This window comes from Nymphaea colorata, chromosome 6 (genome assembly GCF_008831285.2).
Source record: "Nymphaea colorata isolate Beijing-Zhang1983 chromosome 6, ASM883128v2, whole genome shotgun sequence".
NCBI lineage: Eukaryota > Viridiplantae > Streptophyta > Magnoliopsida > Nymphaeales > Nymphaeaceae > Nymphaea > Nymphaea colorata.
Genome location: NC_045143.1, coordinates 7,701,248 through 7,844,243, shown reverse-complemented (window position 1 = coordinate 7,844,243; position 142,996 = coordinate 7,701,248). Strand labels below are relative to the sequence as shown.

Here is a 142,996-nt window from a genome sequence, read left to right as displayed (position 1 = left end):
GAGCTTGGGTTTCTTAAAATGAATTATATATATATATATATATATATATATATAATCAAAAAATTATGAGGCTCAGTCCGATTTTTTCACGGGCTCGGATCGACCCGCTGCCATTTTCATCGCCCGGGGCTCCCTTAAATAATATTGTCATTTTATGAGTTTTCGGCCTTGCGAATTGCAAGAAGCCATGGTAGGTTTGTCGGATTAGGGGGAGAGACGAGAGGCTGTAAAATGACGATAACGCCCTCGATTCTACGGTTTATCTCATACTAAATTTGTTGGACGAGTCTTTTTGCGAGTAAGGCACTGTTGCGAAGTCTACACGATAACAAGTGGGGACCAGAAAAAAGTGATCATACCAAACGATCAAAGATTCCTTTCCTGACGTGGCATCTTGTCAGCGGATATGGAGATAAAATAAAAGGAGAATGGAGGTTGGGGCCAATATAAATAAATAAATAAATAAATATATATATATATAAACTTAAAAGAGTTACGGTTCAAAATTAAAAATCCATTGTTAAAAATATAGCGGTATAAGCATTAGCAATAACTTATGGTTACATGTTTAATGTTAGATGTTGTTTGAAGATTAAAAATAAAAAAACATGTGGTAAAAGTGTTATAAACATATGCTAAAAAATTATGAAGAATTGTTGCACATAAGTAATTGCTAATGCTCCTATAGCTATATTTGTGACAATGGAGTTTTAATTCTGACCTCCTTAACTCTTTTGCGTTTATATATATATATATATATATAAAGGATTTTGAATCCAATGCATCAATTATCCAAATGAATCGTAAACGCAAATGTGGGATGCATGCACATTTGATCATTTTGTTTTAAAGACGCTAGGAAATGTTCAGAAGGGGTTTGATAAGAACAATATTGCATTTTTGGAACATTAAAGCTCCATTTGTTCAATGGGGGATGTGAGAGTTTGGTGATATGAGATTTTTAGGTTGTGTTTGTTTTAGTGCATATCTTAGATCCATAGATTTAAGATCAGACTACCTTCAATCCAACCTTAAGTTCATGGTTTTTAACATAATAGCATAAATTTTAAATCCTTGCTTCCCAAAACTTACCTTTTTTATGCAGGCTTGGATTTGGAGACTATCAAACCCAACCTAAGCAATTTCAGATCCATGGATTTGAGGTTCAACTCCTCGATCAGACCTTATATAAAAGTTTTTGAGATAATACTTACGTATTAAATCTACAGTTCCTGTTGCCGTGGAGATTCATTTTTATTTACTTGAATAGTGGATCCCTCTAAACAAGGTTCAGACGAGAGGTGATGTCAGGTTCATGGTGAAACAGACACTCTCTAATTTTTTATACCCAAAAGTGTATTGTTTATGTACAATTTACTTAAACAGTAGATCCATCTAAACAAGATTCAGATGAGAGGTGATCTCAGATCCATGCCAAAACAAATACACCTAACTTTTTATACCAAAAAGTATAACGCTTGTGTTCAATCTTTTTAATTATTGAATTTAAGAACAACTTTCACAATCACAATATGTTTCCCAAAGCAAGAATTTGGTGCTTTTATCATATAATTTATAAACATCTATTATAAAAATACAGTATTGTTCTTACCAAACATTTTTCTTACTCTTGAAACCTCAGGCATGACGGTGGAGTTGATTTCCAATTCAAATCGGCTCACCTTATGGATCTTCAGATCCAAGGGATCTGCCTAAACGCACGCTTGGAACCGGAGTTGGCGGTCATGCAAATGAGGACAAGGTGCGAGGGTGCACTGGTAAATTGACTTTAGGTGTACCCCAAGGGACGTCCACGAAGCGTCAAAAGCGGTTCAGCGCTGCGGGCGGGGTCCTTTCGGTGACGTCACCCTCGTGAAGGAATATTGACGTCGCGACGGCTTCTTGCACGTGCCTTGAAAGTGGACCCACGGGGGAGAGTGGTTACCGGAAACGCCCCTTCCTCTTTTCTTAATTTCATTTTCCCACTCATAAGTCATAGTTCCTTTGCCCCGCGCATCATTCTCCAAAACCTTATATCGTGCGATACACTCGAGAAAGTTTTTTTATTTGCTTTCGCTTCATCCTTTTTGACACTTTCCATTTAATGAAAATCACAATCACTAAACTCCAAAAATATGGTGGTGGACGGCTAAAGTTGAGACAAAAGAAAAATTGGCTATATATATATATATATATATATATATATATATATATATATATATATATATATATATATATATATATATATATATATATATATATATGGACGGCTAAAGTTGAGTCACAAAGAAAAATTGGCTATATATATATATAAATATATAATAAGCATTTGAAAATGTCCATTTAATAAAAAAAAATTAAGAGACTGGTGGGCAGTTGTGTGGGCATACTGCCCACACCAGTCACCAATGTGGTTCTGTCACTAGTCTGAAATTAAATCTGGATCCAAGTGCTGTTATGATTTTTCAAGCTCATCTTCAATCTTCCTTACAGTTGATTAATTTTTACAGTCCTCTTGTACCAGTTCCATTCAACTACAAATTATTAGGAATATAAATCAAGCAAACCAAACTTGAGCTCGACTCAACCTCGAGTCTAGCTCAATGGCAGAACCAGAAATTTTTGTTGAAGGAACACTAGTCCAAAACTTGAGGGGCACCAATATATATAAATAATCAAACATTTAAAGGTAGCAATGCAAAAATAAAGGTTTTTTTTGGTGGGGCTGGTGTGGGCAATTGCCACACGAAACCACCAGTGGCTATGGCACTGGTTTAGCTTTATGAGGCGAGTTCGAGCGTGCCTTGGTAAACTGAGTCCAAGCTCGAGTTCAATTCTTTTAAGCTCAAACTTGGACTCGTTTAAGCTCGTGTCACTTGATTCATATATTTTTTTAAATGAAAATAAAACTATAAAAATAGTATTAAAATTGGTCAAAAATTTCCGACATGCCTCTAAAGATTAACAAACAAGAAAGACATGAGCAGGGTCAAGTTTAAACGAGCCAAGCTTGTGTAATTCGAACTTGACTGATTTACACTCGAGCTTATACTTAAACGAATAAGTTCAAGTAGAGTCCCTACTTGTAATTGGAGGTAAAGATGTAAATGGATCTGGTATATATAGGTCCTAAACAGACAATTCTCATTAAAATTATAAAGAACAAATCTTATACTAGTCCAATGGAGTTCAATCTTTCATCATACAGTCTTAATTCTTGCAGGGAATGGAGCCAATGGGCCTGCATGGCCCCCGCCCTACCTCAATTTTTTTTTAATTTAGATGTAAATTTTAAAAAATTTTACTTGTTTTATGTAATTTTTTTTTTAAAAAGATATTTAAGCCCTTTTCAAAATTTTAAGAACTTTAATTCGACCCTCTCATTAAAAACTTTTAGCTCTGCCCCTACATTTTTGATAGCATCAGGATCATATTATAATATCAAATTAAGTCAAATTCAATAAAAATGATCGATACCATTTATGTCGCCCTTATAAATGAAAAAGAAATAAAAAAAAAAGGCAATTAAAATGAGGATAGATGATAAATAACATAAACATAACATTTACATGTTAGTAGCACATTAATTAACTAGGGGTGGTTGAAAAACAAAAAAAAAAAGATTGGGACAGATTTTCTAAGATTTAGGAGGAGTTTAAATGAGGTGATGGAAAGAGGGGAGATTTATTTGTACTTTTGGGATCAACAAAACTCTTGGTATACATCACCATAATTCACTTGGAAAACATTGTTGAGATCCACTAATTCCTCCTCTGATCTAACCACGTGTCGCTATTGCCACGCGCGATCGCTTTCGACATGTGTCATAGCAATCCTTTCAACAATCGCCATCTGTTGATTTGAAGCAATGTTGTGAAAATTGGTTTCCAAATCAAATGAGCCTGGAAAATTAAGATTCAGAGAATTGACCAAATCAAAAGGGAACCAGGATTCTTTTTATCAGATCAAAATAAATTTGTAATTTTGAAACAAAGTATGAATAAAAAATTCAAAAATAAAAATTGAAAATATAGAGTAAACCAGGATTCTTTTTATCAGATCAAAATAAAATGTAATTTTCAAACAAAGTATGAATAAGAAATTCAAAAATAAAAATTAAAAATATAGGGTAAATTAATAAAGCATCAAGAAAGTGGTCTCGATTTGATCCGAATCGGGCAATTCAGCCATTCACATAGAACTCAGCGCACTTCCTTCTGGTGCTCCTTCCGACCAATAGCTATAGTTTCAAGAAACTTGTGTCTCTTTTGTGCCAGTTTTGATCTTGATGCAATAATAATCTAGCTTTTAATTAATATGTTTTCTCTTAATCTATTTTCACTTTTCTTTTTGGTATCTGTGGCTTCACTTCCTTCAAAATTTTTAAAATATTTTTTTTTTCACACAAAAATATTTTATTTTTACTATTATAAGTGTGCTGTAGTTGCTTTATTGTTGATCTCAGCATGTTTCTTACTTATTTTACTGTTGCTTATATTTTTTCTATTTTCTGCAATGCTCAGGCATATTTTCAAACAATTTGGGGAAACGAAGTTAGAGACATGTTAACTTAAGAATTAGGAGTAGATATGTCAATGGACAAGATTTGAATAAGATATGATCTTAACCATATCAGCTTTTCTGGATATTGACATATTTTTGTTCAAATTCGAACTCGAACGAGGAAAAACCATATCCGAATCCAAAACCAAATTCAATATTTACATTTATTTCGGAACCTGAATTTCGAATCATATCCAGCCGATTTTAAGAACGCAAGAGCATTGAATACATGGTATCTATTTTAAACTAAATCAGATCTGAATCTGCATCCGAATGGAGATTTATGTATATTTGAATCTGAATCTAATTGAATTCATTTTCTTAACTTTGAATCCTGTCCAATTTCTTAATTAGACAAAATCTTTTCATATGCTGTTTTTTTAGATATGGTTGAATACTTCTATGATCCAATGTGGACTAATATATTCAATTCTAAGATTTTAAGATTTCTCACAGTCATGTGGAATCTTTGTCTGAAAAGCTATGCATGCAAAAACAAACATCGGTATGATCTCTTTTTGTTCGACTTGAGATTCATTAATTTGTGGCATACTAAATATTTTAAATTCACAACTTGATACACATGGTCCGATCATAATGTTAATGAGCGCCCGAAGTGGGTTCATCTGTGACTTGGATTTTGGTGATGTATCCAAATCCAAAAGAGATCAAGCTGCAGCTACATGTCAAAACTCATGCCAGTTAAATGTGGGGTTTGATTGCAACTGGGTCCATCCAACTTTGAGTCAACTTGGTTAAAAGTCCATGGTCACAAAAAATGCACTATTTTCAAAAAAATGCGAAAAAAACACAAGAAAATGAAATGCCGTTTAAAACTAAAAAAACAAGTTTTTTTTTAAATAACATCTGATCGGATTCAGATATACATCAATACCTATGCTGATTCATCGGACTTATTTTTAGACAAATCATATATCTAATGCTCTTACATTTTGAAAATTGGCAAAATTCGGTACAAAATTCAGATTCCGTTGTGACTATAACTCGGATTCGGATTGTGAAATCAAATTACAGATTTAAGTATGACTTTTCGCTACTCAAATCTGAATTGAAATATGTGAATGTCAAAAAAAGCAGATATGGTTTAAGGTATATCTAATTTGGATCTAATCCGTTGACATCCCTATTGCCCACACATGCTTCTTCTATGATTTTACAAGAAAATGGGTTTTGCTAAATGATTCATGCAATTTTTGTCTCTAGATTCATGTGGATAAAGGAAAAGACATGTATTTTTGTTGTGCAGATGTTGAGCGAGCAGGAAGAATATTTCATACTACAGTCTAACTAAAATCCCAAGCCTCCACCCTTTTCCTTATCTTAATTTTCAAGATACGAAGCCCGCTTTTGGTACTTTGCGGTGATGCATCTGCTATGTTTCAACTTGCATATAAATACTGTTATTTTTTTGTAACATACAGAATCGATGTCACGGGATGTTGAAATAAAGATTAGTCGCCTAACTAGCCCTTGCCATGTTAATATTCCCTTGGAGATATTTTTGGTGGTGTGTATATAGAAGTTCGTAATTCAAATACGGGTGAGACTTCGTTCCAGAAGCATTGTGCGCTATGATTTACAGACTCATCCGGAGCATGTATTTGCTCTTTATTCTTTCTTGCATAAGAAGATCACAACCATATACTTTTATAAGCTATGAGTTTAAAGTAGGGATTCCACATTATGACGGTACTAAAACTAATTCATACAGCAAATATTTGCTCGCACTTATCTAACCACGATAGAATGTCTGCACTAACAAGGCAAAAATGTGGGCAAGCTTGAAAATTTCCACAAAATGAGGGCCATTTTATGAAAAATAATTATAGTATTTCATTCATATGGCCTTTAAAATCTGTGGACGTGTGGTTTACATGTAGCCCCTTACCGACCAACTATGCTAAATAGGTCTGAATTCGTTTCTTAAAGCAAAAATAAAAAAAAAATTGGCAAAACTTATATTTATTGCCAGAAAAATTATGTGAATTTGAGTCTGCATTTTGATCCATATATTTTGGGAAAAAAAAAAAGGAAAGACACTTATCATTTGCCCTTGCCCATTTGTTTGGCTCTTTCCGGTTCTGCCTCAAACTAATTAGGTATATCTGATGATTTCAAATTAATTTCGTGGAAAAAATATGTGGTTCAAATTACGATCGGACTCCGATTCATTATGAAGTTTATGAGATCCGACTAATTACATACAAATGCTGGTTCTTATGCGGTTTGGATCTGATTTTGGTTGCAGTGTGGGTCTGAATGCTATTTTCATTCTCTGATTAAGTTTAAATTTTTTGCCAGAAAAATGTGCGACTTTGAGCCTAAAAGGTCCCATATGTTTGCACTTCCATTTGCCATTCCCCAGTTTTTGATTCTTTGGGCTCAAACCATGAACACGAATGGATCAGATATATCCATGGCAATCAGAATTCGGATTCGTTTCCTAGGATACGGTAATAGACATCCGTGGATCCAAATACTATATTAGATTAATTTAGATTCAGAACTACGTTTCATAATTGAATCCAAATCCGAGCACTGAGACGCTATAAAGACCCAACCTAATTACATATAAAATATTGGATCTTATGGTAGTCGGATCTGAATTTGTTTTTTTCAAACATGAGGTGACAATGAGTTTGAATCTGACTTTGGTCACCTGACTAAGTCAAAATTGCTAAAACTGGATTTTACATCCCCAACTCAAACGGGTCGGCATCATGGAATAGGCTGTTCCTAGGGATGCAATTGCAAACAGATATGGATCCAATTACTAATCAGATTGAGATTCAGTTCGCAGTTTCATAACCAAATCCGAATAAGATATCTGACTGGGATCCGTTAAAGCTACAATCCAATCACATATAAATTTTCAATCTTGTTTATCGGAACCAAAATCAATTTTAAAAAGATAAATAGGTCCGAATTCAAGTCCAAATTCAAATCAAATTACATAAAATCCAGTTGTGTGGGCAGTTGCCTGCACGGCCACACAAAATTTATTTATATACATGTTACTCCTCCCATCATTTAATTATTCATATATTTGGTGCCTCTTAATCATTTGGCTATCTATTGAAATATTTTAAAATTATTGAATTAATATTTTGGAGCCAAAAAATTCTGGCTCACCTTCATGTGAACACCATTCTTTTATTAAATCTACTCAAAGGATTGCCATTGCCATTAATTTTATGAGAACCATCAAAATTTTTGTACTTTTCCTGCTTAGAAAGCAAATAAAGGCAGGTGTGAGCAATTGCCCGCACAAAACCATAAAAAACATTTATTTTTATATTGAACTTTCACAGCAGTTTTTCTAATTTACATACAGGTGTTGTATAAAAAATTTAAATTACAAACTAGTGTCCTTTAGCCAAAATTTTCCAATAAAACCCACAAATTAGAGAGAAGAAAAAAAAAAGAAAAAAGAACAGCAGCACATTAACATACCAGTCTGTCGTATACCACCAATGTGTCATGTCAGTAAAGCAATCTAAGACAAGGACAGGACATACCATATGATCTTGTCAATATATATATAAATCCGCAAGTTTCATTCATTCATTTTCTTTTTTGGGGAGGTGGGTCGCATTGAGAAACATTATCACCAATGAAACTTATCTTCCCCAAGCCACCAATGTGAGGCCTTTATTCATCAACTCTCTCCCTCTCCCTCTCTTTCTTTCGTTCTTTCTCTGTACCATTGCCTAGATGAGGAAAAAGCATGAAGAGGATCACCATGAAGGGAGGTCAGAGATAGAGATCATGAAGGCTGTGGCCCAGGCTTGGCATGGCCACTCAGGCAACGCCAGGAGCATCAAGGAATGGGAAGCCCACAAGGGCAATTACAGGAGCAAGCCTTCGCGGTTTAAGATGGAGGCGATGAAGAAGATGGCCGAGGAAGCTGCGCGGAGATGGGACTTCAACGAGTCGCTCTGGGACTCGTATGAGATCGTCGCAGTGTCGAAGCAGCTCGAGACACGGCTTAGCTTAGAGACGATACCTCCCTCATCCATTTTTTCAAACAACAACAACAAGAAGAAAGAGGGCAAGAACAGCTTGAGGAAGCTGCTTGCTAGAAGCACTTCCAGAAGGCATGAGATTCATGAGGCCGCCGCCAAAGAAGTCCCCGGAAGATGAGAAAAGGGGAGTGCAATATTCCATTACTCCTTGCTAACAACACGTTTCGCTTTTCTTTCTTTTTTTTTCTCTTTCAATTGTCTTTTCCTTGAATCCCGGAAGATTGTATATAGCCTTGGGAGAATGGTGCATGCCCAAACCTTTTTTTTAACCATACAAAATGTCAATATAAAATAGGAAGATTTATGTGTGACTCTTACTTCTGTAAATTAAATTCATGTACATGGTTTATTCCAGTAATCACTTGCCACACTATGTGGTTTTTCTTATGGAGAGAAATTAAGCAAATGTCGGTTCGTAGCGTCCATCGATCTTTGGGAAGAGGGAGGAGCATGTGGTCATGGTGCCACCTTATCTTGAAATTTGAGTAGCAAAGGGAAGCTTTCTCTTTGGACAGGAATCTAAGAGCGTCAATTGAAGAACCTACCTTCTGCTAGCTTTTCCAATGGTGTTGTCCTAAAGTTTTTGAGTTGGAAATCAACTTCATTATTAAGGAAAAAAAGGAGTTTTATGACCTCCCCTCCCTTCTCTCTCTATATATATCTATCTATATATATATTTGTGTGTGTGAGAGAGAGAGTTAGCGATGACTTCGATTATGTAGAGAATCACCTATCATCTAACCAAAGCCGTCTTTCTAAAGCATATGGATGATTGAAAGAAAAAAGAAAGAAAAAAATGTAAATTAATATTAGGTGACAAAAATACCCATCATCACTTTTTCTCCTTATTTTTTTTAATTGTCTATTGGATGAGTGACTCTAAAAAACTAGAGTCACAATTCAATTTCTTTATATATATATATATATATATTATATGTCTGTGTACGCCGTTTGTAAAATGCAACGTATGTGGTTGCATGTTATCTAAAATTCAACCTGATGTTGGAAAGTCATCGTTCAGCAGGGTTGAAAGAAAACCTCAACCACATACTTCTTGGTTGCCGTCCCATCAAAGAAAGCCAACTTGGCAGATGTGTGGTTTGTATTGTTCTAATTGAGAGTGCTGCATGCCCCATCTCCCTTAAACTCATAATATATATATATATATATATATATCTTCTTCCCATCGATCCGAATGTTTCTATATCTGGATGACAAGATTCCTCGGCACGCAGATAGCTGGAAGAATCCAACCATGTTACATGTAAGTCATTTGAATGAATGAATGGTTGGAGGATTTCGGCTCACGGATATCACTCACCATGTTAATCAACTTTGTGAAATCGACGTTTCATATGGACTTACATGGGGTCTTTGTAAAGCTTGTTGCAGGTTTGAGGCCTAAGCACATACAACCCTCCCCTCAACCATAGTTTGGTCAATTATGCAAATGAAATGGACATTTAGATATTCAATAGAAAGTTACTATTGTGTTGTTTTTGTTTTTGCGCTCATAGGTAAATGTTTTCCTCGTTACGTGCTAGAGACTTCCATGTTATTTTGTGGCATCAAGTTAATTTTTATAAAGTTTGTATGACAAAAATTTTTAAATTTTGTATTAAAAAGTGTTTGATTTGTCCTTGGATTTGTCCGTCCGCACCACCTGCTCAAGCTAGCTTCAACCTTTGTTAGGTGTGAACCATAATTCTATCTTTTATTTGTCAAATGGACAACTGATTAGAGCCGTCTGATCTAAATCAGATGGCCCTCCTGCTGTTCATTTGTTTTACTTTTTTTTTTTTACACACTCTCTTCAATCCTCCCTCGCTTGCTCCAGTTTCCCCTCTTCTCCATCTGTCTCCTCCCTTCCCAACTTGATCCACCGGCGACGGCAGCTGCTGGTGCTATTTTCTAGCCTGCTGGGCCTCCGCCATCCTGATGGAGGCCCACGGGGCCCGCCGGGCCTCCGTCCTCCTAACGGGCCTGCCGGTGTCAGGGAATGGCGCCAGCAGCCACCTCTCTCCCTTCCCTAGCTCCCTCATTTCTACCGCCACTGGCTGCCGCCGGTGGCATCCCCCAATGCTGGTCATCCACCCAGATGCGAAGAACAGGCCAGCCCACCGGCGGCCACTCCTGACAGTGGAAATGCTTGAGGGAGGGAGTGAACAAGGGAGGGAAGGTCGGGAAGAGAGAAAATGGAAAAAAGCTAAACAATAAAAAACAGGCAGCTTAAGGGCCATCCGATCTAAAAATCCGACTACTCTGATCAGCTCTTCATCTGACAAAAATATCATAGAGTTATGGTTCACTTTATAAAAACAACTGGAGCAGCAAAGTCTTGTTTTATATTAAATTAGTGTGTGTAGGCATTCTAGAATGTTTATGTTTGTGTAAAACATATTTTATTAATAATTCAAGAGGGTTCGTTTTTGTCACGGATGTGCCAATTTCCCTCTCTTTCTTTCTCTCCCTCAATATATATATATATATATATATATATATATAGACTAGATATACCAATTCCCCCCCTCTCTCTCTCTCTTATATCGCCTCAAAACAAGTTGAAGACACATGTCATGTGCGACAACCTAGAAGGAGGTTTATATCAAGAGTTGGCTAGAAGAAACAGTATATAACAAAATACAAGAGGGAATAGTATTGGCTGGAAAAAATCTTGATCAGTCCGGACAGTGCAGTGGAGGATTCCCGTTTAAATATTGGCCTCTCTAAATAAGTTTTCGGAGAGATGGTTATGCGCATCATACATATATCTCATTGTGCATGACATACTAATCCCTGACCTAATAGCTCTAGCTCACTCTTAAAGTCAGGTGTCATGCATATAATAGGCTTATGCATATAACCACATAACCACATTGGATGCTTCCCCATCTCTAACCAATAAAGAGTAATTAAGAACAATTAAAGAGTAGTTTGAACTGGTCTAAAAATATATTGAAAACTAGATGGATATCCGTTCTTAGGAGTAAGGTTTTCCTTGAGATGAGCTCTATTTCATGGTCTTTTATGAGACTAATTAATTATGGATACTAATCTTTAGATCTAGTTGGCCTGGCCTATGACACATTAACATGTGCATTGCAAGCATGGGCGGAACAAAAAAATTTTCATGAGGAGGGCTGAATTAAAGTTTTAAATTTTAATAGTTACTCAAATATCATTTTTCAAAATTTATGGTTATATACGGAAAATGCCAACGGTACCGCTACTCCACTTGCATTGAGCCCTTGACTCACTTTTAGAGATACGTGGTATGCGAAGAAGCTTGTGTATATAACGAGACCCATGAGCACTACATATTAGACCGACGTAAGATTAGGAGGTTCACGTTTTACATAATTTTTTTTGACAAAAAATTTCAAGATCATGTTTTTGTCCTTGTAAGGGATATATATATATATATATATATACGGCCCATTCCTTGCCCGATACCTTGCTTCGGTTTAATAACTGCTCTTTATTGTTTGCTTAGATGGCCGTCGAAGAAAAGGAGAGGGCACCTTCACCGGGAACACTGGATAACGATGGGAAGAGCAAGCAGATGGCTGGGCCGTCTATGGGGAGGGAAGAAGCACGTGGAGAAGAACAGCGGCGACGAGAATCAGAAATCGCGGCAAAGGTGCGCCGGCAATCCCTTCGGCAAGGGAAAGGCGTCTCCATCGTCGGTCTCAGTCTCTGGGTCGCGGACTCACTCCCACAGGGACTCGTTCTTCTTCGACGCTGCAGAGAAGGAACAAAACATGCACGCTATAGCAGTAGCAGCTGCCACTATGGCAGCTACCGATGCTGCTGTAGCGGCAGCTCAAGCTGCGGCGGCTGTGGTCAGGCTAACCACCAAAGGCAGGAATTTAGTATTCTCCGGCCGTGAGCGGCGGGCCGCCATCACTATCCAGACTATGTTCCGCGGCTTCCTGGTGAGCCAAGAAAAGATCACTAAACAGTAAAATTTTTATAAATCCGTGCCATTTTATATGCACCTTATTGGTAGTTTTTCTCATCTTGGTGATTGATGGCAGGCAAGAAAAGCACTCAGAGCCCTGAAAGGACTGGTGAAGTTGCAGGCATATGTTAGAGGCTACCTGGTTCGGAAAGAAGCTGCCAAAACGTTATACAGTATGAAGGCACTTCTCCGAGCTCAGGCTGCACTACGCATGGGCAAGGCACACTCTTCCTCCTCCTCCAAGGACCGAAAGTTTCACGGCGAACCTCGCCGGCGCAGGCTCATTGTGAGTCTCTCCGTTTCCATGTCCTATTTTACGGCTGGGTTCAGTAACCACATCTGGTAAATGCAACAAATTTAGGATGCATGTTTGCTTCTTTTAGCTCGGAATTCAAGTTAAAGACAACTTGGATTTGAAAATCCCCAGACGAGTTTGTTCAACGGAACAAAATTTTCCAAGTGAACCACTGTTCATCGTGATCTATACTTAATAGATTTCTCAATTTCTACGAAACGAATCTTTACATTTTTGCAGGTTTGCTTCAATCCCTATGTTTACGAGAGGGCGGTTTCTTATATTTTTTTTATTCTCGTGTAGTGGCGAAAAGACTCCATGAAACCCTGAGCGTAGAAAAATCTTGTCTTGGAACCTTAAAATCCTTGCGTCTTCTTTGTCTTTCTTCTCTTATTTAGTTTTCTTCACTGGATTTTGGAACTCGGGTCTGGTGTTGTACTTTTTATTTGGCGCCACTTTTGGTCATTGATTCAATTCACCAACATGGCAGGAGCAATTTGATGGGGCAAGAACCGAAAATGTGCCTGCCATCCACGGTAGCCATGCAGTTTATGGCTTCACGGGAAGAGAGATTCTGAAGATCGTCGAGATGGACGGTACACCAAGACAGAAACCCCGGCGGCACAGAAGAAATCCGGCCGTTTTTGAGTCGTTCACATCTTTCTCACCGTACGAGCTTTCTCCCCGCCACCCTTCAGACACCTTTGCTTCCTCTACTCCATCTAGATCCGCAGCTGATCGGGACGTGCCAGGCAACCACCGCCGCCGGTCTGTCACCGCGCACAACACGCCTCGCTTCGCAGGTTCCTACATCCAGGAGACTCGGTCGGCGCTTGGAGAAAGTACAAGGAGCTGCCAGAGCAGCATCGCCAGCTATAGCTGCACGGCCAATTTTCCAGCCAGCTCCCAGTCAAAGGCACGGGCGCAGAGTGCTCCTAAACAGCGCATGGATCCAGTCATGAGGAAAATCTTGTCTCTTCAAGAGGCAATTGAGACAGGGGCCAGTTTGAAAGAACTGGGGATGCACAGAACTTGCTCAACAGATCAGGAATCGTTCAGTTTCAAGAACGTAGTGCTCAACCGGCTCGATCGCTCGCCGGAACCCGGCCGGAGCCCACGCCTGGACAGCAACCAATTGATCTCCCCTCGAAGTCAGTGGTGAAGGAGAGATCTCAAGATGTTAAAAGATTCACAGTAATACGCTTTCTTTCTGTTCTGTCTTTGCTGGATCCATTTTCTAAAAATCACATGAGCCTTTCAACTAAATGATGAGAATAGATGAAGCAATAGATCAAGGCATGCAGAGCAGCTAAAGTTACTATCTCAGATCAGCTCCATAGGATTGATTTGAACAACGCAGAAGAGTTTACTGCAAAGTCCGTTCCCCTGAGTTGGATTCTCTTTCTTTTTCCACTTTTATTACTAGTAAGTTACTGGACTAATGTTTAGGCATTAGATGCATAATATTTATATTTGGATCATATCATATAAAGCGATCCTTATCTTGTTTATTGTCTTTGCCTTCAATTTGTGTTGCTCATATTTACTTTGGAGCAATCAGTACACCAAGTACAAAAAGTTGTGAGAGAAAAGAAGGAAGCAAGTAAGAAGCAAAAGTATAATTTTTGTTGCTAAGAAAAATCAAACTTGACTACTCAAGTTTCATAGATCAAACTTTGTGTAACTTAGATTGGGAGCAATGATGAACAGATCGTTTATACAAAACTAAGTAATATCAATTTCCATTCCCCAGGGTCTGTTTCACAAGGAATCGCCACAAAAATCTCTGTTCCCATTTTTAGTCGAAATTTACTTCCCTTGAAAAGGGATCTTACTTCCTTTCTTTAAATTATGGCTGCAAGGCAAACGCGCTTTAAACTAGATGCTTTTCATGTCATCTTTTAAAATAGTGTACCAAGCCTCAACGTCAGTGAATGAGGAGCATTCTACTCTCGGTGGAAAGGGTGTTTTGTTCTTTACCATCACGCACATTCAATTTTCCATCTATTGTCTCTTTTCGTTGAGTTCGAGTACTATATTATGTATTATATAATATATTGGTAGGTACAAACCATCAGGTATAGAACGTAAAAGAAATCATCGACCTTTCCAAGATAAAAGACTCAAAAAGAAAAAGAAAAAGGAAAAAAAGGATGCGACTCTTTACAGGTTTTGCACTTAAGGATCAAACCTATACACCAGTGTGGAATTAGAAATCAAAGGAAACCAGTTGAAGGGTTTAATTAATTTGTATTGAAGGGTTAATTAATTGTAGTTTCAATGTTATATATATCAGTTGCTGCCCTAACCGTTGCGCCAATTCCCTTGGGAACCAAAGTCATAGATGTGAAAATTTGAGTTTTACAAAGACATGTTGAAAACCACCAAACTGTTACCATCAAATTTGAAGAAGTTTCTCCAAATCAAATCAATTAAACACCAAAAATTATTGGCTATCGGCTCTTTTTGCATGGTTTAGGTTCTTGTGTAATGTTTAACATGTGTTTTTGCAGTAAGTAGGAGAATTAAAAGATAAACTCACGGCCAACTTCTGATCTTCCTTGGCCTTAAACGCAGCTCGCAGGATTCGGCGGAGACAAAAAATGACAGGGTGATATGCTAAAGCCAACTCATGCCTTTAATGGTAACTAAGCTGTCCAGCAAGCTAGCGAGGTTAAGCAGGAAGTTTTGGAGTTGAACTCTTCAGTCACGACAACCAGGACATTGAACTCACAAGTTATAAAAGAGATGTACCGATGACAGCCAATAGTGCAGGGTTACTCTGCTTGTCAAGAAAGAAAAAATTGGCGATGTTTATGAAGACCGCATAAGCTGAGTTATTTCAGTATCAGAGCCTGCAATAAGTATAGGGCAACGCTCTGTATCAAATGCATTCTTCTCGAGCTTAATGCCATAATTGAGCAATCGGGCTTTATCTGGGCGGCTATGTGTCACCGACTTCCTACATAGACTGAAACCAAAAGTCTCGAGTGGGGCCGGATATTAAATTAACCGAGTTTGAGCTACCTGAGCAGGCTGCTCATCGGGCCAGCCAGGTACCCAACGGATACTATGTACTCGGTACCGAGCCTGGATTGGGCCCGGATATTAAATTAACCGAGTTTGAGCTACCTGAGCAGGCTGCTCATCGGGCCAGCCAGGTACCCAACGGATACTATGTACTCGGTACCGAGCCTGGATTGGGCCCCGACTCAGGTTCGAAAAAAATTGATTCGACTTGATAAGTTATGTTTAGTATTATTTTAATTGATTTATACATATGATTATATATATATATATATATATATGTATACTATTTTACATAAAAATATATTTTTAATTTAAACCTGGTCAAGCCAATAGGTGTCGGCCAAGGCTCGGAACGCAGTCACAGGCTGTAGCTCGGCTCGAGCCCAAACTGAGGATGCTTGATCCCAGCTCGACTAGAACCTGTTTAGCTTAAGTCAAATTGAGCTGGTTTGACTAATTGGCTCTCTCTCTCACATTCTGGAACCCAGCTCAACTAGGACTGTGGATGTCAATTGATCAGATTTGAATTGGATATACTTTTAATTACATTTTTTTTTGGCTACCTCATTCAAATAGGAAAAAAAAAGTTATATTTGAATCCAATCCGAATCCGAAATCCAATTTCAAAATCTGAATTTGACTTTTACATTCAAATTTGAATCCGAATTTTGAACTGAATTTGACTGTTTTTCAAAATGTAATTGCATTAGATATACCGTATTGATTTAAAATTAAATCTGATCCAAATATCAATCCGAATCCAATTGGACCTCGTTTCTTAAATCCGAATATGATTCAATTTGTTAATCTAATATTTCATTTTCTTTTCTTATCTATTTTTGTCGAAACAGTTCGGTTGGATATCTCAGATATATTGACATTCCTTACTAAAACTCATTCAGTTTAAAGCAAGTTTAACTGGCTCGAGTAATTGGCTGCATCTGTCTCTCTCTCTTTACATTAGTGTTCCTTTCTTCTGGATTCCGTTATGACACACAACATCATTTGCTTGCTACCTTCTCTTTGGTGTCACAGCGATCTAAGAAATGGCGATTCCATTAGAACACATTTATTTTTGGTGGCAAATTTGGTTCACTAGGAAAACCGTCATATTTCTAGGGGAGTTTTTTTCTGCAAGAATCAAACTTTGTCTGAGCGCCTCACAAGCCATGCAACTATGGCACGCCCCTCGGGCACAGTCAACTCTTCAATATATTATAGTTATTGATTGGTAGTTGTTAAATTTGATATTTATTCTCCATGAAAGTGGATTTAATATAAACTTAATTGCACAAGTATGTTTCCACGCGGGGGGACAGTTTACCGTAGCAGAGATAATACTGCAAACTTTGGCACGCGTTCCAGTTAATTGACTTTAATTAGAAAGGGTTTAATTTTCTAGGTTACGTCCCTTTCAAATTAATTGTGATACGGTGCTTATACCTGACATTAAATATGCATCTCCTCAATGCTTGCCCATGTTCGCTTGTCTCTCATCATGAGAAAATTTCTCATGAAAATCCAAAACTAATAAAAACATCTTGTGCTTGAGTAGGAAGAGTATTTTAAAAAGGAGCTGAAGCTTCCACCCAACCCTTTATTCATTCCCTGAAAATACCCTTTATTCATTCCCTGAAAAATACCCTTTATTCATTCCCTGAAAATACAAAGTTTGCTTTCAATGCTGCTTCTGTTGCGCTTCAACCTGCTTGTCAATGACCTCTCGTCTTCAATTAACCCTGATTTGTGAATGTTACTACGGAGTTGGGAGAAGACATGAAGAAGAGGAATTAGCCTGGAACATGCAGTAGCCAGTTTAAAATCTATTTAACGTTCTTTATTTTTTTCACATAATCGACATCATGTAGCAAGTTATCCTCTACCCAAATGGATGCCAAAAAGGAGACTCTTCTTTTGTAACTGTAGAAATAAAGAAGGCAAAAATTATTTTCTTAATGAAAATGAACACTTTTTTTTCAAAAAATGTTAAAAATTCCCTCACAAAGAGCATAACACTGAATGTGTTCAGCATTGCAATAAAACTAAAACTATTTCAGTGAGCCATTTCACATTGAACGACACTCCCTCATTCACTCAACTTTGAGAAGCAGATCCCTTCACGCTACTTACAGTCATTAAACAAGGAAGCTTCCTGCTATTTATGAAATTCATTTAGGCTGTTCGAATCGAGCAGTGCTGGCAGTTATGGCTTCTGTCATGGCGCTTGCTCTAAATGCGCGTCTCAGTTGCTTAAATGATTGCAACATAACTAGACTTCATTGGCCGCTCATGTAAGGAAAGTGGTGAACACCTGAATGTCAACCCTTTTTCAATTATTATGGTGGGTAAGAAGTTAAGTATCTCCTTCTCTTTTCCTTGCCTCACAAGCCCAAAACTACTTTTGAATTTGGTTAAGAGTGGTACAGCCATCAACTAGAGCATCGTACAGTTAGTAGTCCAAAAGAACAACACTCATGAGAATCAAAATGTTGCCCAAACTTTTATCGGCCTGTTAGTTCGACCAGCTATGCTACTTCCGTCGTATGATAGTTATTACGGTGGATGAAAATGGTAATTTCTCATAAATAGTATGAGCCTAACTTGTGTCACTTAGTATAGTGCTTTGCTCTAACACTATTTTCGGTATAAAATACTAACACCCATGGGAATTGAACTGTCAATAGGTTTTCACCTGCCAACTGCCCCACAGCCATGTTGTGCTCTTTCAATGCAACCTCTTTTTTTTTTTCGACAGAAGAAGAAGGGCATAATTTTTGGATTTTTATTAAAATAAGTGGCAGCATTGTTCAAGTGAGCAAGAGGTTCGTCCCACCGTCCGAAAAGAGGCCCGAAGGCCCCCCATTGTCCCTACTTCTGGGGTCTTGAGCTGCGTCGGTGTCAGCGATAGCAACGTACACCCTTCAACTTGGATGTCGCGCCTTACCACTTTAAAACACAAGAACATAACACCTACGAGAATTGAATTAGAGACCTGTCTTTCTATAGGATCCTAGCTCGACCAACTACGTTATGCTCCTTACATTGTTTTGTTGCAGCTGTTAAAGTGTTTTAAACAATAAATTCTTTTCATGTTTTTGTTGGATCTAGTAGAAATTGTTTCATGTTTTATAAAGTAATCTATTTGCATTCTGTATGCATTTTCAGATGAATTTGAGGTTGGGACTGATACCTGTACATCACAAGAGCTTGAGGTTGAGCCTGAGAACTAACATAGGCACAGTACTAGGGGCAGGCAGGGGGCATTTTTTCTTTTGAGACTTAGGAAACCAATTGCGCACTATAATTTTTATAAATATTTTTAAGTTGGCTCCTATAAAATTTTTGAGAAGGCCTTCAAAATTTTTGAAAAAGAAAAATCGGTTCGCCCTCCAATAAAAAAATCCTCACTGTGCCACTGATTCTGACCAACTGATTTCATGCTAGTTAGTCCGAGCTAATCAACTAATTAGATGAGGTCCGATTAAGTTGGATTTGCTAAACTCTAGATCCAACCCAAGTTAGAAATGTAACTTTTTTTTTTCTAAATGTATTTATTCTTCAGAAAAAACAAACCGAGTTTCTGTGGTTATTGATCATTGGCGCAAACCGTCTCTTTATGAAAATATATAAGAGGTGACCAAAATTGATCAAATATTCTAAATAATTATCTCAAACTAGTTTTGACTCTACAATCAAGTTAGTAAATGATTTTATTTCGATCCATTATGTGCAGCAATTATTTCTGCTGATCAACGATGATATATAATTAGGGGATATAAATATTCATAACATGGGGTATAATAAATGTCTTACCTCCAAAGAAACGGCGTTTCGTGACATTGAAAAGATTCTGCTAATTTATTTCCTGGAGGTCGAAGATTTGAAACACATCATAAGCCAAAACAGGTTCTTAATTATACAGGGGTACAGAGTAGCACATAGTTTTAGAGCTTGCTTGAGTAACAATGTTTATCAACACAAGTAATGGTTTCACCACACCATGTAATGTGGAGACCGAACAAGCTGATTTGGGTCATAGGCGAAACCGTTTGAGTGAAGGTCGAAGTCTCTCACCTTTTCCTTGTATTTAGGGTCCAAAGTTGCATCAAGACTCGAGGTAGGTCAGTGTGACTCTTTGACCCCAAGTCACACCCCCCTCCATATATGTCACAAATGTGAGTAATGCTTATGGAAATAAAAAATAATGCCTATGGGAATCAAACTGGCAACACGAAGTCTTCACACACACCAGTCTGACAGGGGTGGCCCACCCTAACTAACTTAAAAAAAAAAATTATATTAGAAAAATAAAAATTATTAGTTGTGCAATGTATTTTTTTTTTATTTAGGTTCAGTTTGGCCCTACCCAGATCCGAGGTTGAATTATTTGGCCCGTTCTGAAACAAAATCCTGGCTCCGCCCCTGCAGTCTGACTGCCAAATCTATACTCTTTAGGCAATTAATCTAATTCAAAGTGATCATAAATAGTGGACGTGACAATTGCTAAACCAAATGAAGACTGAGTTACGTGCGGCCCCCGGCATGCACATCGGGGTTTACCCTACTACGTATATGTAAAGTGTATTAGGGCTGCCTTAAAGGACTTAAGGGCCCGTTTGACGGGCCGGAAAAATACTATTTACTCAGAAAAAAATTTCAAAAATTCAAAATTTTTTCATCCTAACAAACGCATAAAAATATTTTCGACCGTTGAGTTCTGAAACTTGGCCCTCTAGAAGTGGCAAGGTAACTGCAGTGATTGACCACCTTCTGGTTGCTGATCTTCTCTGCTGTGATTCCAAACCAATGTCAGCTATGTTACAGCAAATTCTCAAGATCAGTGAAATGTGTGAAAGTTCAAGGGTTGGTTATCGTCCTTGAGGATGCTCCACACAAGGTTCCCATTATTCTTGTTAACCTCTAAACACTAAAAAAATGTTTCCTTATTATCTAACTAAGAATTAATTTTCTGGAAATCTGAAAATATATTTCTGTACCATCAAACTCAGAAATATAGAATTGGAAATATATTTCTGAGTCATCACACACACACCAAAATTGGAATCGAAAAGATTTTTCCCATTCCATTTTTCCATTTCCTATATTTCCAAAAATATATTTCTGAGCCATCAAACGGCCCCTAAATAAACACTTAAAAACAAGTTGACATCTAAATTGAATACTGTAGACATACTTTTGTGGTTGTCACACTTAGAAGATGTTTCGTAAGTAAAATATTGTGCACATGGAAAACATCTTGAAACATATATTTCAAGAACACGGGTAGAAGCAGGGGGCCATGGTACCTCTTCGCCCACCCGGATTTGAAAAAAAAAATCAAAATTTTACTCATAAGTTTTTGTTTTAAATTTAGTTTAACTGATATAAAAAAATTAAAAAATTATACTTTGGCCCTTATTAAAATTTTAAAACTCTAGTTCATCCCTACAATGAAAATTTCCTGTTCAAGAATACCATATTTCTATTTGAGAAAATGTAATATGTTTATAAATGTTGCTCTTAGATCCAACAATCAAACACTAGTTATGCATGATAGCATACCACTCCATGTCCTCTAAAACAAGAAAATGTGTTCTTAAAACATGTGTCCCGTGAACGCAAAATTCTTCTTCTAATACAAATATGCTATGTTTGGGTCCTTAACATTCAGTACTTTTGTAGGTGGCGGATAAAATCTGGAAAATCAAGCCCTAAGAAAAATGTTATGGAAAATATTGCTTGTTTTTTTGTATTTTCTTTTCTCTCTTACTCTCACTGACTTCTTAATTTTACCCATCTTCCTCACTTTAACATTGATGAATCCTAAAAAGGGAATGAGACTTGTTAGGTTTACTCTCTCTCTCAGTTTTGGACAAAGAAATCCTATGGCTTCCCCAAACCCATTGTCCGATGCATTGTATCGGGCAATATATTTAATTCCACCGGCCCTATGAAATACATAGGGTGGCTGTGGCCGAATGGAGCTCAAGATGGCTAGAGGATTTGACTTCTCACATTTTTATCACTCCAAGTATGTCAGTAAATGGGAGACGAGAAAACCCATTTCTAGTGATGGTGTTTTTGTGTATTCTGACGGCATATCCTTATATTGTCTTTACTGACTTTTGGCCTTTCGTCATTGTAGTTATTTGTACACAATCTTCTTTAACTTTTTGCAAAAACGTCAGTGACATTTTCTCTATTTTTACTCACGTTCTTTTGAATAAGTAAAGGTTTCTTATTTTTTTTAGTGCAATCTCTCCTACCATCTCCCCCCCCCCCCCCCTCTCTCTCTCTCTCTCTCTCTCTCTCTCTTTATATATATATAGGAAGCTGGAAAAAAAAAAAAAAAGGAGAATACCTTCCATGTGACCCGGGGGGAAGAGATAGAGATGATGCTTTAATTCTTTATTTAATTATCTTTTGAGCCAATGAAGAATAAGGTCATATTTGAACGAACAACAGTGGATTTGAAGCATAATTACATTGTGATCTGACGATTAATGGAGATCAATACACGCTGATCCATTCCATCCCATCGACGAAGCTGAGTTTGATGAAAGGCTTTGCCTCCTCATCCGTCAGTTCCTTCGACCACGCAACCCTCCCCGCATAGCTTGCTCCTGGTCCTAGGCACTTGTACTCTCCATAGAACACAGTCCTAATAAGAGATCATCACTATTAATGAGCGCGAGTAACAAAATTTTAAATTTTATATAGGCATCAATATGTAAATGAAAAAAATTACCCTCAAGTATCAATATAAAAATAAGCAATTGTTTCTGGGACTTGTGTGGGCAATCGCCCGCACAGTGTCCATGCGGGCTCGGGCAGTGTTTGAACAATATAAGAATGGGAAAAGGACCAAGTTTAGGGGGCGGGGGAACTCACATTTCTCTGGCTGGATCGCCCCAGTTGTACCAGCCCTGTGGGACGATGATGTTGTCCAAGTAGGTGTAGGCAAAGACCACCCTGGAGAAGTTGCCCCATGCCCTCCCCAGGAAGACGACGCCGGAACCGGTAACTCTGCAATTCACAAAAGAGAAGCCTGTGTCCTCGGACAGGCTCATCCTGTTCTGTGCTGTTAGGGCTCCATAGCTCTGAGCAATTGCATGCAGTTGGCATCCCTGCAAGCGAAAACCTTCAACTTAATTTTGGTCTTCAATCAATCATGTCTCGGCAGTTTTCAATTTGGTTGGAATTCAAGAACTAATTATTGGTCTTTGAGGCTGTTGTTAATTGATTATTGTGAGTGAGAGTTGGTGTTCTTTTCTTGCTTTTTACAATGAGAAATATTTTAGCAAAGCTAAGTGGAGGTTTAGCATGCATTACTGCAATTAACTTTGGGCGCCCAAGATTTTTATATTGATTTTAGGCTTATGTCAAGGAATGCACATCTTGAAGGTTGAACTTCGGAAACTCTTTAATCAAATTCAAAGCTTTATGCAGCTGATCCAACGAGGAATGTCAATACATCTGATTTGGATCAGATATCTGATCGACCGTTCAAAAAAAATGGATATAGAAAAAACATTAATGTCTCATTAAGGAATAAGATTGGATTAAATAACTTCCGGTCGGATATATATAAATATCCAATCAGATTCAAAAACGGATTCAGATTGAAATTATTTTGAAATAAATTTCCTATATTCAGTGCTTTTATGTTTTGAAAATCAGCCAAATTCAGTTCGAAATTCAGATTTGGATTCGTATATGAGTGTAAAAATTAGATTCAAATTATAAAAGCAGATTTCTAATTCAGATTCAGATACAACTTTTCTTTGTTCAAATTTGAATTATGAACACATGAATATCTGAAAAGATGGATATGGTTTACGATATATTTGATTCGCATCAAATCCATTGGCATCCCTAGGTCCAACTATCTAATTGTTGAAAATAGAAGCAGCTAAGCTAAGGTCGATTAAGCAAGTTTAAGTGAGTAAAAAGAATGTAACATAGGAATCTTATTATCAAATTTGGGCAGCTTCTACAACTTACAACCTACCACATCTTTGATGCCTTGTATATGAATATATACCAATGTAATCGAGCGTGGCCTATTTCTTTTTTAATGAATCTAAACATCAATTTTGATTACAAATATAATCACAGTATCAACTTTTCACATCAGCAGATTTTTCATACAAAAATATTGTAACAAGAAATAAAAAAATTGTTAAATAGCAAATGTTCATCACAAAATTTACTTTTTCTAACATGTGTATACGTTTCGACATTGAATTAGAAGCTGCATCTTTAAATGTTACTGCTAACTTATTTGTTCTTTCTGAAAAAGATTTTGGCAACCAGATATGCAACTAAGCATGCTAGCCAGGTTTCAGTAATCAAAGCGGAAGAGAGATTTCTGACCTCAAACAGAGAAAGAGCATTTCCGAAAATGAAGTCGACAGAGCCTTCAATGAAGCAATCCTTGTAGTAATGCCTGCCCATGTGATCATAGAGAGTGTCTTGTGCACCCAGTATCCTGCATCCAACAAAAGCTGCTGTGTCCCCTGAAACCCTAAGCGCCACCGCCTGCATTCCTACTGCTCCTGGTGGCGGAACCGGCGTTGTATTCTGAAGAAACACACCCATATCCTATATATGATTAGCGGGTTTCCCAGCAATATTCCCCGGCCCCTTGCCGTGATCAATATTAGTAATTTCTAATGAGGTATACAAAAAAATATGCCATCTTGATTTTGATAGATAAATGAAGGAAAAGTGGAACTTGATTTTTCAAATTATGACAAATTTGAAATTTTTATTTCCTTAAGCATTCAATAAAGATAAAGCTACTAAACACAACAGTTCTTTTATTTATAAAAAATGGAGACCGATTACTAGATACAAAGTCATCCCCAATGGGGTTGGTGCAATGAATTGAGGAAGAGTTGTAGGCAGCCAATCTTTATTTCGAATTCTCAAGGTGTCAACCTCCTATACTGCAAAAGGAGGGTCATTGATATGCAAGTTAAAGCATACTGGAGCGAGGCATCACCCCGCACCACCAAAAACACATTTGATACTTTAGGGTGATAAGCAGAAAAGTGGGGGTTTCCGCTCTGTTTTTGAGAGATATGATGAAACATTTCTCCTTTGGGATGTCAATATATCCGATTTGAATCAGATATCAAACTAATCCAATCCGAAAAAATCGGATGTGGAAAAAAAATAATATCCGATTAAGAAATCGGATCAGATTCGGATTTAATAAATGACATCTGATCGGATTCAGATTCGGATCGGATTCATTTTTAGACAAATATTCTGTATATAATGCTATTAAATTTTTGAAAATTGGCAAAATCCGGTTCAAAATTTGGATTCAGATATAAATATAAAAATCAGATTTTGATCAGATTCAAATTATAAAATCGGGTTTTGGATTCGGATTCAGATATAACTTTTCTTTTTTCGAATTTGAATCTGAATTCAAACCCGAATATGTGAATATCCAAAAAAAACGGATATGATTAAGGATATATTCGATCTGAATCCAATTCGTTGACATCCCTACTTCTTCTACTCACGAGTTTACCAGATACAAAATGGTCTTGCTTTTGGAGTACTTGGGTCAGTCTCTCTCTCCCATTCAAAAAGCAGGCATGTGCCGATGGACCCACCTAAGTCTAAGCTGCCCTGGTGGATTCATAGTTTTGGCTGCATCCCTATAAAAGAGAAGACATATGAAGAAAGAAAACAAGCACTCCCAAAGATGGGAACAGGTTCATGATTCTTAGATGTCTGCTACTACTCACAAGAACCAATTACTTCCAAAATGTTGCCATGTGCAAAAGGGAACTTGCCCTAGACTTGAACTCCAAGTCCCTGCCAAAATTTTCACTTGGGCAGCATTGCTTGACCTAAAAGGCAAGGCTACCAACCTTCCAATGGACACATAACTCTCTCTCTTTCTCTCTCGTGAAAATTATAAAGGTGTAAGATTATGTCAACCACATTGAGGAACAGTTTAATGCTTGAAGCGTCGATCTCGTGGCATGACCTGACAAAGCTGGTCTCCAACTTGCCAATGAAAAAGAAAAACGAACGTTTCACATCAGATCACTTTTCTCGACTGAACATTTCCCACCATTCCTTCAATGTTTCGTGCGTTGCACAAATTTGACCAAAACATAAAGATGCTGGTGATGTTCATTAGCAGCAATTGGCTTTGGTAGTGAATGGACCCTCACTATGGACTGTGGCGAGGAGAGATCAGGTCTATTATTTGTGCGTAGTACTCTACTTGTCCCTCCTCTATAAATACTATGAGAGGAAGGCTATATATATATATATATATATATATATATATATATATATATATATATATATAATAGATGTAATATAAAAATCCATCATTGAAAGCATTATGAAGTTATTGCTAAAAGCACCATGAATCATTATTGCATCATAAACTAATGCTCATATGATAATGGTTTTTTAGTGACAAAATTTTTAAAGTTTCAATCATCCAACAACATTGGCACATGACAGCATAAAATCCTTTATATATATATATATATAAGTGATACATGTTTAGTGAGGGCACTTTGTTTCATTTGGGATGCATTTTTTTCACCTTTCCATTTTAGACTTTATTGTCCAAGGTATTTGGGCTATTTCAACAACCTGAACATTCTTCTGATCTGGCCAGGGTACCGAGTATTATAGGTGGTGCATGCAACAGGTAGCACTGAAAGAAAAGAAGGTGGCAGTCGGGATATTTTGAGAATTTTTCAAAAGGAAATGTTTGGTATATTTTGAGATTTTTTTTGAAAAAAAAAGTCCTTTTTAAGCTTTTAACTTTCCACTGCAATTTTTTTGTTTTTGTAGGGGGACTCCTTTGTTTTACTCACACGTGGATGTCATTGTCATTATACACTTTAGTACACTTTTTTTTTGTATTACATATTTAGTGCCTACCCCGTCCTTCTTATTTGTAAAAATAATTGAGACATAAAAAAATGTTAACAGTTTTTCTATTCTTTAAACTACCAAATTACACACTTGTTCTCCTCGCCTTAAATTTCTAGCGCCACCGCTGGCTCACATGCATGAGACCCAGTTTTTGTGGAAGTGTACAAAGTGTGTGACTCATTATAAGAACAAACAGTCTACAAATTAACTAGAAATATACGTGTTTGCCAGTGGTAATATATTTACCTGGAAAGTAATGTTTCTGGCCAAGAAGTAAGGGGAGTTGACAGCAAAAGTTGCAGAGTTGAAGGTGCCAAGGGGCCGCCCATTTGGTCCTAGCGTTTGAGCTGTGTCTCCCCATTGCACAACCGTCACATCCGGACCTGACCCTTCCAGCGTTATGAAAGCTTTGGTCGCCGGAATGCTCACCTTTTCCCTAAACATCACAAGACCAGAAAGAAACCATGGCTTCTCAGCAGAGACAGATTACATATCAAAGGTGTTCTGTGCAGGCAGGCACTTACACGTAGGTTCCTGGATTAACCCTGATGATAACTCTAACAGAATTGATGGCCGGCAAAGAATCGATGGCATCTTGTATCGTCGTAAAATCTCCGGCTGCCGGATTCTTGTCGATCGTGAGCAGAAAAGAAGGGGACACAATGTTGGTAGCAGTTGCAAAGAGGGAGTGATTCAGGGTGCCTATCCATCTCACCCATGTCATGAACTGCTGCTCTAGCTGCTGCTGATCTCTTCCTGGGATCCCTTGAGATCTAACGTAGGGATGGTTATGATTGATGCCTTTAGACCGCGACTGTGCAGGAGTTGAATTCGTGATCAGAAACAGAGCCAGAAGGAGAGGAAGAAGAATAAGTGACGTCTGCATAATTATTATGGAGGGCAGAAGCTTGTAGCGCTTGAAGGTGTAGGTAAAAGGTGGAAGGGAGTTTGTTGGTGCTCTATTTAAAGTTGTACTCTCTCTCTCTTTCTCTCTCTCTAGAAGGAAAAGAATAATGGAGTTACGATCACGGGATCTTCTTATGACAGCATGCGGTTCACAGGCCGCACATATTTGCTGACAAGCCCGACTTCCGTAGCATTTTTTTAAACTTAATTTCTATACCCGTGAAGTTTCTCCATTCTTTTCTTTGGTCATATGCCATATAATATAGTTATATGACATATTATAGAGTATGTTTACATAACATGCCGAAGAATGAAATTATATTGACCGGCGGCCACCCTGATTTTGGCGAACCCACAAAAGATTGCATCAATTAATCAAGACGATCAAAATAACTGTGTAATTTTGTTTGCGAGTTCTTCTTTCTCATGGATTTTTTTTGCAACGATCAACATTAATTCCCGATCTGATGTTACAAGTATATGCACTTACTGCAGCTTGGGAACAGCTAAATCAGCCACAGACTCAACAGTATCTAGCACTTTTTTTCGATTAGAAAAAAAGGCAATGTTATAAGCATATACGATTACCTGAAGCTTGGGAGTACCTAAATCAGTCACAGTCTCTAGCACTTGCCTTCTTTTTTTCAAATTGAAAAGAAAGACATTGACAGAAGAGATTGGTACAAGGGACAAGGTAAAGAGTGGGACAAGGTAAAGACTGGTAGGTCACTAATCTCCGTTGATAATGTCTTCTTGCAAGTTCAAGAATAGTCGGTTGTGAGGTGGAGGCACTAAGAACAGGTCTAGTAAGTACTGCACCAGATGTAGGGAAGGGTGGAGGTTTCCGTTCTCAGCCGAACAAACATTAAGATGAAATACACATCCTTCTACTTACCTGGAAAATAAACATTTGTTTACCATAAACATGTATAATTCCTAGAGACGGGTATTTTAGTCATTAATTATACTGACGAACAAAAAATGGTGCAGTAGTATGGCACATATAACGAGGTTTCTAATTCATACGTGTTTTACTAAGTTTAGCTATATACTAAGTTTAGCTATCCAATGTCCACTCCAACCTGCAATTTAATTTGCTGATTGAATCAGATTTGAACTCTAGTACAAATTTGCAATTTAATTTGTTGATTGAATAGATTTGAACTCTAGTACAACTTGTATTTCACATAAGATATAAAATGAAAAAGTACCCGTATGATTAAGTCACAACATACGTACAAAAGCAAGCATGATCATCCACCAACACCAATGGAGAAAATTGTGGCCGTGGTGAGATATGCATAGCTCACCAACCTAAACTCTCCATTACATAATGCGCACATATTATTTTGATGTGGGGACACTTAGAAGGACATAGTCAAAAGGCCTGATATATGTAAACTTTTTTGGAGCCAAGCATCTTTCTGCTGTTCCTCTTGGATATGGTTTTGGTGCGGTCAACTCCACTTTGGTTATTGGAAAGAGCAATGTCATCACTAATTCTTGGTTGCAGATAGCGTTCCCTGGCACAATAGCTTGTTAGATTTGTGCCTTTCTGCTTTTCAGAAATGTCCACAAGATTATTGGAAGATGAGTAAGCCATTTTTTTTTTTAACTTTGCATAGATCAGCATAGTTGCTCATCTTGGGTCAGTCCATATAAGGCGAATTAGTTCATGGGACCGCTCACAATAGGGATGTCAACAGATCGGATATGTCTTTAATCATATCCGCTTTTTCAGATATTTACATGTTCAGATTCGAATTCGAACAAAAAAAAAAGTCATGTCTGAATCCGAATCCAAAATCCAATTTTACAATCTGAATCTGATCCAAATCCTGTTTTTATATTTATATCCGAATCTGAATCCAAATTTTGAACAGGATTTTGCCAATTTTCAAAATTTAATAGCATTAGGTACATGACATTTGTCTAAAAATGAATCTGATCCGAATCTGATTGGATATTTATGTATATCTGAATCCGAATCCGATTAGATACCATTTATTAAATTAGAATATGGTCTGATTTCTTAATCGGATATTAATTTTTTTTTCATATCTGATTTTTTTAGATCGATTTGGTCGGATATCCTATTCAAATCAGATATATTGACATTCCTACTCACAAGCTCCCTTAGCTTATTACTTGCAAAAGTAAGAAAATGAACCATGAGTTTATTAATTACGAGATTATGTTTGGGTTAAGAAATATGTAAGTAGATTGCCCACAAGCATTGGTTAGACATTATCAATGTAAGGCATTTGATTGCCCTTCATCTGCCATGGTACAAGTAGGGATGTCAATATATATGACTTGGATCAGACTATTCTGAAAAAATTGGATATGAAAAAAAAAATTGATATCTGATTAAAGAATCAGATTAGAATCAGATTTAAGAACTGACAACTCGGGTTGATATTTGGATTCAGATATGCATAAATATCTGATAAGATTTGGATTTAACTTTAAATAAAATATCATATGCCCAATGCCATCTCATTTAGAAAGTAAGCCGGATTCAGTTTAAAATTCAGATTTGGATTTAGATGTGAATTCAAATAACAGATTGATATTTTGGATATGACTTTTCTTCATTAGAACTTGAATCCGAACATGTGAACATCTGATTCAAATTCGATAATTGACATTCCTAAATATGAGCTTCTTAGGATATGATCACCAACTTACACATGCCAAAGCATGACAAATCTCTAGGAATTGTGGCCATACATTCAAGGGATCGATTTGAATCGCGACTCCTAAAATGACTAAGAGTTGGGTTGCCTCTGATAGCAGTAGAATAAATTTGTAGCAATTGAGAGCCATCTAAATGATACAAAGAGGTACTTAAGAGGGAGCCTTATACAAAAAGGATATTGTGTTCTTGAAATACTTGGTTCCTGTACCACATGCTCAAGAAACACCACATTTTTTGTTGAGAAAGCATAGGGCGAATATGCATATTATTTCTAAATCTAACAATCAAACGCTAGACATTACGAAACGATGCTTCCAACAAAAACATGGTGTTTTTAGAAACATATATTGCAAAAAGCATGGCAACCATGTATGCATTTGCCAAAAAATGACGGAGTGAAAATCTCTGGGCGCCAACAGGGAACAAGAAATCAAATGACAAAAGGAAACCTCTGATGGCTGTAGCTTAAAGAAACCGAAAGGAGATGCCCTCCATATTGAAGCAAACATTTTGAAAATGAATCCATGGATTTGGCCGTCCGATATCGCAGATTCTATGAGTCGTTCCACGCATACGGCCGGCGACAGATGGCCTCTGCAAATCTCAATCTCTATGCATGAAAAAAAGAAGAAAACATTATTGGAATTCATAATTCACAGAAGTTTATGAACTGTTGCTTCTGATCTCCTATAAGTTTTGAAATATACATCCATCTCTGATGCTTTCCTTATACATATAATAACTTAGAACAATTTGCTTGCACAGTTCCATTCATATGGTTAGGGGAGGAGGTAGAAATTTTGTTTTGGGAGCTTACTTATATTTTTCAAAATTTTCACATGGACTAAAGGCCAAATGAAAATTTTTCAAAATTATAACAATAAAATTTTATTTTCCCAACATTTTTGGAGAGAGTGGGGGCATATGGCCTTCCGGCCGCCGCACCCCCGTTTTTGAAAATTTCTTTGTTTTTAAATGGGCATTGTGTGTGTATTTTTAAACGAGTGCCTTTCTTCCAGCCAATTTTTCTAACTCCGCCACTAGTGCCCCTCGGCTCCGCGGTTGATTTAAAAAGAGCGGCCGGAATCCAGCCAAAGAACAGGACAGCGGTAAGTCCATGGAGCCCCCTTGCAAGTAGACAAAAGATGATCCACATATCATGTGGCCTTCTTGCAGAACGCGGACTAGTGTCTCCCTGTCTGTATAAGGACTGGATATATATAGGAGGCTCGGATACGATCTAATCGAGCGGTCTATCAAAGACTTCCTCTTGTCAGATCCTAGAGTGCTCAAGGTCGAACAGGTTTGCCCAGGGCAAAATGGGAAACAGCTCTCTTTACCCCGTTTTGTTTTCTTATCAGGCGATTCCTTTTTGTCTTTTTTTAAGGGCATTTTTGTCATCTCTGCCACCAGAAGTCGAGCATGTAGCCAAGAGTTCCGCCAGATCCAGAAATGCATGTTATTAGAAATTCCAAAAAAAATAAAATGGTTACTTTGTTTCCTGTGAAGATCAGATATGCATGAACGGATCTGATATGCATAAATGCTAATTTAATGGTATTATTGCGCGTCCAAGTTGTGTGTATGCAACAATGTCATGAAGATCCTTTTGCGCTAGCTAATTTACCAGTTCATCCGACCCAATCGGCAGTACAGTAAATCATCAAGAAATATTTAAAAATCATTTTCTGGAAAAAGACGAAATAGTATATAAAAAATAAATTAAATAATATAAAATCATATTTTGAAACTGATACGTAGGCATTCTTGAATCGGTGACTGAATCAAATCAATTTAGTTGCCGATTCATGCCAATTGTGGTGAATAGTATGCATGTCCATATTCATATTGGTATATGTGCAGTTGCATTTCCTTTCATCTTTTCCATTTTGTTGGCGAGTATGAGGGCAAGAAATATGGGGCAGCTCCCCAAAACTTCAAATATGCTGACAGAGGCCCATATTTTCCTCTTCAATCTCTTTGAAAGGCTTTAATGTCTCCCAACAAGTTCTTCAAAGTTTTTGGCAATAGCTAAAATTTCTTATGTGTGCTGCATAACAAACAGCTAAGTAAACCTATGGATGAAAGTCTTTACAAAGTTGGTGTAATAAAAGTAATCATGTAAAGACGCCACAGGGGCAGAACCCCACACATCAAAGAAAGCAAGGTCCAACGGCCCATCTATTTTGTGATTTGAAGCAGGAAATGGCAAAGAATGACTTTTGTCCATGTGACATGCTTCACATATCCCATCAAATTTGTAGAGAAATACAAGAAGACATTGTATGTGGATGATGTGTTGAACAGTTTCCATGAGAGTGCCCAAGATGTTCGTCTCACTGTTAATGTGAAGCTCTTTTTCCAACCAGTATGGCTGATTCATGCTTGAGATCTCCAAGATGAAACTTGTATAGAACAGGCTCACTGCATTGAAAACACAGGTCCTCCATTCTCTCTGCTTCAAAACAAAGGTCCTCCATTCTCTCTGCATCTGGGTACCTGGGTGGCTGAGTTTCGCAATCTCACTTTTTACGGTCCAAAAGAATAGCATTCATGAGAGTCGAACAAGCTACATGCCTTTTACATGGGACCAGCTATGCCTCAGCTCTTAGGCAAGAAGAACGTGCCTTGTTGTGACATCCTTAACATAACAAAGCTGTGGGTGAAACTCAAGGATTAATTTTAATAATAGTTGGCGCATGTAATTTTTTTTTCATATCAAACATAAAATCAAAATGAGTAAAAAACTGTTGTGCCAACATGTTTTATATTCAAACCTTGTCCATTACTAATTTGAACTCGATCACCTTCATTGTAATTTGGTTGAGGAGATAGAATATTTGAAGTAATCGGGTGTCACATGGTGTTTGGCGCCGAGGTTGGGATACCATCCCCCTACAGATGAAAAGGAGTCATACATTAGCCTCAATAGCGGTCTGTTGATCATTCTTTTGAGAACATGTAAACCTTGCATTTTGATGCTCCATGGCCAGACTGCTAACATGCTTGACAATTGTACGACAATTAGCAGCAATATGACCGTTATTTCCACATGCATAACATTACCATATCTGATTTCTGCTAGTTCTATCTTATGGTTCACCATGCACTCTGCTATTATAAAACTGATTACTGCATTTGCTCTGATTTTTTGATGCAAAGTTTGTCGTAGGCTTTTCTGTATACAAATTGTCTACTTCATCAAGTTGTGTTGCAGTATAGCAAGGAAATCCTCTACGGCGATGATTGATTCGAGTCTAATGGTAAGAGAAGTTCTAAAGGACCTATACTCCAAGTGAGCAGGGATTTCCACTACCAGGGAGAAAACAAAAAACCCTGCCCAACCCTCATCTCTATAGGGCACATGGCCTCCTTTTGGTGTTTTGGGGTGCCAAATGACTCATACATGCTAGTTGAAAAGCCAGACAATATGTAATGAGATCATCTTCCTCGACTGGCCAATTGATGAGCATGCAAGAGATTCTTCTCTATACGAACATCCTAAAACAGTTTTGGAACTTTTTATTAAATTTTAAAGTTGGCTTTTTTAAGTTGTTCGATCGAAGCCATCGATCAGGCAGCATTTTTTTTTTTTTTGAGAGCATTCAAAATATGAAGCAGAAAATCCTACTAGTTGGTTGTGTACAAGATCAGTAAGAAATGAAAATATCCAACTTAATAAAAGTTGATCCAATCTATTCCATTCGTCAAACTTCAAGAGTTACGGCTTCTATTATGTCTTTTTCGTCTATCCATTGAGGTAAATAATGGTGTTTACCATAAAGCTCATCAAATTATAGCTTTTCAGAAGAGGGATGAACTGTGATTAATTTCCAAATAACATGATTAGCGGATGCAAGGTTAACAAAATGAAGATATTTCAAGTTTGTGGGAGCATGAAGAACCAAAGGATCTGACCTGTATTTTGGTGTGAATTCAATGAAGTATTGATGTTAGCAGACATGGTTATGCCATTGCTGTTATTGTCTACCAAGATCTACAGTGTAATGACTTACTGCAGTCCTCAAATCTTGAGCTTTGATACCATAAAGAAGAACTGAAGGCACCAAGGTTTTACATGGTTTGACTGATAGAGGAGTGCTCTACATCCATAGTAATATATTTTCTCTATCGTTTTCTCAATATATCGTGAGAGGCTCCATTGCCTCTATTCATAAGTTTGCAAAACTTGGTGCAATCTGCAGTCTTTGATGATTCTGACTCGTCACAGGTGCACGGCCTTTAAGAAAAGGCCAAGTGTACCCTTGGCCCACTTGTGTTGGGTCCTTACCTCAATTTTGGGGGTAATTGGCATTTACAAGAGCTTGTGCATATATCCAAGTTCGAGTAAAAAAAGTATGCACTTTTATGTTACTTCCACGAGTGTCTGTAAAGTTTTGTGTCACTAAAGACCACCAATCACTGATGCAATGCACTTCTACGTCACTGAAGACCATAGCATCAGTGATGTAAAAGCTTTCTACGTCAATGAACACCATCAAGCCAAGATATAGCTAACATTTGGTGGCAGGTGCTTTTAATGACGGGTTATTTTCTAACGTCAATAAAAGGTTTCGTTTTTTTTTTTTAATCTCCTATCCTGAAAAAATTGTTCATTTGACTGGCTAATTTACAGGTGCGGGCATTCCTTTGGCTACGTCATGAGGTTGTGGTTGTTGGATTTGTTGAGGAATTCAGTGGGATCATATTTGAATCAGATATACATTTATTCATACCTGTTTTTTTAGATATTCATGTATTTAAATTTGGATTCAAATATGAATAAAGGAAAGTCATATGAAACTGAAATCCAATTTCATATTCCAAATATGTTTGGAATCTGATTTTTAAACTGAATCTGACCGGTTTTCAAAATGGAAGAAAATTAGATTATGATATTTATTTAAAATTAAATTTGAATCCTAATTTGATCCAACATTTATGTATATTCAAATCTGAATCCAATTGGATGTCTTTTCCTAAACCCGAATTCGATCGGGTTTCTTAGTCGGATAGTAATTTTTCTTGAATTTTTTTGAAACAAACCGTTCAGACATTCTATTGAAATTTTCTATATTGACATCCTTGGAGAGACTTGCAGGAGACTTTGGCTCCTTTTTCTGCTAGTGAAGTGCTGCCCCTTTCTTCGCTTGTATTGCATTTATATACCCGACCATCTGGAACTTTTGGTTCCGTCGGCGGCCAAAGGTGGCAGTTAATGCATGTTAACTTTTCCGGTGAGTGAGAGGTTCGTTCTTACTAATGCATGGTAACTTTGACTTATAGAAACTAGTTCGGTTTTACAGAATTTCTTAGTGGAACTCCAAATTGCATTTGAGTTAGAGAACTCCTTTTTTATGTCCATCAGAGCCTGATAATCTTATGTTGAACTGCATAAAAACTAAAAAGCGTTCAATCTTGAATGCCCATGGTCCGAATTCCGGACAGTACTACCGGCCTCGCCAAGAGAGTTCCTGGCAACGTGTGATATGTGGATCTAGGGACGTTCATCTTTGGCCTACCCAGAAAAAAATATGTGGTTGATCATTGGACAGGCAAAAGCCTTGGAGGATTCTGCATAAAGATCTAATGAGGATAAGAAAGAGACGTGCATATCTTATGGGAAGCAGCCTGCCTATCAATTATTTGAATGAGTTTCACGTGCTCAGCGCGAAAGGAAAAGCCAATAATGCAGGAAAATCTACGAAGCATAGCCACATAAAACACTTATTATTTTTTTAAAAAAAATGCATCTAAAATGTTAAAAACTGATTGGCTGACTACAACATGAAAAAGAAAACACGTTTTTTTTTTAAACATCTAAAATGTTAAAAAATGCATTTTATTCGTGTTTTTCCTTTTTTTCATTTTTCCTAATTTTGTGTTTTTAGCAGTTTTTACTTACCAGATTTTTATTTTCATTTTTTTTTGCATTTCATTTTTTAATATTTTAGCCTTTCTTTTTCTTGTCCAAACATTAAATTATTTTAAAATTTGCTGAAGTTTTCTCTTTTTTTTTCAACGCAAAACCAACTTTAACCTTTAGCTCGAGCTCGGCGAGCTCGGCTCAAACTCGAGTCGAGCTCCTTGTAGCAACCTTGAGCTAGACTCGACTATACAAAATCGAGTTCAAACTCAATTCATTTAACTCATTTAAGTGTCAACTCGTGTAAGCATTAACTCATTTAAGTCGTGCAAGTGTTAACTAGTGTAACTAGTTTAACTCATGTAACTTGTAAAAATTTGTTTCTATCTTTAAAGTTAAAGTCAGTGATTCGGTGAACTAGTTTTGGCAATATTATATAAAGTACTGATGTGAGTCGAGTCAAGTATAAACGAGTCAAGTTCTTGAAACTCGAACTTGACTCATTTATCGTTTTGAGTATATTTGTAAGCTCGAACTCGACTAGTTTATAAACGAGTCGAGCATAAGCCTAGTTTTTTTGAGTGAGTTCGAGTCAATCCCGAGTTGACTCGGGCTCGTTGTGCAGTTGTGCAACACTAATGTCAAACCTCGGCATTTAAAGCCCCAAAGTGATATTTGTGGCTACGCTTCAAAGATTATCATTTTCACCAATTCTAGTGTCCGAGTGCTCAACATGGCGACAGACGTTCCTTGGCAATGTCTAATACAAGAAAACTTACGAAACACATCTAATTCAGTGGCTTGGAGACGAATCGACGTTCATGGACTCGTCTGCACCAATCTCCAAATATTTCTTTATTTGAGAGTATGAAAGCCTACAAATATGTCCTGAACACCCAAGTTAATCATTTTTATGCTTAATTGTGTCTATAAATATGTACTTCTAATTGATGAAACATGGAGAAATCCAGATTCTTCGACTATCCATGGCTATTATTGCTGCACTCTGATTTCCAGAATAGAATAATTCTTACAGGCCATGCTGATAGGCTGTAGTGTAGTATCTTTTAGGCATAGGGGCCCTGTTGCTATTTCTAAATTGGAAAAGAAAACCGATGGTACCAGTGGAGTCAATGAGCATCTAATCACAAGAAAAATATAGGAAGGAACCAAATGGCTTTTAGTTTGTGTTGACGGTGCAAATAATTAAAAAATGTAATACATTGGTTCATTACTTTTTCAGTAGGTAAATGAAAGCGAGCACCATCGGAAAAATTCAGATCCTTTTTGAGGACTGAATCTTTAGCTTTCACTTTTTATGCTTTCTGGTGACGAAGCCGGAAACAGTACGGCGTATATAGCTAGTGATTTATGTGCTCGCAGTACGAATGTTTGTAATAGGAACATTTTGAATTATTGAGTTCTTCAGGCAGATACAAGGAGGAAAATGAACCAAGTGAACCAGAACAACTGTGCGGAAAATGTTGAATCGTTGAAATCCTATAGTTCTTTCAAATCTTCAGAAAAACAAATATGCAGGCAACTGAACCAAAAACCAGTGCAGATATTTTTGTTCCGGTGTCTTTTTTAGAACAGTTAGGTTCTTAATTCAAGTACCACTCATCAAAAGAATGGAAATTTTGAAATTTCCTTCTGTGCTACATAACTCTTCTACTCTCCCATTGTTTTTGAGAGTGCGATGCTTGATTGCTTTGATTTAACCTTTCCTACCAACGGTTGCCTTCTCAACATTATAGAAATCTGGCTAACTATATCCTTGATCCGACTCTTCCTAAATTGTAAGATAAATAAATAAAAAGAAACATTCAGAATTACTAGTCTCTTAACACATCATTAATTGGCAGACAAATAGGACCTGCACTTAATATATTTGTCGAGGAAGGTATGTGCCATTAGCGGAGAGTGCGCTCTGCATCACAAGAAAAGCTGCGTCCATAAAAATTTCTGGTGGTAAGGAAGTGCTTGACAGAAGTGTCATCGATAGAAGTGCTTGGATGACTAACGGTTTGTCAATGTACTCTACCCCGCCATGTTTTATGCATCATTTTCTGGTCTGCTCTGTGTGAACCCAATGGAGCCTTCATCCATTTTGTTAATCCTAAAAAATTGCAGGGCACCTGCATTGTGAGAATATGAGAATCATTCATCTGATAGTATTGGATCAGATGGCTCACATCACGCATTGTTAAAAGAATCTTTTCGGAAAAGAAAAAGGGCTTCGACTGCGATTTTGGTTTCTTATGGCATTTCTGAGGTCTCTAAGTCAGACCTTATGTTGTCTAAGAACTCAAAAAGTTCTTGAGCTCTCATATTTGATGGTTCCACATTCGAGCACACCGAATATATGTGGATTCCTATATATCTGATTGCTAAAAGTAAAAGGACTCACAGTTCACGATGCTCCAAATTATTGGTCTTCATTTTCAAGTGGACCTTTAGCTACAATTCCACAGATACTGTTTTATCTTTGCTAAATGCACCATCAGGGACCCAGACTAAGTAACATAAATGAGGCCAGAGTCAATCACAAAACAGTAGTTTTTAAACCATGGTGTACTGTATATATGTGCAACAGATGTGTGCTTATGCTCATCAAGGCCCCGTATCACTTCTCAACAGTTCCATTTGACAAATAGAACGGTATTTAACTGTTTCATAAATATAGATCAAAGATTAGAGCAAATTCATGAAACGCCTTAAAAATCATTGTGTGAAATCTTTAGGTCATATTCATAAAACAATTACAAACTGTTCTCCTTGCCAATCTAACTCTAAGGCAATAGAAGTTTCTGAATTGAAGGAAAACTTGCAGTCCACACTTTGGGATTACCTTTTTTTCTTGATAAAATATGCACCGCCATTTTCTTCAATATGTAGGAACTGCCAAGCTAAAAGGTATGCATTTACCACATGTTGTTCCATTCACCTCTACCATTCATCAGTTGTAAAAATGTTAGCAGAAGGTCAGCCAGCAACTACGAAGAGGCCACCCCACTTTGGGTGTTTTGCAAGTGGGTAAGTAACTTTACTGACATCGGTTCATGGAGCATCCGCTTATTGACTATCTTGTCAAGCTGTCTTCAGCCTGTTTGCTTGTCAACTGTCATTGACTGTCGATTATTCCACATGAAATGAATCCATTCACAAGTGGCAGTTGACTTCAGAACTATATATATATATATGTATATATATATATATATATATATATAGAGAGAGAGAGAGAGAGAGAGAGAGAGAATGGTGAGTGAGTAGAAAATACTGGTGCCAAGTAAAACTTGATCATGTAACTGGAATTTGATGTCTGAAAGCTTCTTGCGAAACAGTGGAAAGTTGAAAAATGACGCTGACTACTCTCGAGTTTAAGGACTTTGTTATGATGCCATGCATATCATTAAAGTTTGTCAACTTTGAGAAAATATTCTGATTCTTCAACTGAAAATATTCTGATTCTTCAACTCGGTCACACATCAAATGATGCCAAATCCACTCTAAGATGGAATCAAGTTGCACGAGTCCATAGAGCAGGACCAACTAGAAATGGGAGATATAACTCCAGAGAAATGAAGAACACGGAGGGCAGATCAGTTGCAGATTCTTGGTCCACTTGGATCTGGCTTCATGATCTTTGTTTTACGCAGTAGGGTTGTTCTAGGTTTGGGTATGTTCTGAGATCCATAATAGGGTAAGATTTTGGTTTCCAATACAAGAATGCAGTTGCCCACATAGAAGCAACAAGACTGCTTATTTCTATATTGATATTTGATGGCTCTGGGCTGTTTTTTCCATTTACATGTAGCTGCCCCTTAAATAAACTAAACTTTAAGTACTACTGACCCTCAGTCAGAAATTTCTTGCTCCGGTCGAATGCAAGTTTTGTTTTAGAAAGATATTTTATTTATGACTAAAAGTTAAACCATAGTTTTATCATCAGCAGTAACAGGCAAGCATTAGCAGTTTTTTGGATCTATGCATATGATTTACAATACAAGTTGACGTAAATGTGTTTAAGACAAGGACTTTGTATTCCTGATCATTAGGAAGGTTGAAGAATGATCACTAAGATTCAATGCCCAAAAAATACATCCCTTGTCACAAAGCTAAACTTAACCAGTAGAAAGATTTTTAGAGAACGTTTCATCAGAACAGCATTGTTCTCTTAAAGCACCTCTTTATCACCGCATCATTAAAAAACCATTTTCTTATTTCAGGAAATATTTTTTACTATTGTATAATTCGTTTATAGATTGAGAAATAAAAATGGGCATGATCGATAACACCCTCTTAATGTTTTTTGAAATAAAAAAATGATGTCATGTATTCAAAGGGAAAATTAATGTTATTCTTACCAAACACCCTCTTAGTGAGCAAGAGAAAAGAACATATCAAGTTTATACATAAGACCCCATATCCATCTCAAACCAACTACGGTCCATACTTTTCTCTACTATCAATGCACAATATTCTCTACTATTGTATAATTCGTTTATAAATTGTGAAATAAAAATGGACATGATCACACCAATGTTTTCTGAATAAAGATATGGTGCAAGTATTCAAAGGACATTAGTATTATTCTTACCAAATTCTCTCATAGTGAGCAAGAGGGAAAAAAAAACATATGAGGAGTTATACATAGGACTCCATCTCTATCTCAAACTAACTACGATCCATACTTTTCTCTACTATCAGTGCGTAATATTGTTTACAATTCGTTTATAAATTGAGAAATACAAATGGACATGATCACATCAATGTTTTTTGAAATAAAAATATGGTGTCACGTATTAATGTTATTCTTACCGAATTTCACTCTTAGTGAAGAAGAAAAAAAAAACATGTCATAGATATAAGACTCCATCTCTATCTCAAACCGACTACTCCATATTTTTCTCTACTATCAATGTGCGGTTGCACGAGGTTGGTCCCGTAGGCCGTAGTTAGCTGGCGGGACCCACAAGCACATTACTGCTTGATTCGAGTGTTTGTAACCTCTCTTATTGCTCTTGGAGGGGCAACCATTACAGGACACGACAAACATACACCTCCTAAGTTGGCAGGTTCGACAAGTCCAAAATGCCCCGATTCTTCCTCATCATAGAAAAATATATTTAAATCTCTCTCTTTCTCTCTCTCTCTTTCTCTCTCTCTCTATCTATAGAGAGAGAGAGAAAGAGAGAGAGAGAAAGAGAGAGAGAGAAATTGAATGGTAACTCCAGATAGCCATAATTACTCAGCTTACTCATAAGAACTGTTTGATACATCATGATAAATAGTTGACCAAAAAACAAGGATATTTAGTTTTTTGTTCTTGTTTTTCTGTCAACCATTGATAAATCGAGCGCTCATGCTTGATCTCTCCTATTGTCCATCAGTTTTAGAGTCAACCTTCGTGGACTATAAATATATCAGATCTAGTCGCTTGCCATAACTTTTACCAATTAGATCAAGATAGCATGGATAGAGGAGGGTCCACTGGAATCTTGGCACCATGCTGAAGATGGGGAACATTTTTTAATGGAAACAGGTGAGAGTGCACTTAGAATATGCCTTCAGCCTATCATTACTCTTTGTGTACCAAAAGAATATTGCTAGTGGAGGCATGGAATGCTCGTAAAAGGTGTTAGACTTAAAAAAGAAAGACAAAGAACAGGTCTTTTTCTCTTTTCCCTTTTTTGTAGATTCATCACATGCCCTTTGAAACAACAACAGTACACTATTCCATATTCAATCTGACGGGTTTTTGTACAATTTTTAATTTCATATGTGCCTTTCAAATGCTTCAATTAATCAATTAGTTTCTAGCCAACCACCAAAACCTAAATCTACATGGTTTTTTTGCTCCTCTTCATTCTTTTTTTTCCTTTTTTCCTTTCTTTTTGATGTTTTAACAAAAGAAATTGAATTGGTTGAGAAAAATACACGATAGAGTCAAAAAAAGGAAGCCCCAAATGGCATAACGTAATTGGTCGGCGATTACGTAAAAGGCATGCCATCAGTTTGATTTTCGTAGGTACTACTTCTTTGGATTGTCGGTGAGATCACATCACTCTAGTTGATGAGTACACGGTACCCCACCTAGGTCTTGACAAGTGTTTTTCTTTTTCTGTAAAAGGCCTTTAACAAATAAAGATTGAGGTCAAACAAAGAAAAAACTAATTTTCCGCAAACTGTTCAGGGCAAATCAGCTCCCACATTAGTTCTGTTAATAAAGTTAAAATGGTGCCAAAATCACTCATTTGAGCAAGGTATATATTTTCAAGTGTGCCACACTAATTTCAATTGAAGTTGCCATCAATTGAATCTTAATGTAAGTTAGATTTTGAGGGCACACTCTACGAAGCCCTCCTCCCCATCAACATTTATGAAACCAAAAATAGAACAGATAAAAAGTAAGCCATGATGCAACCAAATACCTACAACCTCATAGGTTTTTTAGCGTATACATATCTATATATTAGACAGAACGAGCGTTAGTGTGTGTGTATATGCAGAGAGAGAGAGAGTGTGTGTGCATGTGAGTGATTGTTTGACTGTGGCAAAAAAAAATGCTGAGTCTATCCGTATCATCAGATTAATTAAAACATTACCTTTGGGCATAGCAACCAAAACTTGGGAAACCCATTCAATTTATGTATATAAAATCCTAAGACAAGAGCTACTCTTTGTGTAGACTTTAGGATGAGCCCAATAAAAAGGTTTAAATCTTTCCATTTCTCACGGTGCAGCATAATTTTGTTGTCAATGGCAAGCGGTTTTTGGTGAAATATAATGGCTCGGCTTAGAACAAATAAGCGGAAACATACACACATATATATGTGTGTGTGTTTGTGAATCATCACTTTGTTATCTACAGTTACTCAACGATCTAACTAGGGTCATCGTCTTAAACATATTGGTTGAAAGAAAAATAAAAAGAGGAAAGTGTGAACTAATACTAGGTGATGAAAATTATAATCACTTTTTTTTTCTTATTTCTTTAACTGTTCATCATTATGGATTAGATGGCCTGATTAGATGGTTGAATAACTATGAAAAAGGAAAGTCACTATTCTTTTGATATATATAAATGTGTATGTATATATATGTACTTTCTTAGACAAATTTGAAGTCTCAATTCAAAGATGTATATCCAAGATCATGAGATTCTTTTCAAGATAGCATGATACATAAATGTTGTTGAAAAACATGTCCCGTTTCTCCTTGCAGTAGTCCTGTAAGGACCGACTATTTGTCCTAATTGTACATCCAAACACAGCAATGTAGGAGAAGGGACGGTCATCTATTACTTGTTTAAGTATTACTTTCTAAGCCTAGAGTTTGCCCGAAAAAATTGATGATATTTTGATGTTTTTAGTAACGTCCTGCTAGATTAATTATGGAAAGATTTGTTCTTAACTTCTACTTAAAGGATGTCTGGTTCTCAACGCATCAAGATCACATTTATATGGTAAATTTTGTAGAAGAGACAACCTTAAACATGCAGTGTCACGCTATGTGAGTAATTGGATCATAATTTATCTCGCTTCATGACCACCTCGTTAAATAGTTGGACAGCTATGTCTGTGTGTGTTTAGTAAGGAATAAAGTTTACAATCACATCATTTAGAAGTATGGAAGGAAAAAATAATGGCGGATAAAATGCAACGGTTCACAAAATATAAAACTTAGAAGTCTTAAAATATCATGAGCTTTATTTCAAAACAACAAGATCGACTTTGAACCAAAAGGTCCTGCTAACGCATCCACATCAAATTACAAGGGGAGGGGCAGACCATTTGTCTCTCTCATGCCTGTATATATGTGACACTAATCCGTTTCAAAAGATGCCTAGCAGGGTAAGATTGAAGGATTTTCATTTAAAAATCTCTCTCTCTCGGAGTGGGAGATGATGTATTGAGCAATCGATATATTCTTCTCCCCCTCGGTATCTTTGGCGAATCCATTCGGCCGTTTCCTTGTGGAATGTTATGGTCTTCTTCTAAGCAACTGTCGCGGCGTGTGATGCCGAAGGCAGAAGAAGAAATGTCTGCCTCTTCCAACCACAAAATGGTGGTGGGTTACGCTCTCACTTCTAAGAAGGTCAAAAGTTTCTTGCAACCAAAGCTAGAAGGTCTAGCGAGGCGAGTTCTTGTAACCTTGTTTCTCTTCCCTACTGCCTCCTTTGGTCGTATTTCCTTACACCCACCTGTGGGGGTTTTGTTGGTTATCGTGATTTTCGTTTTTTCTTTGGTTATTTGGAAATTTGGCAGTCTTTCTGAAGGTGGGTATTTAGATTTTTTCAGTTTTAGTGTTTTTCTTGGCGAGTCATGGCTTTCCAGCTTCCTTGGAATGGATATTTAGTGGTCCGCTGGTGGTGGTATATCCAGAATTTGAAGTTTTGTTCTTCTCGTCTAATTGAGGAGGTTTGATTTTCTATTGAGGAATTTGTTAGCATATGCCGGCAGATATTCTTATCCACCTGTTTTGCATGCTCGTCCTTGTTGCTTTCTTATGGTGCCTGGAGAAAGAGGAAAACAGTTAAAAAAACATGGAAAATAGTAAACAAACAGAAGTGCCACTTGTCCTGCTTCTGTTGTTGTGCGATGATCTTGTTGGGTTCAAGTTTTTCTCGAATCATGGACTCAGAATATTGGATATGTTTCTTTATCTTGTCTTTCTTTACAGGACGCTAGGTCATGCTGATTGTATGTGTTAAATCCTGTTTCTTCTTCGGGTAAAGGAAATGCACATTTTTCGTGTCCCTCTTTCCTTTCGTGCCGCGACCTGAAGGAATGCATGGCTTTGCACATAGATCATACTGGAAAGTTCTCGAGTGAATTTTGCTCATCTTTACTCAGCTTTGCTTGTTCCGTTGATCTCACTGTTTGTGAGCCTGACGTGAAGTCCTGTTACTCTAACTTTGCTTTCTTGTCTACACTGCCCGTCGCCGTACGACAAGAAAGAAAGAACAGTGTGTCCATGAATTTCCAATTTGTGGTGCTTTGGAAATTTGTTCCCTGTTTCTCAGGTGGTTAATTTTGTCTTCTCGTATTCTTTATCAGACAGAAATGTATTGACTCACGTGGATGTTTTTTTTTTTTCCTGAACGGATCATTTGAAGCGGTGGAGTTTGAAGACTATGTTTAAAATGATGCAGGAAAAAAGGTATAATGTTTGTTGCTATTGACCGGAACAAATCACTTGAGGAGCAGGGGCCTTTCGATGTTATTTTGCATAAAGTAAGTTAATGATGCGGCTTACTTGGTTTTGTCATTGTTTCTGTTTCTCGATTTTCTTGCTTATTTTGTTCATCGTTCAAACCTTTTATAGATCTGAGTCTATCTCTGCTGCTTGTTATTTGATGACCCACCTCCTAATGCTGCCTTTTTCTTTCTTTTCTTTTTTTTCCTGTTCCAGCTCTCGGGGAAAGAGTGGTTTCAAATCCTTGAGGTACTTGTTATTATTTATTTTTCTTCAAAATATCTTTTATTGAATTTCTAATTATCATAATCCTTCTAGGTTTGATGTCTTAATGTGTATAATGAAACTGTACGACCTATTTTTGAGTCAGAGATATGTGCTTGGATTGGCAAATCCCTGAGCTCCGATTCTGTTTGAATCTTTAATCGAAAAATTAGTTGGTATACACAAAAGTGGCACTTAGCTGTCGCACTCATTTTCCAATGTGTGTGTGTTGCATTTTTTGGTTGATGGCTCTGAGTTTTGTACGAATGTTTAATAAAATATTTATTGATGTGCATAAAGGTTTCCTGGCAATCAGATTACAATTAACTGCTGTACACTGTTTCCAATGTATTTATTGTTTCTTTCTTTTTGTTGCATTACACGGTTGGTGGCAATTGATGGATGCATTACTGATAGGTATTGAACGAAACTTCAATGCAGAACCCTTTATAATTTTGCACAATGATGTCTTTTTTTCGAAACTGGTTCTTTGGAATCTACTTTGCCTTTGTCCTTTAAAAGTTGTATGTCATTGTATGAGTTCATAATGCAGGATAGGTATTTTAGAGGTCACATGCATTTAAAATTTTTGAACTGCCATGGAGTCATGATTTTGGTGTTTGTTTGGTGTTCACTGTTGTCTTCTATCTACCCTCAAAATTGAATCTCTTATTCATAACTTGTTATTAGCTTAACCCCTTATGTTGAAAGATTACTTGCTTCTTGTTTCGCTTGGTCACCAGAAAAGGACAAAATGAATCTCTTTTCACTACCTTGAGACTAGTAATACCTGAAATATTTAAGGTTTTTTTGTTCTGCAATTGCATATTTTTACTCACAAATCTATCCTCATCACCTCTAGTATCTTGTACAATGCAATTAAAGGTGGCAGCATGAGAACTATGTTCCCTTCCCTCTCGACCATTTTTTGCTGAAACTTGGAAGATATTTGTTATCCATATTTCCCTTTTAATTTTTTAGTTCCTGTTTCAACATCCATTTCAGTGTAATTTAATCTTTTTACATTTTTCACTATATTCACTTTCGCTAGTTTTAGAATTTTTTTTGGATGCATACCAGTTTAAGAAACTATGCTACCTAATTTTTATCAAATCATATGAGAGTTGCCAATGCAGAAATTTGAGAGGAATGATGATTGAAAGAAATAAAGGTTTTTTTTTTGTTTCATTTTACTCCTTCAAGAAACAAGGACATTCTGAAGTATCAAACAGTGAAATTCTGTACTCCAAGGAATCTCAAGGCTGACTTCTGACTTTTCCATTACAATAAGAGGAAAGGAAACGATTGAACTGTTTTTACTTCAAAGTGAAAGTATGAGAACTTACATGTACATTTGTTATGTAGATGGTGGTCATCTTATGTTTGATAAAAAATGGTGCAGCATGGTGATGTGCACTGCCGACGTCGAATTGATTTGGATGCTGCCATTTAAATATGAACCATTGTGTTACTCTTGCAGCTTAGTATCATAAATAACTTCTGCTTCACAATTTATGTTTGCTAGCAAAAAGAAAAGACCATATAACAACTGGTTGACTCTGTTTTAGGACTACAAGAAACTGCACCCTGAGGTCACTGTCTTAGATCCTCCTACTGCCATCCAGCACCTAGACAACCGCCAATCCATGCTCCAAGATGTTGCTGACTTGAATCTTTCTGCTTCTGAAGGTATCTGTCATCGATGAGGCAGTTTTGCTTCCATTCGAGGAACTGCTTTTGTAATTTTCAATAGAATTGCTTTTTTATTACAAGCTGGATGGTCATTCTCGAGGAATTTGGTCCATGTGTCAGTTGTCACTGACTTTCTCAAGTTTCAACTGAAGTCATTCGCCAGTTGTCCATTGTGCATCAGCTCAGACTTTCTTAAATTTGCAACAAGTTGAGAAAGAAATTTTTACATTCTCAAGTGATCTTAGATGTGACTTTCATGTGCCTAATGTTGTATTTCTTACTTGTAGTTGCAGACCATTAATCGTGTTCCATGGCCTGAAATGTCTAGACCATATTTAGTTTCTGATGGCAACATTTGTGGATGATGAAAAATCTAAATGGTGAAACTTGGTTGGTCACATTGAGAGGGATGCACTGTATGATATTGGTACTACTTAAAGCATCTCATAGTGTTTAGCCACAGATAACTTTTATTGCTTGAGAGACTATAATAACATGCGCTTCATGGAACATCACCTTTACTTTACCTTTCAGAACACAAAAAAAAAGTTGACACTTAACACTTTAACGATGTGAACACTATGTGCTGAATCTGGATTCTGGAAGCGGTACAAAATTGGTTCTTGGAATGAAAAGGTATCAATGATGAGGAAATGAGACCCTATAAGCTAAATATCATGGATTGTTTAAAAGAAAGCATGTGTAGTGTTAATTTAGTGGGAAAACATCTATTTCTGCATAATGTATGAAAGTACTGGTTAGAGGCTCAAATGCGCGACTTATTGTTAGCTTGGATGTTAAGAATGATGAACACAATATAATGGTGGACTGGAGAGAATAATTATAATAATAAGACTGGCACCTTAGTAACTTTCATAATCCAATGAATAGGACTCTTAGAATCTTTCGTATCTTGATAAGAAAAATATACATCATGCTAACATGTGTGGAGTTGCATGTACACACACCGTCATGCATGGTCAAGCATTTACCTTATACTCGTGTTCCTTCTATGCAGAGGTTCACCAATTTTTGCCTTCTTCCTACTTAAAAATTTGTAGATCATAGAATGATTTCTCACATTCTAAGAGAAATGACACCTTTTCATAAGGATTGTGCAACATTTCTATTCTTGTCTTTAATTGCTTGCATTTACTGGCAACAATCAATGTGAAAAAGCATTCAGGGTTCAAGAAATTGTAGGGGCAATATGTGGTGGACAAAACATCCAGTCATCCAGTACATTTTTACTGAATTTGCTATTCAAGGATCAGGAAATATGTGGTGTCACAAAATTCATCTGCGTCTTTTGTGCCATGGACTTCCTTTTGAACTAGTATTCATGGTAGGCAAAGGGTTAAGATTTTGGCCTTCTTAAGGGTCAAAGCCTTTTGTGTTCCATTTTCTTGTTGTTCTTCTTAAGTTGCTGTGCATTAATAATGCAAATAGGAGCTTCAGTAACCTTCCAATTGATTGCCTTCAGCATTTGGGGCAGCCCATTTCCTTCCACATGGCATTGTAGGTTTGTGTCCTTTGTCAAACTACTTCCTGTCTAGCAATGGATCACTTTGTATTTGGAACCCTGGAAAAGAATGGTGATTTTGATTCTATACTATTTTGATGGCAGGAAAAGTTCGTATACCTAAGCAGCTAGTTGTAACCACAGATCCAGGAGCTATTCCTGAGGCTGTTGCACAAGCTGGATTGAAACTGCCTCTTGGTAAGAAGAGTATCTGACTTGGTTTGTCCTTCTTTTTCGTTGTGTTCCATTTGCTTTTGGTTCTTCTGTTGTATAAAGGAACCATGATGTCCAGCAAATGCACTGGTTGTTCTGTCTAAAGTTTTGTGCTCACCTGTGTCTGTTTCTAACAGTTGTAAAACCTTATGTTGTCGACGGAACTGCTAAATCGCATGAGCTATCCCTTGCTTATGATCAATTGTCTCTATCAAAGCTTGAACCTCCACTGGTGCTTCAGGAATTCATTAACCATGGTATGTTGTCAACATTGTATCTTCCTGTTAAAAATTCCTGCTAGTTATTATAAGGTGTTGATTTTGTTCGTTGAACTCCTCAAGGATTGATAATCAGATGTGTATCCCATCCCTTTTTTCTCACTCCTAGTTTTGTGTAAAAATTACTGTAATTAATTACTCGAAGAAAATTTGCTCTTGCAATGAACCGTGCTATCATGTGATATGTATAGTTTATTCTTAAACTATCAAAGTTGTCTCTTTTTGGCATTTTCTTTCAGGTGGTGTTCTTTTCAAGGTTTATATTGTTGGCGATGCTGTCAATGTGGTGAGGCGCTTTTCATTGCCTGATGTTGATAAACGGGGACCTTCAGGTTTGGGCGTTATCCCATTTCCACGGGTGTCATGTGCTGCAGCTTCAGCTGATGATGCAGATCTGGATCCCTGTGTTGCTGAACTTCCACCAAGGATTCTGCTAGAAAGACTTGCAAGGGAATTACGAGACAGGCTGGTAATCCTATATCTGAGACAGTGGCTTATTGTTCTTATAGATAGCCACAGGCTATTGCAGTAAATGCCAACAAAATTGTTGCAACTCCAAATTATGGATATCTACATAGTGTAGGAACATGACAAACTCTTACTACCTGTACTTTCCACTCGTGTCTTTATTAATGTGTCTCCTAATATCTTTCTCCTTTTCCTGATCTTGGTAGGGGTTACAGTTGTTTAATATAGATATAATTCGGGAACATGGGACCCAACATCGGTATTATGTAATTGACATCAACTATTTTCCAGGTTTGTTGATTAGTTTGCTTATATAATTAAGTTGTTCTTATGTATCATGTCTTAACTTACATATCATGGAATTTACATTCTGAAATTCATCTGTTTGTGGGGAGGAGGTTGTTGGGGAAGAGGAGCTGGTGGTGTCTCCTTCCATAAGCCATTATTTTGAAAATGAATGGGAATGGAGCTTAGCTTTGTCCAGGAGACATCTTTGTTTTGCTAGAGGAATGTCTGTTACATCCACTGATAGTAAACTTACATTCTCATCTTTCAGATGCCTACAGCTAGATGTAATTGGATATCTTTTTTCAAGCAGATTTTGTATCATTTGCATTAGTAATTATTAATCTTGGGTGTAACAGCCTAGTCCATCAACTACTGATCTAGATCAGCACCTAACAGAGTGGCTCTTATTCTTTTTCCTTTAGTGGAAGAGTAAGAATAGTAGAGGATGAAATATGAAACTGTAAGAGACATGGAAAAAATGAAGATTAAGGGTCAAAAAAATTATCTAAAAAACAAATTAGTCTGAGAAACTTTCACATGCTTAGAAACTGCATTAATTCTTTGTCCTGTATAATATAGAACATACCTTTTGCATGTTAAAAACGATATCTTGATTTAGCTATGATAACAAAGTGTTATCAGGTCCATATGTGCAAATAGTAATAAAAATTTACAACTCCCAGCTCCATTCTTTTTCTTTCAAGACTACTCAGATGGAGCATTACCTATGAGAGCTTCACGTTCCAGCTGTTGGTGAAAATTTGGAACTTTACAGAATATGAAGATTATCAATCAATTATTCACTCTCTATCTCTATTGATCAATCAAATTTTCACTCTCTAGTCGTTAGGACTATGTTCACATATTCCACAGTAGAATGGAATGACGCTTTTCCAGTAGTTCCTTTCTCTCTTTCCTTTTTTTTTTTCCTTGTTATGTTGTTTCTTTGACATGTTTGGATGTATAGGTCGATGGGCATTAATGATATAAAATCTTCAACTGATAGCTTGTGTTCCTAAATATATATGGTTCTGAACTTTTGGGAAGGAAAATATGGATGAACAATTTAATCCAAGAATATCTTATGAACAAAGAATATTGGATGAGCAATTTAATTAGAGGTATTTACTAAGCAAGGCAATAAAATAAGGAAAATATCTGGGATCATGTCTATGTGCTAGTAAGTGCTTGTTCTGTAGGACTTCAGGCTTGACGGACGACTCTGTTATGTGTGCTTGGACACACACTTATTGATCAGAATATGTTACGCTAATCAAATCAATCATGTGTTCTTTTACTTGGATTATTTTAGCCATTACTTCTAATGAAGTTGTACACCTCATGCAGGATATGGAAAAATGCCTGGTTATGAACAAATTTTCACTGATTTCCTGCTAAGCTTGCACAGAGCTGCTAAAATCTCCGAGCAGCAGTTGGCAGACAAATGAGGAAATAACAGTGAACATTTTCTGATATCAAGAAAGCAAGAGTACATGCCATACTATCATTACTTTTTTGCATTTGATTCAAAGATTGGTTATGAGCATAATGTAACATAAACTAATTTTCTGGGGAAGGAGGCGAAATTTACATATCTTCTTGTTTTCTTGATATCTTTTTTCTTTACTCATGCTTCTTTTCCATTCTCACATATTTTTTCTATACTTTGTGGTGTAAATAAAATACTAAATCAAAGTTTCGTTACTTGTTACTGCAACTGGGCAGTTTGGTCTCTTTATCGATATTCTTCGTGTTGATGAAGATATATAAGTATGTTAACTTTAAGCCTTCTCAATGTAGTGCCTGACCCCCCATCCCGTGGTGGGGAGGCATTGTAAACACTGACTGAGTGAGGTTGGGTCCTGTTTTGTGAGCCTTGCCTTAAGCTGCGACCAGTCTTGACCGATGCAGCAGAAGGGTAATTCCTGGATTAACTGGTGATTGTTGAAATGAGTCCGCGTCTCTAGCATGAAGCACTAGTAGAACGGTCTACAGTCGTGCATGAGCTCGCTATCCAGTTTTGACCAACCGACCTGAATAACCTACCAGTTTTACATAAAGGGTTGTCTTTTGCCTTGTCATCCAAAAATAGAAACCAAGTTTCAAAAGCTGGTTACAAAACCAGGTTGTCTCAAAGACCAGGTTTTGACAAAATGCAATTTTTCGAGGGTATACTTAGGTTTAATAGAGCGTGTTCGATTGCACGGGACGTTGACGTCGTCTACACCATAATGCAACATGATGGTTGTCGGGACGCGCTTGAGTGTGCCATGCATATAAATGCATAGGATGTACGAGAACGCCTAGGAAGTGAGTCATCCCATGTTTTTGCCTATGCAAACGGGGGACGGCTTCTGCGTCACTGTTGTGGGGCAACCGTTTTCTTTAATTTATAGGAACATATATATACACACACATGCGTGTGCACATGCATGTACGCACACACACACACACGGAGTTCAACACATGACGTGCATAACAAATTGTTCTATGACTCGGACACCCTTGAACTTTGAGTTTAAGGGAACCTCTTTTTGGGTTTGAAGGAATTGTGAGCCTACTACTGATGTGTTTCATGTACTCCATGATGCTTGAAATAGGCATGCTTTGTGGTGAAAATAAAAAAGGAAATGGCAGGTACGAAATTTATAAAAATGTTCCCTTTCAATGTACGTAACTGCAAAAGACTTCATAACTAACAACATAGCATTAAAGAGATAAAAGAGGCAGTGGTAGATCTTTTTCTTATTTATTGCTGTAAGAAACCAAACTCAAGTCACGAGACTTTGTTATTAGGATAGTAGTTCCTTTTTTTATTTGTTGCACTAAGAAACCACACTCAACCCAAGAGGCTCTGTTATTTGTTTATCCAATTGCGTAAAAGCTTGAAGATAGTATGTCTACTTCCAAGGCCTCCGAGCAAGGAAGGTTGACGCTCATGAAATCAAACCAATGACCGGCTCTGGCTAAACATGTATGCTAGCACGATGCAATGAATTGGGCTGCATGCTGTGACGGGTTCGACGGATCGAAAAATCTAATAACCCTTTCATATATAGATCTGAGCATACGATCTCTGTACTTCCTCCAAGTTCAATAGCCCAGAGTATACATGGTAAAGTTTCATGACATGGAAAATGATACTTTGCATTTGTATAATGGTATGTGCAATGGCAACAGTCGATTCGATCAATGCTACTGCGGCCGTTGAATTTTGAATCATCAGATCAGGCTGGTTTAGACACTTCGAGTGAGTGCAATCAGCAGTTTGAAGAGAGGATGCTATGGAACCCTCCCCTTCCCCTGTTGCAACGACGGACCTTGTGTTGGTGGAAGACGCCGTCGACCCTGTTTCTCCACCTGTAGCTATCCAAGCTAAGGCTGCTACAGCCATGGATGGGAGCGATAGAAGCACGGCTAGTGTTGGGGAATTACAGAGGAAGGGAGGGAACCCATTACCAAGTCGTTCCTGAGATGCCACGAGGAAAACTTGAGCTGACTGTGGGGACGCGTGTGCAGGAGCCGGTGGATATTCACTCTGGAAGCTGCGACTGCGGAAGAAGAGCTAGAGGTGATGCTCTTAAAGGGAGCATGGAGGATCTCCAGAGGGCCGGAAGAATGATGGCGGCGAGCCGGACGGTGTGCAGGAATGGCGCTGGAGGTGGAATTACCGATGCCGGTTCCGCAGGACTCTGAGGCCTCGAGTCTCGACTCAGTGTCGCTCTGGCATTCTAAAGGTTCTCGAAGCAATCGCGAGAGGAATGAACGGAAACCTCTTGGCGTTTGATGAGGCGGGAATGCCAGGAATTATGGTATTTTGATTCCCATTCTTTAGATACGGGAATGCCTCCTTCAAACATGGTATTTTTTATTCCGGAATTTTAATTCCAGAAATTTTTTTCGACCCGCCCCCCTCTCTCCTTTTCTTTTCTCTCAGCTCTTAGCGTCTCCTGCCCGCCACCGCCATCATACGAAGGTCTCTCTCCCATTCCCGCAGCAGGTATACACGTCTCTCTCTCTCTCTCTCTCTCTCTCTCTCTCTCTCTTTCTCTATCTATACTTACGTCCATCGGTGGGGATTTCCTTTACCCTGTTGAATATCTTCCATCCATTCTTTTGGTTTCTCCTCTCCTGCGGATGGTTGGCAGGCCTAGGTTAAGGTTTATCGACTCCATGAATGCGGATAAGAGAAAATATGGAGGAAACCCATTTCCTCTTTTCCTCATTCATGGCCTCAACGAACATTTCTTCTTCACCTGTTGGTTTGTTGTTGTTTTTGCTTGTGAATGAGCAAGGTTTTTCTCTTCCCAGGATTTTGGTTCTCGCCTTTTTCTGTCTTGGTTTATGGCAGTGGTTTCAACTTAGAATCGAAGAGAAAAAATAGTGTTTGTTGCTTTTTGTTGGGTTTATTTAAGTGTTTGGATTTACTGGGTTTTGTGACGACAAGCCGATGCTGTGGATGAATGAATGGGTACACAGAGAATGACCTTCAGTTAACAAGTCTGCTCGCTTTTATGCCTTTGGGCTCTGACAAGTGGACCTGGTTTGACTCACATCCTTTATTTGCAGCTCTTATTGTATGTACTTATGAATGCCACTTATGCGTGATAAATGACAATGATTTTCGAAGTCGCTTCATTGTTATAGTGGGTTGTATCATCTTACATCTTAGGATTCCTGTATACCTTCCCCAATTTGATTGAGCAGGTCATTGTTGGTCTATGGCATAAGGTATTAAGTTTTTAAATCGATTTGATGGTTTAGATATCTGGTTGATGGCAACTGCTGATTATTTTTTCATTGACTCTTCAGTTCTCAATGTCCTTCCTTCTTACAATGGTAATTTTTTGATTTATTAGCCAACTATTTGGCTTAATCATATTAAAAGTTGCAAAGATCTATTATACTTTATACCTCTTGTTTCAGTCGATTTGCATATGTTCATTAAAAAGTAGAAACTCTATCGCTGTTAAACTTTGTAGTTTGTATGTTCCGTTAGTTTCTAGTTTTTTGCTTTCAATCGATTAGTTTCAAGTTTTTGTTTTCAGTCAATTTGCATACGTCTCTACTTTATAGTTTATACTTTATTACCTCTTGTTTCAGTCGATTTGCTTATGTGCATTAAAAGGTAGAAACTCTATCGCTGTTAAACTTTGTAGTTTGTATGTTTGTTACATTGTTAGTTTTTTTTTTTTACTTTTACTTTATCATTTATGTATGATTTTTTTAAGATGAAATGAGATTTAGATTTTTTGCTTCAGGACCTCAGGTGTTTGATACTTGATAGCTGCAGAAAATGCCTAGATTGAAGGATATATTTTGGTCACATGCAATTCAAAGTGATGAAGGGAAGTTGACTTGCAAATTTTGTTCTGAGCAATATACCGGAGGAATTACGCAATTTCAGTATCATTTGGCTGGAATTCACGGCAATGATGTTGTTGCATGTCATAATGTGCCTGAAAATATCAAGCAAATGGCAATCAAAGCTTGTAGAGTTATTGAGGACAGACCCATGGAGAAGGGGAGAATGCAAAGTGGAAGTGGATCACATTTAAGTGTAGGTTCATCATGTTCAGTTAGCAATTTTTTTTGTGGAACTTTGTCTGAAGGAGGAACAGGACAAGGCAAAAAACAAACAATTTCAAGTATAATGAAGAAAGTGGAAAAGGATTTTGTGGATAAGCTTTTACTTAAAGCTATTGTAATGAACAACTTACTTCGATCGGTGGATTTCAAGAATTTTGTTGTTGGTACTACAAAATTCAGCCCAGGATATATTCTCCCAAGCATTGAAGCAACAAGAACGAAACTGCTAGATGAAGCAAAGAAAGATGTTCTATTCTATGTTGATGAAATGAAGAAAACATGGACACAATATGGATGCACAATTATGTCTGATATTTGGGAAGACACGATTAGAAGCAGATCTTATATAAACTTGTTGGTGAGCTCTCCAAGAGGCACTATATTTTGGAAGGCAAGTCATGCTGAAAAAGGTCCCAAAAATGTAGAAGTTATAGTTGACTTTTTATCTTCAACTATAGAAGAAATTGAGGCAAACAATGTCCTGCATATTGTTACCGATAATGAAAACAATTACAGAAAAACAAATTTTATTCTTGAAGGAAAATATCCAAACATTTTTGCCACATCTTGTGCTGCTCATTGCATTGACTTAATGCTTGAAGACATTGATCGTTTAGAAGATGTGGCAAATATCATGTGCAAACTGCAAAGCAAGGCAATTTGTCAAGTTCGTATATAATAAGCAACAAGCTTTAGATATAATGAGAACTTATAGAAAGGGAAAGGAGTTGACTAAGTCATTTTTGCATAATCCTCATGAACAAGAAGTTTTTTTTGTTACTAAGTTCAAACCTTCCCGAACTTCTTCATCCATCCTTATTATATTATTCCAAAACAAATGAGGATTTAGATAAGCTGCTACGGCATGTATGGGACTATGCGAATTACGATTCCATCTCTTATCAATTATATTTCAATACGGCATATATTTTTCTTTCTTGCCGTTGTTTGCATTCTTGATAGCTTCTTTAGCTCTATCAAGTGCTTCATATAAATAGCCCATAGTGGCCCCTTCCCCATCTACCATCTTTAGTACTCTCACTAATGGTTCAACAAACCTGATTATTTCTTTTCCCTTTCTCCAAAAATCTTCATTTTGTAAGAGACTTGTAGGTTCTTTTGCATCATTTTTTTCAATGTCTTCTACATGTCTCCATTCATTGGACGCAACCGTAAACCTGAGGCCCTCTTCTTGTTTTAGGATAGAATGCAAACAAATAAATTGAAAGGCAAATCTAGTCACACCAGGCCTCCTCAACTCTTTTCCCTTTGTATAAGTTCTCATTATATCTAAAGTTTGTTGCTTATTATATATGAACTTGACAACCTGCCTTGCTTTGCACTTTGGATTCTATCCTAAAACAAGAAGAGGGCCTCAGGCTTATGGTTGCTTCCAATGAAGGTATACATGTAGAAGACTGTGAAAAAAATGATGCAAAAGGACTTATAAGTCCCATTCAAAATGAAGATTTTTGGAGAAATGGAAAAGAAATAATCAGGTTTGTTGAACTGTTAGTGAGAGTACTAAAGATGGTAGATGGGGAAGGGGCCACTATGGGTTATCTATATGAAGCACTTGATAGAGCTAAAGAAGCTATCAAAAATGCAAACAACGATAGGAAAGAAAAATATATGTTGTATTGGAATATAATTGATAAGAGATGGAATCGTAATTTGCATAGTCTCATACATGCCGCAGCAGCTTATCTAAATCCTCATTTGTTTTGGAATAATATACTAAGGACAAATGAAGAAGTTCGGGAAGGTTTGGACTTAGTAACAAAAAAAAACTTCTTGTTCATGAGGATTATGCAAATATGGGTCTTGAATTGATCAAATATCACAACAGAGATCCTACATTATTTCGTGATGGGTTGGCCATGAGTGTCATTGACACTTCTCATCCACGTAAGTGTCTCACTTTTACTGAATTGTTGATGATTGGTTAAATATTTTAATTACAATTTTACAGCTGTATGAATCTCATTTTTGTTTGTTTGTTTCTTTAAATTATGTTAGGTATTTGGTGGGAGATATTTGGATCTTCTGTTCCTATTCTTCAAAGAGTAGCAATCAAAGTTTTAAGCCATGCAGTGCATTTGAAGCTGCTAATATGAAGAAGAGAAGCAATCTTTTACCATCTAGATTAACTGATTTGGTGTTCATTAGAATGCATTTGCAAAGCATGGCTGCAGAAATAAAGAACATAAATGCAAATCCAATCTATATTGACCATGTGAATACATTTCCAGAAGCAGAAAATGTAGAGGTTGGGTTGTCTTCAGATTTAGAAGAAGAAGATGATGAAGAATGCGGACTAAGTAGAACAAATGAAGAAGGTGACTCTACTTCATGGGATGAAGATTAATGATGGATATGTTCTTTTTTTGTATTTAAGAATGATTTAAATTGTGTTATAAAGCCATGAGGGCTATAAATTTGATGTTACTTGTGCATTAGTTCGATTCTGATTTATGCATTAGTTTGATTCTGATTCTGATTCTTGTTGTCTTATTAGTTTCTCATTTATTTTATTTTTTCTTAATTTTTAGGATTTTTTTTTAAATACAGTTTTTTCCCGTATTTTTCAAGCCCGCTGTATTATACCCGAGAAAAACCTCGCTGTTTGAATTCTGAGACGTTATTTGTGACTATGATCTAAATATTGGAAGTTGTGGTCGGCTTAATACGATTGCTCTTTTTTTCCTTTTAGCTTTTAGCTTTTTCAATTTTTGAGGTGGCTGCAACTAAAAATGTGCTTGGAAAGTGGTTTTCGCGTGCATTGTCTATCTGCATAATAGTGGGTCCGTTGGCAACAGAGATTGAAATTCTGAAATTTCTTGCACATACATTCCCATGTGTAGAGGAAATGCTTGGATTTGCTGGCAGGAGTATTGGAAAATGAAAAAAACAATGAACCATCTCAAAGTGGCCAATTCATTTCTTCCTACTGCAAATCCTTCTGTGTTCACCATTCTCAATTGGACTGTATAGCCCAAACTGATTATAGTACCTTATTTTCAAAGAACCTTGAAGAAAATGTGTATCTTTATTCTTTACGCTGTAATGGTGAACAATAGGGAACAAACATAAATAGTTTAGTTATTCTTTTATTTCAAAATAAGGTTGAGAAGTTTCATAGTTATGGAATTTTAGAAAATGTTTGTAGCTGTGTTTCCAACAGATTAATATCTATTCTGATAAGATTTCCACCACCTTGAAACTCAGTATCATGTTACAGAATTTTAGAAAATGTTTGTAGTTGTGTTTCCAACAGATTAATATCTATTCTGATAAGATTTCCACCACCTTGAAACTCAGTATCATGTTACAAAATACCTGGAAAAGAAGTCTTAGATTTCCTGTTAAGACTGTAATGATAGAAATATGGCACCAATAACTGCAACTTGAAATCTGTATTCACGTAGAAAGATAGAGAGAAAGAATGAAACAAGAAGAAGCTGAGAAGAAGAAGCCGTGACCAGGATGGTCTTACATGGCCCATATTTATTAGAGAAAACAGTTACAATTGCAGAATCCTAAGAGACTTTTGATCGTAAAATCTTAGGAGACTTTACATATCACAAGGACATTAAATACCTCAACACAGTTTACAAGAATGTAGAATTCTAATACTTCACATATTACAAGGACATTGAATACCTCAACACAGTTTACAATAACGTAGAATCCTAAGAGACTTCACATATTAGAAGGGCATTAATAACGTGAGACATCGTTCAACGTGCTGGATTTTGGATCCAGATGGAGGATCCAAAAATCTTGTTGTTTAACATGTAAGAGGATATCACTTTTCTGTTTGAGCTGGATCTTGGATCATATCCTTCATAGAATGTGTGCTTCAGTTTTTTAGTTTTTCCTTCTTTTTTTGCTCTTGTTTGTAAAAGATGATGATAATCTCCTGTTCCTTTCTGCTTTTTGTATATGTTATCAACTCAAGCATTATCAAAATTTTTTCTGTAACAAAGTGGAGATGTTCATTTGCCTAGGTGTTTGGAATTGTGTGAACAAGACTTTGTCTTCATTTCAAGGATTCTGATATAAATCTGTACTAGATCATTTGTTTTCATCTATCTATTTGGATCTGGCAGGGTATGGCCAAACTTGTTCCATTTTGTTGTTCCTCCCATCATAAAATCTGATGCTAGATTTTTTATTTTCAATTTTCATCCGTCTATTTGGTGTTGACATGGATAATGAGCATGTGAAAACTTTATTATGGTTGAGGGCCTGAGATTAATCACATAATTATTAGGCTTCCACTATTGATGAATATTTTATGTGATATTCAGTTTTCTATGCCTGTGCCAGTTTCCCCATATTAGTACTTAGTTCTTTTTATGGACAATCATTTGAACTAAACCTATTACAAGGTGCATTCCTGTATGGAATATTCTTTTACTCCAAATAGCCAAATGTTACTAGTAAATTCACATGGAAGGTTTTCTTGTCTAGAGCATAGTTTTTGTGGGACAAAGAATGGAAAGAAAACTTGGTTTGATATTTTTTTTTGGAGGGGTTTGATTTCACCAACAGCATTCTTCATGTGAAACATGGACTGCATACCGGTTGAGAATTGGATACAACAGAATTTTTTTTTCCTTTCTGTTTCTAGACAGTGTGGTTTTTAAGAAGGGGTTGTTAAAGATCTTACGTGATGAATATAAGTGACATGTACATTATATTCTGCTAAATTGTGCGTTTTGTTGTTTTATGCTTCACTGCTATAACCATTTGCGGTGTCCACTAGAAGTCTGTGTTGTTATTATTGGACAAGGTTTTGGATAAAATGATATCTTCTCTGTATTAAAAGCAGTAATAAGGTTGGTGGAATTCGGTCTTATGGTGCTATGAAAACGTAAATTCCTTAATGTTCAGCTTCATTTGGCATCTTTTGTGATGAAATAACATGTCTTCTACTCCTTTTGGATTAATGTTGTATTCATATTCATGTTTGTTGTATTTATTAATTAAAACTCTGTATGAATGCATCAGATTGGAAGATTCTGGCATATAGAGCAGCAAGGGTAGTTAGTTTGGTGCGGAATAAATCACAAAGTGACTATTTAGTACAGCTTTTATTAAAGCAAGCTTGTGTACCTAGCAAGGAATTAAGTGGAGGGTAAGGAAAAGCATACACAACAATTGAAAAAAAAACTGATTGAGAGGTATGGGCCAGCCTTTTGTGAAAGAGAAATTCAAGGATAAATTGAAGGTTCAGAAACCAAGTTTGTCAATTTACAAAAGGATTCTGAAGGCGAATGGGTTTGGCTGGGATCGCACTATGAAGTGTATTGATATTGTCCAACTATTTGATTTGAGTATCCAGTAATTGTATGCAACATTTTAGGTATATTTGTGTTTTCAATTACTATTTGCCTGAGTAGATATGCTATATGTTTCAGAAATATCCAAAAGCTAATTGTTTATACAAGTGTTGAATCTTGAATGCTGAAAGTCCTATTCAGTCCCCACTACTCCACCCCAAACACCTCAAGATTCCTTTTGTACTGCACACACTATTAGGCACTTTAGGTGTAACACTATGTCAATGATTGTTGAATGTTATACCCTAATTGCATTTCTAGGATGTTCTTTCTTGTTATTGTTTATTCATATATGCATATGTTTTGGAAATTGTTATTTCTTTAAATGTTCATGATCAGATGGAAATTGTTCATTTTTCTACTGTTTGTTTATGCTATTTATAAGGGTTGTTAATTTTGAGATATTCAATTTCTTAGAGATGTTGGATGATGATGAGGAAAGACAAGTCATACATAAAGTCGCAATCGCAATGGTCGTCATCATGTGTTTGCTTAAACGTATCCATATAAAGATGCTGGTTCTCTGTTTGTCCAAAACATCATTCATGGCCATCCAAGAAGTTTTTTGGATCTATTACACATTGGACGTACACACATATATCACATTATGTAATTCACCAAGAGATAGAGGTTTATTGGAAGATGCTAGTGAAATTAGTGTAGAAGAACAAAGTCGCCATATTTCTTTAAACTATTGGACATAACAGGGGCAATCGTGCATGTTAAGATACATCTCAACATTTTGGACAAACAATAAGTATTTCAATGCATGCTTGCGTGCAATTTGTCAACTTGGACAAGTTAAATCTGATGCCCAAACAATGACACCTCATCAAAGATTTAAGTTGACCATCAATTTTATCTATACTTTAAGGTAAGTACATGTATGTTATGCATTTACATGTATGCTAATGTTATAGTCATTTTCACTTTTATAAATGCATATAGGATTGTCTAGGAGCTATTGGTGCCATTCATGTACCTAATTGGGTGTCATTCTTTGATCAAGAAAGATTCGCAATAGCGAAGGAGCTATTTCACAAAACGTGATGGCTGTAGTTGGGTTTGACATGATTTCAGTATGTCGTAGCAGGAAGGGAAGGGAGTGCAACAATTCACAAGTACTATGTAGTGCATTGGATAACCCGATTTGACCCTTTTGTGATACCTACAAGTATAAAAAGTTAAAAACACTGTCCTCACATGTCTATGTACTATCCATGAATCTTAGCTTTTGAATAATAATAACATTTGATTATATTGTGTATAATGTGTAGGTAAATATTATCTTGTTCATGGGATTTATCCAAACATCATCGGACTTTTAACTCCATATCAAGGACATCGTTATCATACGTCTGAATTTAGCACACCAGATGCATATTAGGATATCAGAGGAACTATTCAATTATAGGCATTCATTGTTATAAACAACTATAGAACGAACATTTGGATTATTGGGAGGAAGGTTTCCTATATTGAAATCACAAGTTAAATATCCTTTTAAAAAACAAGTTCCGATTGTATTAGCTACCTGTGTACTGCATAATTTCATTATAGATCAAAATCTGAATGCAGAGCAGTTTGATATTGTGAGGGCACATCAAATGATAATGCTTCAAGTTCAACATGTTTAAGTGAAGGTGAAGTTGCAACACAAACATCCCGCCATGGAAGCAATAACTCTTTGTGCATGTCCATAACAAATCAAATGTTTCAAGATTTTGCAAATGTTTAGTGTGTGGCTCTCTATTTATTATTAATCACTGCATGTATATGATATGAAGATATGTTCAAGTGTATATTTGCAATGTTTTTTGAACTTGTTTATGTTTCTTATTCTAATTAGATGTGATCTCTATGTGATTCGCTAATATTTGTTGAAGTGACTTTGACCGCTATGTACTTGATAAATTGACAATTACACTTCTTTGCTATGCTTTGCACTTGGACAACTTTTGATAGGAAATTATGTGTGAATGTTGATGTATGGTCTATCACGAATTTGATTGTGTGCACGTGATTGTTTGGATGTGACACACTAATTTTGTTGCTGCATGATTGTATGCATACTTCATTATGATTGTCTGGATGTGATCGGATTTATCTTAATGCATGTGATTGTATGGATGCTTTGGATGTAATTGGTCAATGTTACACAAGAAAATTCTTTGTTTTAGGCAACATAGCAAGAACTGAGGACCTCAGAAATATTATGTAATTCCAGCTGCTTTGCAGGAAAGCTGCTTTGATGTTTTAAACTTTATTATTCCATATGGGCATCTAATAATTTCCAGTAATGCTTGTCGGTGCAGCAATGATGGATGAAGCAACTCCGAATGCTGTTATAAATATCTATCAATACTACATGCATTATCTTTTCTGATGGGCTTTTTGTCATGCTTAAGCTGCTATTGCTTTTCTAACTTCTTAGGATCCTTGTGTTCTCAGATAAGCTTGATTTTTATTAGTGGCAATGATAGTCAATATAGGAAATGAACATTTCCATGGTTGGAGTTGCCTGTTTTCTCTACGGGAAGAAGATTTTGTAGTTGATACTTTTGATGAGTCTTGGTCATGTCAGTGGAGGAGCTTCAGGACATTGTTGGAAAGTGGATGTAACTAAAGTTGGTGTCTGCACAAGTTCGTTCAGTGCTGGTAAATCGATAGGAGGTGTTTTTGAAGATGCCTCAGGTAGGCAGGATATGTTTGAGGTTTTGTGAGTCTATCTGATTCATATCCAAATCTGTTTATGGTTTTGATGGTTTGAAATGAGGTCTAGTCTCAATCTCATCCTTTTGAAAAATTGCTTCCAGCAATGTGTACTTTTGCCTGTGCTATTCAATGTACAGAAGACTTCTAGGGTAGGTGTGTCGTTCACTTGCAAGGCAGATCAAGAATGCATATTCTTAGGCATAGAACAGCCTTTGAGTCTTTGACATATGAATTACTTCTGGCCCTTGATGCAGGACATGGTGCTGAACCTATCTATTGGGATCAGCTACTGCTGCATCCTGATTGTCTTCTTGCCTAGTTAATTGGGAAAAGTAGATTCTACTGTGTCCAGAAATGGTAGTGTTGAGAAGATTATTGAAGTTTGGAATGGGTCTTGATGATTTGTGGTAACAGCTTAATCATGTTGTTGAGTTGCTTCATGGGTTTAGATAGATACCTATTGTGGGGCTATTACATCAGGTAGGTTCGCACCTTCTGTTTTGTCAAAAAGAAGAGGCTTCTCGAAACTCCCCTTTTTCCTGCAATAAGGAGGGCAATGAATGCCTCGTCTCCAGCAAGAATGACGGCTTCGGCGGCCTTCATAGGTATACTATTCTTAATCACACAAAAGAGCTTCCTGTCTTCAGTCATTCAGTAAGCTTGCTATCCTTTAGAGAGTAACCAATGCATTGGAAAGTCCGAATGGCGTATGTCAAAATACAATGGTGGTGGTTAACATAGTTTTCGCTTGGTCTTCTATACGCATGACCGTTTAAATTATATCCTAAATGACTATTTAGAAAGCCGTAATATCTCTGGCCAGAACTTACCCTAAAATGTGGTCAATAGATGGGAGATCGAGGAACATAAAATTTTGCGTCACATTTAAAAAGCACCGATGTTACTCGGTTAAGATAATATGATATTGATAACCATATGGTTAATGGCAAAACTAACAATGTCCCATGCCATATTTAAGAGAAATAAATGAAATGGCATCAATTATTCCTTAAAACACAACCAAAATCTGTTTCAACAGCTACATATTTGTCAAGCTCGTTTGATTGTCATTGGAGGTTAACATGGACTGAATAATACGTCCATATTTTCTTGAATTCATCATAACCAGCCCTAGTAGAAACATATTTAGGATATGTATAATCAGTACTAAGATTAGAGAAATTAGGGAATTTGTTTTTCACCTGTCTTTGCTTCATATCTATCAATTTAACCTAAGAAAAACTGAAACCATGCAGGTCCCGTCCAACAATATTCTTGTTTTACCGAAGCTCAAGCTTTGAAGGAATATAGTCAATTTCTCAATTATAAAAGGTGTCTCTCTTAAATGTTGGCCAACTTCTTGCCAATAGTTTGATTTGCAACACGGCCAATTTTTTTGTCTTTTAAGTTTCATATTTGTGACTCAGCAGCGGAGATACATGCCAGCAAAAGTTTCATTGGAAAAATGAAAAATGACATAGCGATGACCAGTGCCCTTTAGTCAAAAAATGCCACCAATTGGCTTGCCAATATGAAACCAGCAATGGCCTTTAGAATGGCCTTGATCTTACAACTTGCGCTGTAAAATTTTTTGCCGTTTAACTTTTTTCTTTCAAACGACTAGAGCAGTAAAGAAGACGAGCATTCCCGAGGCAAAGAGGGTGGGAGAAGCGGTTTCGGGTACCAATTTGTAATTGTGTGTTTTGTTTATTTCATTTCAAATTTATGATCGGAGAAGCGCACTTGAATTTAAAAAGTAATTAGTTTTCTATAAAATAATCTTAACAACATGTTCATGTACTTTTCAAATTTCTAAGATACAATGTGATCAGTCAGATTTGGTACGACAAAAATCTCCCTTTAAATTGTTAAAATGCATAAACATAAATGATAAGTTCACGCCATTTTGAAGAAGTTATAAAAGAGACTTTATAATAAATAGAACTCTGAGTGATATATATGCCCTAGTGCCATATATATATAACCAACATTACATAATTAAATAAACCAAGACAAAGACAAATTTTACGATAGATCACCACCAAATAGTGATGCATGATATTTTAGTTTGTATATAAATGCATGACACTTTAGTTTGCATGTGTTTCGCCCCTCTCCATCTAAACCATTTCCCCATGCTTCCCCCCAATATCATATTAATATATCAAAACTCAAAAATCATTTTGAAAAAAAAAAAACATGCATGGGCAATAAACCTTTCAATTTTCATCAACAAGAAATTTGGGCTTTTAGGTTTGTCTCGTCTGTTCGTAAATGCAATTTTGTGCGCTCCACAAGGGCACAAGAAATGTATACCTTGCGTCCCCTATTAAGAAAATTTAAGCACAAATGTCAATAAATTATTACCAGCTTATTGAATATACGAAAGTCAGATCCGTCAAGGCTGGGTGTGGGGAGGGGAAGACCTTCGCTCTAAGTAGCCGTTACGGGTTTAGGGAGCAAGACGAATCGCATGTGGATTGCCTGCCATGCAGATTTGAACGAACGGCTTCCTTCATCTCTTCCTAACCTCCTTGGCGGCCAAAACCCCCCTCTCTCTAACGGTCGAAAAAAAAATTGTAAATCTTCCATCTCTCTCCTGTACATCATCTTTTGGTCTCTCTCTCTCGCTCGCACACATTAATCCGATAGAAAGAAGATAGCGGTTCTGTTTTGCAAAGAATTACTTCGTCCAATCGATCACTTCAAGATCTGAATGGAGAATTCTAGGGTCAGTTCTTCTTCCGATCTCTCCAACAAGAACCATGCGAATCCCAGATGCCACCTTTCTCCAACCTCCCCTTATAATGCTACAGGTAACTGGAATGTCTCTCTCTCTCTCTCTCTCTCTCTCTCTCTCTCTCTCTCTCTCTCTCTCTCTCTCTCTCTCTCTCTCTCTCTCTCTCTCTCTCTCTCTCTCTCTCTCTCTCTCTGCCTTATGTTCCTCATGCCAGAAGCCCATTTGTGATCTTCCATTGCAGATCATACCGGCAGAACCACAGATTCCGGGGACTCATTCGGTGACAAGATTAACGAGAGCAACCAAGAGACTATGAACCACCATTTCACAAAGCCCATGGGTTCGAACTACCACGCTTCTGGAAAGATTTTTAAGCCTTTTACTGGGCACACTGTACCGGCGGCGTCAAAAGTGGCCTCAACGAAGAAGGAAATCCTTGGTGAAAACGGCGAAATCTTGAATTCTTCCGAGTCTAATGCTGTAGACGAGGGGGCAATCTCAACAACCATGTATTCAAGCTTTATCATGATGGCGGAAGAAAGCCTTAACGAGTCTGCGAAGGCTGCCCCTCACCAAAGCACAGCATCCTCTTCTAGTGTTCAAGGCATCCCTGATGCTTGTGGGCTCCATTACGTGAAGGATTGCGAACGAATCACATCTTCTCTTCCCTATGACCCTGTCAACAACTATTTAACGCCGAGGCCGCAATATCTTAGATACAGGCCTAATCGGCGGCTTGAATGGGTGCTGAGCAACAAAAGACGCCCGGATGATGAGGAACAATCTGTTTCCGATGAATCCAACATGGACCAGATAGAAAAAGATCGAAATTTCTCAGAGGGTGAGAACTTGTGCATTCTCTCTTCTGAGGATGAGAGCTCGGAGAACCACGAAGATTGTTCAGGGTTCAATCAAGAAAATAGTGACGCTAACCCAGCAAAGGGGACAAGAGAATCTCGGGAAGATAAAGACGACGACGACGACCATTGTGAGGAGATAAACGGCTCAAGTTCCAGTCTCCTGTGCCGCGCAATTATCTTCGTTTTTGTACTTGGAGGCTTCTCTTTATGCTGTATGGACTGGCCTCCTGCCCCTACTTCACATACATTTCCACACAAAATAATCTTTCAGGCGAAGTATGTAGCTAGAAGCTTGAAGGAAACGCCAAATTCTTTCCAGTGCAAATGTTTGAAGGTGATAGAGAACCGCAATAGGGAGAACCAAAATGAAATTCTCCAAGTTCTTGCTGGATATCTATGCGCTGTGCTATATCCACATAGTGCAGGCCATGAGGCTCAATCTGCACAAACGTACCCTATCTCCACTGTTGAGAATAGGAGCTGTCGTGAAAATTCTAGCCATATTTCTGGTCTAGAAGATGAAGTACCTCTGTCAATGTATCACCAAAATATTTTGGAACACATCGGCAATGAAGAAAGTGATGATAGTTCAAGAATGGCAGTAGAAAGAGAACCTGTGGAGCAGGAACCTTCCCTGCTAGTGGGAACTCTGGAGAATGCCGGTGAAGAAAATGAGATGCAAGAAACAAGGAGAGTCAACAATGGGACAGGAGAAGCAGAACATGGCCTGCCTAAATATTCTAAGCCGCTGGAAGTTCTTAAAGATGATAATGAGACAGAAGAAATTGAATATGAGCTGCGCATATTCGAAGTCCCAGAGGATCTGGGTGATGGTGAGCTAACCGGTGGGCCAGACTATATTGTAGTCATGGAACCAGAAGTGGACCAGATAGTCAGTGAGGAGGAAGAATATGAAATCAACGATACTGAAGATCAGCTAGGCATTGACACTGATAAGCAACTGAATGACGACGAGAGTGAAATCAGAGGCCAACGGAGTTGGTTGCGCAAAAATAAGGCGACAAACAATTTTGTAGTTGGAATTTTTGCCTTAACTGCTGTGATTTCAACCACTTTCTACATTTTTCATAGGAGGAAGAACAGCAGAGTAGGAGGAGCTGGGGAAGTTGGGACCCCATTCTTGTCTTGTGAAAAAGAGACTACAGAGATGGGAAGTGCTCATTCGCCAGATGGGAGAATCGATGGCGTAAATCAACCAAGGGCAGTAAGGGAAAGTCAGGAGGCTCAAACAGGACATCGTCTTGCAACTCATTCGCCAGATGGGAGAATCAATGGCGTAAATAAACCAAGGGCAGTAGGTGGAAGTCAGGTGGCTCAAACAGGACATCGTCTTGCAACTTCGAGCGTTTGCTGTAACGAGGATGCCGGGGCTAATCTGGCAGCCTCTTCCAAGGGGAACCATGATGTGACTTCAAGCCTTCACCCCAGTATGGATGCTGAGGCTAAACCCGAAGTTTCTTCCGGGAGAAGATACAGAAAGAAAAATGTAACCACTTACACTAACCTTGAAGCAGTGACGCCTCCTTCAGAAAACTCTACTGCCGCATCCTTTTCATATGGGAGCTTCTATTCTCAGGGGAAATTTAAGGTAATATGTGTTTTCCTCTCAAGCCTGCGGCTTTTTCACCTCATTCAAGTGTAAAAGGCAGTCATGAAACTTCTGTTGCCATGAGTCAATTGATATGTCAAAAAGCACTCATGCTACGTCCGTGACATCATTCTGTTCGTTGCATACGCACAGAATCAGTTGATATGCCAAACTACTAAGCAAATCACTGATTCTTGCTGTTTTATTCGTATGAATCAGTTGATATGTCAACAGCTGGGAATAGTGTTGTTGGCATTCGTTGCTATTGTTTGCACAAGTATTTTCGTCATTTTTTTTTCCCTCAGGATTGTTCAATGAATTTGATGTATTTAGTCTTAATGATACAGGGAAGTGGAGATGAAGGAATGGTGACTCCTGTGAGGAGATCAAGCAGGATCCGCAAGCAAGTGTATTCTCCACGATAGTTCCTGATAAACTCTCCAACGAGGTCACTAGATTCACGAATCTGAATCAATTTGATGTGGGAAGCAACTCGAACTATGTGCATCTGTAGTGAGACTGTTCCCGTATATTGATGGAACTTGTCAAGTTTGAACTGTCATTAACTTCTTATCTACTTTTGTTTTGAATATAATTGTTCTTAGTCCAAGGATCCAAGGAGAAGCCCGATAAAGTCAACTAACTTTTTGTGCGAACCTGATCTGTCCATGTTAAAGAGTCACTTTTTATTAACTTTTCGTCTGTTCTTTCGGCTGACGAGAAGTATCTTCGATAATTGTTGCAGTAGATTGCCGCTTTCTTTTTTCTAATAAGAGGGTAGATTCACTAAATGGATGTACATTTTTAATTTGAATATATTTCTCATCTCTGATAGTGCCTAACCACATCTCTCATGCCCATTTTAGCGTTAATGGCGTCAAACCATAGGACTGAGGCATGTGTTGGAAAACTATGTTTATAACATGTATAGGCCTAACCGCTGAACCGCGGGAACAAGCCAAGCCTCTGACCACGGGATAATAAGCGGTCATATACCAGATGGGTACACAATAATATAACAATTGGTCAGCTGCGGCTGAAATTCTACGCATTATATGATCTGAATTCCATTAGCACAAAAACATGCCAACCATTACCAAAATCTTCTATAATATTTCCATTTACTCAAAAACCAATATATGGTTCACAGACAAGATACAGAGCCTGCAGAAAATGTGGAATCAAAATATACCATTTCACCCCTGCGCACTAAAGGGAAAAATAATCATGTCCCACAAAAAAAACCCAACTATAAATTATTCACCGCAACAACTTTTAATGTCTGGTGCAAGCTTTATATAAAAGGAATCACAATGCCCAAATAAATGAAAATCCACACTGGATGTAAAGAGCTAGAGCCCCTGCTCGATGAGGTAATCTCCAAGCCTTTCAACAATCATGTTGCACTGACCAGGGGTCAATGGCTCGTCATAGATTCCGATGACCAAAGCCAGGTTCGTTTTCTTTATAGTAACTCCTCCAGAACCCTGCAGCAATCAGGACATTTACAAAAAGGAAATTTGGAGGAAAAATAAATATCTGCAAATGAGAATCAAAGAATGTAAAATATCCACAGGTCAAACTGAGCTTATCATAACAAGAGGCTAAAATGCAGAAGCATGAGGATTGAGGAAGAACAGGAAACAGTATAGCTGCTAAATATGCACATCCAGTAAAATTAATGAGAATTTTCCTACAAGACATCTCAAGCATTTCTCTTTTTATTGAAAGATTCCTGGACATTGGAACAGATACAAACACACACACACACCCTCCCTCTTCTCTTTCCCATTTTTCTTCCCCTCTCCTTTTACAAAATTGTCAGAAAATTACCCGAAAGACAAGGTTGGTAACATCAGGTGTTGACCTCCGCATACAACCTAAATTCTGCAACTTGCTGCTAGTTCATAAACATCCTAAAGAAAAGTCGTGTATGATAAATACTATTTAAAGAGCATGTTTTCACTTTTAAAACTCCATCCATGGAAATGGTGAGCAAGTTATTTATGCACTAAAAGACAGGAGGTACATGATCATTGCTGCACTTTGCTCATGCAACCAGAGAAAAACTGTTCCCAACTAGATAGAAAGAAAGACACCAGGATAAATGTGGTGAAAGCAACAGTAGTCGTCTTCCTTGAGAATATGCAAGTACGCTTTACAGAAAAGCTCACCAGCTCATGGATATATAATTATATATACATATATATCAAATAATTTGAATTCATTTCAGAAAATTAGCCAGCAATATGAGTTGTCCAATGATGCACATGGCTGCATGCCACATTGTCTTTTTAAAAGAGTAAAGGACAATAGCACATCTAGAAAAAGCAAAACTTAAAGGTGGATCTTGCTGGCACAAATGAGATCTTTGCTCATTCTTATCAATAGGACGTTCCAAATGCACATGCGCCTGTGGACCTGTATGTATTCCAGCAATTCCTAAAGACCTATAGTTACTCAAAGGAAGCCCAGAAGACGTCATAAAGTACATGATAGATGCCAATATGAAAACACTATGATAGCTGGAAGATGCCAATATGAAAACACTATGATAGCTGGAATGCTCCCTTCTGACATAGCCAAATGCATGTGCATTGGAATCACAAACTCGTCAGACGTTACAAACTGGTTCGTGGTAAATATGTGGAGCACCAGCTCAAAAGGTTAAATATGAGTATCTTCAAGTCAGAAAATTTCCATGGATATATCACATTACCAATGATCCAAACGAAGGAAAAACATAGAACCTAACTTCTAGTATCACCTCAGAAAGCTTGTCCATAAATGCTGTATTATCTTTGAACGCCAGAACTTTCTGAGTTCAAATTATAGAACAAGATGTGTAAAAAAAAACCCGTATTTATCAAAAATTTCAAATGAAAACCCATTTTTTAAATAAAGTCATCAAGGTTTTATTCATCAATATGTTAGAATATATTCCAAAATCTCCAGATTATTTGGTGAATAAACCATAGATCAATCAAATTTCAAAAGCAACAATGGCTCAGACTTCTTGCTTTTCTTTGTTTGTCCGCATACGAGAGGGAGAGGGGGAGAGAAAGAGATGCTTGAGGCTTGAGCAACTGGTCTGTGGAAATCAAATGTAACATCTTCGTCAAAAATAAAATCTTTACCTCTCCCTGGAAAATAAGCAGTCATAGAAATATAGCATTAACATGCTAACCACATAGAAGCAGGTTTAACTTCTTGGAATGAGACAGTGCCACAGGATCATTAATACGTCATGCTGGCAATTGTGTCAGTGAAGGCCAGACCTGCTAATTATATTCCATAAAAGAAACTCAAAACAAGACGAGACTAAGAATAACATCGGGTAGCTTGATCACGTGTAGCTCGATATGATAACTTCAACATCAGAACGAGTATCCAAAAGCTGGCCATGTTAACTATCGAGAATCAGATATAAGTCTCCTAAGTTCCCAACTGATAAAGCAAGTTGGGAGACTGGAACTGCCAATCTAAGAAAAATGGACACTGGAACATTCAACTGGAGATCACTAAAGGTCACAGGCATAGATATGTAAGCAGGCTTTTTACAAATTCTTGTCTACCATTGAGCAGATCAAATTCACATGTGCAGACCAGATCTCATTAGGCACATCAATCTCAGACTTCTAAAATAAAGCTAATCGAGAAGAATGTGCAATATATAACTGAACAAACAAATCCACGTAAGATTAGATTTCATCACCTTCTTCCCTCTGATGACAGCCCCAGGCTCACCTTGGATCACCATGTACTTGGTCGATCCAAGGTATAATCCGGTCGGTGCCAGTGACCCCGGCTCGGCAAAGTCATTCATGATACCAGCAATCTCTTCAGGCTTAAACTGCTCATTGAAGGCCAAAACAACAATTTCCGTCAACGATTGAACCCTGAAATTCAAATTAACAAAAACTAGAAACACCTTTGCTGGGTATTTTAAGTTCAAGTCGGACACGAAGAAGAAATACATAAAAATCGTATACAGTCATCCAGAAAATCAAGAACAAACCAAATCAACCCAAATCATCAACAAAGGAACTTTTCTACAATGATTATTTAACAATATAAATACAGAATACTAACAGATAAATAGAAGATCGATTTGCTAGGACCATCTAACAAACCAAAATCATCAACAACGGAATTTTTTCCAATGATCATTTGACAATAGAAATACAGAAACTAACAGAAAAAGAGAAGATCGATTCGCTAAGACCATCCAACATCAATCAACTGGTAGCACCATAAAGACATTAATCAAAACATTGAAGAACCACAGACTCACAAGATCTCGCAGAAAACCACCAGCCTACCTTCTGTCACTAACTCTTCGACAAAAACATAAGCTACCCAATAGATCAAAAAGCAAAATAAGACAAGCCAGAGAGAGAGAGAAACCTGGGGGAAGGTATCACTCTGAGCCCAGACGCTACCGTCGTGGCCAATGATCGCAGCCGCGGTAAGATGGTTGCCGTCGATGTCGCACATCAGGTGCTCATCGACGTATGCTTGCCACGACATCGTCGCCTTCTTCTTCTTCTTCCCTCCCCTCCCTGCTTCCTGTACTCTAGAGGTGGACTCTCTCAATGCGCAGAGGCAGCCGTGGGGGGAAGAAGCGTTGGGTGGCCTCGTATTTAATCGGGTTGGATTGATTGCCCCTCATGTCCGGGCCTCCAAGTTTGGTCACCCTCCATGATTGCGCATCTCTAGAACCTTCTCTCTCCTCTCTCCCCAACGCCTGGATTCTCTCCAACTTGTTAGATGCCGCTAATGACGCTTTACTCAGCGCCTTGCGGCTATCAATGTCAAGTGTCAACCTTCAGCTGCGCTTGCCCTTTTTGAAAATGTTTTCCTTCTATTGGAATAAATGATCGTGTACTATCTATTCTAACTGCCATTGTCTTGCCCTCTTTGAACATGTTTATTTTCTATTGGAAAAGGATCTTGGCAATATCAAGTACCTCTTCTAAATAGATTGATCATACCATTTTACTGCCTGATGTATTGCGTTAAATTGTGATGATTGGAAAAAATGTCAAGAATCTTAAATTTTATATATATATATATATATATATATAAACTAAGTGAACGATGACTCTAGTTATCCAAAGTCATTTAACCATTTAATTAAGACAATTCATCTCAAGTAAATAGATGGTTGAGAGAAAATAAAAAATATAAATTTTATTGAATGATGAAAATGTTCATTATATTTTTCTTTTTGTTTTTTTTATAAATCAAGACGGTCTACATTAAATTGCTAAGTGACTAAAAAAAAATCAAACACTATTGTTAAAAGCCTTAGTTATAATAACATTAGTGACAATTTATCGTATTGTGACCATTTATCATACTCTTTATAATACTCTTAGTAATGGTTTATTATGTATTTAGTAATATATTTTAATTAATTAGTTAACTACCAACATTCAGTATATAACTGAAGTGATGGGTAGCACTTTAAAGTAACACGTAGTAGCCCGGTCTTTGTACCAAATGATGGGTTATTGTAATTGATCGTGCTCTTAATAGCCACATCCCTCAAAGAGGCTTGAATTGAATGGAGGGGTGGCGCAAGAGGTGAAGTGGACCAATCTAATCCTATCATTTTATTGTGGTTGTGTTTGGAGGTTGTGGATTATTTTTTTTTAGTGGCATATTTGGAATGAACGCAACAACAGGGTCTTCAGAAACACCTTCTCATCGCCGGAGTCTGTGGCACACCTTGTGCAGGGAGATGTTCACTTTGTTATTCGACTACGGCGCCGTCTTTTGTCTACTGCTGGGTGACTTTGTTGTTTCGTCTGTCTACTCTTCTTCACCCATCTTATTATGATTTATTGTGTTGGTAACTTGTATATTTTGTTGTTTTATTTTGTCTTGCGGTTTGTTCTTATATTTAAAGTATTTCTTGTTCCTAAATTTTGCAATATATTTCCATTTTATTGGCTCTTTCTCTCTCTCATAAAGCCATCAACATCAACATGCTGCCCCTTTTGCGTGCACACGAATAAGATTGGCACGTTCTCTCTCCTTGACACTCAACACATATTTGATTAAATTTATTTCAGCCTCAAAAACGAAAAAGAAAAATAAAAGGCTTGCGTTTGTTTCTTCTCATTCTCAAGTCATAGAAGCTAAAGATTTTGGCGTCTCTCGTTGTTCAACTGCAATATTTTATAAATGAAAAAGAACATACGTGAAGGCAGGGGTAGAGATCATTTATTTTTATTTTCTTAAACCAATTTAGCCTATTTTAAGTTAATTCTTTAAATTCATAAAATTAAAAAAATATGAAGATACGGTTTGGAAAGTATGGCCGTATCCATGGCGGAAGTCAATTCCAAAAGACTTTATTTTTTAATTTTTTTTTGCAAAAACATGTGAACAGACTATAATGCTTGTAAAGAGAAGATAAGAACTTGTACTCTTTAACTATCTTAAATCTCTCGGGTTCGGCTCATCTAATAATTGAGTTTAAAGATAGATCTTGAACTTCACTCGTTTGTCTTATCAATCGAGTTCAAGAGAAGCTTAACCAATTGGGCCCAAGTCGAGCTCAAGTTCAAAGCAGTTGTCTATGTAGACTCCATAATTTTTTTTTTTTTGTTACATATTAGTTCCTCTATTACATATTGATATCCTTCAAATATATAATTTTTTATATGAGTGCTGTTTAAACGTCTGAATTTTTGAAAATTTTTTTCTACTATAAAATTACTAAAATACCCTTACACTCTTGTTCTTCGGCCACAAATTTCCTAGTTAAATCCTGCAATGACCGCTCTACATTTCTCTCCAACTCGATGAGAAAAAACATTTAAGTTGATATTGAACTGGCTTGATAATTGCAATTGAAAGAAGTGGTAGAAAGAAAAAAGCGAACAAGAAGCGAGCTAGAGTGAAAAGTTTAGGCATTATTTAAAATTTTAAACATTGGTTGTGAACTCTTTAAGGATGAGAACGAGGACCTTTAAGAGGGAAAGCCATAGAGCGTCTCACCATATATTGTCATGATCGTGACCTTTTTTCTCCATACATCAAAATTATTAAAGGGAAAGGCAGAATATATTCTCTTTTCCGAAAAAGTGGTGGCGCTTTCCGAACTCGCTTTCTCTCTCTCTTCCTCACCAACCCCCCAGTGTACACAGTATAGTTGATTGGACCTTCAGTGCGTATGCAACATGTCTCAGGTTCAATTCCGGTGGGCATTGCACTATGATTGGGTTGAGAAGTGAGGCTGCGGATGAGTTCTTGTGGGTTAATTAAATGCCCATATTGTGGTTGTGTTCTTTCTCTTTCTTTCATTTACACAATAGTGCAATTGGTTGGGTTGAGTGGTATATTATAATCAGGTTTTCAATTCAAATTTTAGAGGGTGTTATCTTGATGGTATTGATGAGTATTAAAATTAAAATTAAGAGCAGGAGCAGAGCCAGTATTTTTTTTAGGGATAAGCTAAACGGTCCAACGAACTGATTTGGGAAGGGTTAAAATAAACCTGAATCCAAAAAATAGATTGCGTAACTAAATTTTTTTAATTATTTTAATATAATTTTTTTTTCAATTCGTTGGGATAGGGCTACGGCCTAGGTGGTCCCCCTCCCTCTGCCCCTGATTAAGAGTATCATTATAGATGTCAAGTAGACCGGTTCTTGTCTCCCCTCTTCTCTCTCTTTGATTGAACATAATAAAAAACCCATCAACTTGGAATGGACTCTACTTAATTCGACTTACTGCATGATTTTTCTATTCATTTGAGAAAAAAAAAGTATGAGAAAGATCACAAATTGGTCACCATATTTGAATACTTTGATCATAGCTCTTAGTTTATAGCCTGACTTGAACTTAGATGCAAAAAATATATAAAAACAAGCTTCAGCAATTTTACATGTGATAAAATAACCAAAGAAAATAGAACTTGAATACCAAAAAGACATGAAGAGAAAAAAGTTAGGCATGTTTCATTGGCGTGTATCAGTGGTGGAACCAGAAAAATTAGTTGGAGGGATACCTGTTTAAAAATATTTATATGTATAAAAGTAAATATTAAATTTGTTAATATAAAAATAAATGAAAGTTAAAGAGATGTAGTGGACAATTACCCACACCAGCCAGCATGTAGCTATGCCGCCAATGTGTATAGAGTCGAGTTCCATCAAACCAGCTTTAGAAACCTTACTAAAATTTAAAAAAAAAATCTTTTATTTAAAAAAGAAAAAAGAAAAAGGTGATCTTGTACCTGGATTTGCATTAAAGATATGGTGCATGTGCGTTCATCGTGAAGCCCTCGCCCTTTTTTTCTGCATCTTTCTTGGATTACTGGGCACTTATTCATCATCGGGAGGATGCAGGGTCTGGTGAACGTACCCACCAAATCAGAAAGCTGGCTTTGGGAGAAAGGAGACGCGACGGGCAGGCGGAAAAAAGAATGGGCACCATTTGTTTCAATCTTAAACAACAAAGCTTACACGGGGTAGCTTTTTCAGTTTAGAAAAAAGTGAAAAAAATCGATCCACCAAGTGAATTATGAATCGAAAGACGTGCAATTTTTGTTATATCATGTATCTTAGGGGCCCATAAGTGCAAAGGAGCTGCTTTATTCATGTGGAGATTTGAGAAAAGAGACTTGCTTTATTCATGTGGAGTCTTAGGAGTGAGTGAATGATAATCAACAGAGCCAAGAGTTCTCCACCACAAGCAGCTCAGCCAAACCAGCAAGCACAGCTCATCTGAGTACCATCTTTCTCTCTCTCTCTCTCTCTCTCTCTCTCTCTCTCTCTATATATATATATATATATATATATATATATATATATATATATATATATATATATATATATATATATATATATATATATTATCTTGAGCTTTGTTCAATCACAATTTCTTGATATAAATAATGAGAGGGGCTTGATTATATATATTGGCTGACGCAATGCATTGACCATTGTACCGTGAGAAGCCCAATGATTTCTCCATTCAAACCTAGACAAAGAAATACATAAATTAGTTATGTATGTATATATATATATATATATATATATATATATATATATATATTCCTCATAATTTTTATTTACCTACACATACTAAATAGTTTGAACAAGATTGGTGGCTGGTGAAATTTGATAATTTTAAATCGGTGGTGCTGGTTTTTGAAATGCTTAAAAGCCAGGGTGAGAGTGTTGAGCAGATCCCTAGACATTGTAATCTCGTTATGCTGATCCAGGTAGTTCCAGCTGCGAAAATCACTGAATTTAATTAGTTGCGTGAAAAGAAACGTTTTTAGATCTAGAGTTCGCTCGTGGATCAGTTAATTATGACCTCCAAGAAGAAGGCCGTGCAGTGATCGATGCCCCCATGCCTGCCTTTCACCGCTAAAAGGCTGAAGCAATTAAGAGGCCGGCTTTCCTTTTCTTCCGTGGACCAGGGTCACTGTTAAAGCTGGATAATGAGCCGAGCCAACTCGAGCTTCACTTGAACTCACTCAAAAAAACTTGGTTCCTGCTTGACTCGTTTATAAACGAGCCAAGTTCGAGCATACAAAGATACTCGAAACGATAAACAAGTTGAGTTCAAGTTTCAAGAACTCAATTTGTTTATACTCGACTCGACTCGCAAACCGTTATTCTATATAATATTGCCAAAACCAGTTCTTTGAATCAATGGTTTTAATTTTTAAGGCAAAAACAAAATTTTACAAATTACACGAGTTAATACTTACACGAGTTATACGATTTAAAGCTTATACAAGTTAAATGAGTTAATGCTTACACGAGTTAATGCTAAACGAGTTAACTCCTAATAAGTTAAATGGGTTAAACGAGTCGAGTTCGAGCTCAATTTTGTGTAGTCGAGTCAAGCTCGAGCTTGCTATAAGGAGTTAAATCTAGAACTTGAGTTTTTTGAGCCAAGCCGAGTTCAAGCTGGCCAAGCTCGGGCTCGTCTTGGCTCGTGTGCAACCCTACTCATTGTGTTTGTATGGATGGTTTTACATGCCCCACTTATTAATTGCTTAGTTCCTCTTTTTGAACTAAGCATGCGTGCCTTAACCTTGCCTTCTTGCCTTAGTGTGCGTCTCAACTATTTGAGCACTGTGAGCTCTAAGATTAATTACCTTTTAATATATAGTGATTTTTTAAAATAGACTGACCAGATAATATTTGTCAAGGCTTTATATGTGAAGGTGTGCCTAAGAGCGATTGGTGCAATGGATGGGATAAAGACTGGTAGACTGCTAGTCTTCGTTTGAACTCTGGGATCGTTAAGTCTTTGTACCCCAAAGGAGGAAACTAGTATACAAGTAGAAGCATAGCAAAAGTATCATATTGAGACACCAAAAATAGACCTGATATGGCACACAGTCCCATGAACTGGGTGCTCATGTTTCATATTGATAAAATGCAGATATATGATTTTCTGGCTTTGTGTGTTTGGAGCAAAATTCTCATTTGCCTATTTCCTCCAGGAAAGTAAAAGCAGATACCAATTGCTAACTGGTCGATAATGGTTCTTTTGTTTATGTTTCATCTGTCTGATTGTTTCCTTTCCAACATATGCAGATAAGGCCATTGGTCAATCCTACAAAAATTATTATAAATCTTAATGTGCTAGAGTATTTGTGGCATGATCTTGTATCAAAACGTGAGTTTCTTGAGAGAAATGATAAAGGTTTCAGCTATCAACTGGGCAGTATGATGAAATACTCCCCGTCGGTACATGTGACGTCTTTATCATATATCAAAACAAATGACGATATATAATTTTTTTTAGAATAATTTTAAAATTAATGGTATTAAATTTCTCGACTTAGATCTAAACATTAAATTCCATGATCTGTATCCTTTTCATCCATTTAGCACATCTATGTGGACTATTTTTGTATTAAATTTAAGTTAGAAGCATCATAAACTATTATAGTTTCTCTTGTGAAGTGCCAAAGAAACTAATAGATTGATAGAGAATCAACCGTATGCTCGAAGGATAATGCTGCACAAGAAGTGGTTGATCATGGCCTTGCCGGTGCTTCAGTACTGGAAAGGGATATTGGGTGACGTCTTCAACTCTTCATGTCCACGGCAGCTTTGAGAGAGTACGGCAACGAAAGCGGTAAGGGGGAGGGAACGTTGATGGTCGTCTCATGAATATATAGATATTGATAATTTTTATTTAATGAAAGTGACGCATAATCAAAGTTGTTTTTTCATTTCTCTCTCTCTCTCTCTCTCTAGTGTTTATATGTTTATTTTTAATTTAATGAAAGAAACGTATAATGAAAGTTGCTTTTCTTCTTGTTTTAAGTTTTTCTCGCCTAAACACGCTTAATTTGAGAGTTCTAGTGGGATTATCTGCAATGGGATGATCTGCAGTTTTTTTCATCTCTTTTTTTTTATGACAAACTTGGTTGCTCATCTTCCGGTGGCATGTTTGGACTACTTAAAATGATGTCTTCTTCTACGGACTTGCATCTGATTTCTACAGTGTGCTACATTATATTCATTTACATTATTGATTTTAACAATAGTCAAAGCATGTTGTAGAAGACATCTACAACATCAGTTTATGACCTCTCTTCTTCTCATCTACAACATCAGTTTATGACCTCTCTTCTTCTCAGCGCATGACATCCTCCATTTTGCACGATGTATGGTTAATTTTTGGTTACCTATTGGAAAATGGTGATACCTTTAACTTCTTACAAGAATTAAGAGCTGATTTTTAAATATAACGTCTTTAATGTTATTTTTCTTTAAATATAACGTCTTTAATGTTATTTTTCTTTCTCTCTCTCAAACGGACTCTTTCTCGTGTGCTGTTCCCAGCATTGTTTGAAATTAAAGAAAATGTCCCAATTAGGTAGTTTTGGGATTGAGTGTCTCAAAATACATTTTCAAACATATGATGAAACTATTCAAACAAGCCCTTACTTACATGTTCCGATGTGAATACATTTTTTACAAAACTTATAAGCATATGAATGTGTTCTCCCCGATTCAAAAGTTAGAAATAAAGGAACATTATATTTTTCCTAAACAGTTGGATTTTATGATATGAGAAAGCTCAATTTATTTATTTCAAATCCTTAAAAGAATAAGATTTACACACCGAAGAAAACGTGATTTTCTTTTTATGACGTTGCGGACATGGATATGACATGCATGTGAATAGTTCTGCTAAAAAAAAAAGTCCCATTTTTTCACTCTTCAAAAAAAAATTATAAAAATAATCAGCGATCATGTCCTCTCTCTCTCTAGATATATATATATATATATATATATATATATATATATATATATATATATATATATATATATATATATATATATATATATATATATATATATATATATATATATATATATATATATTAGTGATTGTAAAAACCAATAAAAACCAAACCCATTGATTTTTTGTTAAAAACTATTTTAAATAAAATATAAACATCTTAATATCTTATAACGACTATTTGATATAAAACATGCTTTTATGCATGTTGTTTTAATGAAAAATGTGATTTTTTTTGTTATCATGCCATAGGGACCGTTCATTTTTTTTATTATAAAAGCACCGTTAAAGTCTAACAAACAGTCAACTTAGTATATGTGTTGAAACAACCCATTCTTAAGATATCAATAAAGTTAGATTGCAAAAAAATATTTAAAAATTCAAAATGAACTAGTTTTTATCCTGACCTAAGTATGTGGTTTTTACTAATCTCTCTCTCTCTCTCTCTCTCTCTCTCTCTCTCTATATATATATATATATATATATATATATATATATATATATATATATATATATATATATATATATATATATATATATATATATATATATACACACACAACCACAACCAACACCAGACAGATAACCCGATAACCCAGTACTGAGCTCATTTGTTATCATCTTTAGTAAGATAAAAACAGGATCAAGAAGGTTTATTACAATAAACATGGGGGCTGCGGAAAACTTTCACCAGAAACCCCCCTTACATTCTTTGAAATTAAGCAATGGAACGCTCTGAAAACCCAGAAGAACTCATCAAGGACACTAGAAAACACGAAACTCTCATCTTTGCATACAGGCTTCTTTAAATCTAGAGTCGAACAATGACAAAATGAATATTTTGGGAAAAAAAAAGGAAAAACACAAAAAAAAAAGGACTAGCCACCAATGAATAATTTTTCTTCTCATAAGATTTCCATGGAAACCTTATAGTTATTTGGAAGCAATACGTCTATGATATCGATACTGTTCATGGCTAATAGAAGGAAGACAAGCTGATTCAGAAACCCACAGGCCACACAAGTAGCGGAAAATCTAGAGGCCTTGATCATAAAGGTAATCACCAAGCCTCTCAACAACCATGTTGCACTGTCCTGGGGTCATTGGCTCCTCATAGATTCCGACGATTAACGCTTGGTTGGTCTTCTTAATTGTAATCCCACCAGAACCCTGCTTAAAATCAGCAATGGTATTAATTACATAAAGGTTCACAAAAATAAAGAAATGATTCCAAATAAATATATTGGAACAGCTGATGACTTGAACCAAGTCAGACCATCGTGTTCAACTTGAACGTTTCAACAATTAAACAAAATAGCGATGTAAAGGAAGAACTTAAACAAAAGTTATCACGACGGAAACGTCCAAGAACAATCAAAATCAATTTATGAAGCACTGTAGATGGAAACAGTAAACATATACAAAAGAAGATGCATCAGAAAGGATAAATACAATAAACAAAGAGGAACCCCTTTTTTCTTACTTTGGCCACGAAAGGCTGAACGGTGAAACCCATATTCGCAAATTCAACCAAAAGGAAGAAAAAAGCTGACATAGAAGAAGGGTTAATATCATAATTCATTTGCTCTTTCCATTAGTACCTCTTTCAGTTGAATTTTCCGGTTTAGAACCACGTTCGCATTTCTTAGACACCAAGTAACAACCTTAATGCAACGCAGCTCTTTCCCCAGTTTGAACTCTTGATGAAATTTTAGTTGTAGAATAACGAGAGAAAACAGTATGGTAATTGACTAATAAAGATATAGGCAGGTCTCTAGGTCACCAAAACCACTAAACGCTTCCACACAAGTTTTGTGAATACGTATGTGAAAGAAAATGGTAGATGGGTTTGTGATTAATTGAGCAGGTAGGAATTGGGGGAACAACAATCCCCTGCTGTAGCCGTTTGAACAATTTTTAAGCGTAGGCCTTCTTTTTAAGTTTTGTCAGCAATGAGAAGGCAAAGCTTGCAGTGAAGCTAAATAGGCAAGCAAGAAGGATTCAGTCTTGAGAAATACAAGGAGAGAAAAACAGAATGATAAGTCGACAGCACCTACGAGTTCTATTACAAAAAAGAGCTTTTTAGATTGATGTAAACAGATAGATCGAGAACACAAATTCTTCGTCAAACAAAGAATAACGCTATAATGCGCTGTTGACATCAATGGTCAACCGCATCCGCCTTGTCGCTGAATTACTACGACTGAATTCCTGTTTGAGCAAATAGAAGAACCAATTAAACAGAAGTATTAATATCACATATGGGATTGTAGGATCATCACCTTCTTGCCTCGGATGACAGCACCAGGCTCACCCTGAATGACCATATACTTTGCTGAACCAAGGAACAACCCCGTTGGTGCAAGAGATCCAGGCTCCTCAAAATCACGCATGATCGCAGTTACCTGTTCTGTCTTAAACTACACATCAAAGAGAACAGGACCCAAAAGAGTTCATCAGATCTGACATCACGTGCATGAGTGATTCAAACAACTGATACTAACATTTAGAATTCAACTACCAACTGGAACCCATGGGATGACCATTCAAAGTACGTAGCCAAATATATATAACAAGAGTATCATCATCATTAGACCTTATCTGCTTCACCATTCTTTCTTATCTAGAACTACAGCTTCCGCTTGACATACACCAACAGAGACTTACCATGCGAAAAGCTATTGCGAAGCTCTGTCAGCGTTGGTAGTAATAGTGGCACAAATAAAATTGCGCCTACGATAATGATGGTCGCTGGCTCAATTACTAACGATCAGGAACCGATTGGATAACTCCAATACTGACAAATCCGAAACAGATTATATTTCGAACTTCGATCGCCCGCAGCGTCATCTAGAAACCTTTCAACGCGCACTCTCAAAAAAAAAAAAAAGAAAGAAAGAACGGAAGAAATTCTAGATTCAAACTGTATGAAATCAAATTATCTAAACTTCGGATGAATGAAATAATCTCTCTCTCACGTAGTTAGATGTGACGGTACCCATCAATATAGGATACAAAACACGAGTTGTCAAAAAAAAATCTCAAAGAAGAACAGAGCGAGAGTCAATAAAATTATAAACAGGCCGCATAGCGGACATCAGCGAAATAGTTATTTTATTAATCGAGGCAGGCTATTTGCAATTTTCCAAATGTTAAGTGGTTTTGACCACATACATGAACATTTTAGTGAACTTCTGTGAATTGATTATAGAATGGAAAGGTACAGATCACAACCAATCTCCTAACTAACAGGATCATTAATTTAAATTTGAATGAACCGCAACAAATTGAAAAAAAAAATCCGAACAACTAAATGGATATGATCACCAAGATCAACAAAATTACGAATCAAGCAAGATCGAGATCGGCTAAACAAGAGGGAACCTGTTCAAATCGATCTCTCCCGAATCGAGAAACAAGAAGTGACAAGATTAAGATCGAGAAAATGGAGTGCTCGAGAGACAGAAAATCGGTAAACCTGAGGAAAGTTTGCGCTCTGAGCCCAGACGCTGCCGTCCTGGCCAAGGATGGCCGCCGCCGTGAGACAGTGACCGTCGATGTCGCACATCAGATGTTCCTCGACGTATGTATCCCACGACATTTCTGCAGATTCAGGCTTTCTCTCTCTAGAATCCCTTTCTTCCCTGCTCTTTCTTTCTCTCCAACTGGCTCTCCGTCTCTCCCTCCCTTTCTCTGCCTTTCGAACTCCGCGACTCGGACCCTACCGTGCATTTAATAGGATTTAAGGAACGAATCTCACGTCCGTCCATCAATTCAGGGCCCTCAAGGAGAAAGTTTCCTCCTTCAAATCCCGAGTACCACGAATGCCCTCGCTCTTTCCAGTAAATGACGTTCCATAATTGCCCAGACCCGAAACACCCGATCAATATCCGGTTTAGATCAGAAATCGGGTCGGCAAACTCAACACGATCATGCTGGACTGACCCGAATAAGGGCTTTAAACAAGAGATTTACATGTCGTGATCTGCAAAAAATGTTCAGACCTGATCCGGACATTAATTGGATCCGGAAGTCAGATCCGTGGTGTGACTAAGTGAGACCCATAAAAATTGGCTCAGAGTTCCAAGTGTAACCGACCCCATGGCTTTTTTTTGCCCTTTTTTGCGAACGAGGTCTGGATCTGATCCGAGTATAGTAGACCATGCATTCCCCAGGTTTAGTTTTGCCTTTCTAAAATTAGGAGGGACCTGATTGACTTGATCAACGCTCAAGCAAAATCGGATCGAGATCTGGATTCAGGACATTTAGTTGGGGGTTCAACTCCATCTTCGTGGGACTTAAGTCATGGCATCGGGCCAGGCCACCCCCGAGTACCCACTACCAGCCCGAAATTTATGGGATATCGGGCCGGCTTGGGTCGGCCTGACAAGCTTAGGGAGCCCCATAATGAGTTTTTTTTTTTATTTTTTTATTGATTTTTATATATGTTTATAATATTTTATTATGATTAATTATATTTATATAATTTTTATTTAAAAATATATTTTTGAATTTAATCAGGCCAGGCCAGACTCAAGCTTGGGTTTTCTGAGTTGGGTCGGGCCGAGCCAGGGTTTTAGATGTCGGGCCAACCCGATGCCCAAGCTTAGTGGGACTTTGGTGAATCAAAGTTCAAAGTCACATGTGGTCGGTCAGACGATCACATAGAAATGCGTCGTCGGTTCAATTATCATTGGTGTTACTTTCCTATACTTTAAACAATATAATTGTGACACTCTAGTTGATGGATGTACCTTATCACACTCAATTTTCTAAGGGCTAGAGGAATCGAGTCTTCAAGTCTCTTTTCTTTGGGTAGTGAGTTGTTAACCTCTTCGTCACCCAAAATCACTATAGATATGAAGAACTACAACCTTAGGGAGATCATCCCCTCTCTTGGACTTCAAAGCCACTTTTTTTTTACGTGTGGTGTGATTTGAGGTTTGTTTAAATAAGGGGTCCCATATAGTATGGATTTTAGATCTGCCTTTGATATGATATATAAAATCCATAAGTCCACTGTTAGAAAAAATGCATATAGTTTCATAGTCATGAATGAAATTGCTTGAAATCTCATATTCAAGGTAACAAAGACACTCTATGAGGTCATTTGACAATTTGATCTGCCTCAATACATGGAACAATGTGTTACTGTTTCTATCCGATAATTCATGGATTTAAGGTTGGATGGGGTGGACGTTCCACTGTAAATCCATGGATTTGAGATCCTCAGTGATGTCAAATCACTATAGATATGAAGAACCACTTGTGGATCTGAATCCTGTTGTCCTCTCTTGGACTTCAAATCCACCCTAAATCCATAAACCTATTCTTAGAAAACAAAGGAAACTTATGAACTTCATATTGAGTTCTCAAATTGCTTAGAATCTCCCATTTCATATTCAAGGTACACAAAACAATCTCCCTGCTCATTTGTAATTGGATTGGGGTCAGTACATAATGAGGCTGAGCCTGGTGGAAGCAGAAATTAATTTAATATATATGTTAATGTTTTGATATATTTGATTGTTATATATACAAGTGTCTCAAAAAAATTACTTATTTATTTTGTAGGTGCACTGCACTAGTTAAATTTAGTAGTTCCACAACTCGTTTAGGCACAAAGTATATGAAAGTTATTAACTTTAACTAGATAGAAATTATGAATTACAACAATTACAATTCAGTTATTAACTTTCACGCGTTTATGTCTTCTTTACATCCTTATCCGTATGCAACCTGTCCTAAATTTAGCCTCAAATTATATACATTGTTATTATTTCTTGAAGACATTCAAGCCACGACTTGTAAAATATATATAGAAAAAAATATAGTAACAAACCTTCATGTATCATATTTTGATGGAAAGTATTTGGGCTGTTTAAGAAAAAAAGAACAAAACAAAACCACTTGTTTCTTTTTGAAGAACGCTTCTCATTTTTTTCAAAATGACTTGGCTTTTATATTTTCAACTTATTTTCTACCATCTAATCTTATTTTGAATCGATAACTTAGATGATTTTCATATAAGAATTTGGTAGATATATGTTTTCTTGTGTATATATATATATACATATATGTATAAAATCAAACCGTTTTTATTTATATTTTCATAAATAATTCATGATTACTTAATAAAGAAAAAGATAAAAAAGTGATAATAGTCGGTTAAAATCTAGTTACACACACGTGCGAGTAATTGAGCGGCAAATAGAAATGGAAAACCCATTTTGCATCCCTAATCCTTACTAATAAGGACTTAAAGGGTGCAAATCAGGTGTTAGTCCCACTTAAACCGCAGGTCGGCTTACCGTCATTTTGTTGAAACTTTCAGGGCATTTTCGACATCGAGTTTTGATAAAAGCAAGTCCAGGGGAGGGTGAGAGGGTTTCCCTCTTTCATTTCGTATCCAGAGCTAGGGCTTCACGGTGACAGCCTCTATCGTCACCTCTGTCCGAAGGAGGAGCAAGAGGAAGACGAAAGAACGGGAAGCCGACGAACCAGCAGACGACGATAGAAGCATTAGATATCTCAGGAGTCGAAAAGAAGAAACGTCACCGCAGCCAAGTAAGAAGAAAGAGGGAAAAAATCTGTTGGAACCAGCGAGGCCTAAGGTGAAGAAAGCCTTGCAGGTAAGAAGAGTTAGTAAAAGTAGTGGGAAGAGGAGCTTTAACGTCTGGTGGAGGACTAATCGGCAGCGAACAGGTAGGAGGAACCCTAGAAACTTTGTCGAGGAGGCGGTGAAACACAAGCAGCGAAGATGAGGATTATGATCAAAGGTGGAGTATGGAAGAACACGGAGGACGAGATCCTCAAGGCGGCTGTAATGAAGTACGGCAAGAATCAGTGGGCTCGGATCTCGTCGCTTTTAGTGCGCAAGTCGGCGAAGCAATGCAAGGCTCGCTGGTATGAGTGGCTCGATCCGTCCATCAAAAAGGTGATTCTCATTGCTTCTTGTGAAGTCGTTCATCCGATTGTTTCTTTGCTTCGCTAAGTTTGTCCTGTGTGGCAAATTGGGCGAAAAAATCTGGTGTTCTTGAACCGGTCCTTAAGTTCTCTCGTTTTTTTTCCGTTTGAGTGATATATGAATGTTCCCTTGTTGTATCAAGAGACGTGAAGTTGTTTGATCGTTTTTTCTCTTCCGCATGGTTTTTGCTGAAATGATTGGTTACAGAGTTCTGTTCAAGATTCTTGTTATACCTGTGCAGCTTGAGTCTTCATGTCCTAGCAGCGTCAATCTGATAAATGTGAAACATGATTTTTGCATATTCTTTCTGTAATATCACGGGCTTCAAATTTACTTTCGGGAGATTGTTTGTATGTATCACTTCGGTTTTTACTTTGAAATGTTCATCTTTGTGTAGATAACAAGACTGTTGTCATCTGTTTGCTTGGCCTACGAAAAAAACTGTTATCAGTGGTTGGTCTCTAAATGATAATTTACAGGACATCTACTCTGAAAATTACGTCTTCAGTGCTACGTCTATGGTATAAAGGAGGAAGTTGGCGGTGGAACTTTTCTAGGTTGTGAATTTTTCTGGATCGTTGTTTGTCAAATGTACCGCATGTCTTTGCTTTATTGCATAAAACACTTTGATACATAAGATGGTGTGCATCTCTGACAAGGATATTGTAAGGATCGAGATGCGACTACTTCAAGGTTTCTTGTTTGCAACTTATTGAGATTCAACATTTACTTTCACTGAAATTGAGTGACTTCTAATTCTAACCTTTATTTATTTGCCCTTCTATTTTATTTATTTGTCCTTTTATTTTATTTACCGTTAAATTCTTATGGTTTAACTATCAGACGGAGTGGACGAGAGAAGAGGATGAGAAGCTTCTTCACCTTGCCAAGCTCATGCCTACACAATGGCGCACAATTGCCCCTATTGTCGGTAGGACCCCTTCTCAGTGCTTGGAACGCTATGAGAAGCTCCTTGATGCAGCATGTCTCAAAGATGAAACATATGAACCTTCTGATGATCCCCGAAAACTTCGCCCTGGTGAGATTGATCCCAACCCTGAGTCTAAACCTGCTCGTCCTGATCCTGTTGACATGGATGAGGATGAAAAAGAGATGCTTTCAGAAGCACGAGCTCGACTTGCCAATACACGTGGAAAGAAGGCAAAACGAAAAGCTAGAGAGAAGCAGCTAGAAGAAGCACGGAGACTGGCTTCCCTCCAGAAACGCAGGGAGCTGAAGGCTGCTGGTATTGATACCAGACATCGTAAGAGGAAGAGGAAAGGAATTGATTACAATGCTGAAATTCCATTTGAGAAAAGACCTCCTCCTGGTTTTTTTGATGTGGCTGATGAGGATAGGCCAGTTGAACATATAAAATTTCCAACAACCATCGAAGAGCTTGAAGGGAAGAGGCGGGTCGATGTTGAAGCACAGTTGCGGAAGCAGGACATTGCCAAAAACAAAATTTTGCAAAGACAGGATGCACCGACAGCAATAATGCAAGTAAATAAGCTGAATGACCCTGAAGCAGTTCGAAAGAGATCTAAGTTGATGCTGCCTGCTCCTCAGATCTCAGACCAGGAATTGGAAGAGATAGCAAAGATGGGCTATGCAAGTGATCTTGTTTCTGGAGGGGCGGAGGGAATGGATGGAGGGAATGTTGTGACACGAGCTCTTCTTGCAAATTATGGGCAGACCCCTAGGCAAGGGATGACACCACTTCGAACACCTCAAAGAACTCCAGGTGGGAAGGCTGATGCGATTATGATGGAGGCTGAAAATCTTGCTCGCTTGCGAGAATCACAGACACCTCTGTTGGGTGGAGACAATCCAGAGTTACATCCTTCAGATTTTTCTGGTGTTACTCCCAAGAAGAGAGAAATTCAAACACCAAATCCCATGGCTACGCCAATGATGACACCTGGAGCCACGGGACTCACCCCTAGGATTGGAATGACACCTTCCAGAGATGGTCATTCTTATGGCATGACTCCAAAAGGCACACCTTTGCGAGATGAACTTCACATAAATGAAGACATTGGCATGACAGATAGTGCTAAGCTAGAACTCCATAGGCAGGCAGAGTTGAGAAAGAACTTGCGTTCTGGACTGGTAAATCTTCCTCAGCCTAAAAATGAGTATCAGATAGTTGTGCAAGAACTACCAGAAGAAAGTGAGGAAGTTGTTGAAAAAATTGAAGAAGATATGTCTGACAAGATAGCTAGGGAAAAGGCAGAGGAAGAAGCAAGGCAGGAAGCACTACTTAGGAAGAGATCAAAGGTACTGCAGAGAGAACTACCTAGGCCACCTAAATCTGCGGTTAAGTTAATCAAGGATTCTTTGGCGAGTGGAGATAAGAGCTCATTTGTCCCAACCACTCCAGTTGAGCATGCAGATGAAATGATCAGGGAGGAGCTCCTTAAATTGTTGGAACATGACAATGCTAAATATCCTCTAGACAAAAATGTTGAGACTATGAAAAAGAAGGGTAACAAAGGTGTCTCTTCTGGTAGATCTGCAGGTTTGGTTCCAGAAATTGAGGATTTTGAGGAGGACGAGTTGAAAGAGGTAAGTTTCACATTTATTCTTCTTGAGAGATATTTTACCTACTTAAATCTGCTGGTATTATTTGGTCTTCGTGACCATGAATGTGGTAGTCAACTTTGAGGAATATAAAAGTTGTTGGTCACTTTTATAAGATATTTTTTGTTCAAAGATGGGTCACTGGAGTTTCTTTCTTGTGTGTTCATCAGTCATGAATAAGATCTCAAAATTTGCTCGCAGCAACAAAAAACTTTTTAACACTATTTCTCATCAGTCATCGCCCTTGAGGCTGTATCAGAATCATGTGGAAGTATTTATAGTTTGTTCTATAGTTTTATTGTCTTATAGTACACAGTTAATAATAGTAGATACTTTTTCAACAACTTTGTCATGGCTAATGGAAAGCTGAAAAAATTACTGCAACCTTTATTGCCACACTGTTAGCGTAGCTGGAGCATTGTTAATGTTAAATGGCAGATGAAGCTTCTGATGGTGACAGTCACATATGAGGAGAAACAATTTGTTTGCTTATATATCTGTCTCGCTTGACCAGCTCTTCTAAAATTTCTATTGCTTTGCAATCTTTGGCTGCCATTCTTTCTTAACTGTACAAGTGAAAATATGAATTATAACTGTAAGTCTATGATTATGACTATAAGGGGCCTGTTTGAACAGATAGAACTGTATTGTAGATATGGAACTTTAGTTTAATTTTTCTGAAAAGTTCCATATAAAACAAATGTGGAACTTTATTTCCGGGAGTTTGGGGGAGATATGGAACTTTAATACCAGCATTGAAGTTCCTGGAACAAATTTTTTGACCGTTGTTCTCTATCTCCTTTTCCTTTCTTGTATCTCTTCTCAGTTGAAGTGGTAATTTAGTTCCATTTAAACAAACATGGAACTAGAATACCCGGAACAAAAGTTCCAGTCTATGAAACAAAATTAGACAGATGGAAGATGGTATGAAATTTCCATAAAAATGTACCTGGTACTAAATACCCAGCATTTTGATGCCTGAGTATTTAGTCCATCTATTCAAACGGGCCCTAAGTGCATATTACATAAATATGTATATAACTCTATACTTTTAATGCAAATAGCATGCAACATCAAAAAGAATGAAGAAAAAAAACATCTGCAACATAATATATGAATATAACTGTATAATAATTATAAATATATAAATATATACATAGAAATGCATACTTATGCTGGAACAGAAAAAAGAATGAGGGAAAGGCCTGAAAAACAGAATAACAAAAATAAGAAAAGGAAAAAAATGTGTCTCAGATGGCAAGGGAAAAAAGAAGAGGACGAAGAAGAAAAAGGCAAAATCTCTAGGTTTTTGAAGAAGAAAAGTCTATGCTTTTGAGTGCCTAGGTGCCTTAACACTATGTTTGGATGGATCATCGAAAGGAAAGGATACTAAAGGATGGAAAGGAAAGGGAGAGACGAACAATGGAGAAGGAAAGAAAAGGGAGGGAAAGAAGCTAATATAAAAGCTTGTTTGTATGGAGAGGAAAGGAAAGGAATGAAAAAGAATTCTCAAATACCATGTTTGTTTAGCTATATAAGGAAAAGAAAGGAAAGAATTTAATTTGTTTCTGACAATGTACCTAACACCCTTGGCTTTGATTTTACGTAGCTTTCTTTATCTCTCAACTATGTTTATCTCTCTTGAATTGATTGTACATTTCTCTCTCATGACTAATTTTCTTTATTAATTATAATAATTTGATTTTACATCTCTGTTGAATACTTTGTTTGAACATTTTTCTTTCTTCACCTCTCTCTCTTTCTCTCTGCAATAAGTTGGCCAATGCAACCATCCAGGATCCGGGGAGGAGCTTGATTTTTACATACATGTACATATTGTCGTTACAATGTTGTTAATATAAAAAGTCTTCCCCAAAGTGTTTCTAGGTAAGAAAGGGGTTGCTAATACATTTGGCTAATAAGACTGGGCCTGATTTTTAATACTGAAACTTTGTCATGTGGTTCAAGTCACAGGTAGCAAATTCAACATACATGAAAAAAAATAACAAACACCACATAAAAAAGCAAATGTCTGTGTGTGTGTGTGAGAGATAGAGAGAGTTCTTGGATCGCATTTTAGCAGAAGTGTATGCATGTTCAACATTATGTCCACAAAATTCAATATTGGTTTTCTTTGTCGTCAAAGAAAAGATTCACTTTTTCGAAATATTTTTACCTCTTTGAATATAAGCAAGATTGCCTCATTTGCTAAACGTTTTAGAAAGTCGGTCTACACCCAAACATAGTGTAAAGTGTAAACAAGATGACGAGTGAGCCAATTAGGTATTGGTTAATTAAAAAATGTCTCCCTTATTTTTTAGATTTGATTGCAAAACGAACAGGGCAGCAGGAGCAGCCTCTTTTATGTTACTGTCAGGTGTTCAAGACTCGCTCAACAGTTGTCAAAGGGGCTACTGCTGCAGCCCCTACAAGTCACCTGATGAAGAGTTAGCCGGACAGATCAGACGGGAAAGAGGCCTGCCTGAGCTCCTCTTGCATTGTCTTCCCTTGGTAATGCCCGATGGTGGCCCCTTTTGTGGCAAAAGGCTAGTTTCCAACAAAACACAGAGCAGGAAGAGAGAGAGAGAGAGAGAGAGAGAGAGATTGCAGAATGCACCCCTGCATGGTCATCTTCTGGGAGAGTCACCGAGCTGTAAAGTTGAAACGTCTCCCATAGTAAAATTGTTATTTGTAAGAAATCTCCTTTCCCTCCTAATCTTTTCATTTTTGGAGGGATTGGCCATGCACTGTTTTCTCCTCTCCTCTCCTGTGTTTTCTTTATCTTCCTTTGTCTCCTATCCAATCACAACTTTTTGAACCCTTTCATTTTCCTTATTTAAAATTAACTATCTAAACACAAGATTGGTTGTCTTTGCTTTTCCTGTCCATCTATTTCTCTCCATCCAAACAGCATGTAAGCGATCGCCTAGGCACTTCCTGTGGCAAGCTGCTTATGAATGACCGGCCTAGACAACCAGTCAAGCCTAGGTATCGTAGTGAGCCTAGGTTGTACTTTAATGATATAGGTGTCTCTTTTTGGTGAGAAACTGTTGCCTGTTTTCTTGAACCAATTGATTAATAGTTGTTACATTGTTCCCGTTGTTGTCCTGTAAACCATTTTGCTTTATCATGACCATAATTAAGTTGGGGGAATTATTGCTTGCTGTCTAAAATGATTTCTTTGAGGACGTCATGACACCTACACGAGGTGTTGCATGTCAAGTTGCACCTGTGCATTTTATATTCAGCTTTTGCTCAAACCTGGTATTGCCAAATCAGTTATGAGTTTGCAGACACATTAGCGTAGTCTTATGAGCAAGTCATATTTCATGCTTTCACCATGTACCTTTCCAAATTTTGTTTTTGTTATTAATTAAACAATGTCACATCTGCGCCCCAAACCTGTGTAACACTATATCTATTTATCTGCCAATCTATATATGCATGCACACACACGCATGGCATCTCAAAAAGATGCACACACACGCATGGCATCTCAAAAAGATGCACACAATTACCCATTTTTTTGGAAAAATGCGGCACCTGCACCTACATTCTGGACCTCCTTTGTGGCTTTAATTTGCCTTGAATGTTTCCTAGTTATCAATAATATTTGCACCCTAACTAATGTTAGTAAGTCAACATTTATTTTATTAGATGCGTTTCTGCGTGCACCTTGCTGCCTTCATTTCTCTTGGATTGTTTTGCATAATTGCATTCTTCTCTATACATCTTTCCTTTATCTAAGGTGGCTTTCTAATCTTTTTGACGACTATTTATGCCTACCTTTTCTATCCCTGTTTCTGATGGGCTTTGCTTCTGCTTCCTAAACCTCATTATCTATGCTGATGTCATTATTTTCCAGAAAATTTGCTTCATTGTGTCCATTGCGATATCTGTTCTTATCGTATTGCCTTTATGGGTAACTATGGTTTAAATATTTTGATACCTATTCACTTCTTTTCTGTATTTTATTGTTGCTTTGCAGGCTAATGCTCTGATTGAGCAAGAGATCTCATTTTTACGGGTGGCAATGGGACATGAAAATGCTTCCGTTGATGACTTTGCTGAGTCACATGGTTCATGCCATGATGATCTTATGTACTTCCCAAGTCGTGATACTTATGGTCTTGCAAGTGTTGCAAACATCAGCGACAAGCTACTTGCGTTGCAGAATGAGTTTGAAAATGTTAAAAATTGGATGGAAGATGAAACGAAGAAGGCCGTGCGCCTTGAGAAGAAAATCAAGATCTTGACTGATGGATATCAGGTTGTCCTAGTTCTTTGATGCAGTAAATGGCGGGAACAGTATGCTGATTGTTATATATAATATGTCTAAGTTTTCTCTTTTAGCTTTGTCTTGTCCATGAGCAATCTAGAATTTGTTGTTTGAGGCTTTGAGCTGATGAAGTTTGTTTCTTGTATGTTGAAGATTCCCACTTTCAGCAGTTCGTTGTTTTGGCCCTTAAAGCTGCTACTTACTGTTTTCTCATTTAATTGAACAGATGCGAGCTGGTAACTTGTGGCCTCAGATTGAATCTGCTTTCAAGCAAATGGACACTGCTGGAACAGAACTTGAATGCTTCCGTACTTTGCAAAAGCAAGAGCAGCTGGCAGCATCTTCTAGAATCGAGTGTCTGCAAAAGGAAGTAAACATACAGAAAGACCTTGAGCGACATCTTCAAAATAAATACGGAAAGCTTGTAAATAAGCTGGATAGAATGCGAAGGACATTTGATGACTACAAGATGCAGTTGCAAATGTTAGAAGAGATTGAAGCAAAGAAACGTGCTGCTGATGAATCTAATTCCTGTCCTGATCAAACTGAGAATACAGACCAAGAAGAAGCTGTGGTTGTGCATGGTTTGGAAGCTAATGCTCTAAGTTCCACGAATTCACAAGATACTATGGTTGCAGATGGTGCTCTTAATGAAAATGTGGCCCCAAACTCCAACCAAACTGCAGTAATAGATAGCTTGGTTAATGGAACTCCTGGCACTACAGACCCAGAAAGGGCTAGTTCTCTGGATAATTCATCTACCGATGCTTCTGTCGTTGAAGCTGCATTTGCCAATGGTACATCACACGATCAAGCTTCTGCAGAACAGATGTTGGCAGTTTCTCAGGTTGAAGTGAGTCAGAATGCTGATTCTGCTGAACAGATCAACCCCAGCTTGGCTCCGAAACCGGTGACTCCTATGGATGTGGAACTAACTTCTGATGTTATACCTGGCAGGGAGGATGCGACAGTTGTAACGGATCATACAAAATCTGATCCTTCACTAGATCAGTCTATAGTTAACCAAGATGAACATGGTAATGGGACTACTGTTTCAGCAGAAGCTGGCATTGAAAATATGGTCATTGATTCCAACAAGCTTGTCTCTGCAAACTTAGCGGATAGTGATGTTCCACATCTGGCCGGGACTGCCAAAGCTAACTCAACGGTTGAGGCTGTTCAGATTGATAAGACCACCGTGCCTGTTGAGCATAATTTGGAATCTGCCAACGAGGAATAGTGCATTGTCCATTCTGCACAAGTTATCTTAGGAGACAAAGGGGCTACCTGTTGGTGATGGATCTTGGGCAAGAGTGTAAAAGAAGTTCCGGAATTTCATTTCTGGTGGCTGCCTTCTGCACATTTTTTTTTTCTGACGGATGGTATACCGGCATCTTCTGCAACGGGCTGCTGATTTCTTTGATGAGTGACAGGCAAGCATACGCGCCTTGATCTTTATTTTTGTTCCTCGCCAGTATTCTGAACGGTTGGCTGAAACCAATGTGTAAATTGTGATGAGGATGTGATACTGTTCTAAAGAGGACTGGCTTACATAATTTGAATATCAGCGAGACTTTATCATATTAAAATTGGAGCACTGGTTCCTTGCGAGCAACCTGGTAAACTGGAATTGTTTTCATGCATTTTCAGCAGATACCTAGAAGATTTGGAAGTAGTACGATGCAAGTGACAAAGGTTGGAATACTTTTGGAATCCCAATTATATTGTGTGACTTCTGAAGAGTGGAGCAAGAATAAAAAAATTGTGACCCCTTTTTGTAGGATTGTTCATTTAAAGAATTTAATTTTCCCGTGACAATAGTTCATGGCATCAGCTATGTTTGGGGTTTTACACGAAGTTTTTACGCCCAATTCTACTCCCATTTAGAACATTTACGAAGATGGAATAACTCCAAAATTTTTTCAATGATGGGCAAATTGGTCAGGGGAGTTCTGGTTTTGACCTTTAAAAATCATGATATTTCTATTTAATGGGGTTGTGCTTGTATGGAAGAACTGTGAATGTTATAAGATCTGATTCTGAAAGGACTTGTGTATAACGTAACGTAATCTGCTTTTGAGTTTCCGATGATACCCAAATCCTACCATTGGGGACTCCCGGCAGGTAGGTAGGTTGGTTGATATATATATATATATAGTACATAAAATAGGTAATTATATTATATAATATGAAATTCTAGGAGGAGGAGTCCTTGTATTTTTCTTATAATGAGGCCCAATCTCGGTGGAGGGGGATGGTAGAGGACGAGGAGAGCGAAGATCTGGAGGGGAGAGTGGGGGGTGATGGAGAGAATGGAATTGGGATTGATGCGGTGGAGGGGAGCAGGCGGTATTCAGTGAAGAAAACAGGTGGCGGGCAGACGTGGTCGAAGTGAGGGAGAAACCCAGTCTCGTGGGTTATCCAGAGCCTAGGGATCCAGCCTCCTGATTTGCCAGCGCTCCTTTGGAATGACTATACTTTTATGCAAATTGCTAGAACCTTGAAAGCGAGACCTCTAGGATTGTCTGCAACAGGACAAGGACAAACTGGAGCTCCGTTTAATGCAGATACTGCTTTTACTTCCCCTAAAAATCCATTCTCTGCTCTTAAAGATGTAATAGATTTGGTTGAATTGCAATCTCCTTCTGGTTATTATTTTAACGGGGAGGGTGAGCGAAGAGAGGCTAGTCCTTATTTGGAAACAGAAATCACATACATGGGGGGGCAAGGCAAGGCGAAGGGCAGTATGGTATTGCAGAGAGATAGCCATGGTAAGGGACAAGCTCCCTTGAAAGAAACGCAGAAGGTGGAAAGGGAAGAGGAGAGAGAATGGGAAGAAGTGAGCAGAAAGATGAAGAAGAAAATTCAGCCGGCTATGCTGATAGTGCAGGGGGGAGTTACATATAAGGAAAATCAAGGCCATGGAATGCTAATGGACGCAGGGGAGAACCAGGAGGAGACAAACCCTTCTGGCCAAGAAAGGCTGACCCTCATTAGGAAAGAAAGAAAGGCCTCGGATCATGTTTTTGCTGGATGCTCAGCCCAAAAAATAACTCACTTAGGCCTCCGCGCAGAAATTTGGTTTGATGGGAATGGAACTCAATGAAGACAGTGAGCATACTTGCTCATGTGTAGTATGCTACCGGGACCTGAGTAAGGTGTCTATCAGTGGTTGGCAAAAATCTGAATGGTGGCTTATGGCTAAGTTTTAATTTGGCTGCAGGGGACCGCAGGTTAGAGTATTTGGAGTCTTTCTTCCTAATGATGTTGCTCTTAGAAGAACTTGTCTGGATGCTCTGAGGGGGCATATACTTATGGAGCACTGTCCCATGATTGTGATTGGAGATCTTAATGCTGTTACGTTGCCGCTTAATCAAACTGGCATCCCCCAATGTGCAGCCCACTTTTTGTGTTAATCGCTTTATAGGTAATTGTGGTCTCAAGGAGATTGAAGACGTAGACTGTAAGTACACCTGGTCCAATAAAAGCAGCGGAGAAGAACGGATATTAGACTTGTGTTTTATCAACACAGTTTGCATCCACATTTTGCAGTATGATTGGAAACTGACATCTATAGCCAAGGCCACTTCAGATCACAAAGCCTTGGTCCTACCCATGATGGAAAAAAGCAGTAGAGAGCACAGCAGGAACAGATTCAGGTTTTTTAAGCCTTGGATTTTTGGAGCCAACAGCAGAGAGAAGTCATCAGGGAGGCATGGAATTATAGGGAAAGAGGCTACCCTATGATTCAAGTTTTATGTAAGCTCAATAAAGTGAAGCATAATCTTATGCTTTGGAAGCATGCACGCTTTGGCAAGCTGGATGATAAGGTCAATAGGTTGACGAAGAGGTGGGAGGCACTCCAGTGAAGCAGGGGCACACTGAGCACTTTGTTGCGGAATTGCAAGCAGGTAAGGAGCTTGAGAAAGCCCTCCTCATGGAAGAATGATATGCATTGATTATTATTTAGATATATATATATATATATATATATATATATATATATATATATATATATATATATATATAATAGACGACTCTACATATTGGGCCAAACGACCGAGACCTGAACTAGTAAACTAGTAAAGTTTAATCGTCAACTCAAACTACTATTTTGATTGAGGACTTAACACGTTGAACATTCTCCACCCACCCAGATTGGTCCTCACTTGCACAATTGCCAGATAAAAACAAATAAACAACTCAGCTCAACATAATTGCCGAAGAACAACAAATAACAACTCAACTCAATATAAGAACTTTGATTTATGGGCTTGTCCAGCGTTTCCTTGGCCCAAATGATCCTTTTAATGATCTCCTTAACCCCAGATTTAATAAGAACAACGTCAAATTTTTTTTTTATCTCAACTTTATGAATCATTCAGTCATACGTATGCGTATAATTTGGAGAATTGAGATCTTTCATTTTCATGTTCTTTTGTTTTTATTTTTTTATTTTTCTTTTGTTTTCTACTGAGCCGAATATCTAGGAAAAGATCCTGTTTAGATAAGGCCAAAGGCGTGTGAACGGGTTGTCGGAGAAACGTTGACGCTTGACGGACGAAAGCATAAATACGATTGGGCGCCGGAAGTAGCGGAAATTGTCGATGATTTGAACTACTACATGAAGGGGACATAATGGTCATTCAAGTTGTCTTAGCGGATGAAGCCCATGTGGGTCTGACTGTAAGACCATCTCATAGACATGTAATAAAACTCTGTAAATGTAACAAAGCCCCGCAAGGAGAGAGAGAGAGAGAGAGAGAGAGAGAGAGAGGAGAAGGGGATCTGCTGGAGGAGAGATGACGGGTAGCATTCCCTCGGAACTGAGCAAGTCTTGGAGGGCTAGAAGAGAATCCTTGCTGATCCCATCTCCTGCTGAGAAACCACGACTTAGTTTTGAGCAACAGAGGGCTTTCAACACTAAGCAATGCACAGAGGGTACTTCAGTTGACTACTCTCTCTCTCTCGCGCTGGTTTTGTTGTCAATGGTATATGCTACAAATTTTCACTTTTACGGGAGTTCTTGTTCCTGGGTGTTTGTGCAGAGGGGGTTTGGGCAGGACTGAAGGCAGCAGCGATTGCTGGTGCGGCTAGCGCCGTTCCAACGGTAATTGTCGCCTTTTTTTGTGCTTTTCAGGGTTTCTTTTAGAACATTTTCATAGACGAGTGAGATGATTTTGTGGTGATTGTTCTTGTTTTTCTCGATCTGTAGTTGACTTTCCCTTTGTTTGGAGAAGTGGGCAGGCTGCTTTTTATGTTATCTTTGGTCAATTTTCTTCTTCGATAGACGATAGGCTCCTCTGGGATCGTTTGTCCACATTTTTGTTTTCCTGAAATTGTGAGACGAGCTCATTGGCAGTCCGAAAAACCTAGTTATCTTTTTGTTTTGCTTTTTTCTGAACACAGTTTGGGTGCCTTTAGACTCAACGGGGCAAGCTGGGGCTATGCTATTTTCTACCTTCCAAATTTCTGGATGAAGTCGTCCATCTGCACATGCTGCGTTATCTTATTTTTGAAGCATACTACAGGATGTTTCCTCTTCCTTTTCCGCTTCTCGTTTGCTTGCTGAATGGAGCCTGAACTCGAATGCTTTAATCAAATATCATTCAAACTTTCTGTCTAAGTTTACGAAGGAGTTTAGGTCGTTCCTTGCTTCAAAATTTCCAAGAACCAAATGATTGTGCTTCTATGTTCCCATCATATTAATATTTATGCCTGTCGGTGTGTTTTTCCAGCATTAAGTCGTTGTCATGTTAGTTTGTCTTTTCGTGTTAATCAATTTTATTGTTTGGCAGCTGGTTGGTGTTCGTGTCATTCCATGGGCAAAGGCGAATCTCAATTACACGGCACAGGCTTTAATTATATCTTCAGGTAACCTAGGGACTAATTTTTCAAGAAGTCCAACAAATTGAACACAGCCATTTTGATCCAATAATATTGACCATCGTTGGCATGATTTTTTTTTTCTTTTGCGGGATTCATGTGAATATTTTGTCTGAATGTGACTTTGTGTGTATGTGCTTGCTGTATATACGTTCAAAAACTTGCATCCTTTTCTATTTCTTGCTACTTAGGAATTGACTTAGACTGTGACGTCTGTGTGGTGCAAATGTGATGCAGAACGTGAAGTAGATAGATAGATTCGGATCCAACTTATTTTGGAATATAATTTGATTTAACAGTTTGTTTGAGTTCCTACTTATGTTTAGATTTTGTTTGGTTATTTGGACCTTAGTGCTGATTCTGAATGTAAATATCTATAAACTAGATCCATATTTTATGTAACTGAATCTAGTTAGTTGTTAGTACTTGTAAATGGATCCAGATCCGCAACTCATCCCTTTCTCTATATAAAGGGATGGTTCATTTTGCGGAGGTTGAAGTTGAAAGAAATGAAATGGAAGCTCTTTCATAGTTTTCTTTGTCTTCCATTTAGTTTTGTCATTTGGTTGAAGAAGTAGTTGTTTGTTGTTTTCCTTTCATAAGTTTTAATTAGTGTTAAGCATAGTTTTAGCTTAGTCGTGAATGCAGTTGGATTAGGATCCGTTAATCTTGATCTTTCTTGCATCAATTGGTATTAGGGCAAGACTTTACAAGCACTACTATTTCACTATTAATGCTTTATGGAATGGCCATTGCTTCGCCTACTATTTGTAGGTAGGGCCATGGAATCGCCGCCTGCCAGCAGACCGGATGTGATAAGTAGCCACCCTCCCCCCAGAAAAGATGGGTCGTCCTCGCCCTCTAGTTTGCCCTGAGAAAAACCGAGTGGCGAGTAGGGGTACTAAGGTCTTGTGGGTAAAGGCTTCATGATAATCATGAGGATGATAATGGTTTATAACTTGAAGTGCAGAACGCAGAAAATGTTTGTAGTCCACTCAATTGTGTGGAATGTTCTTGTTTCTCTTACCACTTGATGTTACCATATCCATATGCATCCTTTGCAGTATCTTGGTCATGTGGAACTGGCAGCATGGAAGTTTAATATGAGATCTCATGCTAATTATAATTTTGTTTACGTCATTCAACTTGTAAAACCTGTACTTTTTATGATGAGAATATCTTGAATCATCTATTCCCCTAACCTTGAGGCTTGTTGTTAGTTTGATCTCTCGTTCTTAGGCTGCCCAAATAGTGAAGTGCTTACTGAATACCTCGACTAGTTTGATTCTGAATAGCAATTCTGTTATTTTCGTACTATCACAGCAATTTTTTCCTTTTTTCAAATTTTAAGTTTCTATCCTTTAATGATTTAATTCTTCTAGAAAAGGGTGCAAACATTTCTTATGTGTTTCAAATCTCTTTCCTTGAACAGCCGCAATTGCTGCCTACTTCATCGTTGCTGACAAGACGATCCTAGAGTGTGCAAGGAGAAATACTCAGGCAAATTTTGACAAGTTGAAGTAAGAGTATGATTCTGTGATTTCTGGCCACTCCATGCACTTGGCTTTCTCTGCTTCGGCTGTTGATGATTTTCCCCACAGTAGTTGTTCTATGATGTTGATTCCCACTGTCATTGAGCAGAGCTCCAAAGATTTCAGTTTGTTGCTTAAGCTGCCTTGTCTTACTTTAAGATCTCATGTATCAGAGCTGAAGTTGAACATCTTCTTCTCATCTCCGATATGTTTAATTCTGAAATATGAAAACCAGTAATTCCCACCATGGCATCTTTTTTTTTCCTTCATGTTGGTACACGGAATTTGAAAGCTCCAATTATAGGGATGTTTAGTTCACAGGTTGCTTAAAAGCGGTTCAACTGCATTCTTTGTTTAATGTGCTGTATATGATGGTAGAAAATGCCATTCATGAAGCACTTAAAAATAATTCTTGGCTACTGTGTGGCAGGCGGAGTATGCCTGTTCCCTCTTCCTCTCTCTCGTTCTCTCTGATCTTTTTGCTATTCCACAAGAATTTGCTGCTCAAATCTACTCAAGTAGCAATAGTTATAATGGTTCCTCGAGCGCAGACACACACACACGCATTGTGTTTATACGACTCATTTGTCTCGGTCCCTTGAAATGCCCCTGAAATAGTATGATTTTTTTGTTTGTTATATTTGTCGTTGTTTGTCTATTAAACTAGCAATTGAACTTGCGTAAAATGAGTTTGAATTATTCACTGCCCAAGTTTAGAGCTACGTCTTTAAAGAACATATATTGACATAAAAAATGAGTAATCTAATACATATCCTCTACTAACTAACTGGCACCATGCACTTGCGATGATTTTGATCAATGGAGAACATTTTCTTGCGTCTTCTGAGGGGCCTAAGATGCGTACGTAGGCTTCTCCTATTGTCCATCAAGTATGGAACATTCTGATTGACATCCCATCAGATTCAGATATATATAAATATGATTAAGATTGAATTTAGTTTTAAATAAATATCTTATATTCAATATTCTTACATTTTGAAAATAGGTCCAACATTCAGATTTGGATTTAGATATGAATGTAAAAGTCAGATTCAAATTGATTCGTGAAATCAGATTTAGATTTAGATATGATTTCTCTTTGTTTGTATTCAAATTTGAGTAGGTGAATATCCAAAAAAGTAGATTAGGTTAGCATATCTGGTTGGAATCCGATTTATTGACATCCCTGCTTTTTGGTGTTGGAATAAACTCTTTGATTTGTGTTTTTCTATGTCAATTTTGAAGGACTTGTAAACATGAATAATTGTGACCTGTTGATATTTGAAATTCCTGCATATCAATGTACTAAAATGATATAGAGGCTTGTCGTTAAACAAATTAATCAATTATGCAGATCACATCTGTGGTCAAAATTTTAAAAGAAATTTGAAGAAGTAAGAAAAATACAAAATTAAGGAAAAGAACTAAAAAGAACATGCTCACAATGAGATCTCTCCAAAAGCTATATTTTAGGGGTGTTTGATGGAACATTTTTTTCCTTTGATGTGCCTCTCCCCTTCAAACACGGTTGCAGTCATCCACAAACAAGTTCTCTGCGAATGACCCTTTCTATATGGTAAAATCTCCAAAAACACCAAAGGCGCCCTCAGCAAGAAAAATCATAAAATTGGTCTTAAATCGTTTATGGCGAGCAGCCGATTCAATCAATGAATCCGTCGATTTAACAATTTAGTTGAGCCAGTTGTGGATTTGCAAAATATTAAAATATATTTAGTTTGTGAAAAAATAAATTGCACAGTAAACCAAACTAATTAAAATAAAAAGGTATTTAAACATTCTAAAAACAACAAAAAAGGCACGTGGCACTCTTGAACGAGCCAGAAAATTGAATTGGCTTGCCACCGATCACCGATTTTATGACACTGGTTCGTCACGGAATCTGACATACAAGTCCGAGTTTTTTTTGTGTGATTTTTTATTTTTAATATTTACATAGGGAAAACCGTCTTTGATGTTAAACCGTTAAGCTCGTACCTTTATACCTCCAATGTTTTGGCTTACTTTGAGCCATAGGAAGACCTACTTATGCATTTGTTGTTGTCTTTTGGTTTTAGTTTTGGTAATGGCGAGTTTGTCTTCTTTTTTTTCATCTGTTGGGGCTTTCTTTGATCACCTATCGTCTCACTTGATGGTGTTTTTGTGTTATTAGTTCTGTGGTTTTTTAGTTTTAGTGATGGTGATTTGGTTTCGTGTTGTGCGCCCTTTCGTGCGATTGAAAGGTTTGTTTGCTACGGTGTGTTTCCCCATTTCTTCAGTCCGGGATGTTTCAGTTGGGTTTCTAATTGCTCAGCAATTTTGGTCCCAGAAACAGCGGTTCAGGATTGTTCTAAACAAAGTGACATTGTAGTGTCATGTACTCATTCTTCTTGTGTCCTTTGCTTCCCAGAAAAAGGCTTACGTGATTCTTGTTCTTGTGGCCACTGTGTTCAGGGCAATGTCTTCTATACCCAAGAATGGCGGCGTTGTTTCACTTACAGTGAGATATTGTGCTCTCTTGTTGAAAGTTGTAGTCACTCTTATGTTGGTTCTTTTGATAGCATGGGGTCATACGCATCGATTCATGGTGGAGTTGTGTTTCTCCTTTTTACACCATTGGTTAAAACTTTTAAAATAGGAAGAAGAAGAAAGCGTTGAAGCATGTCATGACCATGAAGTCTAATGTAATGACAGTCCAAGTGAGAAAAATACCAACCATCAACCAGAAAAGTTAGTTTACTTTTGTTTTCTTTTGTTTAGTTTTGTTTTGGAATGTGTGGCTACTCTTGAGCAACAAAAATTGAATGATAATCCATGTTTGATTGTGTTTCTGAGCATTAAATCCATATTTTAATGTGTTAAGTAGGTAATTTTTGTATCTGGCGAATCCTTATCTTTTCATTATACAATTCCAAGTATGGTCACCTCAACAAAGTTTGAACGAAAAGTAGAAACCGAACTTCCCTTCATTCTGTTATTCCTTTCGATAATTTACTAGTGAATTATTTTGCTTCGAAATTTTGGTCAGATTCATGGAATACTACGCTACAACGTTCTACGAATGTACTTAAGTTTCTAGCAAACATTCATCGATAGGAAGAATACGTAAAATTTTTAGCAAGCACTCCTACGCATGTATATGAGTATGTAATGACCCAAATACCCTTCATAAAATAGAAAAGAAGGGTTTTAAAAACCTTAAAGGAAGATCATAAAAAATAAAAAGACTAGAAAGTACACGACATTATCAAAAATTTTTAAAATGTCTCAATCCCTCTGTAAATATCATGTTCTTTGTGGCTTGTTTGAATTTGTTGTTGTCTTTTGTTTTTAGTTTTGGTAATGGCGAGTTTGTCTTCTTTTTCTTCATCTGTTAGGGCTTTCTTTGATCACCTATCGTCTCACTTGATGGTGTTTTTGTGTTATTCGTTCTGTGGTTTTTTAGTTTTTGTGATGGTGATTTGGTTTCGTGTTGTGCGCCCTTTCGTGCGATTGAAAGGTTTGTTTGCTACGGTGTGTTTCCCCATTTCTTTAGTCCGGGATGTTTCAGTTGGGTTTCTAATCGCTCAGCAATTTTGGTCCCAGAAACAGCGGTTCAGGATTGTTCTAAACAAAGTGACATTGCAGTGTCATGTACTCATTCTTCTTGTGTCCTTTGCTTCCCAGAAAAAGGCTTACGTGATTCTTGTTCTTGTGGTCACTGTGTTCAGGGCAATGTCTTCTATACCCAAGAATGGCGGCGTTGTTTCACTTACAGTGAGATATTGTGCTCTCTTGTTGAAAGTTGTAGTCACTCTTATGTTGGTTCTTTTGATAGCAAGGGGTCATACGCATCGATTCATGGTGGAGTTGTGTTTCTCCTTTTTACACCATTGGTCAAAACTTTTAAAATATGAAGAAGAAAAAAGCGTTGAAGCATGTCATTACCATGGAGTCTAATGTAATGACAGTCCAAGTGAGAAAAATACCAACCATCAACCAGAAAAGTTAGTTTACTTTTGTTTTCTTTTGTTTAGTTTTGTTTTGGAATGTGTGGCTACTCTTGAGCAACAAAAATTGAATGATAATTCATGTTTGATTGTGTTTCTGAGCATTAAATCCATATTTTGATGTGTTAAGTAGGTAATTTTTGTATCTGGCGAATCTTTATCTTTTCATTATACAATTCCAAGTATGGTCACCTCAACAAAGTTTGAACGAAAAGTAGAAACCGAACTTCCCTTCATTCTGTTATTCCTTTCGATAATTTACTAGTGAATTATTTTGCTTCGAAATTTTGGTCAGATTCATGGAACACTACGCTACAACGTTCTACGAATGTACTTAAGTTTCTAGCAAACATTCATCGATAGGAAGAATACGTAAAATTTTTAGCAAGCACTCCTACGCATGTATATGAGTATGTAATGACCCAAATACCCTTCATAAAATGGAAAAGAAGGGTTTTAAAAACGTTAAAGGAAGATCATAAAAAATAAAAAGACTAGAAAGTACAGGACATTATCAAAAATTTTTAAAATGTCTCAATCCCTCTGTAAATGTCATGTTCTTTGTGGCTTGTTTGCATTTGTTGTTGTCTTTTGTTTTTAGTTTTGGTAATGGCGAGTTTGTCTTCTTTTTCTTCATCTGTTGGGGCTTTCTTTGATCACCTATCGTCTCACTTGATGGTGTTTTTGTGTTATTAGTTCTGTGGTTTTTTAGTTTTTGTGATGGTGATTTGGTTTCGTGTTGTGCGCCCTTTCGTGCGATTGAAAGGTTTGTTTGCTACGGTGTGTTTCCCCATTTCTTCAGTCCGGGATGTTTCAGTTGGGTTTCTAATTGCTCAGCAATTTTGGTCCCAGAAACAGCGGTTCAGGATTGTTCTAAACAAAGTGACATTGCAGTGTCATGTACTCATTCTTCTTGTGTCCTTTGCTTCCCAGAAAAAGGCTTACGTGATTCTTGTTCTTGTGGCCACTGTGTTCAGGGCAATGTCTTCTATACCCAAGAATGGCGGCGTTGTTTCACTTACAGTGAGATATTGTGCTCTCTTGTTGAAAGTTGTAGTCACTCTTATGTTGGTTCTTTTGATAGCATGGGGTCATACGCATCGATTCATGGTGGAGTTGTGTATCTCCTTTTTACACCATTGGTCAAAACTTTTAAAATATGAAGAAGAAGAAAGCGTTGAAGCATGTCATTACCATGAAGTCTAATGTAATGACAGTCCAAGTGAGAAAAATACCAACCATCAACCAGAAAAGTTAGTTTACTTTTGTTTTCTTTTGTTTAGTTTTGTTTTGGAATGTGTGGCTACTCTTGAGCAACAAAAATTGAATGATAATCCATGTTTGATTGTGTTTCTGAGCATTAAATCCATATTTTAATGTGTTAAGTAGGTAATTTTTGTATCTGGCGAATCTTTATCTTTTCATTATACAATTCCAAGTATGGTCACCTCAACAAAGTTTGAACGAAAAGTAGAAACCGAATTTCCCTTCATTCTGTTATTCCTTTCGATAATTTACTTGTGAATTATTTTGCTTCGAAATTTTGGTCAGATTCATGGAACACTACGCTACAACGTTCTACGAATGTACTTAAGTTTCTAGCAAACATTCATCGATAGGAAGAATACGTAAAATTTTTAGCAAGCACTCCTACGCATGTATATGAGTATTTAATAACCCAAATACCCTTCATAAAATGGAAAAGAAGAGTTTTAAAAACGTTAAAGGAAGATCATAAAAAATAAAAAGACTAGAAAGTACACGACATTATCAAAAATTTTTAAAATGTCTCAATCCCTCTGTAAATATCATGTTCTTTGTGGCTTGTTTGCATTTGTTGTTGTCTTTTGTTTTTAGTTTTGGTAATGGCGAGTTTGTTTTCTTTTTCTTCATCTGTTGGGGTTTTCTTTGATCACCTATCGTCTCACTTGATGGTGTTTTTGTGTTATTCGTTCTGTGGTTTTTTAGTTTTTGTGATGGTGATTTGGTTTCGTGTTGTGCGCCCTTTCGTGCGATTGAAAGGTTTGTTTGCTACGGTGTGTTTTCCCATTTCTTCAGTCCGGGATGTTTCAGTTGGGTTTCTAATCGCTTAGCAATTTTGGTCCCAGAAACAGCGGTTCAGGATTGTTCTAAACAAAGTGACATTGCAGTGTCATGTACTCATTCTTCTTGTGTCCTTTGCTTCCCAAAAAAGGGCTTACGTGATTCTTGTTGTTGTAGCCACAGTGTTCAGGGCATTGTATTCTATACCCAAGAATGGCGGCGTTGTTTCACTTACAGTGACAAATTGTGCTCTCTTGTTGAAAGTTGTAGTCGCTCTTATGTTGGTTCTTTTGATAGCATGGGGTCATACGCATCGATTCATGGTGGAGTTGTGTTTCTCCTTTTTACACCATTGGTCAAAACTTTTAAAATATGAAGAAGAAAAAAGCGTTGAAGCATGTCATTACCATGGAGTCTAATGTAATGACAGTCCAAGTGAGAAAAATACCAACCAACCAGAAAAGTTAGTTTACTTTTGTTTTCTTTTGTTTAGTTTTGTTTTGGAATGTGTGGCTACTCTTGAGCAACAAAATTGAATGATAATCCATGTTTGATTGTGTTTCTGAGCATTAAATCCATATTTTAATGTGTTAAGTAGGTAATTTTTGTATCTGGCGAATCCTTATCTTTTCATTATACAATTCCAAGTATGGTCACCTCAACAAAGTTTGAACGAAAAGTAGAAACCGAACTTCCCTTCATTCTGTTATTCCTTTCGATAATTTACTAGTGAATTATTTTGCTTCGAAATTTTGGTTAGATTCATGGAACACTACGCTACAACGTTCTACGAATGTACTTAAATTTCTTGCAAACATTCATCGATAGGAAGAATACGTAAAATTTTTAGCAAGCACTCCTACGCAAGTATATAAGTATGTAATGACCCAAATACCCTTCATAAAATGGAAAAGAAGGGTTTTAAAAACGTTAAAGGAAGATCATAAAAAATAAAAAGACTAGAAAGTACAAGACATTATCAAAAATTTTTAAAATGTCTCAATCCCTTTGTAAATATCATGTTCTTTGTGGCTTGTTTGCATTTGTTGTTGTCTTTTGTTTTTAGTTTTGGTAATGGCGAGTTTGTCTTCTTTTTCTTCATCTGTTGGGGCTTTCTTTGATCACATATCGTCTCACTTGATGGTGTTTTTGTGTTATTCGTTCTGTGGTTTTTTAGTTTTTGTGATGGTGATTTGGTTTCGTGTTGTGCGCCCTTTCGTGCGATTGAAAGGTTTGTTTGCTACGGTGTGTTTCCCCATTTCTTCAGTCCGGGATGTTTCAGTTGGGTTTCTCATCGATCCGCAATTTTGGTCCCAGAAACAGCGGTTCAGGATTGTTCTAAACAAAGTGACATTGCAGTGTCATGTACTCATTCTTCTTGTGTCATTTGCTTCCCAGAAAAGGGCTTACGTGATTCTTGTTGTTGTGGCCACAGTGTTCAGGGCAATGTCTTCTATACCCAAGAATGGCGGCGTTGTTTCACTTACAGTGAGATATTGTGCTCTCTTGTTGAAAGTTGTAGTCACTCTTATGTTGGTTCTTTTGATAGCATGGGGTCATACGCATCGATTCATGGTGAAGTTGTGTTTCTCCTTTTTACACCATTGGTCAAAACTTTTAAAATATGAAGAAGAAAAAGCGTTGAAGCATGTCATTACCATGGAGTCTAATGTAATGACAGTCCAAGTGAGAAAAATACCAACCATCAACCAGAAAAGTTAGTTTACTTTTGTTTTCTTTTGTTTAGTTTTGTTTTGGAATGTGTGGCTACTCTTGAGTAACAAAAATTGAATGATAATCCATGTTTGATTGTGTTTCTGAGCATTAAATCCATATTTTAATGTGTTAAGTAGGTAATTTTTGTATCTGGCGAATCTTTATCTTTTCATTATACAATTCCAAGTATGGTCACCTCAACAAAGTTTGAACGAAAAGTTGAAACCGAACTTCCCTTCATTCTGTTATTCCTTTCGATAATTTATTAGTGAATTATTTTGCTTCGAAATTTTGGTCAGATTCATGGAACACTACGCTACAACGTTCTATGAATGTACTTAAGTTTCTAGCAAACATTCATCGATAGGAAGAATACGTAAAATTTTTAGCAAGCACTCCTACGCATGTATATGAGTGTGTAATGACCCAAATACCCTTCATAAAATGGAAAAGAAGGGTTTTAAAAACGTTAAAGGGAGATCATAAAAATTAAAAAGACTAGAAAGTACACGACATTATCAAAAATTTCTAAAATGTCTCAATCCCTCTGTAAATATCATGTTCTTTGTGGCTTGTACGCATTTCTTGTTGTCTTTTGGTTTTAGTTTTGGTAATGGCGAGTTTGTCTTCTTTTTCTTCATCTGTTGGGGCTTTCTTTGATCACCTATGTCTCACTTGATGGTGTTTTTGTGTTATTCGTTATGTGGTTTTTTAGTTTTTGTGATGGTGATTTGGTTTCGTGTTGTGCGCCCTTTCGTGCGATTGAAAGGTTTGTTTGCTACGGTGTGTTTCCCATTTCTTCAGTCCGGGATGTTTCAGTTGGGTTTCTAATCGCTCAGCAATTTTGGTCCCAGAAATAGCGGTTCAGGATTGTTCTAACAAAGTGACATTGCAGTGTCATGTACTCATTCTTCTTGTGTGCTTTGCTTCCCAGAAAAGGGCTTACGTGATTCTTGTTGTTGTGGCCACAGTGTTCAGGGCAATGTATTCTATACCCAAGAATGGCGGCGTTGTTTCACTTACAGTGACAAATTGTGCTCTCTTGTTGAAAGTTGTAGTCGATCTTATGTTGGTTCTTTTGATAGCATGGGGTCATACGCATCGATTCATGGTGGAGTTGTGTTTCTCCTTTTTACACCATTGGTCAAAACTTTTAAAATATGAAGAAGAAGAAAGCGTTGAAGCATGCCATTACCATGAAGTCTAATGTAATGACAGTCCAAGTGAGAAAAATACCAACCATCAAAACAGAAAAGTTAGTTTACTTTTGTTTTCTTTTGTTTAGTTTTGTTTTGGAATGTGTGGCTACTCTTGAGCAACAAAATTGAATGATAATCCATGTTTGATTGTGTTTCTGAGCATTAAATCCATAATTTAATGTGTTAAGTAGGTAATTTTTGTATCTGGCGAATCCTTATCTTTTCATTATACAATTTCAAGTATGGTCACCTCAACAAAGTTTGAACGAAAAGTAGAGACCGAACTTCCCTTCATTCTGTTATTCCTTTCGATAATTTACTAGTGAATTTTTTGCTTCGAAATTTTGGTCAGATTCATGGAACACTACGCTACAACGTTCTACGAATGTACTTAAGTTTCTAGCAAACATTCATCGATAGGAAGAATACTAAAATTTTTAGCAAGCATCCTACGCATGTATATGAGTATGTAATGACCCAAATACCTTCATAAAATGGAAAAGAAGGGTTTTAAAAACGTTAAAGGAAGATCATAAAAAATAAAAAGACTAGAAAGTACACGACATTATCAAAAATTTTTAAAATGTCTCAATCCCTCTGTAAATATCATGTTCTTTGTGGCTTGTTTGCATTTGTTGTTGTCTTTTGTTTTTAGTTTTGGTAATGGCGAGTTTGTCTTCTTTTTCTTCATCTGTTGGGGCTTTCTTTGATCACCTATCGTCTCACTTGATGGTGTTTTTGTGTTATTCGTTCTGTGGTTTTTTAGTTTTTGTGATGGTGATTTGGTTTCGTGTTGTGCGCCCTTTCGTGCGATTGAAAGGTTTGTTTGCTACGGTGTGTTTCCCCATTTCTTCAGTCCGGGATGTTTCAGTTGGGTTTCTAATCGCTCAGCAATTTTGGTCCCAGAAACAGCGGTTCAGGATTGTTCTAAACAAAGTGACATTGCAGTGTCATGTACTCATTCTTCTTGTGTCCTTTGCTTCCCAGAAAAGGCTTACGTGATTCTTGTTGTTGTGGCCACAGTGTTCAGGGCAATGTTTCTATACCCAAGAATGGCGGCGTTGTTTCACTTACAGTGACAATTGTGCTCTCTTGTTGAAAGTTGTAGTCGCTCTTATGTTGGTTCTTTTGATAGCATGGGGTCATACGCATCGATTCATGGTGGAGTTGTGTTCTCCTTTTTACACCATTGGTCAAAACTTTTAAAATATGAAGAAGAAGAAAGCGTTGAAGCATGTCATTACCATGAAGTCTAATGTAATGACAGTCCAAGTGAGAAAAATACCAACCATCAACCAGAAAAGTTAGTTTACTTTTGTTTTCTTTTGTTTAGTTTTGTTTTGGAATGTGTGGCTACTCTTGAGCAACAAAAATTGAATGATAATCCATGTTTGATTGTGTTTCTGAGCATTAAATCCATATTTAATGTGTTAAGTAGGTAATTTTTGTATCTGGCGAATCCTTATCTTTTCATTATACAATTCCAAGTATGGTCACCTCAACAAAGTTTGAACGAAAAGTAGAAACCGAACTTCCCTTCATTCTGTTATTCCTTTCGATAATTTACTAGTGAATTATTTTGCTTCGAAATTTTGGTCAGATTCATGGAACACTACGCTACAACGTTCTACGAATGTACTTAAGTTTCTAGCAAACATTCATCGATAGGAAGAATACGTAAAATTTTTAGCAAGCACTCCTACGCATGTATATGAGTATGTAATGACCCAAATACCCTTCATAAAATGGAAAAGAAGGGTTTTAAAAACGTTAAAGGAAGATCATAAAAAATAAAAAGACTAGAAAGTACACGACATTATCAAAAATTTTTAAAATGTCTCAATCCCTCTGTAAATATCATGTTCTTTGTGGCTTGTTTGCATTTGTTGTTGTCTTTTGTTTTTAGTTTTGGTAATGGCGAGTTTGTCTTCTTTTTCTTCATCTGTTGGGGCTTTCTTTGATCACCTATCGTCTCACTTGATGGTGTTTTTGTGTTATTCGTTCTGTGGTTTTTAGTTTTTGTGATGGTGATTTGGTTTCGTGTTGTGCGCCCTTTCGTGCGATTGAAAGGTTTGTTTGCTACGGTGTGTTTCCCCATTTCTTCAGTCCGGGATGTTTCAGTTGGGTTTCTAATCGCTCAGCAATTTTGGTCCCAGAAACAGCGGTTCAGGATTGTTCTAAACAAAGTGACATTGCAGTGTCATGTACTCATTCTTCTTGTGTCCTTTGCTTCCCAGAAAAAGGCTTACGTGATTCTTGTTGTTGTGGCCACAGTGTTCAGGGCAATGTTTCTATACCCAAGAATGGCGGCGTTGTTTCACTTACAGTGACAAATTGTGCTCTCTTGTTGAAAGTTGTAGTCGCTCTTATGTTGGTTCTTTTGATAGCATGGGGTCATACGCATCGATTCATGGTGGAGTTGTGTTTCTCCTTTTTACACCATTGGTCAAAACTTTTAAAATATGAAGAAGAAGAAAGCGTTGAAGCATGTCATTACCATGAGTCTAATGTAATGACAGTCCAAGTGAGAAAAATACCAACCATCAACCAGAAAAGTTAGTTTACTTTTGTTTTCTTTTGTTTAGTTTTGTTTTGGAATGTGTGGCTACTCTTGAGCAACAAAAATTGAATGATAATCCATGTTTGATTGTGTTTCTGAGCATTAAATCCATATTTTAATGTGTTAAGTAGGTAATTTTTGTATCTGGCGAATCCTTATCTTTTCATTATACAATTCCAAGTATGGTCACCTCAACAAAGTTTGAACGAAAAGTAGAAACCGAACTTCCCTTCATTCTGTTATTCCTTTCGATAATTTACTAGTGAATTATTTTGCTTCGAAATTTTGGTCAGATTCATGGAACACTACGCTACAACGTTCTACGAATGTACTTAAGTTTCTAGCAAACATTCATCGATAGGAAGAATACGTAAAATTTTTAGCAAGCACTCCTACGCATGTATATGAGTATGTAATGACCCAAATACCCTTCATAAAATGGAAAAGAAGGGTTTTAAAAACGTTAAAGGAAGATCATAAAAAATAAAAAGACTAGAAAGTACACGACATTATCAAAAATTTTTAAAATGTCTCAATCCCTCTGTAAATATCATGTTCTTTGTGGCTTGTTTGCATTTGTTGTTGTCTTTTGTTTTTAGTTTTGGTAATGGCGAGTTTGTCTTCTTTTTCTTCATCTGTTGGGGCTTTCTTTGATCACCTATCGTCTCACTTGATGGTGTTTTTGTGTTATTCGTTCTGTGGTTTTTTAGTTTTTGTGATGGTGATTTGGTTTCGTGTTGTGCGCCCTTTCGTGCGATTGAAAGGTTTGTTTGCTACGGTGTGTTTCCCCATTTCTTCAGTCCGGGATGTTTCAGTTGGGTTTCTAATCGCTCAGCAATTTTGGTCCCAGAAACAGCGGTTCAGGATTGTTCTAAACAAAGTGACATTGCAGTGTCATGTACTCATTCTTCTTGTGTCCTTTGCTTCCCAGAAAAGGCTTACGTGATTCTTGTTGTTGTGGCCACAGTGTTCAGGGCAATGTATTCTATACCCAAGAATGGCGGCGTTGTTTCACTTACAGTGACAAATTGTGCTCTCTTGTTGAAAGTTGTAGTCGCTCTTATGTTGGTTCTTTTGATAGCATGGGGTCATACGCATCGATTCATGGTGGAGTTGTGTTTCTCCTTTTTACACCATTGGTCAAAACTTTTAAAATATGAAGAAGAAAAAGCGTTGAAGCATGTCATTACCATGAGTCTAATGTAATGACAGTCCAAGTGAGAAAAATACCAACCATCAACCAGAAAAGTTAGTTTACTTTTGTTTTCTTTTGTTTAGTTTTGTTTTGGAATGTGTGGCTACTCTTGAGCAACAAAAATTGAATGATAATCCATGTTTGATTGTGTTTCTGAGCATTAAATCCATATTTTAATGTGTTAAGTAGGTAATTTTTGTATCTGGCGAATCCTTATCTTTTCATTATACAATTCCAAGTATGGTCACCTCAACAAAGTTTGAACGAAAAGTAGAAACCGAACTTCCCTTCATTCTGTTATTCCTTTCGATAATTTACTAGTGAATTATTTTGCTTCGAAATTTTGGTCAGATTCATGGAACACTACGCTACAACGTTCTACGAATGTACTTAAGTTTCTAGCAAACATTCATCGATAGGAAGAATACGTAAAATTTTTAGCAAGCACTCCTACGCATGTATATGAGTATGTAATGACCCAAATACCCTTCATAAAATGGAAAAGAAGGGTTTTAAAACGTTAAAGGAAGATCATAAAAAATAAAAAGACTAGAAAGTACACGACATTATCAAAAATTTTTAAAATGTCTCAATCCCTCTGTAAATATCATGTTCTTTGTGGCTTGTTTGCATTTGTTGTTGTCTTTTGTTTTTAGTTTTGGTAATGGCGAGTTTGTCTTCTTTTTCTTCATCTGTTGGGGCTTTCTTTGATCACCTATCGTCTCACTTGATGGTGTTTTTGTGTTATTCGTTTGTGGTTTTTTAGTTTTTGTGATGGTGATTTGGTTTCGTGTTGTGCGCCTTTCGTGTGATTGAAAGGTTTGTTTGCTACGGTGTTTTCCCCATTTTTTCAGTCTGGGATGTTTCAGTTGGGTTTCTCATCGATCAGCAATTTGGTCCCAGAAACGCGGTTCAGGATTGTTCTAAAAAAGTGACATTGCAGTGTCATGTACTCATTCTTCTTGTGTCCTTTGCTTCCCAGAAAAGGGCTTACGTGATTCTTGTTGTTGTGGCCACAGTGTTCAGGGCAATGTATTCTATACCCAAGAATGGCGGCGTTGTTTCACTTACAGTGACAAATTGTGCTCTCTTGTTGAAAGTTGTAGTCGCTCTTATGTTGGTTCTTTTGATAGCATGGGGTCATACGCATCGATTCATGGTGGAGTTGTGTTTCTCCTTTTTACACCATTGGTCAAAACTTTTAAAATATGAAGAAGAAAAAGCGTTGAAGCATGCATTACCATGAGTCTAATGTAATGACAGTCCAAGTGAGAAAAATACCAACCATCAACCAGAAAAGTTAGTTTACTTTTGTTTTCTTTTGTTTAGTTTTGTTTTGGAATGTGTGGCTACTCTTGAGCAACAAAAATTGAATGATAATCCATGTTTGATTGTGTTTCTGAGCATTAAATCCATATTTAATGTGTTAAGTAGGTAATTTTTGTATCTGGCGAATCCTTATCTTTTCATTATACAATTCCAAGTATGGTCACCTCAACAAAGTTTGAACGAAAAGTAGAAACCGAACTTCCCTTCATTCTGTTATTCCTTTCGATAATTTACTAGTGAATTATTTTGCTTCGAAATTTTGGTCAGATTCATGGAACACTACGCTACAACGTTCTACGAATGTACTTAAGTTTCTAGCAAACATTCATCGATAGGAAGAATACGTAAAATTTTTAGCAAGCACTCCTACGCATGTATATGAGTATGTAATGACCCAAATACCCTTCATAAAATGGAAAAGAAGGGTTTTAAAAACGTTAAAGGAAGATCATAAAAAATAAAAAGACTAGAAAGTACACGACATTATCAAAAATTTTTAAAATGTCTCAATCCCTCTGTAAATATCATGTTCTTTGTGGCTTGTTGCATTTGTTGTTGTCTTTTGTTTTTAGTTTTGGTAATGGCGAGTTTGTCTTCTTTTTCTTCATCTGTTGGGGCTTTCTTTGATCACCTATCGTCTCACTTGATGGTGTTTTGTGTTATTCGTTCTGTGGTTTTTAGTTTTTGTGATGGTGATTTGGTTTCGTGTTGTGCGCCCTTTCGTGCGATTGAAAGGTTTGTTTGCTACGGTGTGTTTCCCATTTCTTCAGTCCGGGATGTTTCAGTTGGGTTTCTAATCGCTCAGCAATTTTGGTCCCAGAAACAGCGGTTCAGGATTGTTCTAAACAAAGTGACATTGCAGTGTCATGTACTCATTCTTCTTGTGTCCTTTGCTTCCCAGAAAAGGGCTTACGTGATTCTTGTTGTTGTGGCCACAGTGTTCAGGGCAATGTATTCTATACCCAAGAATGGCGGCGTTGTTTCACTTACAGTGACAAATTGTGCTCTCTTGTTGAAAGTTGTAGTCGCTCTTATGTTGGTTCTTTTGATAGCATGGGGTCATACGCATCGATTCATGGTGGAGTTGTGTTTCTCCTTTTTACACCATTGGTCAAAACTTTTAAAATATGAAGAAGAAAAAAGCGTTGAAGCATGTCATTACCATGAGTCTAATGTAATGACAGTCCAAGTGAGAAAAATACCAACCATCAACCAGAAAAGTTAGTTTACTTTTGTTTTCTTTTGTTTAGTTTTGTTTTGGAATGTGTGGCTACTCTTGAGCAACAAAAATTGAATGATAATCCATGTTTGATTGTGTTTCTGAGCATTAAATCCATAATTTAATGTGTTAAGTAGGTAATTTTTGTATCTGGCGAATCCTTATCTTTTCATTATACAATTCCAAGTATGGTCACCTCAACAAAGTTTGAACGAAAAGTAGAAACCGAACTTCCCTTCATTCTGTTATTCCTTTCGATAATTTACTAGTGAATTATTTTGCTTCGAAATTTTGGTCAGATTCATGGAACACTACGCTACAACGTTCTACGAATGTACTTAAGTTTCTAGCAAACATTCATCGATAGGAAGAATACGTAAAATTTTTAGCAAGCACTCCTACGCATGTATATGAGTATGTAATGACCCAAATACCCTTCATAAAATGGAAAAGAAGGGTTTTAAAAACGTTAAAGGAAGATCATAAAAATAAAAAGACTAGAAAGTACACGACATTATCAAAAATTTTTAAAATGTCTCAATCCCTCTGTAAATATCATGTTCTTTGTGGCTTGTTTGCATTTGTTGTTGTCTTTTGTTTTAGTTTTGGTAATGGCGAGTTTGTCTTCTTTTTCTTCATCTGTTGGGGCTTTCTTTGATCACCTATCGTCTCACTTGATGGTGTTTTTGTGTTATTCGTTATGTGGTTTTTTAGTTTTTGTGATGGTGATTTGGTTTCGTGTTGTGCGCCTTTTGTGTGATTGAAAGGTTTGTTTGCTACGGTGTATTTCCCCATTTTTCAGTCGGGATGTTTCAGTTGGGTTTCTCATCGATCAGCAATTTAGGTCCCAGAAACGGCGGTTCAGGATTGTTCTCAAAAAAGTGACATTGCAGTGTCATGTACTCATTCTTCTTGTGTCCTTTGCTTCCCAGAAAAGGGCTTACGTGATTCTTGTTGTTGTGGCCACAGTGTTCAGGGCAATGTATTCTATACCCAAGAATGGCGGCGTTGTTTCACTTACAGTGACAAATTGTGCTCTCTTGTTGAAAGTTGTAGTCGCTCTTATGTTGGTTCTTTTGATAGCATGGGGTCATACGCATCGATTCATGGTGGAGTTGTGTTTCTCCTTTTTACACCATTGGTCAAAACTTTTAAAATATGAAGAAGAAGAAAGCGTTGAAGCATGCCATTACCATGAAGTCTAATGTAATGACAGTCCAAGTGAGAAAAATACCAACCATCAACCAGAAAAGTTAGTTTACTTTTGTTTTCTTTTGTTTAGTTTTGTTTTGGAATGTGTGGCTACTCTTGAGCAACAAAAATTGAATGATAATCCATGTTTGATTGTGTTTCTGAGCATTAAATCCATAATTTAATGTGTTAAGTAGGTAATTTTTGTATCTGGCGAATCCTTATCTTTTCATTATACAATTCCAAGTATGGTCACCTCAACAAAGTTTGAACGAAAAGTAGAAACCGAACTTCCCTTCATTCTGTTATTCCTTTCGATAATTTACTAGTGAATTATTTTGCTTCGAAATTTTGGTCAGATTCATGGAACACTACGCTACAACGTTCTACGAATGTACTTAAGTTTCTAGCAAACATTCATCGATAGGAAGAATACGTAAAATTTTTAGCAAGCACTCCTACGCATGTATATGAGTATGTAATGACCCAAATACCCTTCATAAAATGGAAAAGAAGGGTTTTAAAAACGTTAAAGGAAGATCAAAAAAATAAAAACACTAGAAAGTACACGACATTATCAAAAATTTTTAAAATGTCTCAATCCCTCTGTAAATATCATGTTCTTTGTGGCTTGTTTGCATTTGTTGTTGTCTTTTGTTTTTAGTTTTGGTAATGGCGAGTTTGTCTTCTTTTTCTTCATCTGTTGGGGCTTTCTTTGATCACCTATCGTCTCACTTGATGGTGTTTTGTGTTATTCGTTCTGTGGTTTTTTAGTTTTTGTGATGGTGATTTGGTTTCGTGTTGTGCGCCCTTTCGTGCGATTGAAAGGTTTGTTTGCTACGGTGTGTTTCCCCATTTCTTCAGTCCGGGATGTTTCAGTTGGGTTTCTAATCGCTCAGCAATTTTGGTCCCAGAAACAGCGGTTCAGGATTGTTCTAAACAAAGTGACATTGCAGTGTCATGTACTCATTCTTCTTGTGTCCTTTGCTTCCCAGAAAAGGCTTACATGATTCTTGTTGTTGTGGCCACAGTGTTCAGGGCAATGTATTCTATACCCAAGAATGGCGGCGTTGTTTCACTTACAGTGACAAATTGTGCTCTCTTGTTGAAAGTTGTAGTCGCTCTTATGTTGGTTCTTTTGATAGCATGGGGTCATACGCATCGATTCATGGTGGAGTTGTGTTTCTCCTTTTTACACCATTGGTCAAAACTTTTAAAATATGAAGAAGAAAAAAGCGTTGAAGCATGTCATTACCATGGAGTCTAATGTAATGACAGTCCAAGTGAGAAAAATACCAACCATCAACCAGAAAAGTTAGTTTACTTTTGTTTTCTTTTGTTTAGTTTTGTTTTGGAATGTGTGGCTACTCTTGAGCAACAAAAATTGAATGATAATCCATGTTTGATTGTGTTTCTGAGCATTAAATCCATAATTTAATGTGTTAAGTAGGTAATTTTTGTATCTGGCGAATCCTTATCTTTTCATTATACAATTCCAAGTATGGTCACCTCAACAAAGTTTGAACGAAAAGTAGAAACCGAACTTCCCTTCATTCTGTTATTCCTTTCGATAATTTACTAGTGAATTATTTTGCTTCGAAATTTTGGTCAGATTCATGGAACACTACGCTACAACGTTCTACGAATGTACTTAAGTTTCTAGCAAACATTCATCGATAGGAAGAATACGTAAAATTTTTAGCAAGCACTCCTACGCATGTATATGAGTATGTAATGACCCAAATACCCTTCATAAAATGGAAAAGAAGGGTTTTAAAAACGTTAAAGGAAGATCATAAAAATAAAAAGACTAGAAAGTACACGACATTATCAAAAATTTTTAAAATGTCTCAATCCCTCTGTAAATATCATGTTCTTTGTGGCTTGTTGCATTTTTGTTGTCTTTTGGTTTTAGTTTTGGTAATGGCGAGTTTGTCTTCTTTTTCTACGTCTGTTGGGGCTTTCTTTGATCACCTATCGTCTCACTTGATGGTGTTTTTGTGTTATTCGTTATGTGGTTTTTTAGTTTTTGTGATGGTGATTTGGTTTCGTGTTGTGCGCTCTTTTGTGTGATTGAAGGTTTGTTTGCTACGGTGTATTTCCCCTTTTTTTCAGTCTGGGATGTTTCAGTTGGGTTTCTCATCGATCAGCAATTTAGGTCCCAGAAACGGCGGTTCAGGATTGTTCTAAAAAAGTGACATTGCAGTGTCATGTACTCATTCTTCTTGTGTCCTTTGCTTCCCAGAAAAGGGCTTACGTGATTCTTGTTGTTGTGGCCACAGTGTTCAGGGCAATGTATTCTATACCCAAGAATGGCGGCGTTGTTTCACTTACAGTGACAAATTGTGCTCTCTTGTTGAAAGTTGTAGTCGCTCTTATGTTGGTTCTTTTGATAGCATGGGGTCATACGCATCGATTCATGGTGGAGTTGTGTTTCTCCTTTTTACACCATTGGTCAAAACTTTTAAAATATGAAGAAGAAGAAAGCGTTGAAGCATGCCATTACCATGAAGTCTAATGTAATGACAGTCCAAGTGAGAAAAATACCAACCATCAACCAGAAAAGTTAGTTTACTTTTGTTTTCTTTTGTTTAGTTTTGTTTTGGAATGTGTGGCTACTCTTGAGCAACAAAAATTGAATGATAATCCATGTTTGATTGTGTTTCTGAGCATTAAATCCATAATTTAATGTGTTAAGTAGGTAATTTTTGTATCTGGCGAATCCTTATCTTTTCATTATACAATTCCAAGTATGGTCACCTCAACAAAGTTTGAACGAAAAGTAGAAACCGAACTTCCCTTCATTCTGTTATTCCTTTCGATAATTTACTAGTGAATTATTTTGCTTCGAAATTTTGGTCAGATTCATGGAACACTACGCTACAACGTTCTACGAATGTACTTAAGTTTCTAGCAAACATTCATCGATAGGAAGAATACGTAAAATTTTTAGCAAGCACTCCTACGCATGTATATGAGTATGTAATGACCCAAATACCCTTCATAAAATGGAAAAGAAGGGTTTAAAAACGTTAAAGGAAGATCATAAAAATAAAAAGACTAGAAAGTACACGACATTATCAAAAATTTTTAAAATGTCTCAATCCCTCTGTAAATATCATGTTCTTTGTGGCTTGTTTGCATTTGTTGTTGTCTTTTGTTTTTAGTTTTGGTAATGGCGAGTTTGTCTTCTTTTTCTACGTCTGTTGGGGCTTTCTTTGATCACCTATCGTCTCACTTGATGGTGTTTTTGTGTTATTCGTTATGTGGTTTTTTAGTTTTTGTGATGGTGATTTGGTTTCGTGTTGTGCGCTCTTTTGTGTGATTGAAGGGTTTGTTTGCTACGGTGTATTTCCCATTTTTTTCAGTCTGGATGTTTCAGTTGGGTTTCTCATCGATCAGCAATTTAGGTCCCAGAAACGGCGGTTCAGGATTGTTCTCAAAAAAGTGACATTGCAGTGTCATGTACTCATTCTTCTTGTGTCCTTTGCTTCCCAGAAAAGGGCTTACGTGATTCTTGTTGTTGTGGCCACAGTGTTCAGGGCAATGTATTCTATACCCAAGAATGGCGGCGTTGTTTCACTTACAGTGACAAATTGTGCTCTCTTGTTGAAAGTTGTAGTCGCTCTTATGTTGGTTCTTTTGATAGCATGGGGTCATACGCATCGATTCATGGTGGAGTTGTGTTTCTCCTTTTTACACCATTGGTCAAAACTTTTAAAATATGAAGAAGAAGAAAGCGTTGAAGCATGCCATTACCATGAAGTCTAATGTAATGACAGTCCAAGTGAGAAAAATACCAACCATCAAACAGAAAAGTTAGTTTACTTTTGTTTTCTTTTGTTTAGTTTTGTTTTGGAATGTGTGGCTACTCTTGAGCAACAAAAATTGAATGATAATCCATGTTTGATTGTGTTTCTGAGCATTAAATCCATAATTTAATGTGTTAAGTAGGTAATTTTTGTATCTGGCGAATCCTTATCTTTTCATTATACAATTCCAAGTATGGTCACCTCAACAAAGTTTGAACGAAAAGTAGAAACCGAACTTCCCTTCATTCTGTTATTCCTTTCGATAATTTACTAGTGAATTATTTTGCTTCGAAATTTTGGTCAGATTCATGGAACACTACGCTACAACGTTCTACGAATGTACTTAAGTTTCTAGCAAACATTCATCGATAGGAAGAATACGTAAAATTTTTAGCAAGCACTCCTACGCATGTATATGAGTATGTAATGACCCAAATACCCTTCATAAAATGGAAAAGAAGGGTCTTAAAAACGTTAAAGGAAGATCATAAAAAATAAAAAGACTAGAAAGTACAAGACATTATCAAAAATTTTTAAAATGTCTCAATCCCTCTGTAAATATCATGTTCTTTGTGGCTTGTTTGCATTTGTTGTTGTCTTTTGTTTTTAGTTTTGGTAATGGCGAGTTTGTCTTCTTTTTCTACGTCTGTTGGGGCTTTCTTTGATCACCTATCGTCTCACTTGATGGTGTTTTTGTGTTATTCGTTATGTGGTTTTTTAGTTTTTGTGATGGTGATTTGGTTTCGTGTTGTGCGCTCTTTTGTGTGATTGAAGGTTTGTTTGCTACGGTGTATTTCCCATTTTTTTCAGTCTGGGATGTTTCAGTTGGGTTTCTCATCGATCAGCAATTTAGGTCCCAGAAACGGCGGTTCAGGATTGTTCTCAAAAAAGTGACATTGCAGTGTCATGTACTCATTCTTCTTGTGTCCTTTGCTTCCCAGAAAAGGGCTTACGTGATTCTTGTTGTTGTGGCCACAGTGTGCAGGGCAATGTATTCTATACCCAAGAATGGCGGCGTTGTTTCACTTACAGTGACAAATTGTGCTCTCTTGTTGAAAGTTGTAGTCGCTCTTATGTTGGTTCTTTTGATAGCATGGGGTCATACGCATCGATTCATGGTGGAGTTGTGTTTCTCCTTTTTACACCATTGGTCAAAACTTTTAAAATATGAAGAAGAAGAAAGCGTTGAAGCATGCCATTACCATGAAGTCTAATGTAATGACAGTCCAAGTGAGAAAAATACCAACCATCAAAACAGAAAAGTTAGTTTACTTTTGTTTTCTTTTGTTTAGTTTTGTTTTGGAATGTGTGGCTACTCTTGAGCAACAAAAATTGAATGATAATCCATGTTTGATTGTGTTTCTGAGCATTAAATCCATAATTTAATGTGTTAAGTAGGTAATTTTTTATCTGGCGAATCCTTATCTTTTCATTATACAATTCCAAGTATGGTCACCTCAACAAAGTTTGAACGAAAAGTAGAAACCGAACTTCCCTTCATTCTGTTATTCCTTTCGATAATTTACTAGTGAATGATTTTGCTTCGAAATTTTGGTCAGATTCATGGAACACTACGCTACAACGTTCTACGAATGTACTTAAGTTTCTAGCAAACATTCATCGATAGGAAGAATACGTAAAATTTTTAGCAAGCACTCCTACGCATGTATATGAGTATGTAATGACCCAAATACCCTTCATAAAATGGAAAAGAAGGGTCTTAAAAACGTTAAAGGAAGATCATAAAAAATAAAAAGACTAGAAAGTACAAGACATTATCAAAAATTTTTAAAATGTCTCAATCCCTCTGTAAATATCATGTTCTTTGTGGCTTGTTTGCATTTGTTGTTGTCTTTTGTTTTTAGTTTTGGTAATGGCGAGTTTGTCTTCTTTTTCTACGTCTGTTGGGGCTTTCTTTGATCACCTATCGTCTCACTTGATGGTGTTTTTGTGTTATTCGTTATGTGGTTTTTTAGTTTTTGTGATGGTGATTTGGTTTCGTGTTGTGCGCTCTTTTGTGTGATTGAAGGGTTTGTTTGCTACGGTGTATTTCCCATTTTTTTCAGTCTGGGATGTTTCAGTTGGGTTTCTCATCGATCAGCAATTTAGGTCCCAGAAACGGCGGTTCAGGATTGTTCTCAAAAAAGTGACATTGCAGTGTCATGTACTCATTCTTCTTGTGTCCTTTGCTTCCCAGAAAAGGGCTTACGTGATTCTTGTTGTTGTGGCCACAGTGTGCAGGGCAATGTATTCTTTACCCAAGAATGGCGGCGTTGTTTCACTTACAGTGACAAATTGTGCTCTCTTGTTGAAAGTTGTAGTCGCTCTTATGTTGGTTCTTTTGATAGCATGGGGTCATACGCATCGATTCATGGTGGAGTTGTGTTTCTCCTTTTTACACCATTGGTCAAAACTTTTAAAATATGAAGAAGAAGAAAGCGTTGAAGCATGCCATTACCATGAAGTCTAATGTAATGACAGTCCAAGTGAGAAAAATACCAACCATCAACCAGAAAAGTTAGTTTACTTTTGTTTAGTTTTGTTTTGGAATGTGTGGCTACTCTTGAGCAACAAAAATTGAATGATAATCCATGTTTGATTGTGTTTCTGAGCATTAAATCCATAATTTAATGTGTTAAGTAGGTAATTTTTGTATCTGGCGAATCCTTATCTTTTCATTATACAATTCCAAGTATGGTCACCTCAACAAAGTTTGAACGAAAAGTAGAAACCGAACTTCCCTTCATTCTGTTATTCCTTTCGATAATTTACTAGTGAATTATTTTGCTTCGAAATTTTGGTCAGATTCATGGAACACTACGCTACAACGTTCTACGAATGTACTTAAGTTTCTAGCAAACATTCATCGATAGGAAGAATACGTAAAATTTTTAGCAAGCACTCCTACGCATGTATATGAGTATGTAATGACCCAAATACCCTTCATAAAATGGAAAAGAAGGGTTTTAAAAACGTTAAAGGAAGATCACAAAAAATAAAAACACTAGAAAGTACACGACATTATCAAAAATTTTTAAAATGTCTCAATCCCTCTGTAAATATCATGTTCTTTGTGGCTTGTTTGCATTTGTTGTTGTCTTTTGTTTTTAGTTTTGGTAATGGCGAGTTTGTCTTCTTTTTCTTCATCTGTTGGGGCTTTCTTTGATCACCTATCGTCTCACTTGATGGTGATTTTGTGTTATTCGTTCTGTGGTTTTTTAGTTTTTGTGATGGTGATTTGGTTTCGTGTTGTGCGCCATTTCGTGCGATTGAAAGGTTTGTTTGCTACGGTGTGTTTCCCCATTTCTTCAGTCCGGGATGTTTCAGTTGGGTTTCTAATCGCTCAGCAATTTTGGTCCCAGAAACAGCGGTTCAGGATTGTTCTAAACAAAGTGACATTGCAGTGTCATGTACTCATTCTTCTTGTGTCCTTTGCTTCCCAGAAAAAGGCTTACATGATTCTTGTTGTTGTGGCCACAGTGTTCAGGGCAATGTATTCTATACTCAAGAATGGCGGCGTTGTTTCACTTACAGTGACAAATTGTGCTCTCTTGTTGAAAGTTGTAGTCGCTCTTATGTTGGTTCTTTTGATAGCATGGGGTCATACGCATCGATTCATGGTGGAGTTGTGTTTCTCCTTTTTACACCATTGGTCAAAACTTTTAAAATATGAAGAAGAAAAAAAGCGTTGAAGCATGTCATTACCATGGAGTCTAATGTAATGACAGTCCAAGTGAGAAAAATACCAACCATCAACCAGAAAAGTTAGTTTACTTTTGTTTTCTTTTGTTTAGTTTTGTTTTGGAATGTGTGGCTACTCTTGAGCAACAAAAATTGAATGATAATCCATGTTTGATTGTGTTTCTGAGCATTAAATCCATAATTTAATGTGTTAAGTAGGTAATTTTTGTATCTGGCGAATCCTTATCTTTTCATTATACAATTCCAAGTATGGTCACCTCAACAAAGTTTGAACGAAAAGTAGAAACCGAACTTCCCTTCATTCTGTTATTCCTTTCGATAATTTACTAGTGAATTATTTTGCTTCGAAATTTTGGTCAGATTCATGGAACACTACGCTACAACGTTCTACGAATGTACTTAAGTTTCTTGCAAACATTCATCGATAGGAAGAATACGTAAAATTTTTAGCAAGCACTCCTACGCATGTATATGAGTATGTAATGACCCAAATACCCTTCATAAAATGGAAAAGAAGGGTTTTAAAAACGTTAAAGGGAGATCATAAAAATTAAAAAGACTAGAAAGTACACGACATTATCAAAAATTTCTAAAATGTCTCAATCCCTCTGTAAATATCATGTTCTTTGTGGCTTGTATGCATTTCTTGTTGTCTTTTGGTTTTAGTTTTGGTAATGGCGAGTTTGTCTTCTTTTTCTACGTCTGTTGGGGCTTTCTTTGATCACCTATCGTCTCACTTGATGGTGTTTTTGTGTTATTCGTTATGTGGTTTTTTAGTTTTTGTGATGGTGATTTGGTTTCGTGTTGTGCGCTCTTTTGTGTGATTGAAGAGTTTGTTTGCTACGGTGTATTTCCCCTTTTTTTCAGTCTGGGATGTTTCAGTTGGGTTTCTCATCGATCAGCAATTTAGGTCCCAGAAACGGCGGTTCAGGATTGTTCTCAAAAAAGTGACATTGCAGTGTCATGTACTCATTCTTCTTGTGTCCTTTGCTTCCCAGAAAAGGGCTTACGTGATTCTTGTTGTTGTGGCCACAGTGTTCAGGGCAATGTATTCTATACCCAAGAATGGCGGCGTTGTTTCACTTACAGTGACAAATTGTGCTCTCTTGTTGAAAGTTGTAGTCGCTCTTATGTTGGTTCTTTTGATAGCATGGGGTCATACGCATCGATTCATGGTGGAGTTGTGTTTCTCCTTTTTACACCATTGGTCAAAACTTTTAAAATATGAAGAAGAAGAAAGCGTTGAAGCATGCCATTACCATGAAGTCTAATGTAATGACAGTCCAAGTGAGAAAAATACCAACCATCAACCAGAAAAGTTAGTTTACTTTTGTTTTCTTTTGTTTAGTTTTGTTTTGGAATGTGTGGCTACTCTTGAGCAACAAAAATTGAATGATAATCCATGTTTGATTGTGTTTCTGAGCATTAAATCCATAATTTAATGTGTTAAGTAGGTAATTTTTGTATCTGGCGAATCCTTATCTTTTCATTATACAATTCCAAGTATGGTCACCTCAACAAAGTTTGAACGAAAAGTAGAAACCGAACTTCCCTTCATTCTGTTATTCCTTTCGATAATTTACTAGTGAATTATTTTGCTTCGAAATTTTGGTTAGATTCATGGAACACTACGCTACAACGTTCTACGAATGTACTTAAGTTTCTTGCAAACATTCATCGATAGGAAGAATACGTAAAATTTTTAGCAAGCACTCCTACGCATGTATATGAGTATGTAATGACCCAAATACCCTTCATAAAATGGAAAAGAAGGGTTTTAAAAACGTTAAAGGGAGATCATAAAAATTAAAAAGACTAGAAAGTACACGACATTATCAAAAATTTCTAAAATGTCTCAATCCCTCTGTAAATATCATGTTCTTTGTGGCTTGTATGCATTTCTTGTTGTCTTTTGGTTTTAGTTTTGGTAATGGCGAGTTTGTCTTCTTTTTCTACGTCTGTTGGGGCTTTCTTTGATCACCTATCGTCTCACTTGATGGTGTTTTTGTGTTATTCGTTATGTGGTTTTTTAGTTTTTGTGATGGTGATTTGGTTTCGTGTTGTGCGCTCTTTTGTGTGATTGAATGGTTTGTTTGCTACGGTGTATTTCCCATTTTTTTTAGTCTGGGATGTTTCAGTTGGGTTTCTCATCGATCAGCAATTTAGGTCCCAGAAACGGCGGTTCAGGATTGTTCTCAAAAAAGTGACATTGCAGTGTCATGTACTCATTCTTCTTGTGTCCTTTGCTTCCCAGAAAAGGGCTTACGTGATTCTTGTTGTTGTGGCCACAGTGTTCAGGGCAATGTATTCTATACCCAAGAATGGCGGCGTTGTTTCACTTACAGTGACAAATTGTGCTCTCTTGTTGAAAGTTGTAGTCGCTCTTATGTTGGTTCTTTTGATAGCATGGGGTCATACGCATCGATTCATGGTGGAGTTGTGTTTTTCCTTTTTACACCATTGGTCAAAACTTTTAAAATATGAAGAAGAAGAAAGCGTTGAAGCATGCCATTACCATGAAGTCTAATGTAATGACAGTCCAAGTGAGAAAAATACCAACCATCAACCAGAAAAGTTAGTTTACTTTTGTTTTCTTTTGTTTAGTTTTGTTTTGGAATGTGTGGCTACTCTTGAGCAACAAAAATTGAATGATAATCCATGTTTGATTGTGTTTCTGAGCATTAAATCCATAATTTAATGTGTTAAGTAGTTAATTTTTGTATCTGGCGAATCCTTATCTTTTCATTATACAATTCCAAGTATGGTCACCTCAACAAAGTTTGAACGAAAAGTAGAAACCGAACTTCCCTTCATTCTGTTATCCCTTTCGATAATTTACTAGTGAATTATTTTGCTTCGAAATTTTGGTTAGATTCATGGAACACTACGCTACAACGTTCTACGAATGTACTTAAGTTTCTTGCAAACATTCATCGATAGGAAGAATACGTAAAATTTTTAGCAAGCACTCCTACGCATGTATATGAGTATGTAATGACCCAAATACCCTTCATAAAATGGAAAAGAAGGGTTTTAAAAACGTTAAAGGGAGATCATAAAAATTAAAAAGACTAGAAAGTACACGACATTATCAAAAATTTCTAAAATGTCTCAATCCCTCTGTAAATATCATGTTCTTTGTGGCTTGTATGCATTTCTTGTTGTCTTTTGGTTTTAGTTTTGGTAATGGCGAGTTTGTCTTCTTTTTCTACGTCTGTTGGGGCTTTCTTTGATCACCTATCGTCTCACTTGATGGTGTTTTTGTGTTATTCGTTATGTGGTTTTTTAGTTTTTGTGATGGTGATTTGGTTTCGTGTTGTGCGTTCTTTTGTGTGATTGAAGGGTTTGTTTGCTACGGTGTATTTCCCATTTTTTTCAGTCTGGGATGTTTCAGTTGGGTTTCTCATCGATCAGCAATTTAGGTCCCAGAAACGGCGGTTCAGGATTGTTCTCAAAAAAGTGACATTGCAGTGTCATGTACTCATTCTTCTTGTGTCCTTTGCTTCCCAGAAAAGGGCTTACGTGATTCTTGTTGTTGTGGCCACAGTGTTCAGGGCAATGTATTCTATACCCAAGAATGGCGGCGTTGTTTCACTTACAGTGACAAATTGTGCTCTCTTGTTGAAAGTTGTAGTCGCTCTTATGTTGGTTCTTTTGATAGCATGGGGTCATACGCATCGATTCATGGTGGAGTTGTGTTTCTCCTTTTTACACCATTGGTCAAAACTTTTAAAATATGAAGAAGAAGAAAGCGTTGAAGCATGCCATTACCATGAAGTCTAATGTAATGACAGTCCAAGTGAGAAAAATACCAACCATCAACCAGAAAAGTTAGTTTACTTTTGTTTTCTTTTGTTTAGTTTTGTTTTGGAATGTGTGGCTACTCTTGAGCAACAAAAATTGAATGATAATCCATGTTTGATTGTGTTTCTGAGCATTAAATCCATAATTTAATGTGTTAAGTAGGTAATTTTTGTATCTGGCGAATCCTTATCTTTTCATTATACAATTCCAAGTATGGTCACCTCAACAAAGTTTGAACGAAAAGTAGAAACCGAACTTCCCTTCATTCTGTTATTCCTTTCGATAATTTACTAGTGAATTATTTTGCTTCGAAATTTTGGTCAGATTCATGGAACACTACGCTACAACGTTCTACGAATGTACTTAAGTTTCTAGCAAACATTCATCGATAGGAAGAATACGTAAAATTTTTAGCAAGCACTCCTACGCATGTATATGAGTATGTAATGACCCAAATACCCTTCATAAAATGGAAAAGAAGGGTTTTAAAAACGTTAAAGGGAGATCATAAAAATTAAAAGGACTAGAAAGTACACGACATTATCAAAAATTTCTAAAATGTCTCAATCCCTCTGTAAATATCATGTTCTTTGTGGCTTGTATGCATTTCTTGTTGTCTTTTGGTTTTAGTTTTGGTAATGGCGAGTTTGTCTTCTTTTTCTACGTCTGTTGGGGCTTTCTTCGATCACTTATCCTCTCACTTGATGGTGTTTTTGAGTTATTCGTTCTTTGGTATTTTAGTTTTCGTGATGGTGATTTGGTTTCGTGTTGTGCGCTCTTTTGTGTGATTGAAGAGTTTGTTTGCTACGGTGTATTTCCCCTTTTTTTCAGTCTGGGATGTTTCAGTTGGGTTTCTCAACGATCAGCAATTTAGGTCCCAGAAACGGTGGTTCAGGATTGTTCTCAAAAAAGTGACATTGCAGTGTCATGTACTCATTTTTCTTGTGTCCTTTGCTTCCCAGAAAAGGGCTTACGTGATTCTTGTTGTTGTGGCCACAATGTTCAGGGCAATGTATTCTATACCCAAGAATGGCGGCGTTGTTTCACTTACAGTGACAAATTGTGCTCTCTTGTTGAACGTTGTAGTCGCTCTTATGTTGGTTCTTTTGATAGCATGGGGTCATACGCATCGATTCATGGTGGAGTTGTGTTTCTCCTTTTTACACCATTGGTCAAAACTTTTAAAATATGAAGAAGAAGAAAGCGTTGAAGCATGTCATTACCATAGAGTCTAATGTAATGACAGTCCAAGTGAGAAAAATACCAACCATCAACCAGAAAAGTTAGTTTACTTTTGTTTTCTTTTGTTTAGTTTTGTTTTGGAATGTGTGGCTACTCTTGAGCAACAAAAATTGAATGATAATCCATGTTTGAATGTGTTTCTGAGCATTAAATCCATATTTTAATGTGTTAAGTAGGTAATTTTTGTATCTAGCGAATCCTTATCTTTTCATTATACAATTCCAAGTATGGTCACCTCAACAAAGTTTGAACGAAAAGTAGAAACCGAACTTCCCTTCATTCTGTTATTCCTTTCGATAATTTACTAGTGAATTATTTTGCTTCGAAATTTTGGTCAGATTCATGGAATACTACGCTACAACGTTCTACGAATGTACTTAAGTTTCTAGCAAACATTCATCGATAGGAAGAATACGTAAAATTTTTAGCAAGCACTCCTACGCATGTATATGAGTATGTAATGACCCAAATACCCTTCATAAAATGGAAAAGAAGGGTTTTAAAAACGTTAAAGGAAGATCATAAAAAATAAAAAGACTAGAAAGTACACGACATTATCAAAATTTTTTAAAATGTCTCAATCCCTCTGTAAATATCATGTTCTTTGTGGCTTGTTTGCATTTGTTTTTGTCTTTTGTTTTTAGTTTTGGTAATGACGAGTTTGTCTTCTTTTTCTTCATCTGTTAGGGCTTTCTTTGATCACTTATCGTCTCACTTGATGGTGTTTTTGTGTTATTCGTTCTGTGGTTTTTTAGTTTTTGTGATGGTGATTTGATATTTTAGTTTTTCGGTTATTCGTGAATTTGAATTTGATGGATAGGGTTTGGACTTCAAAACTGCAGATCTCATATACGTAATCTGATGTAAACCCCACCTAATAGAAATAATGGAAGTTGGTCAACATAAATTAGAAACCTATTCTACATTTTCCAAATTTACTAACGGAAAAGTTACAAATCCAGTGGGTATAAGCAATTTTGAGGTAGTTGTTGATTTTCCAATTTCCGAATATTTGAACAAGCTGGACAAGAAATACTAAGAAAAAACAAGAGACATTATGAAAAGCAAGAAATAAACTCATACATTCTAGGTCTCACTAAAAAGCAGGAAATAACGCCTTTCGTTGTCAAATCTCGACTGTAATAGAGAAAAGGGTGCAAAATGTATATGTTTACAGATGAGATGTACTGAGACGGAAGTTTATCTAAATGCATAGGTATCATTCTGCTTTCATTACACGAGCGAACCGGAAAATAGCGTCGTGGAACAGGTGTCCTGTTTACTAGCATGGGCGGGTGTGTGTGTGCGTGAGAAAGAGCAACTAAAGATGTAGAAGCATAGTGTGTGTGTGTAGGAAAGAGCAAATAAAGATGCAGAAAAATAACAACTGAAATTCCACGGTCTTCAATAAAAATCCCCGAGTGTCTTAGGGCTTAACTAAACCATATAACACATCACTTTTCTCATGATAGGATTTTCGTTTCTCCTTAGTTCATTAAGTTTTATCTAGCTAGTGCTTCGTTTTGCGGAATAAATATGTTACGCCAACCTTCACTTGGCTACAGGAATGAGATGTGATCGTGTAGCAAAAAAAAGTGTGAGCCGGATTTTAACATTCTTTTCCATTCTCCTCTCTCAAACTCATAAGACTGTAAATAATAAATATAATCCTTCTCTTCATGCATGAATTTAATAAAGCAATTTAGATTTTAGGGAGAGAGCATTTTCATGGCAGGAGGGACCATTCAAACCATAAAAAAGAACATGGTCTTTCTTCCAATATCAGGAAGGTTCTAGACGACATTATCCATGAGCATATGTACAAGTTCGCCTCGCAAACAGTGGCCACATTCTAAAACAAAACTAAACAAAAACAAAAGCAAACTCACTATCATGGGTGGCCTCCATCACTTGACTCACTTGACGGCAGTTCGTCCCATACTCCTCTCATTTCACCCGCCCATACTCCATCACGATCATCCCGTATTGCTCTCAGTTCATCCGCATATACAAGAAAATATGACCAATGCTCACAAAAGCAGAGACAAAAGTTCACGAGATCTTTGGCTGACATTGAAGATGGACAATGAGTCAAGATAATCTTCTACTATTGCAACCACCATCCAAACAGCCAGTGCAAGTTTCAGAAGGAAAATACAACATCTCAAAGAAAAACCAAAAGTCCTGGGCACAGAAGAAAATGCCCTACAGATTGTGGTCAAAACAAAAAGAATCCGTTTAGCCATATTCCAGGAAAGAGGAAACACCAGAAGAACGACAAGATGATCAGGAAAGGACATGTAGAAAAATGAGCGAACAAAAACAAACAACCTCTTCAAACACCAATAAAAGGACAGCAAAGGTTGAAAAAGTTCAAAATCAACTGAAGTGAGGAAAGCCCAATCTGAAGAAACGGTATAACGCGCACGAAAAAATCTCTCAGAGAGGAAGCCCCAAAGACCAAATATAGCAAACAAAACGACCAATTGAAGCACCATAAAGGCAATCAGCTCTTAAGGAAGATCCCAATCAACAAGAACAAAATGCGGAATCGCCATGAAGAGAACTAACAGGAAAAGACGAACATGCAAAGATAAAACGGAAAGACAGAGAACAACATAACAACATGATATATATATAGAAGGAGAAGAGGGTGCAAAAAGTCACCATTACCCTACCAAAAAAGATTATGTCAGAGCAAATTACTTAAAAAAAAAAAAAACCCAGACAATAATACAAAATATAGATAATTACGTGCTTAAATTTTGAAAACAATTGTCAATAATGTAATTTATTTTGTGATTTATCAAAACAATTGAAAAAATTAAAGAAGTACTTAACTTTGGACCTCCCGTCATATAAAAGGAGGGGAGAGGACAGATAGCACATAGCAGAGCCGAACGAGCACCAAAAGCAGAAAGCACGAACAAGCAAAGACGAGCCAGCACCAGGAGGAGAAAGCACGAACAAGCAGAGGCGAACCAGCACCAGAAGGAGAGCACGAACAAGTCGCGAGAGGGAAGCGGCGCGGAACATCAAAAACAGCGAAAAACAGAGAGAACGAACATGGAAAGGAAGAAACAGAAACAAGAGGGAGGAGGGAGAGAGAAAGCATCATCGTTAAATCCCTCGGGATTTCTTCTGGTAAGTGGTATAGAGCGAAGGAGAGTAAAAGGTTAGTGGAGAGTCAGATAGCTTTAAATCTGACAAAAGTATAGTATATATTTTAAAGATGCACATTTCCCACCGCTCCTTGCCTTTCTTTTGGATCCTTCAGCAAACCATTTCTGCGTCTCTTCCTGACATTCCCTAAAGACTTTTTCTCTCTCTATGAGAGTTCACCTTCTCCCGAGGCGACCAACTGCACCTCGCTCCAAAATCTCTCATACCCAACTCCACCACAAAGCTCAGATTCCAAAAACCTCGACTCCCCACGAAAATCTAACCACTCGTGAGAGGGAAATCCTAAATGACAGCAAGAGAGTTCTCCTCTGGAGGCCAGAAAATGGCGACCAACTCCACCTCTCACCAAAATCTCTGATACCCAACTCCACTACAGAGAGGGAAATCCGCCATGACCACAAGAGATTTCACCATCTCCGGAGGCCAGGAAATGGCGACCAGCTCCACCTGGCTCCAAAATCTCTCATACCCAACTCCACCACAAAGCTCAGATTTCAAGAAGCTCGACTCCCCACGAGAATCGAGAATGTAAGCACTGGGAAACGCGCCATGACAGCAAGACGAGTGATTGCGTTCAGTGTCTGAATTAGTCTTAGTAGGGACGGAAGGATCGACCTGCAGTTCAGCTGGTTGTTCAGTCAGACTCTATGTTCCACATGTCCATGCCGACGATGTGAGTAACTCTGCAACAGAGGAGTTCACGTCCGTCCTAATTGAACTCAAAAGACCCCAAAGTTCACCAACTTAACCGGTTAAAAAATATGTTCGACAGATGATAATCGTCTTTTGCGCACACACATATGTTATCAATGCAAGTAAAAAACAAGTTAAATCTACGAACCTGGGAGAGGGAAATCCGCCATGACACATTTTGAAGATGGCAAATTTTCCCACCGCCTTCTTTTGGATCCCTTCAGCAAACCAGCGTCTCTTCCTTCCTGACATTCCCTAACCAGAAACGACGAACATGGGAGAAGGCAATCCGCCATGACAAAAAATTTTTTACGTTTACAATTTATATTGTTTATGATAAAAAAATATTATTGTAAGGTAAAAGGGGAGGCTAGCTGGGGCTTACAATAAAAAAAAAAGGAAAATTGTAAACGTAAATCTTAAAATTTTAGTTTGATTTGTATTAAAAATTTATATTTCAACTCCTGCTAAAACTTTGAAAATATAATTTAGTCTCTGCCATGCCATGAAAAATTGGTTACCCGGCAGGTTATTGTTTTTAATACTCACAAATTATTGCATTAAAGAATTAATGCTCATTCGACTTTGATGGATAAATGAGAGATTAAATCAGTCCCCATGAGGACAGAATGAGAAATGACCATGACTGCAATTCCGTGGGTCATTTGAAAAAGAAAAGTTTGGTGAGACACCAAAACTGAAACCGACCATGTGGATGTGATGCCCGCGGCAACCACCTTCCCATCCTTTCAGGATTGTTTTTGTATTTAGGGAACCTCTTGTTCCAAAATTTTGTTATATATTCCCATTTTATCGGCCCATCCTTTCATCCTTTTTCTCTCTGGCTCCCTCTCTCGCCAAAAAGGAAACCGACCATGTGATGCCCGCGGGGCTCAAGTGGCTGATCTGCTCCCGTCTTTTGCTGCAACCCCATGTATGTTGAAAATGACCAGCACACTGCAACCCCATGTATGTTGAAAATGACCAGCACACGCTGCTGTTGCCAAAAGTCGCTGCCCCTCCAAAAATGGTAGCTCCCTTAACCAAAGCTAAATGTTTAACATACTGCCCCCAAGATTCAAAGGTAAATGTTTAAACATTTTTTTCTGCATTAAAACAATTGATATTATTCTACTTATTTATAGCGGATGCATATAATATCAACCTCTTCATTAACATAAAGGCTGATACCAATGAGTTTCACACTATATTGCAACCGCTAGCTCCAAATGTAAGATTATAACAAGGTTTGATCAATGCCACAAATAACGTAATGACAAAGTTTTTCTTTAAGATAATAGGACAAGTTGTTTTTTCCACAAAAAAGTTCACTAAATAATAAAAAAAGTTTAAAAAAAACGTAAAAAATGTGAAAATAAAGTTCTGGCAACTAAAAAATATCAAAGAAAGCGAACGTTCTTTGACAAAAGTCACTCATGGGAACTATTAGGCTTATTGAGAAAGTCAAAAGCACGTTTATCGTGTTTTTTCATGACAAGTTTTCTCTCATTTAACCGTGTGTGTGCATAACCATAGAAAAATCCAAAGTGTACCTTTCAGTGATATTGAAGACTTGTGGGCATATTATTGCTAAAACATTTAATTGTACTGCCCAAAATTTAGTTTAACTTACATAAAAATTTTTGAAAATTTATATTTCAACTCTTATTAAAATTTTGAAACTATGTTTCAGTTTCTACAACAAAAATTCCTTGCTCAGCCCCATCTACAAGGTGTTCTCTTGCTTCCATGTGCTAATACTTTTGCCATAACCGCCAAACATCTCTATAAAAATAATACAAGATTAGGGGAACGCTTCAAAGTAAATATTTGACCAAATTAGATATTTTCTTAACCTAAATTGAACATGATTAAGCTCTTTTGAGAGCAGTAATAATATTTTAAGACTACACCGAGCTTAGGCTTGCACATGGGCGCCCATGTGCTCGTTTGAAACATAAAGCGTTCTTGAGTTTCTAAAACTATTGTGATATTTTTGTCAGCATGGTCATGTCGCAAAACTTTCTATATTAATTCAAATTCCAAAATGCAGTATTTTGAAATTGTGCTTATAGCTAACTTCCAACATCCTACTCCTTTCCTTTTTTAATTTCCTTCAATTCGTAAATGAAGTTTTATATTGAGATCTTTTTGTTTGTGGCCTACCAAAATCGACTTCCATGAATACTCAATCACCAGCTTCACTAGGCTCCGCATGAGTGAGAAATCATGGGATGTCAATACAACATATCTACAATCTATGATATGTAGGACCTTCAGTTTCTTGAAGACTGCAGAATTAAAAATAAAAAAAAAAAAGGTTCAATATCCCAGCAAGCTTTGCATAGGAGATCTTCAATGTGCAACTAAAATCTCATATTTGAGGTTGAGAGGGTGTTTGACTTCAACTGCTCACATATAAAATCCTCAAATCGCCTATAATGTAAGATGTGAAGTAAATAGATATCCCTGAAAGGTATATTTGATAGTCTACGATCTCATATAATACACACACATATACATCTACACAACAAAAGGAACAGATGAACGCAGACATACATGACATGTGTATGCCTACACACAAAAGCACTTGATCAAGATCCAAATTGATCCTCCCACATGGCATAGCACGTGAATGAAAGACATTGTTCTCCAGGGCGAGGACCCCATTGATATATGTATGTTGTATATATAGATAGATACACAAGGACCTCATACATTATATATACAGATACACACATACGCCTGAACGTTCACATTTGTGAAACACACACATTGTATACTTTTCATTCCAGTCGACAACCGTGACTGGAATAACAATAAACCCCAAAAGGAGGAAGAAAATAAACTAGGAGGGGAAAAAAGTCCTGTCCGTCAGTGTCAATTTTCCTCTCCTTAGCAAACAAAAGGCCGACTTTGTAGGCGCAATAATTCAGGGAGTAAAGGACGAGATATCCTGGAACCCCTCTCGGTCCTTCCCAACAACTTTAGTTTTGGAAACTCAAGTCTCTACTCTTCCCATTCATTTTCGATAAAAAATACACCGTTCTTAATGTTCACCAAGCATTGCGGTCTTTGTTTGCTAAAGGTCATCCAAAGTGCTATTGGTTTCAATTCTAACCCAAAATGTCAACAAGGATGCCTCCGTCATTAATTACTTCCCAGCTTAACACCTCACACCTTTCCATCCGTAGCCGTCTAAGATTCTTCAAAGGCTGTAGGCTATTGTGATCGACAACGCAATTTGTAAGATGGAGCAACCTTAGATTGCCCATTGCTTCTTCAATCGGTATCGGCCTTAAATTCCAACTAAAGAAAGAATTATGACCTTCGATCCGCCACCCCTGTACACAAAGTGAGTGAAAGCATTACCTTAGATCAATTATGAAGGTCTAAAATGATTATTTCCAACAAATTTATTTAAGTAATCTGTTCTTTCAAATTTATACAGGAAACTCATCAACTGTCAAATATATTTAAGAAATTTGTTCCTTTGTGTTTTGTTTCTAATTACTTAATGCTTCACAAATGAGTTTTTTTTTTTTTAAAGGAAAAAAAATCAAAGAATCAAATGTACGTCCATGCGGTTCTTCAGTTCGTTCACTTGTATCTTTCCTTAAAATAAATTTAAAATGTTCATTCAATAAAATTTAACTCAAAGACTAATACATGCAAAAAAAATAAAAAAGTTCATAATAAACAAAATAAATAAGGTGTAGGCAGAATTGGTCAATTACTTATGAGGCAATAGAGGGAATAAGCGAAGGAGACAGCAGTTAGCCATGTACTTTCAACTGCAAAATAGGAAACATTTGACTTACCAGACCCACCTTTTTAGGTTGTGTAGTCATCTAAGACATCAAATATGGGGTATCAAATTTAAAATCTGGATGGCCCATATTTCTCTTCCTTTTCCCATTCTCTCTCTCACTCTCTCCCCCTCCCCCCACAGACACAGGAGCCGCGAGGTGGCTCCCCCTGCCGTCACTGGTGGGGCTGGCGGCCGGCGTCACTCTGATGCCGTCCGACGACCCTGATGGCGATGGCAGGGGGAGCTGCCGGTGGATCCTCTTTGCAACACATAGGAGTGGGAGAGGGAGAGGGAGAGAGGAAGGAGAAGGATTGGGAGGGTTGATCCTTCTGAGGTCAAAGATGATGGAGGGTTGTATATGTCTGCTATCGTAGAGCTCCAGAAAAAGGGAGGGTTGGAACGAGTGAATGTGCAAGACTGCATAGATGCCTTGAAAACAATAGGCCGCATTTCTGGCTTCGCTTTCAAGAAGGGCACAAAAGAGTAGGTGACTCTCTCTCTCTCTCTCTCTCTCTACAACATGATGTTACAAATCTTTCCATTCAGCCCTCCCAGTTATGTTGGGATGACAATCTCTCCACCATTTGCCATTGCAGGACGGAAGCAGATATAATTACCGGCATATGCAAGCGCGTTCAGGGGTTAGTTCCCAGATCAGTTCCATTTGGTGATCAACCCATGCATCGGTAAAACAACAATTGCCAAAGCTATAACTGACAAGCTTTTTAGTGAATTTGATGGTAGCAGCTTCATCGAAGATGTTGGGGCAATGGCAGAACGAGAAGGGCTCCCCGCAATACAACAGAAGCTTATTTGTGATGTCTTAAAATTAAAACAAGAAGTCATGTCCATACAACAACATCAAACGGAAACTTAAAAGATTTTTATGTGATTTTTTTTTAAGAGTGAGTGGTTCATTCCACCTCACCTACGAGAGGTCACCAGACCACATAGCATGTTTTGTAACCTTTTACAATTCAGAGGTAAAGCGTACTGGAACGTGATAGTAACCACTCCGAGACTCAAACTTAAGTCGTTAGACGAGTCAGACCACTTTGCCGCCCAGTACGCTACCATCTATCGGGGTTTAATAAAAAAAAATAACTATACTACATTGGGATTGACACAAATACAAACTGAATGATACCTCTGCTGAATCTAAGATTTATTTTTCTTGAGTATCCGAGCTGACCTGGATTCCCATAGTATATCTTGCGTCATTCAATATAATCCTCCATATAGTTTAGTTTCAGTTTCATTTTCTTGTTCTTGCATAATTTGGATTAAAATTTGAAATCAATATTGTGTTCTTTGGGTAGGTTGACGTGAAACGTTGAAGGAAAATGTTACAAAAACGCCCTCAACTTTGAGTAGCACAATAAAAAACAAGCTTACATTTCATAGTTTCATTTAACCCTTGTGTGTATCTCATTTAGGTGCTTGAATATAACATATTCGAATCTAAGCATTTTTTCATTAACGTGCTTTTATAAAACTTTCAGTAACGAATACGGTGTTGGTCCATAGCCTAGCCAAATACCTGGTGGATTTCAAGGGTGTCCAATTCCTAGTTCTGACCTACTTGGATGAATTTAAGCCGCTGAGTGGCTGAAGGCTTTGTTTGGACATGGCTACTATATATGGATGTAGAGTTAACTATATCCTACTCTTTCTCTCTCTCTCTCTCTCTTGTCCTTCTCCTCACCTTATTTTTTCTTGCATTTGTGTCTGGAGGTTGTGACTCATATCCTCTTGGTGGTGCATTTGGGATGAGCGCAACACATGAACACTTTCTCAAAACCGGATTCTATAGCACACCTTGTGCATGGAGATGTTCACTTTACTATTCGGCTACGGCTCCGTCTTTCATTTGCTACTGGGTGACACTCATCACTCCTCTTATTCTGTTCTATTGAATTGTTGTTTTTATATTTTGTTCTTTTATTTTGTTTTTGTGGTTTGTTCTTGTATATAGGGGACTTCTTGTCTCCAAATTTTGTTATATATTCTTATTTTATCGTGTCTGTGTGTGTCTCTCTCTCTCTTTTTCTATAGCACAACCGGTCAAGGTGTGTGAACCACATCCTCGGTTCAATTCTAGAGGGTACTATTTTGATGGTATTAAGAGCTGATTGTGGTTAAGTTAGACAAACCGCAACTAAGGGTGTCCACAAAACTTATAAATCAACTTGGTCTCAAAGGTTTCAAGGAGTTCACTTACACCCACTTGAAGTAGACTAGGTTGTTAGGGGATGGATGGGTCAAAAAACACCATGTTGTGGTTGTTTCTTGAAACATGGAATGATTATCTTCAACATTTGATCGTTAGATGCACAAGCGATTATCGCATCATGAACATGTTTTTCTAGATTGTAAAAATACAATGTTCTTTTCATTGAATGCCTTCTAAGGAATAGATTCATACCCAAACAACAATTACCTTGCATGCACCAAATGGATCTTGCAAATGAATAATTCAAGAAAATGTGATTAATTGGTGATACATGAGATGAACTCAAATTCATATTTATTCAAGCAGTTTTGGGACAATAACAAAAAAAGTGAACCTAAGAAGGCATTTGGAAGAAAGAACATTGTCTTCATAAAAAAAAATCTTCTAATCCATTTTTCAGGAATGCTATGCTCTTGTTTCAGAAAAATAACAAGATTATAACTGACATCATTCTAAAAACAATTGTTTGAAGAATATATGGTTCTTCTGAACAAATGAAAAACCTATTAAGCATAAGAGCAACTACAAGTGTTAGCACTCATCAACTTCCCGTGCTATAAAAAGTGAGACACCAATATGAAAAACCTATTAAGCATAAGAGCAACTACAAGTGTTAGCACTCATCAACTTCCCGTGCTATAAAAAGTGAGACACCAATATGAAAGTTGAAGTATAGCAAAGGCATCACCCCAAAGCACAGAACGAAGGCTTGGTATCGTAGAAAAATGAGGGAAGGGTGGGGGTCCGACTTTCTTGTTGGGGGATACGATGAAATATTCTTCTTGCTCACTCAATTCAACATCCATTTTATCTTGTCATCTAAGCTTAATCTCTCAACAACTTTACTTGAACCAATTTATGTAACTGCTCCCCTGACCCACTCAGCTGTTAAGTTGTCAACTACAAAGACTGATTTGGGGGTTTTTTCCAACCATCACAAAGAAGTGCTTTCATCGCTTTATACTTGTCATGTATTGAAGTCTAACATGGAGAAGTTTCCCAACCACAAAAGCAACATCCTCACCTTCTCTGGTACCAAACATTTTCAGTGATACATAAGAGTCCCTTTTCAGTCATAAGAGGTTTTGGGAATTAGATTCAAACATGCCTCATAGGACATAGCATACATGGTCAAACTGATAGTGTGAATGCAACACTAGCTGGATTCCAATGGATGCTATGTAAGACTGGGCATTTGGTCGGGCCGAGCCTGTGCAAGGCTCAACATAGCTGGGCTTGGGCCAGCACAAAACCCTTATTGGCAGCCCAAGCCTGGCCCACTTAGTTATCAGTGCCTGAGTCTCAACTTTATACCTGTCAGGTACTCGGTTCGACGTCTAGCCATATGTAAAACCCTTAACATTTTTTATTTTAATACCTAAAAAACCCTTGACAATATACCAAGAGTTTTTAAGGGAGCCATCGGTGATACACAAAGAGTTTATGAGGAAGG

At 37.2% G+C, this 142,996-nt stretch overlaps 10 protein-coding genes across 20 annotated transcripts; 7 read left to right on the top strand and 3 right to left on the bottom strand.

Moving 5' to 3' along the window:
- Positions 1 to 8,169: 8,169 nt before the first annotated feature.
- On the top strand, positions 8,170 to 8,996 carry LOC116256431 (uncharacterized). Its single transcript, XM_031632795.2, has one exon. It carries the CDS (start codon positions 8,299 to 8,301, stop codon positions 8,725 to 8,727), a length of 429 nt encoding a protein of 142 aa, XP_031488655.1. The 5' UTR covers positions 8,170 to 8,298; the 3' UTR covers positions 8,728 to 8,996.
- Positions 8,997 to 12,144: 3,148 nt separating this feature from the next.
- Positions 12,145 to 14,235, top strand: LOC116255986 (protein IQ-domain 26-like). Its single transcript, XM_031632095.2, has 3 exons — positions 12,145 to 12,544; positions 12,647 to 12,856; positions 13,356 to 14,235. The coding sequence occupies exons 1-3, from the start codon at positions 12,155 to 12,157 to the stop codon at positions 14,025 to 14,027; spliced, it is 1,272 nt and encodes a 423-aa protein (XP_031487955.1). The 5' UTR covers positions 12,145 to 12,154; the 3' UTR covers positions 14,028 to 14,235.
- Positions 14,236 to 22,299: 8,064 nt separating this feature from the next.
- On the bottom strand, positions 22,300 to 27,778 carry LOC116256325 (probable pectinesterase 53). The gene is made up of 5 exons (XM_031632663.2): positions 27,346 to 27,778; positions 27,068 to 27,257; positions 24,272 to 24,478; positions 22,787 to 23,022; positions 22,300 to 22,556 (listed from the first exon to the last, which is right to left on the bottom strand). The coding sequence occupies exons 1-5, from the start codon at positions 27,705 to 27,707 to the stop codon at positions 22,406 to 22,408; spliced, it is 1,146 nt and encodes a 381-aa protein (XP_031488523.1). The 5' UTR covers positions 27,708 to 27,778; the 3' UTR covers positions 22,300 to 22,405.
- Positions 27,779 to 44,063: 16,285 nt separating this feature from the next.
- On the top strand, positions 44,064 to 51,953 carry LOC116255645 (inositol-tetrakisphosphate 1-kinase 3-like). 5 transcript variants are annotated; one of them, XM_031631521.2, is made up of 9 exons: positions 44,064 to 44,435; positions 45,452 to 45,533; positions 45,712 to 45,744; positions 47,328 to 47,448; positions 49,079 to 49,171; positions 49,324 to 49,443; positions 49,704 to 49,933; positions 50,139 to 50,223; positions 51,568 to 51,953. In XM_031631521.2, the coding sequence occupies exons 1-9, from the start codon at positions 44,278 to 44,280 to the stop codon at positions 51,666 to 51,668; spliced, it is 1,023 nt and encodes a 340-aa protein (XP_031487381.1). In that variant the 5' UTR covers positions 44,064 to 44,277; the 3' UTR covers positions 51,669 to 51,953. The 5 variants fall into 5 exon arrangements, with proteins under 5 accessions (XP_031487381.1, XP_031487382.1, XP_049934168.1 ...); XM_031631522.2 differs by having other exon boundaries at positions 44,066 to 44,435; positions 50,148 to 50,223; XM_031631524.2 differs by lacking the exon at positions 44,064 to 44,435 and adding an exon at positions 44,444 to 44,575.
- Positions 51,954 to 53,215: 1,262 nt separating this feature from the next.
- Positions 53,216 to 64,188, top strand: LOC116255646 (uncharacterized). Of its 7 annotated transcripts, none has more exons than XM_050078212.1 (5): positions 53,218 to 54,220; positions 55,482 to 57,717; positions 57,829 to 58,148; positions 60,826 to 61,180; positions 63,473 to 64,188. In XM_050078212.1, exon 2 carries the CDS (start codon positions 55,517 to 55,519, stop codon positions 56,486 to 56,488), a length of 972 nt encoding a protein of 323 aa, XP_049934169.1. In that variant the 5' UTR covers positions 53,218 to 54,220; positions 55,482 to 55,516; the 3' UTR covers positions 56,489 to 57,717; positions 57,829 to 58,148; positions 60,826 to 61,180; positions 63,473 to 64,188. The 7 variants fall into 7 exon arrangements, with proteins under 7 accessions (XP_049934170.1, XP_049934169.1, XP_031487389.1 ...); XM_031631529.2 differs by lacking the exon at positions 63,473 to 64,188 and adding an exon at positions 62,736 to 63,461 and having other exon boundaries at positions 60,826 to 61,121; XM_031631527.2 differs by lacking the exon at positions 63,473 to 64,188 and adding an exon at positions 62,736 to 63,461.
- Positions 64,189 to 66,184: 1,996 nt separating this feature from the next.
- Positions 66,185 to 69,691, top strand: LOC116255671 (uncharacterized). Its single transcript, XM_031631571.2, has 3 exons — positions 66,185 to 66,688; positions 66,854 to 69,081; positions 69,429 to 69,691. Exons 1-3 carry the CDS (start codon positions 66,589 to 66,591, stop codon positions 69,504 to 69,506), a joined length of 2,406 nt encoding a protein of 801 aa, XP_031487431.1. The 5' UTR covers positions 66,185 to 66,588; the 3' UTR covers positions 69,507 to 69,691.
- A 483-nt stretch (positions 69,692 to 70,174) lies between these two features.
- LOC116256117 (profilin) lies at positions 70,175 to 73,790 on the bottom strand. The gene is made up of 3 exons (XM_031632332.2): positions 73,489 to 73,790; positions 72,797 to 72,934; positions 70,175 to 70,568 (listed from the first exon to the last, which is right to left on the bottom strand). The coding sequence occupies exons 1-3, from the start codon at positions 73,609 to 73,611 to the stop codon at positions 70,434 to 70,436; spliced, it is 396 nt and encodes a 131-aa protein (XP_031488192.1). The 5' UTR covers positions 73,612 to 73,790; the 3' UTR covers positions 70,175 to 70,433.
- An 8,196-nt stretch (positions 73,791 to 81,986) lies between these two features.
- On the bottom strand, positions 81,987 to 85,092 carry LOC116256843 (profilin-like). Its single transcript, XM_031633354.2, has 3 exons — positions 84,857 to 85,092; positions 83,661 to 83,798; positions 81,987 to 82,548 (listed from the first exon to the last, which is right to left on the bottom strand). The coding sequence occupies exons 1-3, from the start codon at positions 84,977 to 84,979 to the stop codon at positions 82,414 to 82,416; spliced, it is 396 nt and encodes a 131-aa protein (XP_031489214.1). The 5' UTR covers positions 84,980 to 85,092; the 3' UTR covers positions 81,987 to 82,413.
- Positions 85,093 to 87,769: 2,677 nt separating this feature from the next.
- Positions 87,770 to 96,822, top strand: LOC116255742 (cell division cycle 5-like protein). The gene is made up of 5 exons (XM_050078275.1): positions 87,770 to 88,010; positions 88,084 to 88,315; positions 89,189 to 90,913; positions 94,917 to 95,198; positions 95,434 to 96,822. Exons 2-5 carry the CDS (start codon positions 88,139 to 88,141, stop codon positions 96,445 to 96,447), a joined length of 3,198 nt encoding a protein of 1,065 aa, XP_049934232.1. The 5' UTR covers positions 87,770 to 88,010; positions 88,084 to 88,138; the 3' UTR covers positions 96,448 to 96,822.
- Positions 96,823 to 99,931: 3,109 nt separating this feature from the next.
- Positions 99,932 to 102,872, top strand: LOC116255475 (early nodulin-93-like). The gene is made up of 4 exons (XM_031631311.2): positions 99,932 to 100,148; positions 100,256 to 100,317; positions 101,006 to 101,081; positions 102,526 to 102,872. Exons 1-4 carry the CDS (start codon positions 100,010 to 100,012, stop codon positions 102,615 to 102,617), a joined length of 369 nt encoding a protein of 122 aa, XP_031487171.1. The 5' UTR covers positions 99,932 to 100,009; the 3' UTR covers positions 102,618 to 102,872.
- Positions 102,873 to 142,996: the final 40,124 nt, after the last annotated feature.

Bases quoted from the DNA above. Each gene is read 5' to 3' on its own strand.
- LOC116255671 (XM_031631571.2), top strand. From the start codon at position 66,589: ATGGAGAATTCTAGGGTCAGTTCTTCTTCCGATCTCTCCAACAAGAAC. The intron at 66,689-66,853 runs GTAACTGGAATG...CTTCCATTGCAG, and splicing joins CTCCCCTTATAATGCTACAG to ATCATACCGGCAGAACCACA. The intron at 69,082-69,428 runs GTAATATGTGTT...TTAATGATACAG, and splicing joins ATTCTCAGGGGAAATTTAAG to GGAAGTGGAGATGAAGGAAT.
- LOC116255475 (XM_031631311.2), top strand. From the start codon at position 100,010: ATGACGGGTAGCATTCCCTCGGAACTGAGCAAGTCTTGGAGGGCTAGA. The intron at 100,149-100,255 runs GTACTTCAGTTG...GTGTTTGTGCAG, and splicing joins CACTAAGCAATGCACAGAGG to AGGGGGTTTGGGCAGGACTG. The intron at 101,082-102,525 runs GTAACCTAGGGA...TTCCTTGAACAG, and splicing joins GGCTTTAATTATATCTTCAG to CCGCAATTGCTGCCTACTTC.
- LOC116255742 (XM_050078275.1), top strand. From the start codon at position 88,139: ATGAGGATTATGATCAAAGGTGGAGTATGGAAGAACACGGAGGACGAG. The intron at 90,914-94,916 runs GTAAGTTTCACA...GTTGCTTTGCAG, and splicing joins AGGAGGACGAGTTGAAAGAG to GCTAATGCTCTGATTGAGCA. The intron at 95,199-95,433 runs GTTGTCCTAGTT...TTAATTGAACAG, and splicing joins TCTTGACTGATGGATATCAG to ATGCGAGCTGGTAACTTGTG.
- LOC116256325 (XM_031632663.2), bottom strand. From the start codon at position 27,707: ATGCAGACGTCACTTATTCTTCTTCCTCTCCTTCTGGCTCTGTTTCTG. The intron at 27,258-27,345 runs GTAAGTGCCTGC...TGTGATGTTTAG, and splicing joins GTTAATCCAGGAACCTACGT to GGAAAAGGTGAGCATTCCGG. The intron at 22,557-22,786 runs GTGAGTTCCCCC...ATCTCTTATTAG, and splicing joins GGCGATCCAGCCAGAGAAAT to GACTGTGTTCTATGGAGAGT.
- LOC116255645 (XM_031631521.2), top strand. From the start codon at position 44,278: ATGTTATGGTCTTCTTCTAAGCAACTGTCGCGGCGTGTGATGCCGAAG. The intron at 49,444-49,703 runs GTATGTTGTCAA...ATTTTCTTTCAG, and splicing joins TCAGGAATTCATTAACCATG to GTGGTGTTCTTTTCAAGGTT. The intron at 49,934-50,138 runs GTAATCCTATAT...TGATCTTGGTAG, and splicing joins GGGAATTACGAGACAGGCTG to GGGTTACAGTTGTTTAATAT.
- LOC116255986 (XM_031632095.2), top strand. From the start codon at position 12,155: ATGGGAAGAGCAAGCAGATGGCTGGGCCGTCTATGGGGAGGGAAGAAG. The intron at 12,545-12,646 runs GTGAGCCAAGAA...GATTGATGGCAG, and splicing joins CTATGTTCCGCGGCTTCCTG to GCAAGAAAAGCACTCAGAGC. The intron at 12,857-13,355 runs GTGAGTCTCTCC...CCAACATGGCAG, and splicing joins CTCGCCGGCGCAGGCTCATT to GAGCAATTTGATGGGGCAAG.
- LOC116256843 (XM_031633354.2), bottom strand. From the start codon at position 84,979: ATGTCGTGGGATACATACGTCGAGGAACATCTGATGTGCGACATCGAC. The intron at 83,799-84,856 runs GTTTACCGATTT...TTTGATGTGTAG, and splicing joins AGAGCGCAAACTTTCCTCAG to TTTAAGACAGAACAGGTAAC. The intron at 82,549-83,660 runs GTGATGATCCTA...GATTTTAAGCAG, and splicing joins CTGTCATCCGAGGCAAGAAG to GGTTCTGGTGGGATTACAAT.
- LOC116256117 (XM_031632332.2), bottom strand. From the start codon at position 73,611: ATGTCGTGGCAAGCATACGTCGATGAGCACCTGATGTGCGACATCGAC. The intron at 72,935-73,488 runs GTTTCTCTCTCT...TTCAATGAGCAG, and splicing joins AGAGTGATACCTTCCCCCAG to TTTAAGCCTGAAGAGATTGC. The intron at 70,569-72,796 runs GTGATGAAATCT...TGATTGCTGCAG, and splicing joins CTGTCATCAGAGGGAAGAAG to GGTTCTGGAGGAGTTACTAT.
- LOC116256431 (XM_031632795.2), top strand. From the start codon at position 8,299: ATGAGGAAAAAGCATGAAGAGGATCACCATGAAGGGAGGTCAGAGATA.
- LOC116255646 (XM_050078212.1), top strand. From the start codon at position 55,517: ATGCCTAGATTGAAGGATATATTTTGGTCACATGCAATTCAAAGTGAT.